General features: G+C 42.1%; 5 protein-coding genes across 5 annotated transcripts; 1 reads left to right on the top strand and 4 right to left on the bottom strand.

Moving 5' to 3' along the window:
* Positions 1 to 9595: 9595 nt before the first annotated feature.
* On the bottom strand, positions 9596 to 29070 carry ANXA5 (annexin A5). Its single transcript, XM_005530901.3, has 12 exons — positions 28910 to 29070; positions 22288 to 22372; positions 21175 to 21269; positions 20723 to 20836; positions 18362 to 18452; positions 17347 to 17426; positions 16832 to 16888; positions 14320 to 14413; positions 13858 to 13953; positions 13349 to 13407; positions 11177 to 11299; positions 9596 to 10126 (listed from the first exon to the last, which is right to left on the bottom strand). Exons 1-12 carry the CDS (start codon positions 28916 to 28918, stop codon positions 10064 to 10066), a joined length of 966 nt encoding a protein of 321 aa, XP_005530958.1. The 5' UTR covers positions 28919 to 29070; the 3' UTR covers positions 9596 to 10063.
* Positions 29071 to 50752: 21682 nt separating this feature from the next.
* EXOSC9 (exosome component 9) lies at positions 50753 to 55614 on the top strand. The gene is made up of 12 exons (XM_005530899.3): positions 50753 to 50849; positions 51030 to 51124; positions 51712 to 51831; positions 51918 to 52020; positions 52449 to 52586; positions 52696 to 52778; positions 52936 to 53068; positions 53520 to 53608; positions 53797 to 53943; positions 54253 to 54443; positions 54747 to 54825; positions 55365 to 55614. The coding sequence occupies exons 1-12, from the start codon at positions 50784 to 50786 to the stop codon at positions 55441 to 55443; spliced, it is 1323 nt and encodes a 440-aa protein (XP_005530956.2). The 5' UTR covers positions 50753 to 50783; the 3' UTR covers positions 55444 to 55614.
* Positions 55615 to 55811: 197 nt separating this feature from the next.
* On the bottom strand, positions 55812 to 63282 carry CCNA2 (cyclin A2). Its single transcript, XM_014259639.2, has 8 exons — positions 63142 to 63282; positions 62801 to 63035; positions 61870 to 61985; positions 61315 to 61538; positions 60583 to 60787; positions 59673 to 59786; positions 59290 to 59423; positions 55812 to 58876 (listed from the first exon to the last, which is right to left on the bottom strand). Exons 1-8 carry the CDS (start codon positions 63280 to 63282, stop codon positions 58825 to 58827), a joined length of 1221 nt encoding a protein of 406 aa, XP_014115114.2. The 3' UTR covers positions 55812 to 58824.
* A 1069-nt stretch (positions 63283 to 64351) lies between these two features.
* On the bottom strand, positions 64352 to 80705 carry BBS7 (Bardet-Biedl syndrome 7). The gene is made up of 19 exons (XM_005530898.3): positions 80544 to 80705; positions 80323 to 80388; positions 79034 to 79096; positions 78105 to 78280; positions 77350 to 77536; positions 76591 to 76663; positions 75553 to 75669; positions 74556 to 74686; positions 73894 to 73978; positions 72392 to 72494; positions 71627 to 71819; positions 70575 to 70649; positions 69429 to 69494; positions 68324 to 68463; positions 67185 to 67349; positions 66999 to 67108; positions 66788 to 66891; positions 65247 to 65370; positions 64352 to 64939 (listed from the first exon to the last, which is right to left on the bottom strand). Exons 1-19 carry the CDS (start codon positions 80697 to 80699, stop codon positions 64806 to 64808), a joined length of 2268 nt encoding a protein of 755 aa, XP_005530955.2. The 5' UTR covers positions 80700 to 80705; the 3' UTR covers positions 64352 to 64805.
* A 437-nt stretch (positions 80706 to 81142) lies between these two features.
* Positions 81143 to 113907, bottom strand: TRPC3 (transient receptor potential cation channel subfamily C member 3). The gene is made up of 12 exons (XM_005530896.3): positions 113467 to 113907; positions 104545 to 105316; positions 96646 to 96831; positions 92046 to 92210; positions 89746 to 89962; positions 88421 to 88654; positions 87142 to 87406; positions 86434 to 86629; positions 85138 to 85347; positions 84515 to 84598; positions 83944 to 84019; positions 81143 to 81685 (listed from the first exon to the last, which is right to left on the bottom strand). The coding sequence occupies exons 1-12, from the start codon at positions 113688 to 113690 to the stop codon at positions 81543 to 81545; spliced, it is 2772 nt and encodes a 923-aa protein (XP_005530953.1). The 5' UTR covers positions 113691 to 113907; the 3' UTR covers positions 81143 to 81542.
* Between the last annotated feature and the right edge of the window lie 578 nt (positions 113908 to 114485).

Here is a 114485-nt window from a genome sequence, read left to right as displayed (position 1 = left end):
TCCTACAAGCCGTTTCCTAAGGAAACATTACACCAGCGCCCTGTTTTCAATACCCCTCTCTGCTGAGAAAAGCATGACAAAATGCAAGCATTTACAGAATTTGCTGTTGGGGGATTTATAAATTTATTCAACACTTAACTAAAACCTTCTCCAGTTCTACTCAGCAGAGATCCATAAAAGAGAATATCCATTTAGCTTTATCAAGTTCTATCAAGTATATTACATGGAAGGAACTAAATTACATATCTTCATAAAGCCAGATGAACTGATGATAAAAGTGAGTCAACAGCTGAATTTGGCTTCATGCAAAATAAGTATCAGTTCAATACATTTTCCAGCTCAGTAGATATTTTTCTCCTCATCTACGCATAATTTTGGTGCCATTAAAATGATGGATCAGACAACAGAACTCAAAATCTCCTGTACATCCAATCAGAGTTCCCACATGGCATGTGACCATCAGCACCCCAGGAGTCCTCAAGTAGCATTTCTGCAGCTTTCTGAGCATTTTGTTGATTTAACAACAGTGATCCCAGAAAAGGGGGAACCGTCACTGACTTGCCGTGTTGCACCTGGACAAATACTTAGGTTTTGCTTCCATTTTCACTAGCCCAAAAATGACAAATTTCCATCTTCATTTGTGAAAGACTCTCTCATGGGCTAAGTAGATGGATAAAGAACATCTTTGTTGCTAATTTCCTTTGGGTTTTGGTAGGAGATACAGAGAGTTAAGTTCAGAAAATATCAGTCAGTCATTCTTAGGCAGACACAGAAAAAACATAAGTACTGCAAACCCACAGTGAAGCTGCTTAGTGTCTGTTTTAGGGCATGCCCAGATGTGCACCAATCTTATGGGAACTCAGTCAGCTCTCACAAATGGAATTTGCAACAAAATCTTCAGTGACATCATGTTCTGAAGTTGTCAGTACATCTCTAAACTAAAGCAGGTATGACTACAGCCATTAAGAGTTCTGTTAACTAAGCACCATGTTAGAAATAACATGGTAACAGGCTCTCAGTGCAAAAGGCTCTGTGAGGTTCTGTTTTCTAGATTCTAAACCAAAGCAATACATTCCTGAATAACTGGCAGCTCAGGATGGATTTTGCTTCTCCCTGTTCTCTTCCATGATTTTTTACAATGGACTCTGCTACTATAACACTTGCTAGAAAAATGATGAAAAAAAAATAAGCTTACACAGTCTGGGATCAAAAGCAATTTTTTCAGGTCAGCCATGGTGTTCTGCAAGGCTTTCCTTATGTGAGCACCGAATGAGACTGAAAGGCAATCAAAAATTGCTCTGAAGGTGCTATAAAAACCTTGACTTCTCATCACTCTCTTCTCAAGAAGTTTGCCCACATTGCAGCTTTTAGTGGTTGTGACTTGACATCGTTTAACCCTAATCACAGCTCTCTCCCTGTAACCCCTTGGCAGCACTGCTTTCTCCAGGACTGACAGCACGTTTATGGAATCAAAACCACCCCCCTCATCTGTTCCATTTCTCTGCCTGAGCCAGCAACAAATGAACACCCTGCTCCTTGGAGCAAAGGGGCGTCAGGGAAGGAATGAAATATCATCACGTCACTGTTTCCCAGGATAACTTCAGGGTGACATAATATCCCAAAGACCCTAAGTGCTGTGATCTAAGGCTAAAATCAAATTGTACTCCCAGAATTTAGAGACTAATAATCCTTTGCTCTATATTGCTCTGTTCATTCCACTTCTCAAGGATAGTGGACTGTGAACTAACTGTACAGGAAATGACCATCTTTTTATAGACAAAACCCCATAATCTTGCAAGAAATTTCAGGGGAAAGAAGCATGCAGTTAAATACATTCAAAAGTCCTTTTATGGACAATGGCAAATTTTGAACTTGCAGAAAAGGTTTAGACTTCAGCAGAGAAGCAAAAAACTTCGGACCAGCAAACCAGAAAGGTCACTTCTCACACTTGCACTCGAAGAATGCCGAGATAACAGCTCCCAGGGCAAAAAATGTCCAGATCTTTTCAAATGGAAAAAATGTAACAAGTACAGACTCACTCTACAGAAGTTGCCAGCACTCGGGCAGGGACTCCTCAGAGACCCTCTGGTAGAGTGCTCTAAGCAAAGCTCAAACTTTAATCCCATTTCTTTAATGCATGTTGCAGCCTGGCTGCTATTTCCAACACGGGACTCTGTAACAAGTGCCTTAAAGCCTAAACTGCATCCAAGTCTTCCGGTGGAACTCCTGAGTGTTTAAATCCACAAGGACTACAAGGCAGTGTAAAAACAGGTTTTGTGAAAGCTTCTTCACTGTTCGACATACAAAGGATTCTCAATAATTTTGGGTAGCTGATGCAAGCCCATCCACTCCCTTCCTGTGTCACTGGCCCACGACACTTGGGCAGGCAGCCCCTTCCTGCCTCTGGCTTGCCAGGACTGCAGGGATCAGCTGCTGTACTGGAGCAGAATCTCTGAAAAGATTGGTTTCCCACCAGCCACTGGGAACAGAAATGACCTCCAGCCTATCTACCAAGAGATCTCAGGGCAGTCCCAGTCTGCAGAGCCTTGTTGGTGAAACAGATCTGTTGAAGTGATCGTATCAGACAGCAAACCCCAGTGCTCCAGGGAGCAGGTTTTGCACAGCAGCACAATATTCTATAGAGTAGAACACTGCAGCTGGAGGAGCATTGCTGCCAGAAGCAACAGTGGCCTTTCAGTCCAGCAGAGAAAGACTGGGCTCTACAGTCATGCCTCTGTCCTTTCTAACCACATACTAGTTCAGACTGAAAACAGACTATGTTCAAAACTGTGGCTATGGAGTGAAAAAAATCACAGACTTTGATGTGGTCAAGTATAAACTTGACTGTTTTACACCATCGACTGCAATGACAACTTTAAGTGTTACCAGTCCCATAAAAGATATCCTAAAGCCAATCCAGCCAATGCTGAAATAAGGCATTTCTGCCTACATGACTCTCACATCTATGAGTTTAATATTCTCATTTTAAAAATAACAAGTCCCTTGCCTCAGGATGCTTGGAAAGCTCTGTGCTATTCATTATTTGACCTTTCCCCTTCTTCTTACTGGGGAAGCTGAGTTGATCAGCTTGAGGAAGGGACTTCAAAACCCAAACTGTTCAATTGTCAGTCCTTCAAAAGTAAATTTTTCCTGAGCAAGCAAGCTTGTGCAGAAGGAAGGGAACACATCTAGAGAGAAACAGTGGCAGCTTTTAGTACATGTGGACAAACAAGTGTGGCTGTTCCCACTGGCAGCTAGGAATAGAATTTAGTCTGTTCATTTATACCTGGTGTGGTTGTTACAGGCCAGGTTCTGTGTCCTGCACTGAGAGCTGTGGGCACTCTGAAACACATAAACAAGGAGAAAGAGACAGATCTGCTTCTGTTGGTGTCAGATCCTTGCCATCCATCAGTTTGGCATTGCTGCAGGCAAGCGCAACCCGGAGAGCAGTGAGGTGTTTCCTCACTGTTTCCAAGAATAGGAAATGGCAGAAGTCTGCTTAAGACAAAACTCCTCGGGGATGCAGCCTTACAAACCACTGCAAATATTTACCAAATATTTACCAAATATTTATTTCGTCTCCACACACAACACATATCCTTTGCAAAGGAATGAAATTAGAGGGGACTAGGGAGGAACAGATTCATGTTCAAAGCTTTCCTTCGATTTGCATTGATTTTTGTTTTGTTTTTCAAAAACTTTTAGGTGAGTCTTGAACCAAAACAGTTTGAAAAACACTGCCCCATCTTCTCCTCTCCCCAAGGCAGGACCAGCCACATCTACAACATTCCTGACAGACTGTTATCCACCTAATGGCTTCAGCTCATCTTAGCTGAGGTCAAACTCAGCAAGGCCAATCCCAAGAGGCCATTAATTAACAGGCTCCCAACCAAATCAGCACTTTCTTGTAGAGAAAGACTTGCAGTTTTAATCTGTGACTCAGCAGGCAGCCATGGAGAAAAACTACACTCTGCTGGCCAGGGAGGTAAGGGTGGGGGAAATAAAACCTGGCACCTGGGTAGAGGATGGGCAATTTAATCCAGTAATTGTCTGCCAACAGTGACAGTCATGAATCCATCACAAACAGGGCTCCCAGGAAAAGCAGCCGGGAACAGCGTGAGCTACACTCTGCATCTGGCTTGAAACTTACCCTTGGACCTCTGCATGAACTTGTCTTATTAGCTTCTAAGTGCAATTGTAGCCATGATCTCCACAGTGCCACCTAACAGCGAGTCCTGTAAGTTCATCATGTCATGACACTTCCTCTCATTTTGCTTCTAAACCTCCCACCTGGCAATATTGCTGGGGTCCCCTTGGTTCTTCTGGTCTGAGAACAGTAAGTAACGATGACTCCTCTTCTGGTCACTCATCAATTTGTAGTCTGCTCATCCTTCCTTCCCTCCAGTCATTTTCAGGCTCCAGGTAACGTTATACAGTCTATAGGTCACCATAAAATCAAAGCTCTACCTGCACATGGACTGAAGCAGAGTGTGACAAGTGATCTTTTGTTTAAATTCAGAGCTCACTCGAGCCACAACTGCTCAGATCCTCATCTGCAACACAAGAGCCTGGTAAGAGAGATGAAACAAACAGAAAGAGGCTGCAAATAAATGCACATGATGATACTTCAGTTTGGAGTGAAGGTGACACAGTAGGTGCTGAGCCAAGGCAAAACACAACATAAACAGGTTAAATAATTAGGCAATAATTTTGGCTGGGTTTTGTTTTCTCTAGCCAGGGGATGCCTCTGATGGATCACAGTGTATTTTTACTCACTGTAAATGGCATTAAGAGGTCGTTGCTCTGTTATGCCCTTAAGGTTAACAGATGCTTTATACCCAGCTGCATGGAGAATCACTGTGCATGCTCCTTGTGGAGCAGCAAGTCAGATTACCTGCAGATAACAGCATCTATAAAGTGTTTTAATATCTAAGCATAAAGTAGGAAAGAAAAGGGGAGGGGGTGTAGGAAAAAAAAACAAAAAAAAACCCAAAAACAAAACTAAAAACCCCCAGCCCTATTCTTCCCTCCACAGGTCATGCCAGCCATGTTTGTATTATTGCTAAGGAAAATTTTGCTGAGTCCACTAAAGAACAACCTCAGACCATTTCAAGTGAGGCCCACATGTGGGACTGCCTGTGCTGCAAGCAGAGCTGCTGAGATGGTGAATACGATCAAGTGCATGCAGTGACAAAACACTGCCTTGCTGGATTTGTTAGGAGCAGTGGGTGGTCATGGTGTAAAGTCAGTTCTCTTGCTAAGCTGTCACTGCTGAAACTCATCAAAAATGATTAGGCCTTTTTTCTTTTAATATTTTATCATTCATATTCAGTCTGTGGTGCCAGCACAGTCAGGATCTATAAACTCTTAATTTCCTCCAGTCAAACTTGTCACCAGAAGATTATTTTCTGAAAGTAAATATTAAATGGCAGAAGGGTGAGCAACAATAAATAGGTAAAATAGTTAATGAAGCTATAGAGGCATCCACAGAGTAACCTCCCTGATTTAATATTTCTGCATACAAAGACAAAGAAATCAGCATGAAAGAACAGAACATGTGATGAATACTCAGCAACTGATACAGAGCAAGACTTCTAATGACATTTTCACTGGATTTCAGGGGTACTACTGTGCCTCATTATATGCAACCTGCAGTCTTCTCTTATTGAAGGAGGCTTTGAGAACAGGAAGGGTAAGAGGAAAACACATTTGCTGCGAAGTGTGCGGAAATAATCACCTACACAAGGTGGCTTTTATCTCTATTTCCTTCCTTCAGGTTCCCTCACTCCCATGACACACTTCATAGATGTGAATAATGACCAAGACTTGCCCCTTTTGTTATACCTTTCTGCTACCTATTGAAATTAAGGCTAGAAGTAGCCAAAAAGTTAAAGATATCAGATTATTTTGTGGATGAAATTCTATTCATGTATGCTCTCAATCCAGGAGGATTTATGAGCCCATTTCCCACAGATCTCAGTGGAAGATTACATTGGCCATTTTTTTCTTGTGGTAGCAGACCAGATAAGTTTGTGTCTTAGAACATGCTTCCCCTCTCCTGCTCCAAGAGCTTGTCATGACATCCCACAAATGCCACCTCTGCTACCATAACTATTTGAAAGAAAAAAAAATTCAAAACATTTTTCCCATCCTTTCCACCCCACGAGTTTTTCCTGCTAATTACACAGTTACTTTCTGAAATATCAGATCCTCCACAGCCTTCCAGTTTCTTTGGAGAGTGCAGGGCAGTTATGCTGGTGCTGGAATGATAAGAAATAACACCCCAGGCTTACTAAGACCGGGCAGTAATTCAGGGACCACAGGTTCGAAATCTCTGTAAAGCAAATAATACTGCACAGCAAAATCTGCTCTGCTAAATTCCCCAATTGTAAATGCATGAGTTGAAGAAAACCATATTTTCTCATTTCCCATAACTGGGGAGTAAGAGTGAATATTGTCTACGCTCAGACTCCAGCAGGTAAATGCTTAACATTAATAAAAATGTCATGTGCATAAACCCAGCTTCTATTTCCACTGAAGTATTTTGTTCACTGCTCTCTCATTTCATAATGGACACAAGATAGCAGTGAAAGATTCTGAAAACATAACAAAAAAAATCAATTGTCTGACTCATGCTTTAGGTCAGGGAAGCCAGATAAAGTAACCAAAAAAAAAAAAAAAAAAAATTCAGGAAGTGATTCCAGAGAGAATAACAGAATGTGGGCACCACCATGGCTGCATGAGATTAACTTGGAACAACAGCACCATCCCCTGCCCACATGGCAAATGGCACAGGCCTGGAGAAAACGACAGACCTGTCCCATTTGGGAAACGGGAATTCAACTCACTCCCCCGACAGCCAGAGGAACTGGAGCTGTAACTACAGGCAGCAGAAGATGAAACAAGGCTTTCCACTTAGCTCTGTTTGCTGATTATAGCAACGCCTCTTGAAGGCACAGCTAGAAAAAGCCTTGTGTGGCTTATGTGCAGCCACTCCAGGAGGTTTCAGTGTTTCTGCAGCTGCTTTGTTGGGATAGGAACAAAATAACCACATGCTAAAAGCTTTCCTGAGACAAAGAGGTGAAGCCTTTGCATTTCAAGTCAGAAATGCAAGGTGAGGATGAACTTGAGACACCGGGCAGGTGAGTTTCCTACCAAGTGCTGTTCAGTCATATTCCACGTACCTGCTCCGGGTTATCCATTGAGTGGCATTTCCAGAGGACACCAGAAACAGCCCCACACCACAGAAGCTGTGACCCACCCCTCCTCACTGTCATGACTCACCAGTTCTCTGACTTCCAGATGAATTCTGCATTAAATCAAAAACAAGAGTTATTGCTTAGGCTTTTCATGCCTTGTTCACAAATTACATTGCCTTGTTCACAAATTACTGCTTTCAGCACATATTTGAGTAACTGGATGCCCACAGCAATTCCAGCTTGTCAGGGAGCTGAAGTGGGAGCAAGAAACAATATAAATAGCACTTACCATGAATCTAAACCAAGTAAAATCATAACTTCATATGCATCAATAACAAAATTGAGGGAAACCAAGTAAAGAAGATAATAATTTTCTTTTCCCCCATACACTGTGTTCAGTACTGCAAAGACAGACACACTGATGAAAGCAAATAAAGAATATCACACTTCTAGCAATAAAATAGGAGCCCCTTAAACACTTTCCTCTGGGGGGAAGAGAAACAAAGCAGGAAGGGACAGGAGCTCTTCAGGCAAAACTGACAATATTGTACTTTCTGGAGTTTGGTTTAAAACAGGTTCTTCATAGATAAAGAGGGCTGATTTTAGTGCTCATGCTCAAATCTTTACAAATTAACTTTGCAAAGAGACTGAAAGGATTTCTCAGCACTTCTGAATTGTGACAAGATGAACATAAGATAAATTTTCATGACTCAAATTCAGAAGATGGAGAGAAAAACCGAACACACCCATGATTAACTATGGCCACAGAGGAAGTAATTAATTCACTGGCAGCTGTAATTTAAAGCTCTCTTAGGAAGGCTCTGTACCCAAGATTCCAAATCTTGTATTCCTAAAGGGATGCTACACAATACTACAAAAATTGCAATTCAATTATCTTCTTTACATGTTAATTAGATTTCTTAGAGTAAGAAAGGTTCTCTGAGACTTTGTTTTCTCTGTTTAATTACTTCAAAAGGGAAATTCAAATGTTTTTTTCCATTTGCATATTGAAACTTTCTGCAGATGACTGATACTACACTGTCCCCTTACAACTCCTGGTCAGAGTCACTACTTACAAATTCTGCAAGTAATTTAGATCATTCAATTTAAATCATAAGCATCAGGCTTGTGACAAGAGGCAAACTGCTGGAATAGCTCCACACGTGAACCAAAATTCTACCAAAGAACTGCAAACAAATCATGAAGATCAGATGGTACTTTCCTAAAAATTCTAAAGAAACTAGAATAAATTGATAAATTAAATATAGTGTCTATATATAATCTCCAAAGCAGTGCCTTAAAGATTTTTGTGAATGATTTTTGCCTTGGCAATAATTAAATCATTAAAAAATAAGAAAAGGATAAAAAACAAAACCACCAAAAACCCCCAAAACCTCCCGTTACCCCAAGGTATTTCCAGGCCAGTGGTCATGCCAACCTTGCAGTGTGTGCAGCTAGCCACATCCAGGATGAGTAGCTCTTAATTAACAATCCTTGCTAAGACATTTGTAAAGACTCCACAAAAAGCATAACTGACAAGTCATATCAGGAAAGGGAAGAAAACATCTGAACACAATATAATTTTTTTCTTCTGCATATTTTGCACTGAAAACAAAGCACTTAGTAGCAAGAGATCGTGACAGTACTAATTCAGAATTACAACGTAAAAAATTAAAACTCTGCATTTATTCAACACAAAAGTTTTAAAGCTCTTTATAACCTGTGAAGAATCAGTTTCAGGAGGACCATTAAAACATGCAGCTTCTGCAGCTGATGTATGTGACTGACTGATAAGCCGTTTAGAGCCATGGTGTTCAGACCTTACCAAGGCATGAAAGAGCTCTTTATTCTCCTTCACACATGTCAATTTGATTTTCAGATCCAGTCATAAATGCTGAACTAAAGCAGAGGATTCAAGACAGCCCACAAAACAGGCTGGTGCTTCTCTCACCCCATGCTCTGCTCCCTGATAACCTGAGAGGAGGGATGTTGCAACCATTCTCTTTTCTCCCAAGATCCCTGAAGAAAACATCCCACTTCTTCACCTGCTTCCAGACCAGTCTCAGAGGGCAGCATATCTGCTCTACTTTGGCCCTGCACAGCAACTCTCCTTCCTTCTTCCCTTCCCCGCCCCAGCTTTAGAGGAGAAGAAAAACACAAAGCAGCACAAAAAGAGAATGCAATGTTCAGCAAGGACCAGCACTTTGGTTTTCCAGCTACACTGAACAGCAGCATCACCACAGCACCCCATTCTAGGCTGGAAATCAAGACAGAGCGCTTCAAAACCTCAATAATGGGAGGAAACATACACCAACAGTCTGAGGCAGTGGAATCATATAAAAGGGAAAATAGATAAAAAAACATAAAATTTGATTAAAAACCACATACAACTGTGATGAGAGGGGAAAAGATTTATTGGTCCTTTAGATTTCCAATGACTGCTTGTAATATGTCCAGCAAATTCATTCCAATATTACATACAAAGGATTTCCTTGCCGTGTTAGAACTAGCTTAACATTCATGGAAATGTAAGGAATACAAGCAAAAAAGGATAATCTTGAATTTACTGTGAAATATATGATTATTTTTTCCTATTTCAGCAAAACACCTGTAAAGAACTGGGTTCTGTCCTCAGCACCCACCTTCCATGAAGGTGACCCTCGCAGAGATCACAAAAGGCACTTGAAATTCCTGGAAGCTGGGATGTGGAGAAGAAGAGGGATAACAATGCGCTCCTTTTTACTAAGTGCAATCCTAGTATAAATTCAAGCAGCCATAAAGCATTAAGATACAAAACCTCAGGCAGACATGCTAATGAGGGGCTGCAAAGCTGGAGCACAACGAGCGCTGCGTGTCCCTGCCCGTCAGTCGTCGTCCCCGCCGCAGAGGAGCAGCAGCGCTTTCCTGTAGTCCCCGGACGTGTCTTTCTGTCAATGCAGCACAGCAGCATAGTGAGTCACCAGAGCAGCAGCCAAGCAGAGCCCCAGCACGTTACACATTCATCCCACCCCACAGGAAATCCACATCGATGACTCTCTGTTCAGGAATGACACAAAGAAATCCTCTGCCTCTTACATGAGAGCTGCATTTACACATACAGATGGCCAGAGGAAAAAAAGCCTCCAAAAGCTTTACTAGAAAACAGAGCTTCCCACTTCACATTTGATGCATTTGTCTGCAGGGGAAAGCCCAAAGAAGAAGCCCAAAGCAGCACCAAAAGCAACACATGGGCAAAGTGCACCTGCTGCTGCCTAGAAAGGTGCCAGCTCTGCTCCCTGTGAACAGTGGGAAGCTCTGATACAAAATCCATATGGGCCTGATAGGCAGCACCAAAAAGCAACTCTACCCAGCATGGTTAAGGGAGCCTAATCTCAGGAATGACAATAAAAAAACCAAAAAGCAGGACTTTCAAAATAAAATAAGAAAAAAAAATTAAAAACCAGCACTTTTTGGCTTAACTTTGCAGCAACAGCTGGCTCTGGGTTCCTTACTGGCTCCTTCCCTTCCTGCTCCTTCCCATCCCCTCCAAGGAAATTATGACTCAGAGTGGTTCCACAGTGAAAACCTTTACACTTGGAAATGTTGCAAAGGGTTCCACACCACAATCCAATATTGATACTTGAACTTCATGATAATACGGACTCCCAACCCCAGTGTTATTTCTCTGGAGCACTGCACAATAAGGAACCCAGACAAGAACAAGGAAATGATGCAGTAGCTAAAAATGGTGTATGAGTAACTGCAATTCCAGAAAACCACATCATCTGCCCTAGTGAACACTGTAAGGAAATATTTTTCCATACCAAGTGTCCCCCACTTAAACAATGCCATGTCAAAACTGCAGAGGAGCTCGCCAACCTCAAAGCCCAGCTGTACACCCACACCCACTCTCTGGCAAGAAAAACAATAGTGAAAACACTGACATCTCTATGACCCCTGCAATTCTGTTCTCAGGAGAACAGAACAGTAATTTTTACCTGAATCATTTGATACAATGACTTAGCAAAATTCTTTCTGAATTCTTGTCTAATATCCAGCAGATCAACTTCACTTCTTGAAACCATGACTCTGATCAGGGTGTCATCATCGGTGCCAGCCCCCTAAAGAGAAAAGACCCAATAACTTTCAAATATGAGCTTGCTCTGGACAGACGCTGCAACAAAACATGAAATACAAACAACTGCTACAACATGAAAGCAACAAGTGGCATCTCAAACCACTCTGGCATTGCAGCTCAGCTCCAGAACAGAGAATATTTGGGGCAGTATCATGAGACATTCACACTGCAACGTGGAGAACAGAGGACTGACCCGTGCAGGGTGCTCTAATCCCTGAACCTCTATCAAGTGTCAAATGCTCAGGCCTCTTATTTCATGTTTCATCTCAGGCTTCAACTGTGAATGTCCACATAAAAGAACTCAGTTCCAAGGGTTCCAATTGCAGGGTAGCACAGCTGCTCACCACCATCACAACCAGGTGTAAATCCCCCCTGCAGTGCACCCTGAGGCTGCAGAACTGCAGTCAGCTCTGGAACTGGGTACCTCAACCCCAGCAGTGACCAGTACAAAGGAACATCATACAGCAGGACACAGGCAGAGTAACGCATCCCATGAACTCTCCAGCTGTTTGTTCTGGGGGAAAAACCTCACAAACCTTTTCCAACCACACAAACATGCCCCACTCTGTCATCTTCAGTGCTTGAAACATTTCACGTTCCTGTGCAGACCAAGGCCCTGACCCCTCTGCTCAGACAAGGCAGACTCCACACAAGCTGAAGCCATACAAACTTTCACATGCTGACCTGCGGATGCACCTCAGGGAAGGACTTGGCAGAGCCCCCACGGTCATCTTCAGCCTAACGTCCAGGGCCACTCAATCCTTCTGGGGGCAATATTCTTGCATTACACCTAGAAATGCCCTAAAGCTGCTCAAAAGTTATGCCATGAGTCCAGTGGTTTCTGAGGAATAGAAGCCAAGCCCTAATCATGAAAGCAAGCTCTGCTCAGTGCAGAACCTTGTCATGCCAAATGGATAAATTAGAAGTACAAACTCCTCTGTCAGAGTAATAATTGACAAAAAACTTTCTTATCTGAAGTGTTTAATGATTTTTATTTATATTTTAAAAAAACTGGGGGTCTCACCAGCACACATTCGTCAGGCTCCTTATAACAGAAGTGTATAAGAATCTAAAGCCTACAGGAAAATTGCATTCTTTAAAAAATAAAAATTAATACTTAAGAAAAAAGTCATCTTCCTCAGACAGCTCAGCCTACTAGTACAGTATTTTGTATTTTTCACCTGAACCTTATTCTACATTGGTATCTACAAAAGCAGCAAAGGACTTTTAAAAATTAAGCTATCATTTTGTGTTTTATCACTAACTCTCAAGCTGTCACCTCATCTTCTGACAAACATACTTCGGGGCTCTCCAGGAAGAGGAAGGGAAGAATTCCTCAGGGAAGCTGATAACTTGCCTGAAAACAACAGACTACCTGCCTCTGGTTTAATTAGTATTACCCACTGGGAGTTAAAAATTTCAGCATTCCCTGCTAATCTCTCCCCATCCGAGAGAAGGTGGAGCCAACAGAAACACGGATGCATGGCTAATGCAATTCCTGTGTGTAATCTTTCACAGCTGTTTAAGCCTTTCCTTTTCTCCACTGAGTTTCTTTTGCTTCTCAAAACAGGATGCATAGTAACCAAATGGTGTTTCAGAGCTACCTAATGCCCTTGGTCTGTAAATACTCACCACCCAAACAGCACTAAAATCTGCACAATTTACAATTCTTTGCTTTCTCAGTACATCCTCCAACTAAAGACAGTTTAGGTGCAGTTTACTCAGCCAGAAGCGCCCAAAGGATGTTGCCAGACATTTTCCAGTGTAATAACACCAAGCCAAAAAACAGCTGATGACTGTAAGAGATCTATGGTCTGACAAACCCATGATGAACTCCAAGGAAATCTTATGAATTGTTTGCATCCTCTCCCAGCCTTGCGCTCCCTGAACCTTTTAAAGATACTTAGTGATACTAAGTATTTTGTAGTATCCTGTCAGCATCTACAGCAGCAGAAGAAATTAGAATAAGCTAAAGGGAGAGGAATTGTAGCTGGAAGAGATGGAAAGTGACCTAGGGAAAACATTTACATACCTTCATGGAATAATACAGGGTCTCAGCAAAATAGGCAGGCACACTTCGGATGCATTTCACTGCAGAAAGCCAAATGATTGAATTACTGACTGCTATTGAATACAGAGCAAACTTTGATTGACAAGACAAGGAGTGTGTCACTGGGTTATTCTCTCCTGTGGTGTCACCTGGTCTGTTCCCCTGTTGAAACTCTTTGGGTTCTGGGCTTTAGAACAAACATGTATTTCTGATAGCAGAGAGACTTTACTAGTCCAGCTCTACAACACTGTCCTAGTTAAGCTGCCAGGAATACAGATGAAGGCAGAATATGGTCTCACCTCTGGCAGAGGTGCACATGACCAAACAGAATGCAGCTCACCACCTCTTCTCTAGATATAAAAATAGATCCCAGGTGATTACCTTTCTAAAGGAACCCTGTTTTCATGCCAGTCTCTGTGACAAGTGCAATTTAAAGAGGCCTAGGAGGAAGCAAAGGCAGCCTGGTTCTAGATATGTTAGGATTCAATTACCCACTGCCAGAAGCAGGTTCTCCAAATCACCAGAGGTCTCTCGGTCAATGGTCTCCTCAATCTGGAAGCCAGAAATGGTCATGTACTTGTCAAACACTGCAAAACAAAGTATGCTCAGTCAGTGAACAGTCAACATTGCTGCCAGTGCACTCAGTGGCCCTCAGTGTCCAGTTCAGGACAGTGCCACCTGTGTGTCCTTATCCACAGTTCAGGTGCTACTGGCCACTCCCTGTCCTGTTCGGAGCACTCATTTCCCATCAGATGCCCCCTGTACAGCCCCATGCGTTATTCCCAATAGCCTAAACAGATTGGTAAAACAGACCTATGGATGGGCAAGGAGCAGGGGAAAAGGTATTGTCTCTCCATCAGCAGCTCATAAAATATGCACCTCAAAATGGGCTGAGTTTTCCAGGCTGGATTTCAGGCATAAGTTTTAAGGCCCTTGTTAACCACACTACCTACCCCTCCTCAAGTGGGAAACGCTGCGGGTCCCCAGGATAGTGATGAACTTCTCTTCATCTGTTCCCCATTTCAGCTCCCCAGCTCTGAACAAAACCTGTTACGAATTCAAGAGATCAAAACATCAGCATTTGTTTTGTGTCCACGGATCCTGCTGAAAAGCTCTATTTGTCTCACCCTAAGGAGTATTAAATTCACTGACAAGCTATAGCAGGATGGGGGGGAAAAAAATAAATATAAGTACTGAACTCATCTTAGAAATAAATGAAAAATCTGAAACTGAGTGTGAAGGCATTTCCACAAGTAATGCAGCTTCAGGCCCTGAAACTGACAATGCGAAGTCCTCTTCATAAGCCTCAAGCTTCCTGAAGCTTCTGCCCTTTCCCCCCCCTTCCCTTTTTCAAACAGAGAAGCAAAATTTTGCTGCGTGATGTCTCTTCAACAGCAGAACCACACAAACTTGGCTCAGGAGGAAGTTTTCCAAGAAGGAGGGGAAGCTGGATCTAGCTCTCAAAAACAGGATTTGTGGGCTGATAAATTCTTAGTCATTTGAAACTAGATTTTAATCATGGTTTTAGCACATTCATGGCTTTTCAGGCAAGTCAGTCTTTGGTGCAGACAAAGACCTGGCTGCATTTTCAGCATGAGGAAAGTAAAGCATTTAAAAAGTTGGAATGAGCAAAAGCTGGGAGAAAATGAGAAAGAAAAAGAAATTTGGAAAATTAAACAATTTTTTTTTCCTGACAGTTGGAAAACTTTGCCTTTTTCCAAACTGTGTGCTAAACACTCTGTAAGGAGAAAGGTTGTACATATTGTAGTATCTATGATCTTTTTAATATTAATGGTACAGAATGAAAAAAAGGCAGAGAGGAAAAAGCTCTCAAGGCACTCACTGCCAGGATATTTATTACAAATAATATATGCTAATTCCTCCAAATGAATACCAGCACTCTCCATCCAGTAGCAAATGAGAAGTCCCAGTACAGCATTTAGGAATGCCAGCAAAAGATTGATTCAGAGATACTAGAAGTTATAAACAGCACTTTATGTCAGCTCTAAGTTTTTACCTGCCTTGCCATTGGGCAGTACACAAAACATACCTCAATTGTATAACTTTAGAGAAGTCATATTCACAAAATCTCCTCCAAAAAGTCAGACTTTCTCCTTCAGGCATTCTCAATAAAGTCTCACAATTGCTTTGAATTAATATTTAGTAATCACGGACACAAAAAAATTTAGAAAGCACCACTGAGCAAAAAGTTTGCCTTCCAATGTGTCAAGTACTTTCCAGAATATATGACTCAAGAAAAACACTGGGAGGCCAAAAATACTTGTACATCTGCACAGTCATGTACCTCAGTTCTGACCATCTGTACCTGCGAATAGCAATTGGAAAATGACTGAATCTGTTCCCGCTGTGTTGGGTGCTGAATGGAAAGTCCATTGACTCCAGGTCCCAGCTCAGGCTAAATGTATGCAGCAAGCCACAGAGACTTTCTGGAAAACCAGGACCTTTTCAACAGCTGGGTTTGGTGCCTCCTAAATTTAGCTGCTCATTTAAACCAAATTAAAAGGGCCAAAAGGAATCTACCTACCTACCAGGGCTGGTGCTTCATGTGTTTCCTCTATTACACAGGCCCAGCTAAAAGCAAAACTGAAAATTTCATGGAACAATCTAGTTCACAATTCAAATGTTTTCCCCTCTAATTTTCCAGCTGTAATTTTCACAGGAAATTAACTTTAACAGCAGAACAACAATGCTTCCTGAATTCAAGTGACAAAGGATAGGCCTGAGCCAGTCTGTCTCTCCATCTTCCTCTCAGGAGAATGTTTTATTGATCTGATACACTGTGTTTACTCCTTATCACCTTGAACAAGTCCTGTATTTCTTTCATCTAAACAGACAATTTATGAGAGAAAAATGTCTCATGCAGAGTTGTCTGAAATAACTGAGAAGAAACATGTATTAAATGAGTTGTAATCAAATTGCTGAAATATTGACTGTCACTCCAACAAAGCAAATGGCACCCAGCAAGAGACTGGCAAGGACACCAATGAACTGCTGGCAATCCTTTCCATCCAGAAGACAGGGTTAGGGAGCAGTCACGGACAAGGGACTAAATTCAGAGAAAAGTTCAAGTCAGGTATTAAGGAATTAGCTGTTAACATCTGAGTTTTCCAGCAGTGGGTCCCTCAGCATCGACAAGCCTCAGCCCCTCTGACAGTGATCTACTCACTGTTTCATTCAGGCCCCTCATTAAGTAATAAGCAAAACCGAAATGTGAAAGTGGCAAAAAAATTTGATGCCATTATTTCAAGTTTTGACACTTTTTTTGTATGTCTTTTTTGTTTTATTATTTTTTTTATGTATGTCCAGAACATACAAAGGCACATGAAAACATAAAAACAACAGAGAGAACATTAACTATCACTCTTGCACATTTGAATTCTAGCAGTTTACCATCTTTGTGAGACAACTTGTAGAAATACCCCAAACCCCAAATCAGTCACCCACCTGAGCATCCTGCTCAACAAGAGCCTCATCAACCCCAACATCAGGATCTCTGTTTGCCTAAACAGAAATTCAGAAGTTGTTAAACTGAAGAATTAGAAGGTAGATAAAAAAGCATTTATCTGTTACATTGTGCCTGTGAGTTACTGTGAGAAGTCACCCCCTCATGCATCTTCTCCAAAGCCACCCTGTTTTTCCTTTCTCCTTGCATGTGTCTGTATGAAAAAAGTGTCTTCTTCCCAATTTGCCCTCAAAACCCCACACAGCAGCACCTGCTACACCCACAGGCATCACAGAAGTTTTTTGCTTCAGTGATATGAAAATATCTCAGAAGAGAGTGGATTCAGATACCACTGGATTGACATGGACTCAGAAGAGAGCCCAAGGCACGTCAGAGGAAGTGACTCGGCTCCAGAGCCAATCCTGCCTAGCCCTGGGCCCATCCAGAACCCAGCTCAGAAAGCACAAAGTGCTAAGTGCACCTAGAAGTGGAAGTCATCACACAACAGGACACCCACCTGCAGCAGCACCACCAGCAGCCTCTGGAAATGGCCTGATGTTTCTCCTGTGATCTTATCCTCCAGGCTGGCTTCATACTCTGCAAAAAAGCAACATCCACTCACCACCTTACAGCCTCGCTCCCCATTCTCAGGGGAAGGGAAGGCGAAGAGTTCACTTGATTCACAGTTTGTACAATCATCTGTCAGAAACATCTTTTACAGTCAGGACACATTCTACTTTCACTTACAACATAACACTGCTCTAAAAGAGGAAGATACAGCACCTCATACCTCATGTCAGGAACAGACTACTCAATATTTTGAAGTACAAGGTGACATGCATGGATTCAGCTCCTTAAGACTAAAGAGGATACAGACATGAAGTCATGCTAAAACATGCCAGTCTCACTATACAAAAACTGTGAGCCCAGGGAAGTCTGCTACTAATAAATCTTGCTCCTGGAGACTCTGTGTTTGGGCTCAAAATTCATTAAAACGTGAGGATTTCTTGTGTGGTAGGAATCTGCATAGAGCTAAAATAAATCTGTTGAATTAAACATCACCCTGAAGAACAGCCCCACAATCACAGGGTAAAAGCATCCACTCCTGTGGACTGCCAAAAGCTGCACCTGCTTTAGCATAAATGCATTTGAACACAACATAGATCAAAAGGCTAAAAAAAAAAATTACTTCTGTTTTTTTTATGTGGTATCAGTTTTCTTGTTTCCAATTACTGAAAATTACCTTTCAGTCAAAGGGATGAAAATAATGGATGGAAGAAAGAAATGCTTCTGAATGAATTCTAACTATAAAGCACAAAGTACCACAACCTGCAGTTATAACCCTGAAATAAAAACCAATTCAATTTACAATTAAAATTCTAGTTTCTTTCAATACAAAGTTTTGCAACACTGCAGGAAAAATTCCCTCTTATTGGACACATCCATCAGTTCAGAGATAGACCTTATCGAAAAGATGAGCTAAAATCATTAAGGGAACTGAACAGAGACCCTTATTTTATACAGAAAATTACCTTGCTGATAAACCTGTTTAATATTCTGCACTTCTGCAGGTGTTCTGGAGGCAAGAATTTCAGTCAACACCTTCTCATTGGTTCCTGCTCCCTGCAGGGGTACAAGTAACAATCAGTTGATGGAATAACAAAAGGAAAACAAGAATCCCCTCTGACAATCAAAACCAAGCATAAACTTACACATTTGGACCAAATAAAAATTATTTTCTTCCTTCTGGTATACTGTGGGGATTTTGAAGAGAATTTCTGTCTTGATTGTTTTCAAACCCAATCCAACAATTTATAAAAGCCCAGTGCTGCAGGATTCAGATGGGCCCTTCCAGGCCCAAGCACAGCCAGGTGTGCCTCAGTTCTTTGCTATTACAATCAAGGACATGGGGAAATGCAAATGGAGGAAGTTTGCATCTTTGCTCCAATTCATAGGCAATCTGTCACCAGCCAGGACACAGATAAGCACAGATCCATCCAGCACAGCTCTGCACCCAGCTGTGAACTGTGGTGTTAAACAAACCCTTTCTTCCATTGCAAACACACTTCACAACAGAATTGCTAACCCAGATAGTTCCAGCAATTCTGCACTTCTTAATGACAGCAGAAACAATAGCCACTCTTTCACTTCTACAGGAATAAAACCTACAAAATCCAGGCCAATATCTTGTTTCCACAAGTCTAAGCCCACTTTGTTTGCAAGAATAATCCACTGCTCTTTAGACTTACAAATGAGTCATTTCACAAAAGCAACACTGAAATGCAATACTGAGCATTTCTTTGCTTCAGCACGTTATTTACAACTTTCCCTGTATGGAAAACATGGAATACTAAACACAAACAAAGATCTGCAACTGCACACAAAGCCATCCAGAATATAAACCTGCCAGGTTACAGGTAGTCATTTCCAAAATGCAGATTGTTTCATGAACGTGCCTACTCAACAAGGGAGGCAGGCACAGTTCAACTTGCTCTAATCCAAGCAGCAGCAATGAAAATTGATGGGACAGCCTTGAGCACAGAGTTAGTGTTCTTAGCTGAGATCTTGCACTCAAGTCCCTGCCACCACATCTGCTTTACTGTTACCCTCCTTGGCTGAACTGCAGCCAGTCCTGACATCCTTTCCTGTGCAGACACATTCTCTGAAATTCCAGGGTCTCAGATTTAATACCTTCTTTTTTGTAAGTGACAAGAACAAAACCACTCTTGTTTCACTATCTCTACTTTCCCTCCTACACCCATCTGTTCTGTCATTTCCCTGTCAGTCTTTGACTCCTAAATCAATAAGAGATGCTTGGGAGTACAATTTTTTTTATTAATCAACAAGGCCTTTACCAGTTTCTCTGTCAGGCACCATCTCCCCTTCCCCCAATGCACATAAAGGCATTACAGAAAACCTCCAGGAGCGAAGTTTCTGTCTGAGGGACTATTTGCTGGGTCACAGATGCACGAGCACTTGCTTGCAGAGTTGACTAAAGCCTACATATTAACCAGCTGCTCATCCAGGATCTTGGGAGTTTACATGCAAGTGTCATTCCACAAGGCACTACCTCACACTAGAGTCAAGTTCAGTAACCTCTGTTTTGATCAATACTGTAAACAGTCCAGGGATATCTAACTCCTGAAATCCCACAGGTGTCACAGAGGCAGGAAAAAAGAGCACATGGAAGAGACACTGAAATTTCTACACATCCACACTGTAATTTGTTTACCTGGCCTGCCCAGAAAGGCACTAAATGCATTCACTAAAGAGAAAATATAGAAGGGTAACGTTGACAGGGCCATCAGTTGTTCCCTCTGTGTTACTGAGAGCAGTTTTTACAGCACATTCAATACTACAAACAATACCTGCTCATAATTTTGGTGGACACCAGTTTACACAAGCTCATCAATTTTGGACTTGCACTGCAATCCATCAGAGGTAACCCACTCTGTAGCTTAAATAAGAGTCAAGAAGAAACAGAGTACCACACTTCCATTAAATGCTCTGAACTAATTTCCATACAGTTGTATTGTATAGCTATAAAACCTTGGCTGCTCACAGCAGAAAAATCCAGAGCTCTCTGGACTTCAGCACTGCACTTGGGCAGCAAAAAAAATATGAAAGCAACTGCATATCTACTCATTGTATTTAAACCAAAAGGAACAATTTTTATGCTGTGTAGATTTCTAAACTGCCTCTTAGTTATTAGGATGAAAAAAAACCAGGCAAAACCATGGAACTGGCAGCGGTCAGCATAACTTGGCTTATTTTTTTTAAAGCCTACTTCTATTAGCACTCCCTTTAGCAACCAAAGTTCATTCCTAAAAAAGAAAAAATCAACTAAAAGCGCCTATCATTTCATATAACACATTAATTCTCCCTCCTCTTACCTTGATGGCATGCTTCAGTGCATGAGCATCAAAAATATATGCTGGTCTCATCAGAGACACCATCAAGGTTTCAAACTTGCCAGTAAGTTCTGATTTCAGGTCATCCACGAGATCCTAGTGCAGAACAAACAGTGCTGTGATGAACAAAGACCAAGGCATTTTCAAAGGATGCACACAAGCTGCAAGCTGAAAGACTCTTTTTGTTTAAATTGGTACCTCAACTGAAACAAATAAGGCAGGAGAAAAGGATAAAAAGGCATTTGGAAAACCTGAAACATATTGTGATTTTTTTCTTTTTAGGGTAAGGCAGGGTGGGGGAGAGAGGGAGACAAAAGTAAATTTTCTTGCAAGGAATGTTTTACAGGGAGCATGGTGAATGTGCCTCGTATTTTAAAGCAATCATAGTAAGCCAGAACCAGCACACTTCCAGAGGTAGCTTTTCTTCTTCTTACCCTGCCAAATAAGGTTTTAAAGGCAGAAGCTATTTCTTGACGCTGAGCATTATTTCTGGTGGCAAGAATCGTCAGCACGGTTTCTTCATCAGTCCCTGAAGTTAGAAAGAAAAAAGAGTTACAAACACTCTGAAAAACAAACTGCAGTGTCACCAACTCAAAAGGCAGTGAAAGACACTTTGACAACGAAGCCTACTGGCAAACAGCAAAAGCATTTAAAACAAATGTCCCCATACCCCAAGCTGAGCCACCAAGTTTGGTGTAAAAACATGACTGGAGGACTTAAAATGTTGTTTGTTCTCCATCAGCGGTCTGATCCAGACTCTGCTCCAAGCACCGGCTGTAACGTTTAGTAAATCTGTATTCCACAGAAAGGTCTTGCCTTTGGGCTCACCAACAACTGCCAAGTCCCAGCAAACTCAGTCCAGCAATCCCAGACACCCCAGAGGGCAGCAGCATAGAGCTGTCCATTTTATACACAAAGCTTGCAAGGTAGGTCCTCCCAGCATAGCATCTTCCCAGCCCTACTAAGTTTGCCTGTAGGCTGAGGCGTATCACATGCCTTCCTTCTGCTTCCTTCCACAGGTGGCTTCAGAAAAAGCACCAACTCAGGGTTTGTTCTCCCAGGGAAGTTTTGGGGAAGAAAACTACAGTGTGGGTTTAAAAACCACTTCTCAGTCTGCATTCACACTGTGTGCTCACATTCCTTGCCCCAGTAACTGCACTGTGCTCACACACTTCCAAGGCCCAGGAGGCTGCTGTGGATTTTCTGTGTAGAGTTCCTACCATGCTGCTATAATTCTCCACAGCTGTCCCTGTAAATCCAGAGCTACTGCACTGTAAAACTTCTGTGTGCCCAGAGCATTCATTTCTTAATGGAGAATTTATAAATCTCTTCTTTTTTCCCACATGCAAACCCAAAAATGAACATCTTTGAGAGCTGCGCAGTCACAACCAGGACACGCCCAGACCAGTGCAGTCCTGGGGCTGTGGTTCCATGGCTTGTAGACACACGCCCTATTCTCGTCTACTGAGACAGAAAAGTAGATCAGAAAGGATGTTTGCAAAGGAGGAACAGCCCTTTCTTTCTTGTAAAATAGAAATTATCCTTACCTATTCCCTTCATGGCCTTACGAAGGGCTTCTGCATCAGCTCTGGCATCAAAGGGAGCGAAGGCTGTCACAGTGCCTCTCGTGTACTGCAGGGAAGGAATAGGGTCAGGGGGACAGGGAAAAAGCCATGAAATAGAATCTTGCATCTCTCAGTTCATACACAAGCTCAAGCTAAATCTGAATTCACAATCCAAAAGCTGACTGTATTTTTCTTGCAATTGTCTGGCTAAAGAGCAGTCTGTGGGTGTTTAAACACAGCTCACTCCAGAGGCACTACTACAGTTTTCCTTAGCAGTGCACCAGCTAAATTTGGGTATATTTATGTACCAATTATACTGTTATCTCCAACACTGGAACCTGAATGCAGGGAAACAACTTAGAATTTATCATTTGCTAAAGTAATTTGAAAAATTAATTGCACAAATCATGTATGCTAGGCAAATGGCACAAAGACACATATGGAAATAACATCTCAAGAAAACCCTACTGGAACTCTCCAGCACTATCACACTGATTTTTTCCACCACCCTGCAAATGAGACCCATTGAATTCTGCAAGGGCTTTCAATTTTTTATCAGTGCTTTTGACATGAGCAACTTCTTAAACAGTGATTCAGCTACATTAGTTTGCAGCTAAGAAAAAACCAAACAGTTCAAACATAAGCATAAGAGATCAGCTTGCCCTAACACAAAAATAATTCCACTAGGTTTCCATGGAACATGGCTCTTGAGGGAATTTCTCTTTGGAATAAACACAAAAGGACATTCATCATCCTTGTGGAAAAGTTTTGCCTTTATTTAAACAGGATAGTTCAAGAACCTATATGTGTTTAGCACAGTAGTTTATTTATTAACTATGGAAATAGTTAATAGTTTCCCAAAAGGGGGAACAACAGGGTTGGGGGAACAGGAAGATGCTTCCAATAGCTGAAGAGGGGAAATTTCCTGAAAGCACTGCTGTAAAAAACATAGCAATCAGTACAGGCACGGCATTTTTCCACTCTCAAGAAAGAGCACAATAGAGCAAGTGCCAAGACACCTACTGAGACTGGCACCAGATTACTCCAGAGGCAGCACAGCTATCTGGCCCTCCCTGGATTTGGGAATTTCAGTCACTACGTGCTTTGGTCTCCAGTCAATGAACTCATTAGAGACAGGTCAGCCAGAAGGAGAGGGAGAAAACAGCAGTAACCAGAAACTGCCCCAGGGCTCCCGCATCCTCCTGGCCAGCAGAGACTCCCCACAGCTCCCATAGCAGCAGCAGCAGCCAGCAAAGGTTAATTTTGCACATTTTCTGACAGATCAGAACAAAAGTGCCACAGTGTTTAATGGCAACAACCAATTTCTTTTTAGGAGATGGTTTCCAACATCCAAAAAAACTCAGAGGTATGACAAACCCACGGAACACTCTGCTTTTCCCATTATGAGCAATCCTATCAGATAGTACTTCAAAAGAATTTATTGTCATCTCCCTAGCTAATTCCAAAGGCAACCATGAAAAAAATCTCAAGGATTTGGGACTCATTTTTATGGACTGAATTTAATTTGGTGAAACAGATAAAGACTGAAAAGCCTTTCCCTCCTCCTCCTTTACTACCACTCCAGCTGGAGTGGGGTTATTTATTTTATTTTTGTTCCATATTATCTCAACATAATTAATATTACAGAAGCACCACAATTCTCCTCTGGAAATGAACAATGTCAACAAATCTCAGAGGAAGCAGATATTGATCTTTCACTTTCTTTTGCTTATCTTGTTATAAGGAAGTGGTGTTCCCCTTCAGAATTCCTAAGTCTTGTGACAACAGCCCCACGTTCCTGTGTGGCTGGTAAAGAATGTGTGAACACTACATGCCAGATGAAATCTCTCTGCATCGCCCTTCTCATTTTTCTTAACTGACAGGAATCCTTCAAAACTCTTTTCCAAAGCACTGCATGGAAAGCCTGAGCATGCACTAAGCTTGATGAACAGTTCCTGAAAATCTCCTAGTGCAGCTAAAGCCTAAGACTTTTCCTGATGTCTGAGCACTGTTTGCATTCCAGGCATTCCCCTGTAGCACACAGCACCCAGTGGATTTTGGCTTCCCACCTGCCACAACCACCTTCCATCAGAACCTGAGCTGCACCTGCCTTTAGGAGCCACATGTGGGCCGATGTGACGCTCCCAATAGTTGGCCCAATACCGGGAAAGGGTGGAGCCATCCCTAACTTCACATCGGAACCCTACTCAACCTGAGCACTGCAGTGAGGCCTCGCAATCTGGTACAGCAGGGAATACTCAGGCACACCATGTTCAACAACCACAAATCCATCTAAAACACTCCACTACTCACAAGTGCCCTTTCAGTTACTCTGGTTCATATTTCTCATTTATGAATTACATGGACAAGAGCAGAAAGCTCTGCAGCAGTAAGATACTCAGTCCATGGAGGGAAGAGCTGTCTCCTCCTTCCCCAAACATGGCACATTTTGGCCACCTAAAAAGAGGGCAGCACCTCTTCTGAACCACCAATCACAGGCTGACCCAAACTCATTGTTGCAGCAAATCTGAAACAGGAGCTATGAAGCAGACAAACATCATTATTTATTTACCTCTATGAGAAGATACCTTATCTTTAGTATCACTAGAAACATTCCTTGCCGTTTAAGTAAGCAGATACACAGTAGTAGCCTCATAGGTCCTTTTTTCTTTGGATAGCAAAGCTCCCCACCCAGTAGCACCCAAAGCACATCAATGAAAAAGACAAATAGTCTTTGATATAAATCCTTTTGTAATCTGCAGTTATCCTTTACTCAATCACCACACCTTACACAGCAGGCAGTAAAATATAAGGAGAAGTTCAACACAAAAAACCTCAACACAAAGTGTATCAAGATTATAACACCCCAAACCCACACACATTCTTTTCTGTTTATATTCCTCAATACAGTGATTGTTGTTAAGGAGTCATGTGCAGTGCAAGTGAAATTTGTGATCACACACTAGAAATGAACAGCAGCTTTCATTTCCTTCAGACACTACTCAATGAGACCAATGAAACTCCTAGAAACATAAAATTAGCACAAAAAGGCAGAGGGGGGAAAAAAAGTAAAAAAAAATACTATAAAGGAAGAGATAATATTGTTCTAGCATTTAAGCCCCTCCAAATGAGCAAATTCACATTCTCCGGTATTTTTGTCCAATTCTATGCTAGCAAAGGTTTCCAGAAGGAGAAGATAAAACCTCATCAGGTGAAATGCTTCTAACCAGCACCTCCTAGGGAACATCTCCCAAGAGACCTTTTAGCACCACAAATTCATAGTGCCACATATCCTGGCAACAGTAACAATAGCCACTTAAAGAGGTTCCTTTTCATTTTCCTCACCAAGACACAAAACATTTCCCACCCACAAGCACCTGTGTTTAGCCACTGTTAAATGCAGAGCTTTGATATCAGCAAACAACAGACCATACTTGAACTGATTGAGACTCCTTCCCCCCTGCCACAGCTCTGTACCACGTACAGCAACTTCTTCTCAGTCAGAGTTCCACAGATGAAGAGCCACCCCCTTTCTCTGCAGCAACAGAAGCAGTGTCTCAAAGATTCGCTGCTGGAAAACCCAGTATTTAGTGCAGAGAAGGTGTTGTGAGACTTTTTTCCTCTTTTTTTTAAGCAGCCATTTGTTCACAAGATGGTACAGGAAAATCGTGGTGTGGTAAGACTGGAAATGGAGAATATTTACCAGCAAAGAGAGAAGGTATGCTATTTCCAGCAGACAGAGGAGAGCCCAGAAGGTCATGTGCTAGAATAAATGACAGACTGCTGCAAGGTGTCTTACACAAGAACCGTCTTGCAGACGGTTGCAGAACTGCTGACCTGAAAGCCTTCAGAGCCACTGAAGCCCACGCAGAGATGCCAGTGCTCTAAAACCAACATGACACAAGAAATAATGCAATTACTTCCTGACATTTCAAGGGCAGTACAGTGCAAATGACATTGTGAGTGGATGAATACAGGTGCAGAGCTGAAGCAAATGCAAAGCTATGAAGACATGTCTGCAAAACACCTCTCCAAGTTTAACAGTGCTTCAGACCGTCTGCTTAAACAGGAGGAGTAAGTGCAGGTCAGCAGACTACACTCACATCTGCCCCACTAAATTTAAACTCTTGAGAAAAAAACAATTGCACAACATCTGTGGTGAACTCTGAGTCAGTACACCATGGAGATATCAAAGATAGGGAGGAGGGATTGGAAAAAAAAAAAGGAAGCAGGGGGTGGGAGAGAAGGAGAAGAGAAAGCAGCAGCCATGTAGGAACCAGTGCAGAGACATTTGAGAAACCCATCCTCATGAGTAATCTCAAAAGACACAGAGGGAGCTGCTCAGAGCCCAGTTCTGAAGAAATGTTTGTAGTTTGGAATGTGAGATGATCCTCTGGAGCACTATGGAACTGGCAATACTATCCCTGTGCTCCCATTCACACATGCACATTGGCAGAACAGGAACTCCGGATACAGCATAGAGCGACCACACCTTCACCACCAGCAAGCGATCCTTCCCTGGAAGTTTACTAAGGGACACACCAAATACTCCCAAAGTTTCATTCAGGAAAAAAATTGGGATTAGCAGACCAAAACAGATCAGTCGACAGCACTTGCTGCTTTCTTCCCAGATTTCCAAGCCAGCAAGCACAGAGCAGCAGCTCCCAGCCTGTTCACTGAGTGGAAGACGGTGCCCTGGGCATCACTGCAGTTACGAAGACCACTGCAGACACACAGCTGGGAGAGAAAGGGCAGCTTGCCAGGACAGCAATGCTGCCTCAAAGAAAGCAGATAAACACAGGCAGGGAGAAAACAGCCTGTGCAGCACATGCTGTAGTTTTCCTACAAAATGAATGAACCTTTCTGTTCATTGTGAACACAGTGAACGCACAAAATTCCTCAGGCCTTTGGGCAAAGAAAAAAATAAATCTTCACAGAACTGAGCAAGGACAGGTACTTCAGTGACCAAGACTCCAAATATAATGTACCTTCTTCAAAGGTTTTATTCTCCAGTGATGTACCTAGGCTAAATTGGACTCCAGTACACTGTGCTGTGCAGCCTTTGTGAACTCTGAAGCTTTAGTTGTGCACAAGGAGTTTCTATCAATTGACAGACAACACTTCATGGGTATTTTCAATCTTATTTCCACTTCATAATGCAACATCTAGAACAGACAGCTGTCATGAGGAGTTTCTTCTTCTACTTTACTTTTTTTTCTTATTTTCATAAAATTAGTTACAAGCTACAACACTTCAACACTCCCAGTCTTTCATGGATGCCTAACTGCACAGGCAAAGAATACTACTTACATGGAAAGCAGCCCAATGAATGTGGAAATTGGAGAACAAAGCCTCCCTAATAAAAACCCTCATTGTTCAATGACTTCAACATACCACCACCCACCACAGATAAAAAACCATCCCCAAGTGTCACCTTAGGCAGTAAACTTTCTAGCTGAAGCCAAGCGTGACTGGTTGGCGCTACTGAAGAATGAAATATTCCTGTTAAGAAGATGAATTAAAGTTTGTCTCTGTGGGACAGATGAGAATAATGTAAATTTCCATGCTTTTAGTAAAAGGAACTTACCCTTAAGCCCATAAGCAATGCTACAGGTACTGGAATAAAAGTCTTATTGTCCAAGTATATCCCTCTGGCCAGGTGCCCTGCACTGGGATGGGGAAGGGCTCCTGTTCTCCTAACATGCATCCTAATATCCACGCCTGACATTTAGAGAAAGAAATCCCTTCTTTGTCACTCAGAAGAAAAAAAAAACAAACAAAACTTGAAGAATTTAGGAAAAAAATACTACTAAAAGCTTTTTTACTTTAAAATAAGTTCCCTTTCTTTCAAAACTAAATCCAGACATAATATAAGTAAATATTCACAAGGATATTAAAAGACTGCTAATCACTCTACTGATTAAGTGCAATTACTCTGACCTTTGTGAAAGCCCTAATAGACCTTGATTGCTTTCACTTCCTACAGCAGTACAAACCTCATAAAGCCATTACAAACCCCTGTGAACCCTACAAATTAACCATTAAACTCCTCTTTTATTTTCCAGAGTGTATGCATTTCATGCAACTATAGAAACAAATGCTGGAGTCCGCCCCATTTTCCACACCTTCATCCAGGCTTAAACCACAGCAACCCAAGGGCTTCAAAGGAAAAAACCCCAAATTAAGAACAGCACGATAGCTCCAAGGCTCCCAGAAAAAATCATGTTAGCTATGGGAAAACTGGGACTGGAAATACCGAGCCTCAAGCCCCCACTAGGCAGTGCCACGGCGATATTTTTTTTTTTTCTCCTTCCTTTTGGTGGAAGGAGCCTCCACCCATGCGCAAGAACACGGGGTACTGAAAACTTGGCTAAAGTAGTGGAAACTGGTGGAAAAAAAGGAAAAAAAAACAAAAAAAAGTTGTGCCTGACGCGTCCCTCACATGATCCCCGTCCCTCTCCCGCCTGCGTCCGCCCGGGCTTGGGGATGGTCTGGTTTAAGGGAGCCCGAAAAGAAATCGGTAAGGAGTCAAAGTAAGGCGAGGGATAATACAAGGATGTCCCCGGGAGCGGCCGTGTCCTCCCGGAGCCGCCGCCTTCCTCACCTTCGCCATCTCTGCGATCCTCCGGGTGGGGCCGACTCCGAGTCTGCCAAGAGAGATGCGACACTGAGGGACAGCGAAGGACAGAGAGAGACAGAGGCACCGAGAGAGGCACCAGCGAAGAAGGAGGAGGTCCCGCTGCGGCCCCGCCGCTCTTGCCTCAGCCGGGGGCCGGGCCAGCCCCACCCCGGGCGGGCAGGGAGCCTCGGCCGCGTCCCGGGGCCGCCTGCAGGCCGGGCACCGCCGGCTGCATCCCGGCTTTCTCCTCCATCCCTGTGATGCCCTGGAAGGGTGGCATTAGTGCTTTGTTTCCTAGCGATTGTGAACCTTTTATAAGAAAAATTACATTTGCCGACAGACAGCCTCCAGCTGGTGCTCAGGCGCCCTCCGGATGAAGTTTGTATAAAATCGGTTCCCGTGAATCTGAAGGGGATCCTATCCCAGCACTAAAGGGCAAGTCTGAACTGAATTCGGTAAAAAGCAGACATTTCATTAGCTGACCTAGGCTGCCTTCCAAGTAAGCCAGGTTAGCACAACAAGCACGGTGTTGAACAGAACGTCAGGGCTGTAGTTCTCGACTATCAGAAACTGCAAGCATTTCAGGCCGTGACACTTGTTATTTCATGTCTTCCAGCCGGACTATTTCCCTGCCCCAGGAATAGGGAAGGTAAGTCCAGTTTGGGACAGCAAGGAGGATGTAGTTTGCGTGGCTCCTCAAGAAGCTGCTCCATCTAGGCTGCAGACAGACTCAGAGGCAGATGAAAGGAGGAAAAGTGACTGCAATGCGAATGGAATTCGCTGTCTCTGCCAAAATAAAACATGAACATAATCCCGCTGTGTGAGCGTTTTAACACGTAACAGTCACTTCTGTCTGAAAGTAAGTTGCATCTACCTCACAAACAGCAAGAGAAACATAGATCATGATGTAAATTCAAATATTTTGTCCAGTGTTTCTTGTTGCCCCAGCAGTGCACATACCGTTCAGCAAAAACATGGGATCCACCCATCTGGCTTCCTCTGCAGGACTGAGGAACAAACTGTTTGCTAAAATGTCCTGATTTACTTATTCAACTCTGATTTGAATCTAATCCATTCAAGTGGCATTCCACATATGCCCAAAGATGCATGAAGGGAATAGAAAGCTGCTCATAGCATGCATGTGGAAATGCACATATGGATTTTGAGGTAGAATCACAATATTAAAGAAAACATGATAGATTATAGCTTAAAAAAGAAGAGCTGATATTCAAATTGGTTACTTTTAATTTAAGCACAACCTTGCTTAGACATCCACACCATTCTGCAAAATTAAGTCCTTTTCTCCCCACACATCATACCCAGACGAGACACAGGCCACGCTGGATCACGTTTCAAGCTGTACCATCTAGAGAGTGCAGACATAAGGAAATGCAGTGGGAGCTAAATCTACTCTGTCAATTGGAATGAGGCACACAAACACTGCAGTAAAGGCTCCTCAAATGCCACATGGAAGTCAACCTCGTTAGTGAATCAGAAAAAAATACTGGGCGACGTGGAAATTTTAAAAAAGCTGTATCAGTATCATGCAAACAATTAATGGGTCTCTAGGAACTAATCAATGTGTAATCATCATCACTTTGAAATATGTTAATAGAACCTCTACCACAGTAAATATGACACAAAGGTCAGCAAGTTTTCTTGACACAAAAATATCCATTAAACTTGACAAATAAAACAAACCCTTGCATAATTTGGAAAAAGGCATCTGTCTGACAAATTATTTAGCAGTTAGCGTGGATCACATGGAATCCATCTGCTCTACCTCCCTCTCCTTGCTGCAGCAAGCCCATCCCAGCTCCCAGCACCACAATCCAAGGTTTGAATCCTTGGCTCTCTGAAATGCTGGGTGTAGTTTAACCCAGGCACAGTGACACACAATTCCTGCTATCCTAAAGAATCCATTCCAAGTGTGTCATGTGTATAATAGCATAATAAGAGGCAAGGGGAGGACAGCTTGGCTTTTTACCTCCCAATTTAGGAGAACGGATTTTTCTGGATTATAGGATTTCTGTTTCCTATGCCTTATTTGGTATCCGTACTACTTTATAGCAACTCTCAGATTCAAGGAAATGATCCAACAGATGTATTGAATTCCATTTTGCCCTTTAAACTTTGTGTTGGGGCTGTGGATTTGGAATCAAATTAACACATGCTTTTTGTTCTGCAGTAAGTATCTCTGGACACATCTTGCTTCTCATTTCCAGTGACAGAACTCTATTTTATTCCAAATCAAAATACTTGAAATGGTTTTCCACTCCTCTGCCTTCAACCTGCTCGTTATTCTATTATTTGTGAACAAACACGAGGTAGCGTTCAGTCAATGGGAGGCCACCTCTGGATTTCTAGTTGTGGAAAATCAAGGAAAATAAAGGAAACTAATCTTGGGAGTGAGAACACAGAATATTTTTCTGCTCTGGAAGGGGTCTGAAATGCACAATCCAAGATGAATTGCAATGGTAGGAAAATGTTAAACAGAGAATAGAAGGATCTTCTTGCCAACAGATGACGTTAGGAGTAAAACCCACTCCAGGCAATCTAAAATGTTATCAATGTGTGTTTAAGCAAGGGAATATTTACATAACTTCATAAAGCAAAGAGGCCTGGGGGAGCAGGGGGAAATGCTAGAGTAAAACCATGGGAAAGACTAGCCAGGCCATTTGGCAAGAGCAGATGTTTGAAAAGAAAATATATCTGATTAGCACAGAATTTCAGTCTTTGCATCGATTTGAAAGCAAAAGGAAAAGGCAGGAATAGCTCCATGAGCAAATCCAGGATGAACATGAAGACATGAACGTGTGCCTGGAGAGAAATGCATTTTGCACTGGTTGCCTTCAGCACAAACAATTGAAGTTAGGCTAGAACAGCTGGAGATGGTGGCTCACAAGCACTCACAAGCTGCAGGACCTTCATGGGTAGGCAGTTATTTCACCTGACAGCAGCTCTAACAGTCAATAGTGCCCACCCACAAGTCACAAATAAGCCTTCCAGATTTAGTGTAATTCTTTTTCTCATTTTTTAATAATGAAGACAAATTTTCACACAAGTTAAAAAAACCACATGAGGTCATAGCAGTCTTTTCACCTTCCACACCCCTCCCTGCTCTTTGCATTTCAATCACTACTAAAATCATACCAGGATGTAACAGTCTGCTTCCCAGGGCTGCTGCTGCCACAGTGCACTTCCAATTCTTCCTTAACACAGAGCTGCCAACACCTGGAATGAAAGACAACAGTAAAATATCAGAAAAAGAGTGGCATTGCCTTAATAGTATATTTAGCTCTGGCACACATTGAGACTTCGCAAGCAGGACCCTGTCAGTTCCCAATCCACTTCAAGGCACAAGATGTGTCCATACAGAGTGAAAACCTGGGGTTGTAGCTGCACAGCAAGGCAAAAAACATGTGCAAGAATGATCAGATATGCAAAATAATTAACTTGATATGGGGGTTCTAATAAGGGGCTTGAAAAATGTTTTCAGAGTCTGATTGCAGCACTAAAACACATCTGTGTGTTTTTCTGGAAACGATGGAAAAGTCTAGGGGCATAAAAAGTTAGCACAAAAGCAGGTCATTTCAGAAGCACAGCCCCTCGCAGCTGCTTTGAGGAGTTTGTAAAAAAAAAGTAAGTAGGAAGATGGATGGTTTGCTCTATCAAGGCAGTCTCCCAGCAGGTCCTCACCTCCTGCCCAAAAGCATCGTACCTCATTTTGCTACCATCGCCATTTCTGAGCTGTTATGTGACCCTACGTAACTACCTTTAAATGAATCACAGAGGAGAATAAAAGAGCAAGGCCCTCCTCAAAGCTGAGTTTGCTCTGCTAATGTATCCAGAAGCTGCTGAAAATGGAAAGGTCCTTCAATTTATCAGACAGAATTGGAGCACAGGAATCACGTTAAAGCACTTCTCACACAGGACAGAAAGGCCAAGGCCTGTTATTGTCCTAGCTAAAGTATTTCTTCCTAAAAATAAAATGCTGTTGCAAAATATTTTAAAAGCCCATTGTAGAGGGACTGAAGGGCAATAGGCTTACCAAGGGAATTTTTCAGGCTTGGGAGATTTCACGGAGAAGACCATTTCCTTATGGAATTATAACTGAAGATCAACCCTTAATGCTTTAATGTCTCTTTCTAAGTGAAATAGCCCAAACTCCTTGATGAACCACAGTCAGAAGCAAAGGTGAGGGTGGGGAAAAATAGAGTAGTTTCAAGTTCATGCTTTGATTAACACTGACAGGGAAGGATCTGTTTTGCTCCAGACTTGGTGGCAGAGGATAGAAATTTCTCAGTGCCTCGTTTCCCTGAGCTCCTACTCGAGGACAGCTCAGCACAAATGGAGAGCGCTTTGTGCTGCACTCCAGCACATTGTGTGTGGAAGGTGTGAGGCAAACACCAAGCAGTAACACCATTAAAATAAGGGACAAGAGAGGAGAGTTTTACTGGTTTACAGGCAGGGAAACAACTTCAGAAGTTGTTTATACTTCAGAAAGTTTATAAAATTCTTTCCCTGCCACATGCGCTGGCATCATGGGGCTGCTGAAGGGACAGGCTAAGAGTACAAAGTAGAAGATTTTGTTGTTTGTTAAAGCACTTTGAGAGTTGTTTTGGAGACTAAATGTTGTCTTATATTCCAGCAAAGACAACTTCCTGTAAGTGATTCATTACTTCTAATCCACAACCCATTATAGAGCAGCACTCTGTCAGATTCTTGATTTCTCTGGGGACACCAGTTCAATGTGAAGAGGTTAATGAGAGGTACAGGCATTCATACCAATTACAGCAGCAGGCAGCTGAATTCCTCTTACTGGAAAACAGTGTTATTTTCATTTACCCAGAGGAGGTGCAGGTTTCTTTGAAACTGTCTTTAGAGTAAGACACTTCACAAGGATGCATGCCATCAATGCAATCGTCTCAATTCAAGCAAAGAAAAATCACTTGAGCCAGATTCTAGTCCTTCTCTCAGGCCCCTGATGCTGCTCTTGATTACTAGAACAGCTCTACAGCACTGTGCTAAGGCAGGGCTTGATTTCCATGCTAATTTTTCCTGAGAAACATAGTTTACATCCCTAAGAACTAGTGATATGGACTCTTCCTCTGGGGAAAGGAGAGAGAAAGGAGATAGGAGCTCAGGGTATTTTTCCAGCTGTTCTGTACTACAGCTTATCTTGAGCAGATCACTTGGGCTTTGTGCTCTACACTTCCACACAGAGATGGTGTATGAGGGCACAGCTCATCTATAAAAACAAACACTTGTCCCCCATCCAGGAACTTGAAGCACTGTGTGAAGAACTTAAGTGCCATTTCAAACCTTTGGGCTAGCACTAAATAACTACCCAAACAACCAATTCAAGTTCAGAAAGGCATTTCCCTTAACCATTAAGGCCATTAGTTCTACTTAGGAGCAGAGAGAAAAATAATTGAGTTTGGTTAGCTTAATGGAAATTAAAAAAAAATCTGAGACACAAAGATAAAAACCACCCACGAGTGGTTGTTTCCCTCTCTGTGGGGAAAAGTTTAGCTGAAATGAACTGGCATGAGGTCACAAAATGAGTGTGGGCTTTGCATTTACTATTCCCTAAAACACTTCTAAGTGAGGTCCTGTAACAAGACCTCATTCTCACCAAGAGGCCTTGCATTAGCAGGCACACAAGAGTCCTGTGATACAGGAACAGCATTATCTTCATTTTCAAATGGAGAATAAAGGCAAGCTGAGGCTCAGTGGTGTCCCCAAGGTCACTGCTGGGGACTGATAACTGAGCCCAGGTTTCAAGTCTCAAGCTACTGACTTTGCACTGCTTTGTTCTTCCTCTCTCCTACTTTACCGAAAGCCCTGTGTCACTGAGAACTGCCTCCTTGGTTTACCTATTGACTCATGAAGAAGAAAAGAATCCATCAATTATTCTGAAGGTGCCAGGATAAGAAGCACCCTCCCACCTCCGTGTGGCTGTTCTCACCTGACACAGCAAAAGCCTTTGGCTACCATAAGGAAGAGCAGAACCAGGCCCACACAATTCTGCTTGGATTATGAGGAAGTAAGCCTGGAGACAAAACCAAAGTCTACATCAATTTATTTTCTCTTCAGCCTCTCATTACGTTTCTGAAACATGCTGATCTCAACCTTCTAAGTGATTATTTACCTAAACCCTGACTAACAGTCTGATTTGGTTTCAAACCCAGACAGCCCAACAGTTTTATCAGGAGGCACTTGTATCCTACAGTGCTTTAATGATTTATTTGGAACTTAATTCCATTTTTTCTGTCTCTAACTTTCCATATAATCCTCAACACTGGCTGTTCAGTACTCTAAAACACAAGAAATATTTTTAGCACTTAGGTCAAGACCTCAAAAGCCACTTTCCTGGTTTCTACAACACATTCTGATACCTGAACCAAGACAAATCTGCCTAAACAGCCAGCACATAAGTGTGTTTTAATTGCTTGTTGCAAACACACACCCAGACACCCCAGATTAAAATTCTCCATTTCTTAATTTTTCAACTTCAAAAGGTGAGCAGGCCACTCAAAGGCTTATGCATGAACAAAGCCATTCAAACACGAGGCTTTGGGCATAATCATGGATAGGACAAAATTCCATAAACCTTCTCACTGTCATACACAGTCAAAAAGAAGCACAATATTCTGAGTTGGAAGGGATCCACAAAGATCAAGGTTGATCTGTGCAAACTACAACCTTTGCCTCAAGAAAATATTCAAAGACATTTAAAAATTGCATTTCTTCCCATTCTACTATTCCCACCCTGATCACTGCAAGGCAAAAGAGGGTATTTTCCTCCATGGATTAATATAAATATAAATGTAAGACACTGTCAGTAGTTTATTTCTCACCTTCATCATATTTTTGAAGAGTTGTCTGTATGACAGGATATTTTTATTCACCCTAAACTAGCTGTTTGCCTGGGAATAAACTATAAGTTCAGGAGAAATGTCCATGGTATTGCTCCTCTAAAAAACCTCAATGCCTCAGCATATCTTTTAGTGGAGTTTTTGCTACCTTAATTCACATTTTCAAGCTTAAAACAATTAACACAGCACACCAACAACTTCCAGTAGTGTCAATGACAGCAAAGCTGTAGGTAAACCAGAGCCAGGTTAGAGTCCAGGAACACAGGAACAAGTGATATCCTGATGCAAACTGTGGTTCTGTTTACTGAAAAGTGCTCCCCCTCCCTTCCCCAGCAATAACTTTTATGTAATTATTATTCAGGTATTCACAAAGGAAAATCTGGTTTTCTTGATTCTGTTGATAGCATTTTTTAATGCTATTTTTTTATTATTATTAGAGGATGAACCAGAAGTCAGGGGCTGTGAGTCTTTTCAAGATCCACTAATAGGCTACCATGAAACCTCAAGCCTCTTTTTCCAAGAGTGAAATGGTTAAAACAGTATTTATTCTTCAGAAAAGTGCTTTGATGCAAATCCCTATCCAAGAACTAATAGCAAGCACTAAACCCTAAACTGTAGACTAGAATTGGTTTTGCTGTGTTCATGGAACTCCTGCCACATATCCTGATGCCTCTCCAGACCAAAAACCAAAGTGGTTTTTTGGCATTCAGATGCTACAGGAAAATCCCATTTTCAAGGGGAACCACAGACTGCCCGTTGTTAACTGCCATTCCCTACCTCCTCTTAATATGTCCTGAGCTCCTCATTTTGTTGTATCTATTTCCAGTCAGTGGTTTGACTGGCTTCCCATGAGCTGTCTGCAACATCATGTGCTAGACCATACCCCAGGTAATCAAAACCCTAAAAATAAAATTGCTGTTCCATTCCAGGTCTAGACGCCACTGTTCAAAAAAGCCCAATCCAAGTGTGGAGTTCAGAAGGAATGAAACATCACAATTGAGCCAGTGAAATCATCTTCCCAGAATGACAAAAGAGAAATATCCAGACCTCATTATCCCTTGGCACGGGTTAAACTGAGGTTAGACAACATTTAAGTTTTGTCACACAACTTCTCCAAACAGGGCAAGTCTTGCTCCTCTCCAACTGCACAAGTCCTAGCTCTGGGCTGGTAAGAGGGAGGAAAAGAAGACAAATTCCTGCTCGATTCTTCCAACACCTCTAAAGCATTTAGGCACTACAGTGGCAGGAGTTGCAGCATCAGGCTCTGAGCCTCAGGGAAAAGTGGTGCAATCGCACTTGTGCCACGGCACCTGGCAAATCAGCACATTTAAACTTTGCATCCAAACTACCAAGCTGGAGCAGATGCATTTTATTCTTTTAATGGCTAACTTATTTCCTTCCTGGTGTTCTATTATTTGCTGGAGACAGCTGCTAACAAATTACCTTTTCGCCTTCAGCCAAAATAAATAAATATTTATGGCTAATTAGCACTTTCCTTTCAGGGTTGGGAGCGTTCACCTGGCTGAACAAGAGGCAACGCTATAGATCCTAGGAACGGGGAGCAGCTGCTGCGCCTCAAACCAGGAAGCACCAACTTCCCAGCATCCCCAGCCTCCATCTGCACCAGGATCTACATCCCGGTATAGCAGGGATATATACAATGGCTGTGCAGCAGCTTAACATCAACTGACCACAAGTTATTCTGCTGAACACAGCAGCAGAGAAGGACGGGTGCTGCTTTTTGTCAGGCTCCCCCTCTGAGTCACTGTAGGAACTTCAGTTACACCACCCTAAACCACGTTCAGCAGCAATTTTTTTCAGAAATAGATATGGTAATAGTCAAAGGGGAGGTGAAGAGATGAGTAACGTAAACGCTGACTTGCTGAAATCCCTTCCTATATTCCCAAAAATCCCAGGGATTTTAAAAGCGGGATGAGCCTCACAGAAAGCTCGCCATCTAGTGGCACTGCTCGGGAATTGCGGCACCACTGGGGAAACGAGAAAGGTTTTTTTTCACTTACACATCCTAATATTTGATCCCAGAATATTTTTGCTTACTAAGCATTCCCAGCACATCTCCAACCAGCTTTCTGCAGTATCCAACTGTGAGCAGGTTTCTGTAAGCCAAATTTTCCATAGCAATAGATAATCTCATGCCAAGAGTTTGTCTTTAACACAGTTCAGTGCCGTGCTGGAAAAATGAACCCAGTACAGATGCAGTAGGATCCATAGGAGGAAAAAAAATTGAAGGTCCTGGTTTGGGGTTTTTAAATTATTTTTTTTTAATCAATCCTTTTAAAATCCTTATTAAGACTTTGTATTTAATTTTGGGTTGTGTGTTACACATTGAGGAAATAGTTCATGCCAAAAAACCTGCATACTAATCATACAGTTGTGATGAACAAATAAGAAGAAAACAGTAAAGTCTGTTGATTCAGGTTACTTCACTGGAGACTGCAACCAAAACCATCACAATTCATACATGCACTTAATGCCTTCCTGTTAACCAGCACTGAATAGCATTGCAGTGCTTTCTAGTGTTCCTCTCAAAGGAAACCTGAAATGGGAAAGATTTTACAACAGTGAGATGTCTCTACAGACAAGGCAGATTTTGGTCAAGCAAACTGTTTTTTTAAATTCGATATTCATAAATTATATCAAGCAAACAGCTTTTTAATGGTGAATGAGAAATCCAGCCATGCTCTGACTATCCTCAAAGGACCAGACTAAAGTGGAAGTACTAGATAAAAAACCCCAACTTTTAAATTTAATTTCTGTTTAAATTAATGTTGCACAGTTCCACAACTATGCATTTCCTTTAAAACTTAAATTATTTCTTCAGAACCTCCCAGGTGATATTTGATTTCTCAGAGCTGCAGGCTGAGACAAGCAATCAGATGAGTTTGTTACACATCTCTGTCACAAGCCCTGTCACAAGCATTTGCTGATGCTTGAGGTCTTTTATAATTAACATGTTGTCAACCTTTGTGTTTTCCATGGAGCTTGCTGTTACTTACAGAACTGGTGGCAGAAACAGAAGGTTGAAATTTGTTTGGGGGCTTAGGGCCACAAGTAAAGGCCATCAAGCTGCTATGAACCTTTGTGGGTTCATCACTGCACTCCCAGGGCAAAACAATCTCTTCTTCCCAAAGAAGATTCACCTGCCTTCCATACCACACCAGGACAGAGGTAAAGTGCTCTTTTCCCCAAACTGAAGGCCAAATTGCAAGCTTTATTAGCTGGCATTATAACACTTCTGGCACTCTTTTGGGTTTCTGACCTGCATTAACAAGGCAGGTAACAGTGCATGCAGGAATAGCTCTGAGTCCATTTTCTATTTAGCTCCAGCAACCCAAAATTTTGGCTTCAGCCACGAGGGGCCTTGATGCAGGTGGGTCACTGCCCACACTCAAGTTTTGAGGCACACAAACTCCCCACAGGTGATGATCCCCACCAGAGATTTGCAACACATCCCTGCTCAGAACCACTTTATGCGTCTGTTCCCCCACCTGAAGATGGGTGAAGAATTAGGATACCCAAAGAATTAGGGTAACAGGGCTTTCCCAAAAACCAGCAGCCAGGAAAGGATGAGCAGTGCACACACAGGCCAGGTGCAGCACATTTCCCTCCCAGTCTTTTAGAGCCATGTTTAAGGTGATGGAATTCAGTCAGGTTTGAATGAGATATGCCAATATAGGGCTGGGGCAGAGCAGCAATGAATCATCTTTTCCTCCACGCTTATTTTTGCACAACATATTGCAGACCTCTAACTCCTCTGCTAAGCATCCATAATTTTCTGACAGCTGATGAGTCTCCAGGGGTTCATATGTGAATCAGGGCAACAGACGTAGACAAGTCCATTAAAGTAGACTTGACTAAAGCAGAGTTATAAAATTTATAGACCTCTACTTTAACCAAACTGCATTTTAACAAAAAGTGGTTTACATCACTTCAACTACTGGCACTCCTAACAAAATTATTTCATTAGGGGCTTATGAAAAGAAAACAAGGATATACAGTCTAATTTCCACAATTCTAAAGTAAAGAAGGGCACATAAACCCAAGACATGGTACCACTCTGTCTAGGTAAAGGGTGCTAAAGCTGTGTTCCCAGGACAGACAGAAAAACCTCTATGCAGACACCAAAACCTCTGTGGAATTGCTGGGGAGATTTAACAAAGCAGGAGAGGCCTCACTGTTTTCCTGGGAACTATTTGGCACAAAAAAAGCCCCACGTGCACGTTTCCCTTCACCCTCTGAGGAAGACCATGCTTTGCTCTTTCCTACACAGTAACCCAAGCAGAGCAAAATATATAAGCATGTCACCTGCTGTTCCTGCATCTCCTCTGCCCTGGGGTCCTCCATCCTCACCTCCTTTTCTTTACAGACACCCAAGTTTCTCCAGATGGCATCACTACCGCCCAGCCAACAGCCAAGAACTGGGACATGGCTTCCCAGCCCTCCCTTCTCTCCAGAAAAAGCACAGCTGATTGTCCCAGTGCTTTTAACCTCTGTTTCTACCCTCACCTGCAAGTGAAGGAGCCTGATCCCTCTCTATTGGCCACACCTGCGTTTTGTTCTGCTCCTCCTCCACCTCCCGCCCACCCTCACTCCTCCCTGGCTCATCAGAATCCCCCCAGGGCTCACAGACACAGCCCTAGGCTATCCCAAATAGTCAGGGACACTGTCATAACGTGAAGATCTGAGAGTTTTAGGGAGGTTTTTCTCATTTTCAGGACGGGAATATGAAGTTTTCATGCCACGTCTGATGTTACCTGGCATTCACGTCGTGTAGAAAGTACTGGTTTGAATACATCAATCAGCCCAAAGGAAGAGAAAACAACGGAGGGAAAGTATACATCAGTGATCCTTTCTCCAAGCAGAGCGGTTAAACTTGTCTGCAGCAATCAATCAAAGCTCCGGCAAAACCCGTTCTACCAAAGACAGGAGATCTTTTGCGAGAGAACAGATTCATCTGAAAACTTCATTACCATGTGTGAAGACAGAGAGTTGCCTCTTGACACGCTCCTTAATGCGGCATAAATTTTAATAAGCCAGCACACAGCACTTCCCAGGTGTTAAATAGGTGTGAGTGTGCTCTGATGATCGCAGTAGACTCGCAGTGAACTCAGCTTTTAAAGATATTAAGCAGAAGGACCATTTGCTGACACAGAGATTAAGTAAAGCCTTGAGCACAAAGGCTGGAATGAAAATTAATTTGTTTTTCTCTATCAACTGCTTTCTTCAGCAAGCAGGGACTTGTCTTTTAACCATTTTTGCAGAGTGCAGTTTCTTTCAACACAGACCCAGAAAAAGCAGAAAATAAAATTCTAAAAAGAACACCCATAAAGACAGAAACAATAAACTAAGCAGATTGAAGACGTACATTTTATCCCTGTTTATTAAAACAATGATCCAGGAAATGCAAAATACCATTTTAAGACCATTGCTATTGACAAGATCTGTTCTTGAAGATGTTAATTTTTCTGAAATAAAAAATAGGATATGCATTTTCAGAGAGAACTCACCTGAAGCACATGCTGCTGAATTTCACTAAAAGTCACACTGAAAACACGTAGCATTTGGATTTGTGAGGCTTTCCATAAATTTCCTCCAATAATTGTATTTCTCACAGAACTGATTAATACTTTAATTTTTTAACTACATGAGGCAATATATTCCCCATTCTCTAAAACTTGCAGTCATTACCATGTGGTAAAATATCAAAGTAGCAGTAGTACTAGTAGTAATAATAGTTATAATAATAATAAATTTCTTATCTAAGTCCAAATAAGATGGACCATCATATTCTGTATTGAAAGCTTTGTCAGCTCAGATGTGCCCATACACCTGAACAGCAAACCTGCTTTGGCTGAAGTCTCCCCAAGGCACCTCAAAACAGATCTTAAATGACTGTCAGAATTCTGACAGCCCTTCAAAGAAGGTGGATTTTCAAAGTGGAATTTGAGAGACGCAACAACGTTTGAAGGGAAGCAACACAGTAGAGAGTTTCTCAGGAATGCTAAAAAAAATTAAAGGTGCTGAGCAGGCCGTGCGCAGCTGTGGCTGTGAGTGGAGCTATGCCACTACCTGTCACTGTGAAAATATACCAGATTAATCATCAGAAAAAAGAGACAGATTGCTGTGTTTGGTTTAGAGTATTTGTAAATACCCAAATTAGGACATTTCTGGCATAATTCTTCAGGCCTCACTGGGAACTGTTCTGGACCACTGAGCCTTTGTGTCTTTTAATCTGCAGATGGGAAAAGAGGTGACAACGTGGTTAGTGCCTCTTCATAAGAGCACAGAATTATTCCCTCTCGTGACAGTCTAATTTTCAACATGCAAACATCGAGTTTTGTGTGTCTTCCCTGGGAGATAATTTCTTGAGTTAATACACTTTGTTGTCAACTACTTTCTCCTGCCTTTAGTGTTCCTACTCCCTGTGTTGCACTCTCTTATGCCCAGTATCATGCTAAATAAATCTTCTTCCTCAGAGTTTGTATCTTTCAAATATTTGCAGATGATTTCATCACCCTATAGCTGGCAGCTAACAAAAGCATACATATTTAATTGTTTTATTCTTCTGGATTCCCCAAAGTTTTTTCACGGCTGTTACCTGACTTCCCTTGGGTGCTGCTGGCGATGGCCCAGGAATGAGATGTCCCAACACCTCGGTGCTGAACAGAAGGGAGACCCTGCCCACTCCCAGGACAGGATACCTGTGCCTGTGCACTTCAGCAACACCCAGGGCTCAGGAGTAACTTCCTACTAATGATTCCATCTTGTATTTCTCTCACCCTGCAGCTTGTTTACATCTTCCCGTGATGATTCATCTGGCTAATCTTTTAGAGCCTTTGGCTTACTTCTGCCTCTCATCACTGATTAAACAAAAGGGTGTTCATCTTCTGTTGAGAGCCTGGACACTGGGAATTTAGAAACTTCCTAGAAGATCTCTGGACAGCGGGACAGGTTCTTTGCACAAGGGGCAGCCTGCCCTCCTTCCCGAGCAAAAGGATCAATCAAAGGATTGTCAGCATCAATCTTTGGGTAAACAATGCATCTTTAACAGCAGCCTAGAAGAGCTGAATATCCATCCACCTTCCTGCCCATACCAGCAGAGGGGAAAGTGCTGCCTCCACAGCTGTGCCCTAAAACACACATCAAGGAATAGGAAATCGTTTGAATGGAGCAGATGTTTGATGCCACTTGGGTGTGTGATGCCAAACAACTCCCCTGCTTGTACTTCCAAATTACACTGCAGATGACAGCACTGGAACATGGAGCTTACTTAAAAGGAACACTCATGTTGTGAATTTGAAGTATTTATTCCTACACTGCAGGTATTTGTGAAATGACAACATTTGAGATGCAGTATTAGTACCAAAACAAGACAAAGCAAAGAAATTATAATCCTCTGTCACTGAGTTTGTTCCACAAACTTTTCTCCTGCACTGTTGGTGTAAAATGCTTATCTGTCAGAGAAAAATCATGTACTAGTTTTCATTTTCCAGAGAAAGGTAACTGTGCCCTGTCAGTCATGCTTGTAGAGCCATTACAAAAACCACATTCTCTCTGCTCCATGCAATACAGTAAGTATGAGAGGCTTCTGCAACACAAGTTATTAGAAGTGTCTCAACCATTCCCAAGGTTTTAAACACTTCAGGGCTACTTATCTGTGAAGTCACCTTCTGAAGGTAATCTCTTGGTGCTCATGCAGAATATGTGTAGCAGCTTTACAGCTACTCATATTAATTGAGCAAAACCATTAGTCACCTTCTTTCTAATCACTGATATGAGGCCAAAATCATTCCCACCATTTTTCACAGAAGAAGAACAAGAAAACCATAGAGATAAGAGACTGTTGGGTTACTGGCAGGGAAACCTACACTGGATTGTTCCTTCATCATTTTCCCATGGCTGAAAAAGAACAACCAAGAAAGGAGAAGGGCAGCTGGGGCATCAGGCACTAGGAGGGGCTACAGACAGCAAATCCTCACGGCCCGAGCTGTGTGAGGCAGCACGGCATCAGCCCTAGGACCAGTACCCCAAACAGAATGTCCTATGTCTTGCAAAGCCCCTGCCAAGCAGGACTGCATGTTGGAACAATCTGTATAAGACATGATGGATCTGTAATGATGCAAATAAAAGACCTGACCTAAATCACAGAGTGTGCAACAATTTCAATTGAAATAAAAAGCCATAGTGAGCCAGCTAGAAGAAAGGTCAGAGCAATGCCAACACCCTCTGGAGGAGGGCCTCTCCAATTTGATTTTAACTACCCCTGCACCATTAGCAGATCCTTCCCCCATGCCAAGTTACCCAGCAGTGAGCAGAAGAGAGCTCAGATCACTGCAGCACGGGCTGGAGAGCTGGAATATCCTGTGTTCCCTCTAACAGTGTCCTCGTGCTCACAGCACGCTGCCTTGTAACAGAGCAATGCACAGCAGGAGCCAAGAAGGCAGATCGTGTACTGAGAGACACTTGTTGAATTAGCAGCAATCTGCGCTGTGAAAATACACCCTACAGCAACGCTGGAGACCTGGCTGCCTGCAGCCACACTGCCCCAACAGCTGCCATTTAAATGTGGCCTAAAGAAGAACCCCAAAACCCCACATTTTTGAACAAGAACACCAGCTCTATAGCACTACAATAATTTCTTTTTGCCAAGCTCACTGCGCAGCTGTTAGCACCTATTCTTAGCTTCTCCACAGGTTCTTGCTGTAGGGACAAACCGGAGTCTGTCCATCTTCTGCCATGGTGCAGAAACTCCCCAGAGTGAGCAAAGGTCAGAACTCATGTTGGCTTAAGATCACTCTCCAAAAGACACCCTGGTTCCAGGGAGCTACCAAAAAACCCTGCTGCCAAAGGTCTGCATGAATTTCCTAGAGGCCTCAAGCACGAATTTCCTGAAGGCCCAGTGGCCGAGTTGCTTGGTCCGTGCCACCCCTGCACACCCTGCACAGGATGGGGGCAGACAGCAGGCAGTGGAACACTGACACCAGCCCCAGGCATTACCTGGGGAGCAGCAGCTGCTGTGCTGGGGCCAAAGTGGTCCCTGGGGGAGGTCAGAGATGGGGTAGAGACAGCCAAGGTTGGGCTGTTGCCAGGTCTGTTCCCACCCTACAGGCAGTGAAGCCTACTTGGCATTTTAGCTATATGATGGAATAGCTCCTGTGGAGTAAAAGGAGGAAAACTGAGTTAGATGTGGCTGAAGATGGGGCAGAGGGGGATAAGTTATTTTAAAAGGTGAGTGTCTTCTTCACTGGAAAACCCTAAATTTAAAAATTCTCTAATCGGGCCAAATTCGAATCTCTGTATGCCAAAGGAAAGCCAACATTATCTCCTCCACAAAGAGAGCCTGAGGGGAGTTTTATAATACTTTCTTACAGAGTAAAAGCTGGAGGGTGAATGCACCTTCAAATTTCCCCTGAATTCTGCATGGCAAACGTAGCTACTCTAGAGAGAGCGGGGGACCGGAGAGCGGTCGGGGACAGGGGATGCTGGCGGAGCAGCACCCAGCCCGCGCCTTCCCGGGGGACGCGGAGAGTGGGAGGCGGCCCGGGGGCGGCCCCCAGCCCTCCCTGTGTGTCGCGGACTCACCTGGGGGCGGCCCGAGGCGGCAGCGGCGGCGGCCGGCTCCCAGCTCCCGGCCCCCGGCACTCAGCCCAGGGCTGCCGGGGCGGGGGGAGGCGGCGCGGGGCTGCTCCCGCCGAGCCTCGCAGCTGCCGGAGGAGCAGGCACAGCAGGAGCAGCAGGAGCAGCAGCAGCAGCAGGAACAGCGCCAGGTAGAGGAGCAGGTTGAGCTCCCACTCCATGCCGCCCGCGGCTCGGCTCGGCTCGGTTCGGCTCGGCTCCCCGCGGACCGCTCGGTGTCGGTGCCGGCGGCGGCCGAGCCTCCTCCCCTGCGGCAGGAGAGGGGCACCGGGCGGAGGGGCCGCGGAGCCCGTCCTGCCTTCACCCCCCGCCTCTGCGGCACCTCCCGCCGGGCAGCCTCGGCGGCCGGAGGGCAGCGGGGCAGGGGCTGGGGGTGCCGGGGCACCGGGGCTGCGCCGGTGCTCCGAGCCGGCCCGTGTTGTCCCTGCTCCCCTGTCACACAAACGATGCTCCGAGACCACCTGTCACCAGGAGAAGCTCCTGGCGTAGCTCACTTCGAGTCGGAGCCTCCCATCCAGACTGAAATGCCCACATGTGCACCCATCCTCCCTGGCCCCCCACCCTGCACCACCAGCACGGGTCAAACAGCTCCGAATTCCAGCGGTACCTGAAAATGTCCCTCTCCTTGAAGAGGTTTGAGAACCCTGCCCTCGGCCAAAAGCACAAACACTCGTCAGGTATTGCTGTGGCAGTAGGAAAGTTATTCCGAGTTTTGGCCCCTTAACTCAGATTTTGGTCAACGATATGATTGTGATGGACCCACCACGAGTTCTGCTTTCCATGGTACCATCTGTCCACCTGCCTGCATGATCTGTCTTGACTCAAGTCATATTCCCAAAGCTTCCCTGGATTTATAAGGCAGGGAAGTGAAATTTCACACAGGGAACATCAGCACGGCTGCATATACTGCAAATTTTTTGAGGGCCAGAGAAAGTGTATTGTTTTCTGAAGAAATATCTGTTAAAAAAAGCTCACAAATACTACTTCATCAAGTCTCCCAAGTACTTAACATAAGCATAGCATCACCCCAAGTCTGAGCTAAGGAGACCAATATGCATTGAGTTATGATTTCACACCAAATCTTCTATCCTTGTTGGATCTCTGAATAATACTTCACAATATCACTCAATATAACAATTTAAGGCAATTTGAGAAAATGATAATTTACCTTTTCTTGAAGTAACAAACCATCATTCTGACAACTTCATCCATACTGTAGGAAATATTACCTGGTGGAAAAAGGCAAGGCCAGCCAGCATCCATCATTCTCCAGTGCTCATCCTGGCTCTCTGGTCTCCGACACAATAATTGGCACTTTCCTATTTAGCTTGTGTTACTACAAGGAATTCAACCACTCTCAATGGTTTTCTTGTAAGCATTTCTTGGCAGGGAATGAAGAATTGGGATCTTTGGGAAGTAGAGATTAACACATGTGGTACACACAGAGAATACTTCATGTGGGACAGCCTGCTCTTGTGCATGAGATGCTGGTGAGTGGCTGTTCTACACAACAGGAGGCAGTTTTCAACCACATTTCTGTCTTTTAACAACATCTGCATTCTAAGATACAACTGTAAAAGTGAAATCTCATTTAAAATCAGACAAATCAACAAAAAGATGCATCCCCTGTTTTAAAAGGAGCATTTTTAGTACCAAGATTTTAAGAGAGGTTGTCCATGCGAAACAACAAAAATACTTGACTAAGAAAGATTATGACTTCCAGCATTTCAAGGCAATCAAGATTAATTTCTGGTTTGTAACAGATACTTGGAAGCTGGATAAGCAGGAGAAATAATTGGGAAAAAAAAGCCATTTTGATTTAATGGCTTAACTTGATGATCTGATTTTCTCCCAGTTTTATTAAATGTGCTATCATCTCTCAGGGATCAGATGTGCCTCATAAGCTTGTCAGTACTCAGGATTTCCTCTGTATTGTAGGACTATCAACGTGTGGTATCAGCAAACATTTTCTGCCACCTTTCCAATAGGAAAAAAAATGTTTCCAAATAGATATTCACTTCATTTTCACACTCCTGTGTTCTTGCATCAAGCCAGCATTTAACCTATCTGTCAAGTAATACTTAAGATTAGGATATGAGAAAGTGCTTTTTTTCTGGCAACAATTTTGGTTTATTCCCCATGAAACAAAATTACAGTTTCTACTTTAACATGGACATTTGTTGCTTCTTAAGAGAATTTGAAGACGCTCCTAAAAGGTTTGGAAATCTTAAACCACGCTAAAATCTGAACTCAGACATCGGTTTTGTATCTTCAGAGACTTCAACTGGAGTTGTAACAATTCTGGCTTAGCATGACACTTAGCAACTGGTTTCACTTGAATCCACAGAAATCATGGAAACAATTTGCCTGCAGACAGGGAAATTGCAGGGTGTGGAGACAAAAAAAGGAGGAGTGTGACTTCTTTTCCTCTGACTTTGTTGCTTGCCTGGCATCCAGCCTTGGAAACACTTCCCAATTTCCCAGAGGGATTGCTGAAAGCTGGGAAGTGTTCAGTGCAGCGCTGTCTACAGGATCAGAATTTCTGGCAGGACCCTTAGGAGCAAAAAAATTCTTTCACGAGGGCAGTAAACCCCAAGGGATGATGTGAAGGCCATGTACAGGTGGAAACAGCAAGAGTATTTTGGGATTTACTCTGAAATCTGGTTTATGGAAGGTGATCCACAAGCATCCAGCAAGTAGATGAAGATGTTATTACCAGCTTGCCTTAAGCTGGTGTTTGGATGATTTCCTGGCAGTTCTGGGTCCCCTTTTTTTTTAAAACGAAATTATTTGAGCACGTATACCAGGCAACTCCTTTCCTAAATTTTAGCCTTGGAGGCTGCGACACATTCCTTCTGATATGTAAGGGACAAAGGTGCTTGTTTATACTTCAGGTAAAGAGCTTGTCTGAGTGCTTCCCTGGATCCTGGCCAGAATATTCTGTTCCTCATCTCAGCGGGAGGTGCTGTTCATGCCTCATTTCTGCCAGCAGCTCTGCTTGCAAGGCTTGCCCATCCTCCCACCCCCCGTGGAACTGTTCATCATAAAAACAAATTATAAATTACATTACTACATCTAGGAGGAGCCTTTCTTCCCAAATAACCTTATCAGCTGGAATACTGCATACATCATGTCATGCATGTGTGTGTAAATGAGCAGGACTTGCAGCCAAGCAGCAAAGGCACATTGCAGTTAAGGCTGCCATGGAAAGAAAAGGTCAATTTCTTATTTATTTTGATTAAACCATGAAAATTGCTGGCAGCTTGCTGTCAAGATGCTGAGATTCTGATGCAGTTTGGTTTTCTTCTTCAGTCCTCAAATGAGATTTCCCTCCAGGCTCGGTTCAGTAAAATAATCCAATCCAAGCATTTCAGCCCACAGAGCATTCAGCTCAAATGAAGAAACGCTTCCATGTGGGCACAGTAGATCATCAGCATCTTCTCTCTAAAAAATTCCTGCTTTAGCTGAAGTGCCTGCGATTTATTTGCTCATTTATTCGCTCTGCAGGGTGCGACACTCACTCCTTCTGAGCACCCGGAGTATTTCCATTATTTCATTACCATTGTAACCATTCCCTTCACTGTTCACAGAAATTACTCAGCTTCTCTTTCATTAACCATTTATACTGACCTTATTTTCTGTGCTCTCCTCCTCCAGATTTACAATGCTGTGGTTTTGTGCCTCCTTAATTTGTCCATGCAAATGTCTTTACCCTTCCTAGAACATGTGGAAGCACGAAAGCTGCAAAGTTGCCTTTGAGTGAAGAAGGTGGAATGAATCAAAGGGGACACAGCTGATTTCCAGCCCCAGTACATGGCTTTTTTCCCCTGGAATTACATCCAGCTCCCCCTGAAGTTCACCATCACCATCACCTTCTCTGTTTTGAAAAGGGTGCTTTGCCACCAGCCTGACGGATTGAGGCACCTAACAGTTCACTGAGAGAGCAGGAACAGGAATTTTTGCCACTCCACCTCAAGCAGAAATCTGAACATATGCTGAAATTAACATTTTTTTGTAGTTGAAGACTAACATTGTTTGGACGACTCCCACCAACAATAAAAATCTTTCCAAATTTGCTGTTAGTAAACTGAAGACTTAGAGAATTTAACCCCAAGCCTTCGCTAATGAATATTGTCACCAAATTCACCCAAAGAAAAAGGAAAATAAGAATTTACACGCAAAGATGGCCAGTAAAACTCCAAGGGCTATTTGCTTATTCTTATCCTTGGAGAAAGAGTGTCTTTATATAATCTCATCAATATTGTCTTACACCGAATATTTGTGACAATATTCATTTATCCAAAACTGGAAATACAAAACCAGCATGGGAAAATCAGGCAGCACTTGTCCTCACTAGCACAAACTTGTGAGTTTCAGAAATACTTCCATTTTAGTTTGCACTAGAACTGTAGTGTGTTAACAAGGTTTGAAAAGAGCGTAACTGAGATATTTCAACACTTTTGTGTGGAAAATGCCAGTGTCTGGGGTTTAATGTCGGCGGGAAGATAACCGATTTTCTTGTTTTAGCTCGAGCTAAGCATAAAGCCACTTGTAAAGGCCTTTTTACTTACAGGCAACATTTCAGAAGAGCAGGGAGGGATCTTCTTCGGGATGTCTTGGCTGCATTTTTGCCTGTGGCACTCCTGATACCAGCCCGGCTGTTTCCTGAGGGCTGCAGGGCATCCGCACTTGAGGGCTGGGCACCACAATGGTGTTAACCACTCGAAATGTCTGGCATGCATGTTTTGTGGGTTTTTAAAAAATTCCAGATGGCTTTCCCGACGACCGGCACTCCGGCATCAGCCCACGCTGCCTCTGCCCCTTTTGTGCCGCCTCATGGCTGAGCTGCACACCCCTGCCCCGGCTTCTCCTCGGCTGCTGTGTGCAGTTTTGAGCACCACGATATGGCAAAGACATTAAGCTGAAGGGTGTGGAGGGGAAGCCGTGTGAGGGGCGGCTGAGGGCACTTGATCTGTCCGGCTGGAGGAGACTGAGGGGAGACCTCAGCGTCCTCGGGAGGGGGAGCCGGGGAGCAGGTGCCGATCTCCGCACTCTGGTGACCAGGGGCAGGACCCGAGGGAACAGCACGAAGCTGACTCGGGGCACGTCTTGCTTGGAATAGCAGGGAAAGAAACAAACAGAGCGCGTTCCGACACGGGTACGGCATTCTCCGCGCCGCGCCCTCCCTGAGGGGACGCGCGCGAGGGCGGGGACGCGGCGCCTGCGGGCTGGGCCCGCGCGGCGCGCGGCGATGACGCGCGCGCCCCCCCCCCCCCCCCCCCCCGCCCCATCCGTGCGCGCTGCCCCCTCACAGCGCGGCCATGAAGGCGACGCCGCTCTCCAACTGCGAGCGGCGCTTCCTCCTGCGCGCCATCCAGGAGAAGAAGGTGCGGCGCCAGCATCCCTCTCCCTGCCCTTTTCCCCATCCCTTTCCCCTTCCCCGTCGCCCAGGGGAGCGCGGCTGTCCCCGGGAGCCGCCCGCCCGCCCCCTTTCCCCCCGCGGTCCCATCTCATGGCGGGCATGGCGCACTAACCCTCTCCATGTGTGTGTCCGTGTGTTCCCGCAGCGCCTGGACGGGAGGCAATGCTACGACTACCGGAACATCCGCGTCTCCTTCGGCGCCGACCGCGGCTGCTGCATCGTGGAGCTGGGCAGGACCAGGTGGGCGCGGGGGCTCGGCCGCGGGGCCCGGGTTAAATGTAAAACCTGAGGAACCCGAGCCTGCAGAGATCTCTGTAAACAGATTTTAACCTTTCAAGCCTTAAAGTCGTAGTATTTCAAGGGTAGGAGCAAAGAGGAGGAGATGGAAAGGAAGGAAGCGGGAAAGGGATGGGGTTTCCGCGATGATTGTAGTTACAAGTAATTTATAAAATGCAAAATTGTTCCCAAGTTTTCATCCCTTTGTTCACTGATTTCGCATTTTGCATTCTTACCCAAACCAAACGACCCTTTTTTGTCTGTGTTTTTGCCTGTATTATGCACTTACATAAACATTTCATTACAGTTTCTCACGTGTTCGAGTCAATTTTTCGCCTTAAAAGACAAGAGTATGTCCTAGTTCTTAAATCTGGTTCTTCCAGTTGTTAACCAGAGTTTAAATATGTATGACAGGCGTTGAACAAGAAACTGTCAGGAGTGAGAATTACAAACTAAAACCCTAACCACATGCTTTTTCCCCCAAGTATGTGTTTTGTTACTAGATTTTCCCTGGTACATTCTGTGACTTGGTGCTTTATTTGCCCTGGCAGGGTTCTTGCACAGGTCTCGTGTGAACTCGTTCCCCCTAAGCCAAACAGGCCCACGGAAGGTGTGCTCTTCTTTAATCTGGAGCTCTCACCCATGGCTGCACCTGGGCTGGAGCCTGGCAGGTAATGAATGTCTTAAAAGGACTAAACAAGGATGGGATAAAAGCCATGGTAATCATGTTAAGTTTGGATTAATTTTGTTCCAACAGACAATCCGAGTTACTGGTGTCACTGAACAGACTATTGGAACGATGCCTCAGAGATTCCAAATGCATTGACACTGAATCTCTCTGCGTTGTTGCTGGTGAAAAGGTAGGGAAACTTCTGAATTGCTGGTGGGTCTAAACTAAAAGATACGTGTTGTCCAGTTTTAAGTTGGTCCCTGTCTTGTGTTGGATAGTAGAAGTGCTGATTTTAGGTTAATGTGAAGATCCACTCATCTGATTTGAGAGGTATTTTTACCTTGCATGTCTACATAGGCTTTCTGAAGTAGCTGGGACCCTACAGAATGATGTTTAAACTGTGCTGAAGTGCTACATATTTTGTCATAATTAAATCTGGCACAGGGGGTATCTTGAAATATACCAAGAGCTCTCATCTTCTTAATCAAAGACCTAAGGAATATATGCTGGTTCTTTTTCTGGTTAAAAAAAAACAAAAACAAAAACAAACTAGTTTTGAAAAATAAAATTTGCTTCTGTAGAATCAAGCAATTTTGTATTTTTTTCTATTTTTCTCAGGTTTGGCAAATTCGGCTGGACATGCACCTGTTAAACCACGATGGCAACATCACTGATGCTGCCAGCATAGCAGGGATTGTAGCTCTGTGTCATTTCCGCAGGCCAGATGTGTCTGTGCAAGGAGAGGAAGTAACTGTGGTAAGTTGCTTGTTTTGTTTTTTTTTTTCAATTTCCTTAAATTTCTTTGTCGTTTTAAAATCAAACGAGTTTCATAAATAACTGTATTCTGGGCCAATTCCTTTCAAAGTACACTCCTGAGGAACGTGATCCTGTCCCCTTGAGTATCCACCACATGCCCATTTGTGTCAGTTTTGCCTTCTTCCATCAAGGGTAAGATTTTGAGGTCTTATGTACCCATATAAGGAGTATAAATCTTGTATACTCATAGTAATTAATATGCAAGCCAACACCTTTGATTAATTGTGTTTAAGGGTAGTAAATGCCTCGAATTTCTACTGTTGCCTCATATTTCAAACCTTGATTCTAGGACCTATTTATTGGTGGATCCAACTGAACGTGAGGAGCGGGTGATGGATGGGCTCCTTGTAATTGCCATGAATAAACACCATGAAATTTGTACCATCCAGTCCAGTGGAGTGGTCATGCTGCTGCAGGATCAGGTAAACCTTAGCCTGGACCAGTCCTTCTGCCGTGTATAAACTGGTTCCTGTGCTGCAGTCCTGATGTGGGAATATCCATGACATTTGGAAGCTGAGAAATCAATGAACTGTCTGGTTTTATTGGAAAAGATGATGTATTTTTTGTCTTAGTGGAAGAGCATGGCACTGTGTACCATGCTGCAGAAGGGATGTAGAAAATGCATCGTTTTTGGTCAGATCTGCATCTTTTTATTTTCCTTGTGATTCAGCTGAAAAAGCTTGCAAATTATTTCCAGTGGCACTCTGGAGGCTGTTAACTTTTTGCCCAAGTCTCAGTGAATCCCTCTTGCTAAGGTGCCATATTTTAAGTGTTTGAAATTCCTGTGATTTAAATGCTTGTGATTCTTATGATGCTCTACAGTTTCAGTTAAAAACTTCTTGCTTTCCTGTTTTTTGTATGTGTAACAAACAGATTCTGAGATGCACTAAAATAACAGCTGTTAAGGTGGGAGAAATAACAGAACTGATTCAGAAAGCCTTGGAAAACGACCAAAAAGCCAGGTGAGTGTTCTGGGAAGGGATGGAAATGGGGGTTTTTAAGAAATGTAGTAAAAAAAGTAATGTCAGCTTGTCCTTTTAGCAGCAAATTGTCTTCACTTATATGTTTTAAATAGCAAGCATTTGTCTATTTGAACTTGGAAAGAGAAATAGTTTTTGGGTTGAAATAATGTCTGTTGCTGAATGAGCAGGAAAGAAGGCGGGAAGTTCGGCTTTGCGGAATCCATCCCCAACCAAAGGATCACTGCCTTCAAAATGGAGAGTGCTCCTGTGGACACCAACGATGTGGAAGAACAGGCTGGAGAAATCATTGCTAAAGCTGACCCTCCTTCAGAAGTGTATCTTTTCCAGGGTAATACTCTGGGGGAAACCAGGCTAAACACACATCTAAAATTCCTCATAGCTTAGGTAGCCATATAACCCTGAGAGGAAACATCATCATCCTGGTTTTGGTTCAGTCTGCTTTTAATTCCTTGCCTAAAAGTGCAAAGCTGGGGTCAGAACTGTGATTATTACAGTGACTGGAGAAGTGGCACTCTGAAGTCCCCTTTAGGGCTGTTCTCCCATGGCTTATAAACCACCTGGTTTGCTCTCAGAATACAAAGAATTTTACCAGCAAACACCAAGGATTTTCTTAACTCCTGCAGTTTTGCCAATCCAGTATTGCACACTCCTGGTACAGCCCAAATTGGGGAAGGAATAGAGAGCTCCTGGGGAGACCTTGAAGAATCTGAAAAGGAAGAAGCAGCGGAAGAGGAAGATGAAAGTGAGGCAGCTGCTTTTGAATGTGAGAAAGTAGAAACTGAGGGTACAAGTACACTGAGGGAAACTAAGAGTGGTAAGTATTTGTTTATCTTAATATCAGATCTTATTATATCACTTTATCAACAGTTCAGAATTAAAATGTGAAAGGTCCTTAGGAAGAAAGAACCACTGTAGCCACTTTGCACATTTGCTAATTCCACTTGACTTGGTCAGTTATTTTCAAAACTCGAATTCTGTAGTATAGGGAGGGTTCCAAATGAATCAGTAACCCCTCTGAATATTTCTTTAGAAATGCTGTGGTTATTATTTACGGGGGTTGCTTGTACAAAACTGATCAGCAGTTCGGGCTTGGTGGGGTTGTGTTTTGTTTTTTTAGATGAACCCGTTGTGCTGTCTGACAGCGAGGAGGAAGAAGTTGTCATTCTGGAACCACAGGAACTACCAAGGAAGACAAGGTAACCAGCAAGTGGATTTACGAAGGGAGTTTGTAAGAAGTATCACCAGGAAGGAGAGGATTTTGGCAAGGCCAAGAAAGGTTTCAGTTGATCAAAGGGAATACTAATATAGCTTAAATCTAGGCTAAAGCTCTGGCTTTCAGGCGTGGTGGGCCTGCAGCTGTCTGAGATAGTTTTAGGTATTTGACTCATTTTAGTCCTTCCAGAGGGAAAGAGAGCATAAAAGTGGATCTCAATCAGTGGCTCCTTAGATCTCAATCAGTGGCTCCTTAGAGCTGCTGCAGAGATTCTGTGTGCCACCCTAGAGCTAATGCTGAGTTTTACCTCCAAGAAGTGAGATATGCTGCTGTATCTATGGAAACCCTTGTTCTTAGTGCACTTCCAAAAGATTAATTTACACCTTGGCCCCAGGCATGGTGGGTAGTTGCCAAGTTATGGATAATCAACCTGTTATTTTGAAAAACTATTCAGTATAGTATCATGTCAGTTACGATCAGTTATATATCACTTTCTCTGATACAACTGTTGTTTGTTGACAGAACACAGACCAGCTCCAAACAAGAAAATCCGAGTAAGAAAGCATTTAACAAAAGGAGAAGAAAGAAGAGAACTCGTTAAAGCCATCATCCCTTCCTGCAGGAATGCTGTATAATATGGATTTTGGTGTACTATTACTGAGCTTATTTTTGTAGATAATTTTATTTCCTCCCCTCCCAATACCCGGTTCTGCTTTTACGTATATGTTGAAACGATTGTACACAGATTTAAATTAAAAAATGGTGCCTGTAAGTGAAATCCTATGTTTGACATCCAGCTGCAGCAAAAACTCACCTAGTTCAGCTTTCTTCACAGGGGAAAAATCAATGTGCTGTGATTAAAACCTTCTTTGCCCTGTTACTCCACACCTTAGCCTGTACTCAAACCACTTTATGTGAAAGTCACCAGGAATGGATGGATTTAAACAAACCAGCACAGAACTTCAGCAGTGGAGTTTCTTAAAAAGTTTAATTAAATATTACATGCAACAGACAGGAATGCTTCTTGAACTATAGGCGAAGAGTTATGCTCTGAGTTTAGGATCAGGCAAAACAGAGAGACGAGGAAGATTCCAAAATACCCGATGATCTGGGTGCTTTGTTTGCAAACAGGTGACACTGGAAACATACACATATTTACAGAGTGAAGCAGGGCTATTTTACAGGTGACCTCAGTGTTACATGAGCTGTGAACAGGAGAGAAGTTACTGTTGCAGATTGTACCTTCTCCAAATCAGGTTAAGAGCTTCATGTAAAAAAGACCAAAACTATATATATATATATATATATATAAGAAGTTGCTCCCAGCCAGGCCAAAGCTTGAATCAAGTTGTGCTCTTTCAGGGACGGACCAGCACACAAAACCTCTTCTCCAGGAGCTAAACCAGTGCAGTGTCAGTTCTTCCAAAAAACCCAAAGTCACTGTCCTGAGTACAAAAATGGGTGAAGATGCAGTTCCTTCTTAGTACCGTAGTACCACGAGACTGTTAACTTCTTCAGAAAAATTAACAGTATTTTTTGCACTGCTGTTTATCTCCACACCTAACATCCCTATATTCCTTAGAGCCTTTAGTTGGAAAGGATTACAAGGTAACCTGGATAGGCTTAACAGTAGTACAATACAAACTGGGATATTTTGTTCAAAGCTTAGAAGCAAAAGCTGGAATTGTCCCATATTAACTGTGGAAAATGAGGAGGTGGAAAAAGATAGCACTTAATGGCAGAAGCAAGGGCTGCCCTGAGGAAGGAGGAACGTTGTCATGCTGGGCAGAGATGCCAGCCCCTGACTGGAGATTTTTTGTTAGGCTGCAGAGGAAGTAGTGTTGATAATGGTCAAGGTAAAGCTCAGGGAGAGTGGAATAATTTTTCTCTGTGCTATGGGAACAGTAAGGGAAGAAGTTCCATTGGAGCTCGAGCACAGCTCTTTGATTAAGCACTGAATTAATAATAAAACCCACTGAAGTCTTTTCACTTAAGTACTGCTACTTGCTCTTTTTCTGGAGGAAATAATTCATAGGCTTCCTTTAAATTACCTCTCCAATGTTTATATTTCTGTGTTCTTGGAATACACCGCAGAAAGGAAGACAGAACCCAGTTTCCCAGGAAGAGCACTGCAGCCTGTTATCTTCAAGTAATTGCTGCCAGTCAGCCTTGCCAGTTACCCTTCCAAGGTCACAGACAGTGAAAAACACATTCCTCCCTGTATAAACTCCTTCTCCTGCAAGGATAAAGTGTTTCCAACCCCAAGCACCAGACATGATACATGGCACAGGCTGTCCCCAATCCATTTCGGCATTTCAGTAAACCCACTGAAATTAATTTAAATGAAGGCTGTTGGCCAATGACATGTGGTTCTTCATTAACCATTAGAACATGCATAAAAGTCCAAGTGCATCCTAAGAAGCTCAGACTGGCCAAAAAGGCTACTCCTGCTGCATATTTTGACCAGATTTTTGACCACCAAGTTGACTCGAGGTGGTTCAGGGAAGGCTCAGGCAGGAGCACAAGGGTGGGGCAGAGCACTAACTTTGTAGTTTGCTGAGGTGAAATACAGAGTTCTTTCTCGTTGAGGCCTGCTGCTCATCCTGACAGAGAGATGACGACTTAAAAAATTATTTCAAGTAGCCCACACCCTAACAGCTGTTGGGCATCTGTGAGGAGGAGTTTGTACTGCTGGGTGCCCAGATAACCAGAGAGACAGCGCTGACTCGAATTCAAGTCAAAGAGCAACAGGTTTCACAAGGAAGCCCTTTCCAAAAGGCTTTAGAAACGAATGGCAGTTTCAGATGGCAGTACTGCCCCTCAGTGATTTTAAGCTATTGGCAAGACCACTAACATCAGATACAAAAAGTGTTTATTAGCCAACCTGGAAATGGCTCAATTCAGCCCACTTTGCTGCTTTACATGCAAGCAACAGCAGGTACAGGGCAGCATCATCCATTTACACAGGCTGAAGGTAAACATCCACTCAATCTAATGCTGATTCAATGCCACTTTGCTCATGTAACAGTTCCAGAACTAGGGAAAAATATGGCACATTTTTGATGTGTGCCACAGAGGAGCTCCTCTCAAGTGTGAGGGGCACACAGAATTCATACTGCTCTGCATGCAGCCCATCCGTGCCAGAAGACGTTCCCTGCCCTTGAGGGCACAGAGCAGCAGTTCACCCACTGCAGTTTAATCCCTCCACCACCCTAAAGAGACAAGCAGACTGAGGACTGATTTTCTCAGTAGGCATCAATGGACTTTTGGGACAGCCAACACATCAGTGGGAACTCCACGGGTTTAGATTAGCATCAGTTTTACACTTGGACTAGAAAATACCAACAGCAAGAACATTTTCTGCGTTGCGGAAGCGCGAGGTATGAACTGGTGCAGGGGGTTTTTAACTGTGCAGTCCCTGCAGCAGAGCATTCAGCCTTTCCCCCGATGAAGACTACATTATACAGCTACTGGGGCACGTCCTAAAGAGCCTCGTGAGCCGGTTCCAGCAAGGAGTTCTCCTCGTGGCCATAGAGTTTCTTCCAGTTTTGTAGCCATTAAGGCACGTTTTGGATCTATGCTAAGTCTCAGTTTAAACTAGACAGTATAAAAATGCTACTGATACTCTGTGGAGACCAAGTCTTTCTTACCCAGAAGGAGAAAAAGCCCTACTATAATAATGCACTGCTAATATTAACATTTAGTCTATAATTAGATAAGCAGTCTCAGACTTCACGTGGCCTGAATGGTTAATTCTGTGCCTGAAGAGAACATTTTGATAAAAACACAGCTAAAACTCTTAACAAGATTGCATGTACAAAAGATTTACATTAAAACCACATGAAACTGAACTTCATAATTGAAGTCATCAAAGCCTGTATTCGTATTCTGAGTGATCATATCTAGGATCCTGAACCATGTTTAAAACTGTACATCATTTCCTGGTAATATACATCTCTTAAAAAGATCAGTCTCTTGATTATTACAATAAGTTTAGTGTGTCTGGTGGGTCAATGAGCGATACTCCATGGTACCTAGAGAGGGAACAAAAGAGGCAGGATGTCATCTTGCTCAAGTGCTCTTTGCATTAAGAAAGAGCAGCATTAACTGCAGCAAAGAACATTTCCCAGCAGGCAGGGAACATTCTGGGGCTTGTTGGCTGCCATGCCCCACACAGATTTTTAAGAGCATCAGGTATCACCAACTGTAGGAACGTCAAGAAAATTCCTCCAGTTTCTACCTGACAGTCCAGGCAGCAACAGAACACCAAGTATTGCTTGACAAGCCATCGTGCAAAAACCCCAGTGAGTCTTGTCACCATCTCACTGAAGAATTTGGTTAGCTGAGTCTGCCTGAAGACTCAAAAGGTAACATCCCACACCCACATCCTGCCAGGCCGGTACATGTTTGGACAACTCAGAGGTTAACACCTCTGCAGAATACTCACTTGGTACTCTTGTACTTTTCCCTTATGGACTGTTGTGTGTGCTGGGCCGCTCTGAGGTAGGTGTTGTGGAGGTCTATGAGGCAAGGTTTGATGTCTTCAAGGGTGTAGCCAGTTACTTTGCACAGGGATTCAGGCTGAGGGGAAAAAAGAAAAGGAGAGGAACATTTGAATGTTGCTGTTCACTTAACACTGATCACCAGTGGTGGAGCTTTTCACTCCATCCCATTTCTCAAATGCCACAGGCTGGAGCAATCCCTGATTAGCAGCCTAGGAGCACAGAGGGGCTGCAATTCCTGCAGCCCAGGCCCAGCACTCAGAGCTGTGTACAAATACACTGAACACACATAGAGGCCTGTGAAGGCACATGTTGGAGTGCTACATACCCAAGATTGCCCAGTGAGTGTGTAGTCTGCCAGAAGAAATGCTGCAGCAGCAATAACTGATGGCAAGTACTTCAGGTAAGGATCAGCATCAATTAGACTCAGCTCTCCCAGGTACTGCAAGGGAAATGAAAGAAGGAATCATCTGCTTCCAAAAGTTAACAGTTGCTTCAGAACCCTAACTTGAGCTTCCAATCCTACCACTAGTTGGAATGACACCTTTCAATTTCCACTTTTTAAATTTTTTTTTTAATTTTCACTTACTTTCTCTTTAAGCATCTCCTGCTGACTACTGTCAAACAGCATTCCCAACACATGGTTTTCCCAGCACATTTTATATTTAGGGATATATAAGAACTAGAGGGAAGAGTGTAGTCAGGTCTGACCTATTCACAGTGAGACAAAGGCTTGTGTTTAGGACCTCTGGTACCTACCATACAGCTAGGATTTACCACAACTTCAGCTGAAATGTTATCTGTGCTCTGCTCTAGGAATTAGCCTCTGGATTTAGAGCTTGCTGCTGGTTGAGGGGAAAACCAAACCAAAAGTCCTTTTTTGCCAAAGTGTGTGTGGGGGTAGATGTGGCAGCTGTAGATAAGAGAGAGGGAAACATCTATCTAGCAGTGCAACAAGCCCCAATTTAAAGTTCATTAATCTCTGCCTGCTCTGAGTAAGGGTGCGTGCTTGAGCCAGGCCAAGTGCCAGCCTCTGATAAGAATGCAGCATCCCAAACAGAAAGTGGCAGTAGGAATGTTAGTTTCCAGCAGTGGGGCACCACTTCTGGAGGGGCACAATTCATAAGGTGTATATATGTTATACATATATATATATATGTATATGTGTGTGGGTGTGCAATAAATATCTGCAATAAAACTCTCTAATTATGTGGGCTGAGCTAGTAATTCTTACTTACCATGGACAGGCTCTCTACTTTAGCATCTGTCTGCTGGTGTAGGAAGTACTGGGTGAGGAACTGGTTGATTGTTGGAGCTGCCAAGTCAAACGACAAAACCTTCAGAATTAAGTGCTCCATCCTTAGGACCTGCTTCTTGGTGTAGGTGTCGTCTGTGATGTAGACAAACTCGGCTACTTCAGGAGGGTAGATTTCTTCAAACTTCCTGCCAGGAGAAACGTTTATGAGTAAATAATTGAGTACTAGAAAACCACCAACATTTAATGAAATGCTCATCTGAATTCTGACTTGGGAAGGAGCTGGGCACAGGGGCCAAACAAGTTTGCTGTAGTTGGTTCAGTAGCTCTTGAATCAGCAGGATTTGAAATTAGAGAGCTACAACAGCAGGAAAATTTAGGACCAAGGAATTTGGGACTTGGAGTCACTGAAACTTCAGAATAACCCACTAAATTAGTAATTGGGGTGAGCACAACTTGCTTTTCACGTGCCTTATGCATATTCCCTCAAATACTGTTTATAGATGCTGGCTGCTGCAGCTGGAAATAAAGGATCCTCACTTTAGGGGCAAACTTCAAAGATAACTCCCAAGCTTTTAGGTGGGTAACTCCTGACTTTTTTTCCTGAGTGTGAAGCCCTCCTGAGTCAGTCCTGCTCTAGGCAACAGAACAGCCACAAGATTTTCATCTGTATGAAACCAGCAGGTGGAACTTGAAATTAAGCAATTACACTTACGATGCAAGCAGCATAGCTGCAGTACCCACAAGCTGAAGTTTTCCTCTCAAAACAGACATGGAAGAAAGAAACCTATCAATGTAATTTACAGCTAAGTGCAGGGTTTCGTTCTGTAATTTGTATTCTTCTCCAACTTCCACCAGCCAGTCCACAAGAATAGCCCGCATGTTGTTTGTGATATCAGGTTGCTTCTTCATGTAACCTATTTTGGGCTTGCATTTCACCTGTAGGTTTAGATGACAGATAAAGTTGAGGTTGGACCACGTGCTGGTAGGGAAGCAACTGTTTAAAGTCCATTTATCACAGTTTAACAAATCAAAAGTAAACACTAGTGAGTTTAGGATCAGTAAGTTCTATTTCTGTAATCTTGCTTTCCAGCTTCTGCATGGCACAATCAACTTTATCACAATAAACCAGTCCCGTGCTCTTATTTCTCCCTTTCCAGCAAGCTCTAACTTAGTCACTGTCTTGGTAACTCGTGTTCAGATACATTTCTCCACCTCAAACTTTTCCCCCATGGGCTGTATGCAAATAAGAAAAGGGACAGCCGCTCACCTCCATTTCCCTCAGGTACGTATGGATTTCACTGATATAGTCTGGCACGTTATTAACGTTTGGTGCTTTCTCTTCTGGTTCCGAGGTTATTGAAATGTCCATAATACTTGGAGAATCTAAGCAGAGGATAACAGCCATGTTAAAATGGGCACCATCACATCACTCCCTCACAGCACAGGGAACCTTGTGCAGGCTGGACTGGGAGTTGAGGAGGCTTTATGGAAGTCAAATATTACAGCAACAGGGAAGTTTCCCCTTCCCCTTTCTCTTCTTCCCCCTAAGAAGAGAGAGACGGAAAACTCTCTTGCAATTATGTAGTGCTCAGTGCACCCTGTGTTACCTTGTTACATAGATGTGGATCCTGCAAGCTTAGATTATGGTTTAAAACAGGGCAGGGGCGCCAGAGCCTTTTGTAGCCCGCAGAAGTGGATCACAGGAAAATCAGCCCTCAGATATTCAGACATGTGCTGCAGAAGAAGGATCTGGCAGTTCCCATTTTTCACACACTGGGAAGAGCTCAAAACACTTGCACCACTACCTGGGAGAAAAAACCTTTTACATCTTGGGATCTGCCTGGGTAAGGTCTCCTTCTAACTCTGTAATGGTAGCAAAGGGCAAAGATTTATGGGTTGATCGTGTCTGTAATCTGGCTTCTCTCATGAGGTACTGATAGTCAAGGCTATAAAGCGTAAAACAGCCTAAAATAGCAGGGGATAAGAACACAGAGGCTCAGCTCCACTGAAGAGCCGTCGCGTCCTGGTGGCAGGGCTCAAGGGAACCAAACCAGCCCGCGCCCCAAACCGCAGCCCTCCGGCTGGCTCCGGCAATCATTCCCGGGGTGAGCTCCTCCGCGTTTCCCGGGGCAGGGCTCTGAGGGGGTTGCAGGAGGGACGCGGCCTGCGCGGCGCACCGGGGCCGGGGTGTCACGTACCGAAGCTCAGCTCCATGGCGTTGCCCAGGGGGGCCAGCGGCCGCCGCTCCCCGAGGGCGCACACGGCCGCCCGCAGCCCCAGCGTCGCCTCCTCCTTCTGCCCCGCCGGGACGCCCCGCTGCCGCCGCGGCTCCCGCTCCCCATCGGGCTCGTCCACATGGATGGAGAAGGGCTGATGCCGATGCTGCTGCAGCCCCGCCGCCGCTCCGCGGCCCCCGCCGCCGCCCCGCGCCCCCTGTGGGGGAGAGCGGCCGTCAGCGCCCGGGCCCTGACAGCTCCGGCCGCGCCGGACCGGCGTTGCCCCTCCGCCATCCCCCCGCAGCCCGCCGCTCCCCCCTCACCTGCAGCGGGATCCCGGCGCGCTGCTGCGCTCCCCGCAGCAGCCCCAGCGCCACGCGGCTGCCGGCGGCGGGCGGCGGCACGGCGGCTTTGCCGGCCGCCGGCGGGGGCACGTTCTCCTGGTTCTCCTGCTCCGCCAGCATGGCCGCAGCAGGAGCGGGGCGGCACGGCCGAGGGGACGGCGGGGCGACGGCGGGGCCGGAGCGGCGGGGCCGGGGACGGGCGCGCCTGGAGCCGCCCGCGCCGTTCAAGTAGCCCGCGACTCTTGAACCGCCCAATGGGCGCGCGCTGCGTCACGGCCGCGCCGGATGGGGCGGACAGAGGGACGGACAGACAGACACGGGCGGACGCGGAGGGCGGGCAGCCCGCGGGGAGGGAGCGCGGCGGCCGGGGACGCCAGGCCCCGCACCCGCCCAAAGGAGGGGGAGAAGAGCCTCGGGCGTTCCCGCCGGGCAACGTGCGTGGGAAACGTGCTGGAGCTTGCCCGGCCAGGCTCGTGAAGGTTTCCCGGGAGCTTGTGGGGGGTTTAGCCGGGAGAAAAGGAGGCTCTGGGGCAAGACCTCATCCCTCTGTACAGCTCTCTGAAAGGAGGGCGTAATGAGGTGCCCGCAGCGAGGGGACAAGAGGAAATGGCCCCAGGGCGAGACAGGGGAGATTTCGGTTATCAAAGAATCGCAGACCACAAAGGTTCTCTTGTTCCAACCATGCTGCACCTTCCACTAGACCCGGCTGCTCAGAGCCCCATCCAACCTGGCCTTGAGCTCTTCCAGCCATGGGGCATCCACAGCTTCTCCGGGCAACCTGTGCCAGGGCCTCACCACTCTCAAATGAGAGAACTGGGTAAAAAAATATCAATGTTAGGGAAGTCACCATCCCTGGAGGTGTGTAAGAGGTGTCTGGATATGGTGCTGGGGGATGTGGTTTAGGGGGTTACAGTGATAATGGCAACTTGATGGTTGGACTTGATCTTCAAGGTCCCTTCCCCCACTGATGATTCTACATCACTTCCAATGGAGTTGATATTTTTCACTTGCAAACAGATCTCTGTCTCCCCTGGCTGCTTCATCTCTTTTAATTTTAAATAAAACCAAGTGAGAAAGTAGGTAGAGTTTTGAAATGAAGCACAGAGAGGCTGGAGAAGCACTGAGAAGTTTAATGCCATCCATTCCTAAACAAATGTGTCTTTAAATGGAGCTATCATCAGTCTAAAATTCAGAGTTCCCCCCTCTCTGCACACACCAGCCACATCAAGTCTGGTGAGATTCTCACACTACATTCTCAACACAACAGGGAAAACTAAGTTAGGTACAGTTTAAACACACAGATTTCTTCCAAATCTGTCCAAGTCTCTGGAAACAAGTTTCTTCATCCATTCTTGCAGCTGGGGGACAGGCTGCTCCATGTCATCTTAAAGAGTAGTGAAAACATTTTTGCCAAAAGGATTTTTGGTATTTACATCTGATCTTTCTTGAGCTATTAACACTGTACATAAAACCTCTGCATACAGTTAACATACACAACAAGTTGTATGAAGTTTACTACTGTATCCAATATGAAAATAAATAAGAATAAAACATAAGAGCTGACAGTACAACAAAAAAGTGTTTTTGACTTGATACTGAAATGCCTTGGTTAAAAGCAGAAAAATTACTCTGCTTTTTCCTTGTCAGGCAGCATCAAAAAAAGCGATCAATCCATCTTGATCACAGCCATCCAAAATTTCCAGAAGGAGAGGAACTTTGGTTTTCACGTTGGTGCCTTTAAATTTATATTTATCTATGAAGAGATCTGTGATCATACCTGTAAAGGTAAAATTCCAGAAATTAGTTTGTTTTCAGTAGGAGGTATCTCCACTTTTAACTCCTGATTATGTATCAAGTATTGCAGTTGTTAGAAGACTTAACTTCATTGTTTTAAACAATGGTTTACTTGTAAACAAATCCAAGCCACTTAACTTTTATACATTCCTAAATTCCATCCTGAATTTGAACACCATCTTTAACCATGTCCATAAAGACAAGAATCATCTAAATATAAGCTGCTGTCTATTTTAGGCACGTCTCTGGACATTAAGCCCCATTTAAATAAAGCTGAACTGTCAACAAACCATAAAGTCTCTCGAGATGTGCAGGTTGTCTCTTGTATTCCTCAAGCAGCTGATCTGCCTCTTCCAAAATGCTGCGGTATTTTGGGAGCAGGAAGTCCACGTTGCCTTCATGAACTTGTAATTCCTCAAAGACAGTTTAAAATGGTGAGAGCTAACAGCAGGTAACTATCACAATAGCAGGTAAGAAGAAATTAAGCTTAGATATGTCAGAAGGAAGTACTTCAAAGGGAAGACAATCCCCTTCTATAATAGGAAATGTTATTTTCAGAGAGCCTCATTTTCTTCTAATGAAATGCCAGATGTCACTTTATAGACTGGCTTCTCAAAATCCTGTGTATTACAGCTTCCAGCTCTGAGCCAGAACAGGAGTAGACCATACAGACTCAAACCTTGACCATACCTTCATTTTTAGAATAAGTGAATTCCTAAAAAAAGTGTAGCACGCAGTGAAGTCTGAAGATAAAAGTAAACTCTGAAAGTATCACTCAATTTGTGACAGCAAAAAGTTTTGAAGGCTTCTTCTAAAAAGCCTCAGTCTATCAGCAGACCAATTTGGGATGGTTGGTAGTATAGATCTTTTCATCCTCCAGAGAAAAGAACTTCTGTTCTAGACAAGAAGTAATTATGTTGTGCACTGTGAGTTTGCTTTCATCAATCATTAGATTATTTTACTGCCTGTCAATAAGTTATCATCAAAAAAATGAGTGACCAAAAAATTTATTGAAGATTTGCTGTCTAAAACAAGCAGGAAGTACAACACCATTATTATTGCACAAACAATATGCATTAAGAATAAATTCTCTACTGTTTTTTACATCCCTGGTTTGCCAAATCAAGCCCAAGTAAAACCCTTTTAGTGATAATAAAGATTTTCACTGTTCTCACTGGTAGCCAGCTTTTCTAAAGAGCTCTGACAAGTCTGATTCCCCCAGAAGGACAAGAGAGAACTGGTTGAACACTTTCACCTCCCCTCCCTTTAAATAAAAAATACCAACTTGATGATGGTGAGCTTTTGACAGGAAAATCCTGGTTGTTGGAAAAAGAACTGAGACAAGCTGCCTATCTGGTACCTCACAAAGGCTATTGAGGAGGGTATTAGGCAAAAGATTCAAAAGCAGATGATTCAGAAATTATGAGACACTGGGACGAAGTTCCAAAGCAAAGAAGTTGCATCTGGCCTGGATGATCTAAAGAAGTGTAAATGTTAGTGGAAAAAGGGGCAGAAGGAGCTGGAAAATAACAGCAGGCTAGGAGAGAACAGTAGATGATAAAGCTGGCTGCCCTTCTGCCATCCAATTTAAGCATCTTCAGTAATCCTACGTGCTGTTCACTAGTTATATAGCAAAAAAAGAGACTTTTCCTTCAAGAAATTTGTCTCCTAGACACCTAAAATACATGCTTCAATTTGATTTAATTTTATTTAAGGTAACAGAAAGGGAACAGATCCCCACATGACACACACCTGACTTGAGCCATGGTTTGGTATCTGACAGCATAACAGCCCCCAATTAAAAATCAAACCCCAAGAGTTCAATACTTACTCTCAAAGCATCTATTAAGTGAACCTTCTTGGCCAGCAGCTGCTGATACTCTAATTTAGGGTGGATAAGCTTTAATGTGTGCCTCACAGATTCTTCATTTACATCTAGCAGGGAGTAAAAAAAAACCCCAGCAAGTAAATGAGTACTACATATTCCACTTCTGGGAATAACAAATGAACTGAAGGACAACAAAATGGAGAAGAATTTTTACCATACGATATGTTGAGATTAATCTTCCTTTTGGTGGCCTCTTTGGAAAGCACATCTTTGAGGATGGATATTGTAGAGATGTTGTCAGATTTAAAATATCCCTCACCTTTTCTATAAAAGAAGAAAAATTTTAAATAAATAAACTTGAACACACATGCGTGCACTAGGCTTAGTAATCGTATTTTACCTGTAGGTACTTTCAAGCTGCGTTCCCAGGAAAGTGTTCTGAAAATAAAAGGTGATGCACTCTCCAGCAGGAGTCTTTTCAGGCACCTCAGGCAAGCAAAACACAACCCAGGAGTGAATTTCAGCAAAACTGAACTGGCCTTTGAGCATCAGTGTATTCATGGGCCTGGGACATTGTGAAATTAAAAGAGAAAAAGCACAGTTAATAGTTAAGAAGGAGGGACACTGTCCATGTAAAAAAAGTTTAGTTCCACCTGGTGGTTTCCTTTTAATCAACACCCTGTAAAAAATAAGGTCTCTCCCTAAGTACAGATACATATTGCAGAATACAGCTGTTTTTTTGTACTTGAAAATGCAAAGCTCCATGCACATTGAAGTTTCACCTCCCACAAGGCATGTCAGATCTAAAAAAAAAAAAAACCAAATTGGAAGGTTTTGATGTTCCATTGCAACTTGTTAAACCTGAAATTCAGGGCAAAGGTAAATAACTGACAAGAGCAAATATGACTAAGACAGAGCCTCAAGAGCCTCCCAATGCTGTAAACCCCAGATGTAGCATTTTTATCAAGAACATAGTGGATAGTGGAGCTCATTTGCACACTGAAGCCTTTGGTATCCTCCCTTCAGTCTTTCAGTTTTGGTTTGAATAAGCAAATCCTTGGAGGCAACACGAGATGTTAGCTGAAGACAGGCAAAAATCCATCAGAAACTGTAAAATACTAAACTTCCTATAATAGAGAAATAAAGGTGAAAAAAAAAAGTCTTGGCTCAGTTTTGGGGCCAAGTTAGTTGTGAGAAAAAAATTAGAGGAAAAGGGTGGAGCAGAGAATGAGGCTGAAACTGAAAAGACACAGTTACCTACGGAGGAAAGTTTCCTTTCTACCACACCCTCAGCTCACGAACACATGGGGCTGAACTATAACCCAGGGCAGTACAACATAAAATAGTCCCAAAACAAGAACGGCAAGGAACTCTTTTAATCCATAATTTCTATTAAGAAATCCATGAAATGGAACTACAGGCTCAAAAGTGTAGGTTAGGGGTTAGAAATTGCATACTTAAGTTTACAGAGCAAATGTTTCAGCTGGCTTGTGTCATTTTTCCCAAGTGAAAAAGGCATTGATTTTTCTTTGCACATACCTGTCCTGGTCAATAGAATGAGTTCTCTGGTGAAGTGAAAGTGGCTTAATTTGATATTGATGAACTTGACAGGTTTTTGGTTGAATTCTGGGAGTTACATATGCCTGAAGTGTCCCGTACTGTCCTTCAATCGAGCGAACCTGCAGAGGGGAAAGAAGGACCCACAGAAAAGAAGAAAAGGGAAAAGATTCTTTTACCACTGCTTGGAAATTTAGTAAATCTTCAAAGTCTATATTCAAATAAATGAATCTATATTCAAAGAACTCTATATATATTCAAAGAAATCTATATTCAAAGAAAGCCTCTAGTATTTCAAAGAATATTTAGAGTACTATATTTACTTGTAGTGCCACTATAAATAAAGCAGAATTTTAAAACTAAATGGAGCATAGTCCAGTGAAGCGCTGCTGTATTAGATGAATTAAATATTAATAAAATAACACTCTAACTCGTTTTCTGATCAGTTAAATTAAAAAGGCTCAAAATTTAGAGTTTTATGTGAACATGTATCAGATTAGGAGGCTGCAGTAAAAAAGAGAAGACCTCATGCCAGTGTGCATGCTCAGCACTTTCCTAACCAGGATTTCCTTCATTATTTCTCGTGGTGGTTGCCATAAAATGTGTGAATTTGGTGGATCCTCAAAAATAAACTCCAAAACGCCCACATGCCTTTAAGTATAATAAGCATGGGATGACAGGATTTTCTTCCTCTCCAAAACATAAACTGAGTCTATATTCTCTTGCTAGTTCCCAATGTAACTTCCTTCAAACACCTCAGAGGATAAACAGTGCCAGAGCTTTCTTTCCCACACCTCCCTCAGCTTTGATTTCCACGTGTTGCCTTCAGAATCCTGTATTTTCCCAATCTGTGGTGTCCCCACTGCTTTCATCTTTGGGACACTCAAAAAGACCCCAGGCTATCCTGTGACATACTTTTAGAAGCCCTTAGAAATCCTGAAGACAAATAAAAAGGAACACAAGCCCTGAATTAGAAGGTCTCAGGAAACAAGCAGCAGTAGAAACTAGACTGATCCACGTGGAGAATTCTCCATTCCAAAGCAGGACTAAGCATTAATTTTATGGAACATATTTTTGAGGATTTTACCTTAAGTTCAAGTCTTGTAGTATTTGCTTGGCATCTGTAAGTTGCAAGAAGAAAGTTGCTATTTGGCTGAAAAAAGGGAAAAAAAAAAAAGAAAAAACCTTAACAGGAAAATAATACAAAATAGGAATGTGGATTCACAAAATTTCTATTGGTCTGTTTTAACTGTGGATATGTTGCAGTGAAGTTTTTGCAATGCATGTACAGCTATTGACAAGAGTTAAATACGAAAAAGCAACCCTTGGTTCTCCTGAATGTTCCAATTAGCTTTAATTATCATAGAGTTAAAAAAAAAAATAAAATATCTCTATAAGGAGAACACAACCAAAGCCTCTTTTTAATATCTCAACAAAGATTACATAGACATCTAGTTTTCATCTGGAAAATGCATGTCAGCCTGTCCCATTCATCTGAAAAATTAGTTCAACATTCAAAAACAAAAGCAGGATCAGTAAGAAAATACACCCCAAAAAGCTCTAAGTTAATCATCATAAATGGCACAAAACCTAAAATAAAAAGCTGATTTCTGGGTGCTCCAGGGCAGAACAATGATGTGCAAATTCAATTCTTAAAACTAAAATAAAGTACTGTTAGAAGGGAAAAGATTTTACAGAAGATTTTCATAAATCCTAAGGTAGTTTCTGGATTTTTTTCCCTGGCCCTCAGTGTCAGTAGTAATTCTGTAACTATTTAAGTCTGTAGTTATTATACATAAAAAAAAAAGGAACACGAACATTTTAATCCCCAAACAGCAGAACTGTCACATTCTGAAGATATTTTTTAGAAATTAACTTAGTAAGAAATGTAACATTCTTCACCTAAATTATTTGGATGTAAATGTACAGGAGTCCATGAAACCCAGAGAAGAGAGCAATACTGAATGTGTCTCTCACAATCCTCCTCAGGAACAAAAAAAAAAGGAAGACAGCAGATATTTTTGCACATAATTATGTTTGCCTTATGCAGGACCTCCTAATTAACTCCTAATTCTGCAGTATCTCTAATGAAGCTGTGCTCTCCACATTGAGGAGTCTAACTGAATGTATTTTAAATCAGGGATATATAAATCCAAGTTCTATTTTTACTACACAGTATTAAGAGTTTCCATTGTGCCATCTCTACAGCCAACACCTCCTCTGTTTCACTCACCTCAGAATCACAGCTGCTAAAACTAACAACGGCAGAATTTTTATCCACGTCCAGCAAGTCTAGTGGGACGTCACTCTGCAGAACAGAGGAGGAAGGAAAAATAAAGAGCTTATGTCCCTGAGTAGCTCCAAGTGCATTTATCCTCTGTCATCAATCTTTGCAATAAGGGAGAGGCAAGGAGATTGCTTCATCTCAGAGGCAAAAGCCTAATAGACATGCAGCTTACTACTTAATCCTGGAGTAACATGATGATCTTTCTGTTATTCCCTTACAGAATCCCGAACTCCTGAGGCGTTAGCTTGCCACAACCTTAGTGTAAAATCTGCAACTGTCTTTCAGACATGAAAGGTAGATCAAACAATTTCATTATTTCTGATTTAGCTACGGAAACATCTGATATTATACAGTGGCAAATTAGCTGTAGCTTAGCATTGCTCTGTGATCCTTGTAAGTGATCTGTGATCTGATTAAGTGAAAAATAAAATCTTGCAGTACTTCTTTCCCATTTGTTATAGAAAAGTCATCTCCTAAATTCCTCCTTGTCACATTTTTCTCTTCACTCATTTCCCAAAAGAAGGTAATCTAGTACTGCTACTTTTCTGACTACCAAAGATGGCCTTAATTTCAGCTGATACAGTAAGAGGAATAATTAATTAAGGTTGCTGTGATGGCCAGGAGTATTTCTCCCCAGCTGCACACAAATCAGATGCTATTCCACACTGAAAGTGAACAGGTGGCCCATAACATTCTGAAATTAATTTTCCACTACAGAAGGCACTTAATTGGCGAGTGAGGATGTGCAACTCATTTAACTGGTGTTTAAATAAGGACATGCAAAAGCAAACACTTAAATTATAAAGAAATCTTCTGTTACAGCAGGCACTTTGGTCTATTTTGGTAAGGTAACATTGCTCTTCTCAGCACAAATTTATTGTACTTGTTCCCTAACAAACATGTCCTTAAGAGGCTGTAACTTGGCTTTTTGAACTAGAAAAGTTCTGAGTGGTTTTTTTATGCATCAAGAAAACCAACAAGAACAAAGCCCCACTGACCTGCACCAGGACATTATCGATGGCTGTCTGCACCTCCAAGATGAGGCTGTAGCTGGCATCATCCTTGTTCAGTGTGAATTTGTCATTCACACTGAAGGCAGGTACTGAGGAAACTGCAGTGCTGGATTGAGAGGACTGATGGTATTTCTCCCGCTCCTGATGTACTTTTATCTGCAATTGTTCCAATTCATTCCTAGAAAAGGGAAACCACTCATAATGTCTTTAAAAAAGGCAGCTATAGAGCTACCCTAAAATTTAAGTATTTTAAACTTGCAAGGCAATCCTGTTTATCTCCTGTCCTCAACTTTCCAGCCAGAAGTGACTGATGACTCCCCTTTGACATACTTAGCAAAGATAAAATATAAACTCTGTCACATGGACACGTGGATTTTACATGTTCCCTGACAAAAGAGGTTTTTGAGACACAGGAAAGGACAATCTTTTTCCTTCAAGAGTACAATGCATTTTGAATAATATGGTAGTGACTTCTTTCCTGCCATCATTTAGAAGCTACAGAGCAACAAGGAAGAAAGGAATCTTATCTTGCTGATACTGAGGCAGAAAGCAGTAACACATCATCATGTGAAGGCAAGATAGAAAACGACCGTGAAATGAGGCTGCTATTCATTTCTACTTTGAAAAGGTTTGATTCTACTTCTAGATATATTAATAGTAAAGAAATTCCAGTGAGATAGGAAGGAGAGAGGACATTTCAGATTTTAACATTTCCATTCTTCCATTTAAATTTCTTTCTAGCACAATTACCTTAAGGATGAAATCTTGCTCTGCATTTCTTGACTTAATTTTAGTTCTTCACCTGATCCACCTTCTCTATGGACAGGTTCTGTAGTCAGTCCTGTCAGCCAGCCTAAACCAATATATGAAGTTTACATTCCTTATAAGCTAAAAAGAAAATTCTACACTCAGCTATTGTATGTGTGATGTTTGTTCCACACAGGGTAGAGAGAATTGAGCCCAATTTAATCCTTTTCTGAGGATTAATCCTAAACACATAATTTTTTATGTGTTTCATTCTTAAATTGGAAATCATTACTCTTTTTTTTTCATGAAATACTTTGAGCAATAAATTCTTCTTTCACAGTTTTTAACTGAGCATTCGGATTTTTTCTCACCTCTCTTTTTCTGACAAAACCTTGAATTACTGGCAGTACTGAAAACAAAATGAAAGCTGTGCAATGTGTTTATAGCAAACTGGATGCTGCTAAGTGGGCTTACAGGTTGGATGCTGCTGCTTGAAAAAAGTTATACTTTTGCTTACTAAATTACTATTTATAAAAGCATATACTAATTGATTATATTCTGATACCTCAGGCATGATATGCAGGAAATGAATAGGTGTTCATAGCTCTGGTTCCCTGCCAAAATCAGTCTAGTGCACATCCTAGCAGAATTCACCTTTGAAAGCCCACAGGGGAATGTGGGCTTTCACTTTTTCCCTTTCTTCTATGATCTATGGATCTTTATAACATTCCCACTAAAAGAAGCCACAAAGGACTTAGGCTGCAACAGTACTGTGGCCATACCAAACAGTTCATATGAGGTCAGGTGTAAGGGTCTTCTGATCACTCAAAAGTGTTTAGAAGAAGTACTCGGAACACCATTATTTCTCAGGAACTGACTGAGGATTCTATCTTGCCAAAATGACATGATTTTCATTACAAGAAGTTTCAATAGGTTAAATTTTAGCACTGAATGTAACCAAAGAGAGAGAGAACTAGCAATATTTTAGCTCCCAGCAGCTGACATATGCAGCATGTTTATCATGGCATCTGTCGCACACAAGCCAATAGCTCAAGTCTTACAGAGGAGCTGCTGAGATGCCTCACATGGGGGAGCTAAAATCAGAATCAACCCCATTTAAAGCACTGTGAAGCTGAAAAGGAATGAAATCGTGTAAAAGACAGAAAAATAAAAGAAAAACATGTTTGTATATCAACATTTTTCACATATATTAAAAAACCATAACTAATTCCTTAAGACATACACATTAATTCCTCACAATAAGGCAGCAGTTTATACCAAAATATAGCCAGTCACTGTGTTACACATGATGAATAGCTTAAAATATAAAATCCCCACAGTTTAAGTGTAGGAAACCTTGTTTTTTAAGTGTAAATATTAAATCAGAAGAGATCTTTTCAACACAAAATTTTAAGAGATGTGACTTGCACTAACAACATAACCTGCTTCGTTTCATCACCTCACCACACACATGGCATTTATTGTGTCAATGATAAGAGGCTTACCTGAGTATGTTGCTGCTAAAATTTCATCATAGCCATCTTTTCCCACACAGCCACCCTGGATTGATGCAATGCTCTCTGATAAAGCCTTCAAATAAACACATTCAAGAAGAGGAAAAATATCACTGCACCCATTTTAGAAGTTTTTAGAAGATTCTACTCCACACAGCAAACACATTGCAGAGCTGAAAGCAAAACACTGTCAGACAGTGTTTTTCCAGCAGAAATTAGCAATCTGACTGAAATGATCCCTCTGGATCCAATTACCATTTTAAATAATTGATAACCAAAGTAATTATGCTCAGTGAAGCCCTGGCAGCTTCCATTTATTAGCCTGTAAATCACAGACTGTACACAAAACTCTAATTTTTTTCACTCAGAGAGCAACTCTGTATTAGGTTTCACCCAACAATCAAGTAAGCCAAAACTTTAACATATACTCTCTACATTATTTTGATTTTTGCTCAAATCACAACTACTTCACTTTCTGGTTCTTGCATGTTACCATGCTGATTTCAAGTTCATATTGGCAACGTTACAAACCTCTTAAATTAAAAACAAACCACATCTTTTAGCAGTAAGGATCATGTAAGTTTTTGAAATACAGATTTTTATTTTTAATTTATGTCTTTTTTTCCAGCAGTGTATGAAGAATGAGGACTTACATAATCGTGTCGAAGCACAGGATCATCAGCACTCTCAAAGTTATAAATCTCTATCATTCCATCATCTCGTCCAACAAGTAATTCCTTAACTCCATCTCCCAGAATGTCAAAACTATCAATACACAGAATACCTAATGAAAAAGAAAACAAAGCTATTTGCTTTATCTTTATTAGTTTATGATACAATAATATAAAGGCCAGTTTATGTAAATATATGTAAAGACTCAGTTACACAGGAAGAGACTCCTGGCCAGCTTTTAAGGTGTTAATAATGAGATTTCTGGATGAGTCCTTGGGGCTGAAGTCCTCTGTGCACCCCTGTGCTTCAGGTTCAAGGAGCTTTTGTGGCTCCATATTTCATAGAAAGATTAAGGACATACTAAGAAGCATTTTAAGAATATACTGTGGTGATAACTCTCATAATCAAATAAAAATGTATTTATACATTCCATTCCTGACCTTCTCCTTCACAAAGCAGTATGAGCTAACAGATGTTCCGGAAGCAGCACACCAAGGCTAAAACTGGGAAAGTTTTGATTCCTTATTATAGAGACATTTTTCACCTTCAGACAAAACCCTTTATTATGACTCTTTAGAGACCTTAAAACAACAGAATATCTGGTAAGTTTTGCAGGTACACTTGCCAAATATACCCACACTTAGAAATAGAAAAATTATAAACATCTCAATCAATCATATTTTAATCAACAGTTTTCCAAATGCAACTTAAAAAAAATAGTGTAAAAGCAAAAGCTTGCTAAAATTCTGAAAATTCTGAATAATACGAGCACAAAACCCAAAGCAAGACAAACTGATTAAAATTATTTTCCAGAAAATCAGAAGAATTAAAGAGACCTTAGTCATATTAATATCACATACTGACATAATCACAATATGCCTCCAAAGTTATCTGTGAATAAGATTTCCTGATTACCTTACTCTTAGCAAAGCCTCAGGTATGCTAGAAAGCTAAAGAGTGAGAAATTGAGACACATACCTCCTCTCTTCTTTTCATTTCCAATTTCCCACCTTGGTATTGCCTTGGTACCAGTAATCTGGGTGAGACCCAATTTCCCATCAGAAGTCCCATAAACAACTTCTTCCCCAGAATCACCTAAACACAGAAACTGAATTTAATACAATGAACTGAATTTAATACAAATACAATTTTGATACAATCACGCACACCAACTTCAAAATGTTGTGCAGTTACACTCTGCAGCCCATGGGAAAAGGAAACACATCACTAGTGTGCATGTGCAACAGAACTGTCAGGCTTCAAACCTGAAAACAAATCCATGAAAACTGCACCCATCTCGATCATTTCCTTGTGGCTATCACTGTTCTGTGTTTGGCTGCACCCTGCACTGGAGCTCTGCCTAAAAACCAGTCAGAATCTATGACTACGTATTTCGGCAAAATTAGGCTGAAGTATAAAGGCTACTAAATGGACTTGACAGAAGAAAAACTGAGAAATCCTTTCAGAACAAACACCCAGCAGTTAATGTTGTGCCAAAATTTCAGCAATTAAGAACTACTTTTCCAAACCAGCTCTGTATGGTTGTCCCACAATCTAACTGAAACTAAATTAAGCACCAGATTAACACCCTAAAGCGATTTCTATGAGGTTAGAGCAGATTAGCAAGAAGGATGACCAAACTATTTTAAGTTTGAACCTTCCAGTCTTAGTTTATGTTAGCTCTACTCAATATTCTCGTCTGTCCATGTATTCCAGTTATGGAAATCCACATGTAAGACAAACACAAACCCAAAACCTGCACATGGCCCCCAAAAGTCCAGTTTGTTTTTACACAATGAGACCCTTCAGATCGCACTAGTGTTGTAAGACAGGTCTAAAACAGTCATATCTCTGTGTGTATTTACAGGTAGAAAAATTACCTCACATAGTCACTTTTCTGCTGCGCTTTTAACATCAGCTTAAATATCAAGACAAAATAACAAAGACAAGCTACAAAATCTTTAAAATATAGTAAAATAGTATTAATAATTATGTGTACATTCAAAATCTTGTTACCCCCATTTCCATTGCTCAGAGCAAGAACCGTAGGTGGTCCAGGAAGTTCTACTTCATACAGCAAATCAGATCCCTGAAGACAGAGAGAACAATCTTAAATCAATTTGTTAAAAAAAACACAACCAAAACAACAGGAAAAGAACAACCCCAAAACACTGCATACCAAAAGCTGCTTACCAAATCAAAGCCCCACAATGATAAAATTGTTATGGATCACACTAAAAGGTAAGATTTACTTATTCAAACTCCTATGGGAATACCACTTCTAAGCCAAAACCAGGGTGAAGTCTGTAGAAATAAAACATAGGACTCTTGAAATGTGTTGTTATCATTAAAAATGATCCAGGAACTCATCTGGCAATTTAATATGTTAAACCACTTAGTATCACTCAAGACTTGTCACAACAGTAATTTATAAGAGCAAGAATTCCCAAAGTGATACAGACTTCAGGAAATCAAATGTGTATGTGAGCACTTTTAGTTAGAAGGGACCAATTTGTCATCTACTTCCATCTACGAATTCCAAAGCCTGTTTACAGTGGTTTTATTAATCCTCATTTTTTGCAAGTTTACGATAACGATTTTCCTTTAAAAAAAAAAAAAACAACAGAAAGGGAATGCACCAACAGCAACACTGCTAAGTAAGGCAAAATTCACTGATCCTTATGATGTTCAAGCCATGCTGATATATATTCCCTTCATAATTAGTGCCATTCCATAGCATCCACACATAAAACATAAAGAAGGAAGCATTTTAACCTGTAACACCCTGAGGACTCTGTCCTGACACGCCAGCACTGGTGTGATGCAGTTCACTTTGTCTACAGGAAGGCAGAGAACATCATTGATTTTATCTCCTGATAGGAAGTAGTGCTGGTCCTTGCAGTCACAGTAATGGTTATAGATGTAGCTTGCACAGAGAAAGAGATCTGCTCCTGAAATGTACCTGAGGAAAACAAAACACTTCCTGTAGCATCTTGCTGCAGCAAGAATAATGCTTTTACGCCTTACTATGCTTGCAGCTACAAGGTATTATGGGGCCCTGCAAGCTGTTCCAGCTTTTAGAGTTACTTATAAATATTAAACCCCTGTGGCTTCTATAGCTCTCACATTTCTACTTCGTCTTCAGGTAAATCCCTTAGAATATCTTTATAGAAATTTCATTACTATATTTTTTATGCTGATTTGTCTATGGCAGAATCTTACAACACAATGCAAAAAAAGATTTTGCTCCAGGAGCTATGTGGACAGGACACACTGTGTCAATAACCCCAGCTCTGCTCACATAGATTTTGCACTGCTCTGAGTGTGAGTACCTCCAGACCATTCCCAATTCCCCCTACACTTCCAATACTTCTCCATGATATTCCAAATTTCTGCTACAGGTCTCAACACAAGCTGAAGCTGGACTGGCACTTAATATCACCTACACAATATGCTTAAAATTATTGCATAAAATCATAAACTAGCAATCTGCTACAGCTTTCAAAAAAAATGCAAAATATCATACATACATAGCTTTGATGCTTTCAGTAAGGTTAGTTTCAAAGGAAAGAAACTGCTTCCCTCTTTTTGTGAAACCTCTGACTTCAGATCCTACAGCCACAAAAATTTTCTCTTGTGGTGTATTAAGAGCTCCTCCCAGCTCCAGTCTGGAGATCTTTTGTCCTGGCAGTGTCTTGAATACTGGCTGTCAACAGAAAAGCAATTTTCATCATCACAATATCATAATTATGGTAATTTTTTAACATAGAGGATGAGAAATTTCTTTACAATTTCTGGCAAGCCTAAGATGCAATGGGTTGTACACAGACAAAAAAAATCTGTATATTTATCTTCAGAATCACAGAGCAACCAAGCATTTTATCAGTAAATAAATTCAAAAAACTTTAAAACATCATAAATTGAGATTTCATTACTTTAGTATTATTTATTCATTCATGGGAAAAGCTCAGACTTGCTCCCTCTCACATGTTACATTCTTATTCCAGAAGTCTACACTGATTTATCTCTACTGCTGTAGAATACTTATGAGCTAACCATGAACTTCCTGGAGTAGGAAATCCATGAAAGAAAATAAATTTTTATTGAGATGGGCATAAAAAGCAATCAGTTTGTCCAAAACCCTAAGGTGATTTGATGAATCTCTGCAGGTTTCTGTCCCATTACAATAACTGTGTACGTGCCCAGGCTTAAGCCAAACTTTACTGAAGTGCAAAATGTGTAGAAATTACTTTTTTGGTGATGATCCACATTTTTGACTAACTGTGGAGGATCTTGTACTTGACCAGGCATGAGAACAGCATGCCCTCACCAGTCCACAGTTCTACCCAGACACCTTGTCCAGGCATCTTATTTGCCATGTCAATAAAAAATGGACTTTCAAAGTTCACTGGGAAGAACATTTAAAATACAAAATTTTAAATGGAACATTTTCACTTACCACAGCTTCTCCCTTTTTTATGCCAAAACACGTAACGACCCCATCCTGATCTCCAACAACCACCTTCAAAAGTATAATACGTTATTTTTTTATTACACCTATGTTTTTAAATAATGCTCTTCCTGTATTCATAGAATCACAGAATGGTTTGGGTTGGAAGGGACCGTAAAGATCATTCAACTCCAACCCCTTGCAGGGCAGGGACACCTTCCACTATCCCAGGTTGCTCAAGTTCCATCCAACCTGACCTTGAATTCTTTGCAGGGATGGAGCAGCCACAGCTTCTCTGGGTAACCTGTGCCAGTGCCTCACCATCTTCACAGGGAAGAATTTTTCCCTAATATTTAATCTAAACCTACTCTCTTGTCAGTTTGAAGCCATTCCCCCTCATCCTGTCGCTACATGCTATTGTAAATATTCCCTCTGCTATGAAATTTATATTTTCTTATATTTAAGGACTCAAAATTCTAGAGTACTTAATTACATATGGGAGTATACTTTCAAGATCTATATAAAATGCTGTAGGTGGGACACTGAACAGCAGTTCAAGTACAGGCATTTACAATCCTTCTCCTGCTTCTACTTGTAAACATCGGCAACCATGAGGTGAAGATGTATTTGGGCAGAGTTGTGTTTTCACACTAAGACTTTATTATTGAATGAAAAAATCCCAAGTGGTTCTTTTTATTGAGCTTCCCTAACCAGATCTCCTTAATTTGAACTTATATTAAGAAAATCTTGAAAAGAAGTACTTCATAGAACCAGGGTTGGAAAAGATCTTTCAGATCATCAAGTACAACCATCAAGTTGTTATTATTACTGTAACCCCTAAACCATGGCACCCGCTGCCAGATCCAGACACTTCTTAAACACCTCCCAGGATGGTGACTCCACCAGCTCCCTGGGCAGCCTATTCCAATGCCTGACCATCCTAACAGTAAAATATTTTTTAAATATCTAATCTGAATCTCCCTTGTCTCAGCTTCAGGCCATTTTTTCCTCTAGTCTTAAGTGTTAGTAAAACCAAAATAGAGAAATATGGAAGAACTCCCTCCTGGTTTCAGCAATACCATAAACTACAAAAATTCCTTCCCGGTTCTGAAGTTTTCCGATCACAAATTCATTTTTTTTTTCCTATTTTTTTTCCAAAAAGAGGTTTTCCCAACGCCCAAAATGGGGTTGCAGAGTCTTTCCCTATGACGTCCTATACCTAAGGAAACTCTGGAGATGATTAACGATAGGATGAGGCATAGGACAGGAGAGGCAGCGAAGCACCAGGCGGTCGGTACCTTCTGCGTGGCCTTCTTCCCGGAGGCGGGCAGCAGCCTCATCGTCTTCTGCGCCGTGACTCCCACCTGTGGATGGAAGAGATGCTCCTGAGCGGGGCCCGGAGAGCCGGGACGCCCCTCGGGCCGCTCGCAGGCCGCGCCGCACGGCCGCCCCTCGGCCCCGGGCGGGCCGTGGCGCCTCGCCCTGGTGCTGGGGCGCTGCCGGGGACTGCCGGGCCCACCTGCAGGTAATCCACGCGTGCCAGGCTCGGCTCCATCGCTCCCGCGGGACGCGCGTCCCTCCCGCGGGCACGGCGCGCCCGCCGCTCGTCACCGCGGCAACCTCCGCGCGGCGCCCGCCTCCCATTGGCTGGGCGGACCGCCGGGGGGCGGGGCATCGGCCAAAAGGGCGCTCCGATTGGCTGGTGTGCAGCGGAGGGCGGGGAGATGGGTGGGGCAAAGGGGGAGCACCCCGGAGCGGCTCCATTGGGAACGGCCCTGAGGGAGATCCCGGGCTCGCTGCCGAACCGTAGGGGAGGAATGGTTTATTTAACAACGGAGCCAAAAATTCCAGCCCTGCACGGAGTCTGAGTTAAAAAAAAAAATTAAAACAAACCCTTACTCTTCCCAGAGTAAATACACTGAATTCAGAAAGGGTCGGTGCGGGCACGAGCATACACAGACATGTTAAACAGCGCTGCTGCCACTGCATTCCCACTTACCCGGTTCTCAGCAATTCCTTGTGGTCATAACCATGAGTTCTGGGCTTACACGCGTTACTAGCACCGCTAATAAAGAACAAAGATTCCAAGTAATCCTCCACTCATCTCTAGCTGGTTTATTGTAGTATGAAAAATCCTATTTTGTACCTGGACACTGCAAGGAACAGAGTATTACACTGTATCTGTTAATTTTTTGTCCTGCAAATTTAGTGCAAAGAATTCTCCACATGTAGTCATAAACCTGTTAAAATATCAGCAATCGATACCATTATATCTTTTGAATGCATAAATGCAAAAAAAAATGTTATGATAGTTCTTGCTTTTAGACAATTAAAATGAAGAGAGCAATCTTTTTGTGGTGAGTTAATAAAAGTTCCTAAGACTAAATTCCAGAGAAGCTGTACATAAAGTTATTTAGTGCTAAAAATCTACAATACATTTTTTTCAAGTATAAGATACTGAAATATTATTGCCAATAAATAGTTGTGCTGTAGTCGAAGCCACGGTTCCTTTGTCGAATCATTCACATCTCAGCATATTAGGATTTAGTTTCTCACTGAGTTTATGTATTAAAATTGCCAACTCCTCTGTTGCTTGGGACTTATCCTCCAACAGTTCATAGCGAAGACTGGAGATGTCCTGTTTGATTTCCTTTAGTTCACCTGCATTAATAATGGAAAGAAACACTCGTTAGCGAAGTTCAAAGTTCAGGCCATACTCTTCTGTTAAGTCACATCAGTGCCTATTCCAGATCATCATCCCAAAATGTTCATGAGAGCAGGTACAGGATGGCTCAGGAGGATTTACCTCTTCCTCATTCTCTGTGATGTGTCTCCATCCCTAAACAGTACCGAAGGAATTTTAACAGCCCACCGGGGGCTCACTTTGTGCTCCACGTGTATACAGAACATCAAAAATTCCCAAAGGGCTGTACAGAGGTTAATGAATTAATCACACCAACACTGCTGAACAGCTGGTAAATATTAGTATCCCCATTTTAGAGAGAAAAGGAAAAAAAAGGTTTTTTTTCTGAAGGGATGTGCCAAAATCACAAAGGAAAAGTGTGGCAGAGCTGGCAGTAAAACTCACGGCTTCTGAGTCTCTCTCCTCTTCCTTACCCACATCCTTGGAATTAGAAAAAGTCAACCAATTTAACACAATGTTATAATTTGACACAAATATAAAAAACACATTTAAACAAAGACAGCTGTCAAGGCCAGGCTCGTAATAAGTAGCAGCACGTTTTCCCTTGTAGGATATTCTGTTCAAGAGCAAAAGCATTTAAAAATGTTCAAATACTGTTCTTCCAGCAAGTGTGAGGGATGTGAATTCTTACACAGTGTCTGCCTCTGGAAATGATTTGTCATGTACAAAATAAAAGAACATGAAGAGACTCTTAAATTCTCTAGTGATGCAGAACAGGGAAAATATCTAGACTTTTGTTAAAGTAGTTGTAGTACATAGAAATGTTTTCTGTTTAGGGTATAGGAGACTTCAAGAATTGTGTCTTCAGAGGCTGGGCTGTAATTTGGGTGCCAATGAGATGATCAGGACACAGAGCACTTTGCTGTGCAGCTGAAGAGTGAAACTCAAGGGTTACTTGCCCTGCTTAAAGTGGACCTTCCTCTACAAAACCTGGTGCCAAAGCCAGAACCATGATGATGTCAGTAAACCCTGATTCTTCTGCATGACTTGCTAATTTAAACACATCTCTGCCAACACAAAAGTGGCATCAGGCTAGCACTGCTGGTGACAGAACGGTCTTTTCATCAGTCACTAGGCAGATGATTTCCTACATCACAGAGCAGCAACAGGAGGAAAGCAGTGGGAATTCAGGAGAGCAGCATGCTGAGAGGTTTCACTTTTAGGAGCCTTTCTGCTTTTGTCACTGACAATCACAGCTCTGTACAGCCACACAGGATGGGGAAGTGTCAGGATAACAGTCAGTGCACAATGCTGCCTTTTCAAGGCACTGAGGGGGATTTAATTTAATCTTTTTTGCTCCCCCTGCTTCTTGCTGCAGAGTTACAGGTAAGAAGAGAGCAAGTAAGGAGCAAAACAAAAGCTTTGCTGCCTTAGCTGAGAGCTGAGTAACCCATTCAGGCCCCTCACACCACAAACACAGCTGCCTGATGCTGCCACGCCAGTAAAAATCTTCTGACCCCAGACTATCCATCACTGCATCACTCTATTGCTTGGTAACATTCTAACTAGTTTTTGTTTGGGGATCTGCCCAGAGCACAGGAGTTTCCTTGTTGGACTGCAGGCCTGTGTTTCATTCCTGGAAGGTTGGAGGAAGGAGGACAAACTTTGCCATAATCTCATCCCAGTGGTGAGTTAGGGTGTGCACCTGGAGCAAGCACCTCTCACATCTGCCAGGGAGCTCAGATCCTCTGTTTCTCGAAAGGTCTCCCACCAAAATAGAGGTTACATTTGTCATTTTTATCACCACACAGCTGACTGTGGAGCTTTGTTTAATAATGGGCAGCTTCACAGGTGATTATTCCTCACAGCTTTATGAAGGAAGACAAGACAACTAGTTCACGGTGTAAAGTGGTGAATTGTGTGTAATTATGTGTTCAGCTGAATGAGACAGAGAGGAAGATCCTGCAGCTTTGATTAAGACTCTGGAAGTGTGAATAGTTAGTGGCTCCTTCACAGGTTTCCTCTGTGCATTATGTCTGTGCTTTCATTTTCTATCTGTAAAATGGGGCCCATAATATTTCTCAGTTTTACTTCTTTAGTCCTACTTTTCCACTTTTTTATGACATGGGCATACTTCCATTACAATCTGAGCCTCAGTACATGTGAAATAGAAATAATCCCTCTTTTCACTCAAAAACCCCATGCATCACTGTAATACTGGTTCCTAATACAACATGAAAAAAATTGCCTCTGAATATTTCAGTCTCTTTCTTACCTTCATTGACTTCATCATTCTCTTTGTCCACTTGTGCTTTCAGAACATAACGTTTTATCAGTCTCTTCATTATTTGCTGCCAGATTAAAACAGTTATATAATCAGGTGAGATTATATAATTAAACATTGTTCATTTTTCTTTCTTAGCTCTCTCTGTCACATCTGCCTAAGAGGAAGAATGAACAGCCCCAGATGAAGCACTTGCCTCAAAGGGGCTTTTCTGGGGGCATGCTGAGAAAGGAAGGGAACAGCCATCCTAGTCAGCTTTCACATCCCTTACCCAAAAACCCATTTCAGATATTCCTTCCCCAGTTTCAGATGTTTGCTCCTCACACTTTCCAAACTGGGACATCAAACACCAGTTTTAAGTAATGCATGAGCTAGTTTTGAAATGCTTCAAATAATGTGCTTGGACAATAACTGTCTTTTTTTTCAAGAAGCATTCTAGAGTTTGATTTCCACAGGAGGTTTTCTTTATCTGGTGAAGGCAAAATATACTTGAAACACAAAATTCTGCTAGAACCTTCTCACAGTTCTATTACTCAGGACAGTGATCACTGTATTTACTCACCTGATAGCGTGTTGGCTGATTGAGAATGCTGTTAAAACTGTGGGATTCAAAAACTCTGGAGTTTGACTGAGTGAAAAGGTTTAACTAGGAAGAAATAAGACAAAATTAAAGTAAATTATGGAATTCACAGTTAGGATTCAGCTACATTTTTTTTTTTTCTTTAGACATGTTGAAGATCTTTCCATCTTTTACTGTATCAGAGTACTATTTTTAAAAAAGTGAGATTGCCTTGAACTTTATGTTGGCTTTGTTGTTTGGTTGTTTTTGTTGTTTTTTTGGTTTTTTTTTAATGCTGATAATTTTAGCCATCCTGTTCTGAGGAAACAGGCTTAAAGTATCTTTAATCAATATTCAGTAACTCATTGTGGGAATTATTTGCACCTTTGAACACTCATCAATTTTTGTTTTAATTGTGTTTCCCTAGATTTGTTTGTTCCAAGAAAAATTAAATCTATTTCTTGCTTCATGCAGTATGTTTAGGCAGTCTGACACAGAGATTTATTGATAGAGGTGATTAATTACTCTACTACCATCAGAAGCATGGATTAAAGGCTAAAACTAAAAAAAGACTGCTGGAATGTACACAGAATTCTTCACTGCTATGAAAAGATCTCAGAACCTACCCTTGATTTGGAGTTGCCCATTCCCATTTCAATGTCCTTCTGTAGCCGTCTCCTCCTGCACTTAGAGAAGTTAATGATCCTCATGATGAAATAGAAAAAAGATTTGGGGCTTGGTACAAGACTGAAGGGTGGAGGTAATGTTTTTCCATCATCAAAATATGACAGCCAAAGTTTAGAACGAGCAAACTTCCACTCTACATCACTGTCATCCTGTGTTAGGAAATAAAATAGATGATGCACTTTGTTTTTATGAAATACAAAGCTTCTTTCAAATGAAATTGCTTCAAAATATCTTTCTGGTTTTAGATAAAATGTTATTTTTTTGCTAGCAAGACTTCCAGCAGGTCTGCAGAAATGCAACCACTATACTTAGTCTATTTTAACCAAATTTCAGTTGTCTCTTTATGGCAACATTTCATTGAGAATACTTAGTTCAAGCACATGAAGCATTTAAACAAGCATAATTTTTGCATCAAGTGAAAGCCAACATATAAACTCCCTGCTATTTAAAGTGGAGCTTTCAGGGGTTTTTCAAGTCTTGTTTTTCTTATTAAAGTGGTCACATGAGTTTGTTATTTGCACAAGTGTTGAAGTATTAGACTCAAGACAAAAACTGGCTTAAAATGGTAGTGCTCACAGCTTTTTACATAACCAGGACAAGCAAGTCTGATTTATAATGGAGTATAGAAAACACAAACTTTGTGGAACCGAAAAAATGGTGTTAAATACTAACAAACTTATTTTGTCTTAATACACTCTTACCAAAGTATTCCAAGGCTGGACTATAACTAGTTTTCTCCTGCTGAATTCCCTAACATTTCCCAGAACTCACTGAAAAGACTGGGAATGACATATCCATTTGTACACTATGTCTTAGATTATCCTTCTTCCTGTTTGTGTGGGCGTGTGCTGGCATCTGTGTGAATGTAGTACTCTTTGAACTCATGATCTGGAAAGCTGGCACTCTAAATGCACTTTTACTTTCATTTCGGCAGCCTGAGATTTACTTCTGAAAACCAAGTATCTTCAATACTCTATGTTTGCTGATTTGTTTTTTAATTGGAGTTGGATGCCAAAAATAATGTGTGTACATGGCACGAAATAAACTTGTTTAGATCCTGTGAGGTTCTGCAGCTTGGCTGAATTGTTAGACAAAGTCAGCCTTACTTTATACATTTTGTGATATCCTTTCCTGTGGTAATCTGTTCTTTGTACTCTTTGCATATCACCGAAATAATTCCTATAAATTCTGCCCTTTTTTCAGCATAACAGAAGAGAAAAACTTGAGAACAGAACCTCTATTTCTTGATATGAACTGTTGATCATAGCAATCAGCATGTTGAGCAGAACCACCACCATTGTGACATTGTAAATGCCATAAAGAACATAACCAATGTTCTCAATGAATTTGTGATCGTATTTGAGGACAACAGAGGTTACTTCAGACAAGCCAAATATCGACCAAAATAAGGTCTTGAAACTTTCTTCCACTCTGTAGGGAAAAAAAGGAAGGTAATATTAGTAACTACACAAAGAAATATCTAAGTTGTGTTTACAGTCACTGATAAACAACCTCAATTTATTTGTCTGCGAATCAGAGCACTGATCAAAACAACTAACATGCAAGGAAGCATTTTTCACAGCACTTTCTACTTCTCCTCTGTGCTCCACCTATCCATCACAGCTAATAGAGCTGTAACAATACATGCAGAACAACATGAACTAGAAAGGTATTTTATATCAAGTAATATTCTCTTCCAATTGGTTGCCCACCAAGAAGTCTGGGTGATTGAAATATATACAGGTGAAATTATTTCAGGCTGAAAGGAAAGCTTCCATTATACAAACAGGGAACAATTGGTCTTTTGTGTTCTGCTTTCTGTGGTCTTCACTTTTATTTTAATGCTAAGAGAGAGCACACAATATCCCAGAGACTTTGTTATCTTAATGAAAAACCTGAACGTTTTGATTGGCTTTTTACTTACAATGAAACCTCATACTTACGTTGTAAAGGCCGGGTTTAGTTTAGCTCCAAGGTAGTAGGAGTACAGTATGAACATTCCAATCATAAATGCAAGAAAAACCATAATAAAAAGGACCATAAACTTGAAGATGTCCTTAACAGTCCTTCCAAGTGAGATCTGCAAGGGCCCAAAACTCTCATTTGCAGGCAGGATATATGCGATCCGAGAAAAGCTGAGAACAACAGCAATTGCATAAAGGCCTTCAGATATTATCTGAGGATCAGATGGGAGCCATTTATCTCTAGCTGGAAAATATGAAATACAGGGGTTACTCATTTATCACAATCTTGAGGAAGAAATCTTGATAGGATTTTTCCAGTAATGTGTCTGAATTTAGTTGAGACAAATATTTGAAGAGTCTAATAGTTGCTGCTCTATTCCTATTTCATTTAAGTAACAAATTATGAATACGAGTAACCTTCTGTTAGAAGAAAAGTAACTTGAAGAAACATGAAATTTTCTTCTGCAGTTTGCATTTTAACTTGAACTAGACAATAACTAATTCCTTACTGCATCTTTTAACATGAGCTATCTTAACAAGCACTACGGTAAAGCTGGGAAATTTATTCCTATTTGGTGTTTTATTGATGGGAAGTGTTGCCTGATGAACAATTTCATTTATTAGCCACACCAAGCTTTTGCTTTTCACAGGATATAACCTAATTCCCATAGTGACCATAAAGATTTTTGCCAATTACCTCAAAATAAATAGGATTGTGGGTTTTAAACACAATGTGGACAGAAACAATTGAGTTATACAGAAATTCATAAATTACTGTGTGAATTCATGCACCATCTTAGCAGAGCAACACTGAACTGAAGTGTATTTCATATCAAAATACCCTGTGTTTCTAAATGTGTATTTACATATGCACAAGTTCAGATTGGCTATATTGCAATTAGGGTAAATAACAAAACCAAGTCTGCTGTTATAATATATTGAAGCCCATCCAACGTCATATACAACGTCAGCAGCCTTTTCTTGTGTTGAAAATACAGATTAATCACACCTTTATTGACAATTTCTGCACTGCAATAAGTATTTAGTATTTTATTCTACTTAAGCAGACCTTAACAGGGCCAGCATCCTTCCTTCAGGAAGAAATGCTGATAGATGTTTATGAACATTAATAACTATGAAAAAACTGAACAAAAAAAAAGGGGGTCAAATTTAGCTCTAGGGTAAAGAGAGGCTTCTAACTGCATCCTTCAAGCTTTCCTATGTTCAAATGTGTTTGTTTTAGAAAAACTAAGCTCACCATAAGTAAAATATTCAATTTCTGGAGGAAGTGTGACCTCAGAGAGGTCGTTCTCCTCAATGTAGTTGTCCACATACTGTTGTGCTTTTGTGGCCTGAAGGAATGCCAGGAGCCTGGCTGTGAAAGCAGCAATGAAAATGGACAGCATCCCGAAATCCAGAACATTCCATAACTGCAAGATGTATTCCCTGGGTCCTTCCAGCCACAGCTCTTTGCATTCTGACCACATCATCCCTGCAACAAGAAATGAAAAAGCACAGCAATGTTTGCCAAACTGTTGTCATTTAAATTCCCTGCATTCTCCCATTTCACGGAAGTGGGTGATACCAGTGGAGCAAAGATTCACTTTTTTGCAGTATCACAGCATCATCATCCCTTTCACTAAGGTTATTCTCTCTTGGTTTCCACGGGGTTGATCAAATAGTAAGGTATTAATTGAGATTAATTAATGGAAATATAGTTCAGACATCACCCCAGAGAGGGCAGAGCAGAGCCTTGACTTTGCAGTGAAAGTACTGTGGGCTAACAACAAACCCTCTGTAACTCCAAAGGAGGGAAAACAAAGCGTGCGGAAAAAAGTTTCTTTCTCTTACTTTCTTACCATTTACATTCCTAAGCCACTTCTGAATCAGAGGGTTTAATTTTTCCACAAGAACACAGGTACCCAACAACACAGATGACCCAATATAAAAAGGGCACAATTATAACACTGTTTTTCCACTTTACAGAATAAGATGCTTTTCAGCATAGAGAGTGGAATGACTATGTGTAATTCTTTTTTCTTATTTAAACTTCTTCTCAGAAATTAATTTATGTGGATTTAATCCAGATCACAGCCTCAACATAACCATGAGATGCAGTCGTTGTGAATCAAGACTTTTTACTTGATTCAAAGAGGCTTCTTAGGGAAAACAAAAACCAAAAAATAACAAAATCACAACCCCACAAACTTTTTCTTGTTTCTCTGGCTGTGTAATTCAAAGGAGCTGCTGCTGCCATCCCAGCCACACTCAGAGCAGCCACACACCGGATTGGAAAATCCCAGTCCTTGCCTTTTGTCAAATAAAGAGTATAAACTGGAACTCCCAAAAGGCAGCATGCAAGTGATACCTCCCTACCCTGACACAGTTTAGGATAATGCAGTGCTTAAACCAGGAGTTACAAATGATTCCAAATCTGTCCTCATACCCTGCTTACCTGCCCTAAGGGTTTAGTGGTTGCCGCACACGGCAGCTGGATCAAAGGTTTAGGACCTGGGCTTCTCTCCTCCCTCTCAGAGTTTCTATTTGCAGGAAAACAGGAAGATGAAGGGGCAATATACCTACCAAGAACCCACACCATGATCAGCATTTCTGTCCAGGTGAACTGGGTAGTCTTCACCCTAAAGATCTGCTTGGGGTAATCAGTAACAGTGACATTTGGCAGTGTCGTTATGCCCTCAAATCTGTCTGAAGCGTTGAACACCAGCAGGCCTAGGAAAATAATGAAGGATGCTGCATGTGCCACAAATTTCATAAATGGGCTTCGAAGAATTCTTCCAAGCTGCAAAGGCAGAATGAAAGCATTCACTCAGTTTTGTCAAAGAAACACCAGGCATTCCAGAAGCATAAATGGGCACTCAGAGCTCAGGAGAGCCAGAAACCTCATTCTTAAAGGATATCCTTCCAAGAGCACTCAGCTGTGATGCTTTGCCATTTCAGACAAAAGGCTCCCACAGGGAGCCACACAGAGTTTGTTGTCCTTTTAGTGAGTGCTCATGTTCTTCCACAAACTCTAGATGGCAATGTTTGAGGGGAAACACTCTGAGGAATTGCAAATGTACAACAGCAGTGACCAGGAAGAGTTTGTAAAGCAAGCCCAGGGAAAGATAAATTATTAAAATCTCCAACTCCATCAAAACACTTTCCCTAACAACAAGAGTGTACCATTAACTTTTCTATAACTATAGCTCTAGGAAAAATTAGTTGTTTTCTTATCTCTGGCTACCATATTCCATCCACAGAACACATCTTCAGAGCTCTAAGTGCCAAATAAGTGCATGTGTCTATTAAAACTAACCACTGTTCCACAAAACGGACTAAGAAAAATAGAATCAAAAATATTAGTGATTTTTAAAATAAATTCAGCAGGTTTAATTCACATCTGCACCTGGTAAAAGAACAAAACAGCAGCAGTAGGGGCAGTCTGTCTGCAACAGAAGAGGGGACCAGGTGCTTCCAGAAGACCACAAGAGCTTTCTTATTTCAAGGAATTGTTTTCCTTGAAATTTGGGTCAGCTACTATGAACTAAGCAAACCAGCACACATTAAACTGTATTTACTACCTGGGCAAACAATCTCATGTTCCCTTCCTGCTCCTGACCTTTAAAAAGCGTTTTGTAATTGCAATATCCAACAACTGACCTGACTGTATAGCGCTTTTATTTGACATGAGCACTGAGGAAAAACGTCAGACGTTTCTGCTACTGGGAATTAGAGCTCAAGGACAAATGTCACTTTTCCATGTTAGACACCAGCTAAAAATATATTAATATGTTCCTATTATATGGAGCTGTGAGGAATAGATTTACTAAAGATATTAATGGAAAGTGACATTTCAGAGGATAATGAGTGTAACAATTACACTATTTTCATAAAGGTTTATCTTTCAAGTAAATAAATATTTAACCCAGAGAAAAGATCAAGTTCCCTTCAAATATGTAGATGAGAAAAACCTTATCCTCTTTGAGGTGAACTAAAAGAATGAAATATAAAAGAAACTCACATTTCTTTGCTTTACATATGCTAAGGAAATAAAATTGAAAGACCACATTCAGCACAGGAATAAATGGACTTAAAATTTTTTAAAATGTTAATGCAACAGAAAAATCTTCCAATCATCTGATTTACCAAAGATCTACCAGTACACCTGATTTGCAAACAATTCATGTGCTACAGACCATCAGGATTTCAAAGAAACTGCTGTTCCTTTCCTTCTGAGACCAGCAGGAAAGGTGGGAGCACTCTTACACTTTCACATATTTTTAAAAAGGTAAGAGTTTACAGCTATGCTCTTTTACAAATATGCCCCACAACGTGGTCGGAATGATGCATTTAATTTAATTTCTGCTCTATGGTTCAGCTGGCAAACAGACCTCCTAGGGCTGGTATAACAAATATTTTACTTAAGATTAAGTTCTGCATCAGTAAAGTCAACAGATGTTCTGCTAATGGTTTATATGGGAACAGCATGAGACCTTAGGATGCCACCAGAGGAGACTTAATAAAGAATCTGAGTGGTGACTTTCAGAAAATCCATGTTAGTAATGCAAAGAAATGACACAGCAGAGACAGTGAGGTGAGCACAACCTAGGGAAATTTAAAAAAGAAAAAAAGCTCTCAGAGAAGGTTATTTTTCTTTCCTTCAGCTTAATGCTAATTTATGTTCACACTTCATCATTGTGGTCCCTATTTACAGTGCAAATAACAAGAAAACCCTTAGCATCCTTTGGCTCAAGGTTAGAGATGGCTAAAAATATCATTAATTAGTTAAAATTTGGAAGCAGCAGAAATTGCATGTTGACTGCCAGAAAAGGAAAAGCAGCCCCGAGAACAGCACAAGACACATAATTTATAAAATTCAGTACCCTGCTACATGGTGCAATCCAATAACCAATGGCTAGAAAGGGAAGGCCCAATGCCACAACCAGCACCACCAGACACTTGATAGCTATGGTCTGCTCCCGTAATCCTGAGAGATTTTCATACCAGATTGTCAGTAGCTGTTGCTGACAGTTTGGATGGGCCACAAACTGCAAAGAAAAAGAAAGAAAAACCAAGACATGCTGTCATTAATAGTAAGTGTTACATGACTGCTACAGGTCTAAACTAACACGAGATATTTAAGAACCATGGGTTTTTTCTCATTTCCTTTAAAACAAAGGTTAATAAATATAAAAGAAAATGCCACACATCACAAGAGCATGTGGGGCATCAGTTAAGCACAAGGGTGAGCAGCCTGGTTTTCACAGGTGTTCACAGGCCAGGTGTTTCTCAAAAAAAGAGTTTGAAAACAAATCTGATAACTGATAATTTGTGTTGGGTTAGGAGTGAGATTCGGTATCTGTTGGATATACACCAGAAAAAAGAATTAAAATACTGTAAACCTTGGATACCATTTTATTATTCCTTGTACTCTGCAGAGATCATTATGTACTACATACACTGTTGTTTGCCAGGTCTTGCTTGCAAAACTCTATTAATATTCCAAATCTCATTAAAAACTGCATAGAGTAGTACAACAGGACAGACTTCTTGAAGAAAATCAAATTAAATCATTGGCAATGAAAACAGGGAACTGTAAACCTCTCAAGAAGAGCAATCTAAAACTGGTGCATGAACTTTAAAAAGGGAGACAATCTTCATACTATAACCTACTTTGCTGTAAAATTGAAGTCCCTAAGCATTCTGGTGTGTGTTGCATTAAGCAGTTATTTCACATATTAATGCAGCTGGTACATAAAGTGGAGTGGCCAAGAGAAATAAATAAAGAGATTGTAAAAAAAGTCCTTTAACAAATTAATGTCGACTCAAACTGCTTCTGTTCTTTTTATTAGGCTGTCACCTTTGAAGCTTATGCACCATAAAAACTGCCAGCCTGGCCCATTTGAGGAGAAGAGATCGGGTTTTTGTGTGTTTGTGCATTCTGACATATGCCCCCAGCCTCTTCTTTTGCTAAGATAAATTTCATTGTCAACTCAGGACATCAAAGGGACAAATCCCACAGCAGATTAACTGTGGACAAAGGCAGGAAAGTAAATAATTATTTCAAATTACAAAAAGACATTTTTAAAATCAGGCTTAAAACTGTAGGGAAGAGGAGGGAAGAAACACCCACATCATTTCTTCTGTTACCACAGGGAATGGGAAGAAACAGTAAAGGAGCTTTAAGGAAATTTACCCAGGGCTGGAATCAGCCCATGGGCCCTGTGGCACTTCACCCAGAGCTCTGTGCTGGTTTATTCTCCTGATCTATCAACATTTTGATCTGACACTAAGAGGAGATCTGCTATAATTTACAAAAAAAGAAAAAAAAAGAAAAAAAAAAGGAGATTTAGTGAATAAGATGCCAAGGGTTATGGGCAAGTTCTTCTCTGGCAGTGAGTCTAAAGGCTCTTGAGAGGATCTTAGCAACTTATTTAACTGTTGGCAGCTGCACAATGTGCACCACTTCCAAGCCCTTGGAGCAAGTTGTGTCACTTCTCATCCATAAAAGCTCTGAAATTCATCCCTCCTCTCTCAGTCTTTACTGAAATACTCAAACTTGTGATTATGTTGGTTTTATTTTCAGCAACTTTAAACTGTGCCCACCCCTGTTGTGTGTGTGTCTGTATTACCTGTATTTGCCTGCAGCTTCATTTCCTCCAAGGACAGTCGGTTCACACCACATTCTAGCTACTGCTCACATCATCCTACAGCCTTGTTCTTCCTGCTTTTCTCCTCTCACTCTATTTTCCATGCAGTTTCTCACTGTTCATTACATATGCTGAACTCATTATCACATGTATCTAATACTTTCAGCTCCAAGCAGAACACCAGTGAACAAAAATGATGCATGAGAACAGTATCTGGTCACTAAAAGAAAAAATATCCCAATTTTAATGTAGCTGCTTTTCCAAGCATAATTGACAGTAACACTTCTGATGTTTTCAGTTTCATGACCGTGAACCAAGTCATCAGTATGTAAATATTTTTCTGTATGACTCAGACTGATTATGTTATTTATTTCCACCATCAAAATAGCTGGGTTTAGATGGAGCAAGAACAAATCCTGGCACACTCTGATAAACTAAGACACAAAATACAAAGAGAGTTTTGCATCTTCTTTCTTATCTATCAGTTTAACATTTCAGGGTTTGAAAATTAACTCCTGTGATTTTATTCTAGCTCTTATTGACTTCACTTGGAAATTCCATCCTGATTTTTGTCTCAGCAAGAACTGCAGATTAGTTGGGCCAGTGTCAGCTCTTCTCTGGAATTTTGTTGGCCATCTGAAGACAGAGTTGAGACACAAAACTAAAAGCATGACTACAGAACTAATTCAGTATACAGAGCAAGACTAATTTGCTTTCTTTTTCTTTTTTTTTCCTCCCTTAATTCCCTTAGTCCTTCTCTATTGGGGCTGCAGTTTCAGTCTGAACCTTAGCTTCAAAATCACATCCTGTTTAAAAGATGGGCTCCACTTCAGTGCTGTACCTAGGGCATTAAGTGCAAGAGTTTCATTACTAATAGAATTAAAAACTCCCCTTCCCTAGCAGTGAAGTTCTGAGCACATTTGCTACTTGTCATATGTTTTTTCCTGCTTCTCCTCCCTATGGACAGGACATAGGCTCATTAACTATTTCATGGACCTGCTGCTCTGTTTGGCTACACTGCTGGTAACAGGGAAGTGACCTGGATGGACCTGACCTGGAAGCACAGCTAGAAACACAGAAAGTTAAGGAAACAGGCCACATCCTTGTCTGCTTCCTATGGTGAGAGTTGCAAAAATCCCATGTGGAGTTCCCACATCTGAATCTGTTCCAGTCAGGATTTCACTAGAATCAGTCACAGCTCTGACAGAGCAAATCCCAGCATTAAAGGACCACCACGACAGAGGCATTTCCATCCTTGCCATGCCCTGTGTAACGGCCGCTTCCAGGGAGCTGCACTTGTATGAATATGGTAACAACTGTGCACCAGCTGTTTCCTCCCACTAAGATCATTCCTCTTGTAGGTTCTGAACTGTATTTGTCATGAACTGCAGCCAGCACTCCGAGTTTCTCTCTTGTAAGAGAAGAGAACAAGTTTGCTATGAGAAATTTTATCTTTTTTTTTTTACTCTTTAGATTTCTGTTATTCTTAACAGATCTGTGTGGCCCTTTGCTCAGCAGTGAATTTCATCAGTGACAACAAACTCATAAAAGAAAACCACAGCCTTCAGCGTGAAAGCTGAGACATGAGCCTCAACAAACTTTTGGTACACATTAAACTGCAATTGCATAAGGAATGTATATATTTAGACACTACAGCACACTTATGCACTTTGGTTTTTTTTTTCCCTGTTCCAGTCTTTCAAATTAATTTAATGCTTGTATATATATATTTACCTTGATTTTTGGTAATGAATATGCACTTATCTGCTGTAGACCAATTCTACACTGGAAATGATGATTTGCTGCTTGGGATCTGTGTTTACAATTTTTGTCATCAATCTTTTGGTCATAAACACCAGCAATCCCCAGTTGTTCTGGTAGAGTCCTTACAGTTCATTTTATATGGCAGATTGGCTCAAGAGGTGGCCACGGAACACAGGGTTATTTATTCTGAGAGACACAAGGCTTCTTGTGGATATGATGAAACTATAATGGCTGTAAGGAATGGAAGTGATACTAATCACGTAAATAGGTAGCTGTAAATAATACATAGGCACTGCTGTATTTCCTGGCTCCTCTCACAACAGGACACAGTATTAACTATTTTCTGTGCTAGTCTAATGTGGGATCTTGAGGAGAACAACATAGCAATCCAATAAAAACTACAGTGAAAGGGTATGTATTTATGTCAAATATGTGATGCACAGCTCCATTTTTCAACACATAACACGAATTCACAAAATACAAATTACTTTGAGATAGGCATCTACTGAAAACACTTGCCAAAAACACAGGTACAAAGGTGAAGAACTGAAATGAATTGATCAAGCAGCCACAGACATATTGCATGCATTTCCAGGGCTGAGTTTTAAAATATTTTTTAAAGGAACAAACACGGTTAATCACGTGGAATTTCCCACTACGACACACAGTCGCAGATGAGCTATGTATGGGTTGAAACCAACCCTTTCACCAACACAGCCTTCTCTTTGGATTAGGTATTATTGAATTGACTAACACAGCCTGAGTGCCACTGAGTGAAAAACTGGCTCTACTGAAATACCTTTTGGGTTAATCAGGAGAAGGATCTGACCAACTGTGCAAAGCCTGGCTAGCGCACCTCATTTATGTCATTACAGTCTCCTGCCACTTCTCAGCGGTGGGAAGTAGATTAAACTGAACTCCTTCATTACAGTCCCCTTCTGCCTTGTGAGAGTCTTGATTACTCACACCATGTCTCAGTTGTGCCTCTGACCACGGGTTCACAGCACCTGCAGAAGGAGGAGGTGGCACTGCCCTCCTGCCACAGTGTCTGAGAGCTGCGAGGAGTTACCTTTTTGACTTCGTACTTAATGGCCAGCTTCACGCGGCTCAGGGACGCTCGGTGCCTCTGCGCTTCCACCGGCTCCGCGTTCAGATCCCCGTTCAGAATGGCCTCCACCTCTTCAGAGTCCCGGCACAGATCCAGGACACCAACCACGAAGTCCTTGCACTGCATGGACAGCTTGCGATAGTCATTCTGCAACAAGAGGGGGACAGAAAACGGCCCGTGACAAACGCGCTTCGGAGTCAATGGCGAGGAAAAAAGGACCTGTACAAGTTGCTAAAAATGAAGAGTTTGATTTTTACTGTGTCAGGTTTGGAGTGTATCAGATATTAGAGAATTTCTGTATAAACTATTTGTTCTCTGACACAAGGTGAACACCTAACAGCAGCTGTTTGACAAAGCATGGGAACAGGAGTGTGATGAAAATAACCTGGATGGGCCACAAAGGGCAGCTGAAAATATAAGAATTTATATTCTTATATATTCTTATTCTTAAAGCAGGACCAGGACTATGAAAAAAGTAACCTCACTCTAAAACTTTGCTGACAACTAATGAAATAATTGTCTCTGAGGCTACAAAATCCTTTTAGCTCTTTCTACACTGCTAAAGCAACTGAGTACTCATTGCTCTGATGTACACCAGGTCCATTTTCCCCTCTTTCCTTTTCCACCCTCTGCTTCCCCACCTTCCCTTGGAATTTCTCACACCCAACAATTGGTACAGTGGGTTACAAAGTAACTGCACGGAGTAACTGCAGGACAAACTTGGACCCCAAGTTTGTGGGCAAAATACCCCAAATTTCCTATAAGAGTGCTCTGGAAAGAACAGGAGAATTCATCTTCCATACCTGTTCAGTCTTTCCTAGGACTACCATATATGTCAACATCAAATATTTGCCTCTCTCTAATCTCCTTCCTCTTCTGGCAAAACATTAGTGGCTACATTTCAGAATGTTTAGTTAACTTTGCAAAGCATGCATGTCTGAAATTTTGCTTGTACTTTTGTTTATACTTATAAATGTCTCCCACCACCTCGGTGACATTACCTATAAACTCTCACCTTGATCTCTGCTTCAGCAGAAATCTCAGTCATCAATTTTGTGTCCATGTCCTCTCAGGCAGATTTCTAGAAATTCCATATCTGAGATGCGAGGTTTCCTCATGTGAGGTTACAGCTGGAGGAGGAAACCTGACTGAATCTGCCAATTTTACCTTCAGTGCTCAACTAGAAACAGCACAGCCACCTTTTTAAATTATTCCATAGCTTTTCTTCAGTTTTGGTTTTCTTTTTCCTCCACCAGCCACAAAAACACTATTTTGAGCCCTCTGCCTCTCCATTTTTTTGTGTTTTACTGTTAAATTCCAGACACTGCCTTTTCAAAATCACTTTTTGAGGGTGCAGATTTTCTCTTCGAGGTACCTGTCTTCTCAAAAATGTTTCCTTACTGCTTCTGCCCTCAAAATTTTCTCACTTAATCCCTCTTTTTTTCTGACACCTTCACTTTTTCCTCCTTCCCTAAGTAATTTACCTCCTTGTACTGGTAGTTTTGCTAAATTTTCAACTTAGAAGCTATATAATGGGGCAGAGAAACTAACGTGCTCTCAGTAGTTTCAAATTATTTTGGGAAATGATGGGAAAAGAGGATGCATAGGGTAAGTGCAAGAATCAGCCACCAATCCCATAGGTCAGATTCAGATATGAATCAAAATGAAATGCTACTGGAGACAAATAAATACTCCTAGAAGTCGTGTTATTACACAAGACTAACATCCCTGATACAGACTTGGAAACAACCAGCCCTAATCATAGACCTTAAACAGGATCCTGTTATTTCCTTTGGTCACAGAGGACAAATTAATTCAGTTGCCAGTGAAGCAACAGGATGTAAGGTTATTTTAGATTTGTTTTTGGTAGCCAAGGAGAACATGACAGAAGAACCAGTTATAAAAATAATACTGGGATGTGTAAATTCAGTGAAGGGATAAGCAAACTTATATATTTAGACTTTAGATTTAGGACTTTGAAAAAGGCTAAGTCTCATTAAAAAGTTAATCAAGGGAGTGATTAACATTGCTAGCATGGAGGTCTGGATGCAGATACAGCTTTTACACAAAATGTGATTAGATCCCAGACACTACAAAGATAAAAAGCTTGCAAAAGGACACTCCAGGATGGTGGCTAGAAAATAGCAGCAGTCAAAAATAAAAAAAAAACAAAAACAAGGAGGAACAGTCTTTCATGACAGCCTACTCAAGAAAGAGCTTCATCACAGAGGCCAAAACTCTAAGTATAAATTGCTAGAACTCAGGTTATGGAGAATATTAAGCAAAGCACCAGGAGGTGACACAATGTAAAAAGAAGATGAGGATTTTATACACTGAAGAAAAAGGAGTGACTGAAGACAATCCAATGAAGCTAAAGGCAATACCATGCCTTCAGTTTATTCAAGTCCTATGTTGTTTATTGTCCTATGTTTGTTCCCACAAAAGAATTCCTAAATCTTGATGAGAACTCAAACACTCTTCCTTAAGCACCCAATTTCAAGCAAGAGTTGCTTGCTTTCACTACAGCTAAAGGAACCATTTACTAAAGGAGCTGGCTGAGCAAAAAAACATGAAAATCATCAGACACAGCTTAACATTAAATCAACAGGAATAAGACTGACAATCAACTTTTCTCTAACACTTTAAAGCAGCTGTAAATCCACTATTCAAAGTGCATGGGAGGACTGCAATGACTGCAGTGATTTCAGTAATAATACACCATAACTAACATTCTTTCTCACCTGAATTTGCAGGCACTTGTAACTTTCCCAAGAAAAATAAGTATTTGTTTTACTATTATTTGTATCTAACCTACAGTCTAAAGTGGTATCTTATTAAGGTTTAATAAAATTTAGTGCAGATGGTTTTGTATCATTCAAGTGCTTTAATGACAAACCAAATTTTGTCTTTGTATGACTGAACATGGCTGTCCAGTTGCAGGGATAGGCTGCAATTACAAAATGTTTTCTCATTCTTTTGCTAATTGTGAAGAAATAGAAGAAGAAAATGTGGATTTCTAATAGTTAGGAAATAACAAGAGTTATTTCCATGCTTTTCATGTTTGCCTACCACAAGAGTTACCCAGATTTCTTCTAACAGCAGTAGAGTAACAGTGGAAACATGAATGACATGTTTCTTCATTGGTAGATACACCACTTACTTATAAAAGTTATGCTTATTGCCAGATAAGATTAACAGTATAATGGATGAGGTTTTATTCTGTCAATTTTAAGGATTAAATACAGCCTGCATTGCTCACAAATGCTGTTATGAGAACTGAAAACCAGCATCTGCATTTTTAATATCCCACTCTGGCTTTGAATCTTACAGCAGGAAAACTTGTCAGATTTCCCTCTTCAGGTCTTTATTTACCTATGTATTAGCAAATCAAATTTACCCCAGTCTATCTGATTGCTTTACCGAATTAAACAGACAAACAGTACCCGATTCTCAAACAACCTTCTACCTCAAGGGTGCTGTGTGAATATCAGAAATTTTAATCTATGGTCCCAGCCATCCAAATCACCTCTGCTCACTCCTGAGAAAATACAGATGAAGCCACCAGAGCCACACTAACAGTTGTACAAACGTATTTGTAAAATCAAAAAATATCAGCCTACACCCTGTGTTTCCCAGGTTCTGCAGCTGACTCCAGCACATACAGGACAACTGATGACGACTGGAGTTGCGAAGCTGCATCTCACAAGCAGTTTCAGAGGACTCTGACACACATCAAAAGCTGGATCTCAGCCTGCCCAAAATTCTGTGTTCTGTTGTCACTCATAACATCAAGCACTGCCTTGTAAATTCACCTGGAGTCTTGACAAAGTGGGTATCAGTCTGTGTGCAAAGAGCACACAAACAGAAAACCTTCAGATGACTGCACACAAGATTTGTAACCACTGCAAAGGAAATTTATACTGAGCAATCACATGCAGTCAAACAAAATGTAGGGATCTGTGGTTCTGCTACAGGAGCCACACTCCTGCAAGCACCCAAGTTCACGAGCAATGCACAACTAATTCAGTCATTATACTGAATCATAAATTTATGTTATTATCTGCTAAATGGCCACCTTGAAATCACATGTACGGTGAGTTTGCACATGTAACTGTATATGCAAATGAAGCACATAATTGTGCTAATGATTATGGATCTGGGCCCTGTCCTTTCAAAAGCTGGGCCTAAACCTAGATCAAGCTTGAACACTCTTTGTTAGTTCAGCTGAGATAACACTATGTAAATTTACTTGGAACACTGACAGATTCTGCTTTTAGATGCACGTCCACATCTTCCGTTGGTTCAGTAGGAGCTTTTAGCAAAACTGGGAACAGGGATTTATCCTATAGAAAGCTTCACTACAACCTTTTTGATCCTTGCCAGAGCAATTTCAGCTGGGACAACTGAGCTTGCTTACACAGGACAGTATTTAGTTGAAAGCTGGTATCAAGAGATAACCACGGGGCTTTTTAGCTACCTTGTCCTCTCTCTTCCTATGGTGACTCCAAAGGAGAGTTCCATCGGCTGCTCTGACTGCCAGAAATCCTCCCTTTCCCTGGGCAGTAACAGCTTTAAAATTCCCAGGGAGGAGGGTGAATATCAATTAACTTCAGTAACCCAACCCTGTCATTCCCCAAGCCAAGCTGCAGTGGCCATGATCTGCTAAAAATAGGAGAGCAGGAAAACATAAAAGTTGGGAAAATTTGTATTGCAGAGTATTTTGTGGTGCTACTGGACAGGAAAAGACAATTCTCCAACTATGGTAATGGTCACTTATTTACATTAAGACAAGATACAGCTCTGGTTTTTACAATTTGGTAGCGTTCTTGACTGAGATCAAACTGAAATTCCTGATGTCATCTGAAATCCTGCAGGCAATCCCTGGAATTAGGAGAGTAGGAGGACTAGGAATACCAAGTAAAGTCAGAGAAATACTGTACTCCCTGCCCTGGCCATCAGAGAATCTAATAGAAGAATGCATAGGAAGAAGACAAGTGGATGCAAAAATCAAAAAGGAGTAAAAGTGTCAAGAAGAAATAAATATAATAGATGAAGGAGAGCAAAAAGGACAAGCAGCAGGCTGAAACAAGGATTTCACAAATGGAAGTAAGAAAGCTTGGAGACGAAAGGAATAGAATGAAATGGTCTTTAGGGCTCCAGTTTCCTCATCTATTTTTATATAATTTTCAGTACTTTAGTTTTGGCTATGTGTCTTGCATCTTCCAAGAAAAAATCAGGGCTCTGTGGTTTCTTTGAATCCTTTCTCCTTACTTCTAAAAAGAAAATAAAACAAAACCCTAAAAATCATTGCAATTAATCAGGTTTTCTTGAGGAACTGACTGTCATGAATGAATGGCCTAAGTCACCTTCCCACATTTCTAATTCACTTGTGCAAACCCTGATTTGTGCATTAGAATTTCTTAGTGTAAATGATAAACAAGAGAGGCAGACTGGATTTTGCATATGCAATGGATCTTAGGTTCAATGTAACAAGCATTTACCAGGGAAGTTGTCCCTCAGGCGTTTTTAAACAGGTTCAACCTATGCTCTTTCTCAGTGGGAAAACCACCCAGAACAGTATTTTTCTGCAGGAGTGCTCTGCATCCTGGAAGCAGAGCATGCACAGGAAACATTGTTGGCCATAATATTCCATAGATACTGAGAATAAATAATGATTTAAACAGATTTGCCCATGTTTTTTGTTGTGAGAGAGATGGAGTATTTTGCCCATTTTTCTCCACCCTGAAACAATTCTGCTCAGTGCTGTGCTACAGATTGAATTTGAGTGGAATACTGGAGCATTTGCAGTGATGATCCTAGAGGAGAGTGCAGCACAAGTCTGCAGGAATGCAAATGCTGGATTAGAAGCCCTCTCCTCTGGGATGTGACAAAGCACACAAGTTATCAGCCAAACACATTCAGATGACACATCTATAGGGAAGAAAGCACTGGAAAGGCAGTTACAGATGGGAGGAACTCCAGGAAAACACTCAGCTCTCCTATCAGGCCTGATAGAAACGGGGAGAAAAAAGCGATGTGACGTCAATGAGGAAAGTAATTATTTCACTGGAATGTTTTGACGTTGATGAGAAGCTGGAATTTCCATGCCAGCAAGGAGTCAGGAACATTTTTTACTGTAGGTGCCAAAACTGAATCATCTGATACACCTGGCAAGGTTAGTAGCCATCTAAGTGCCATCCAAAAATACTGAAATATGTGAAAACAGTCAATTTCTTGGGGTTTTAGGCATCTCAAAATAGCAGGGAATTACCATTTTAAAAACTGAAATAATTTTTTAAAGCTCTGGTTTGAAATGAGAAGCTCAATAAAAAACTTCACCTTTTCTCCTCCAAAATTTCAAGCTACTTTTTTTTTTTCTGATTAAATTTGTATGCATGGTATTAGTACCTGTGAGATAGGAGTCTCCCACGAATTTCTATTTCCACTGTAATTTTTCCATGCAGTTCTAATCATCTACAACCTTGCCTAACAAAAACACAATGCAGCTTGCCCTAATTTAGCTTTTAGTGGCAGGGCACCTTTTCACCCGAGGAAAAAGAGAAATCTGACATTTTCCCCTGAATAAATACATTGAGGAAGTATTCAATTAATTTGCCAAGTTACACAATACACAGCATGGTATGAGCAAGTTCCTTCAGCAAAGAAAGGGGAGGAAGGGTTTAAGCTGAATTTTACACTTCGTCAGTGTGTGTTATAATATATTAATCCTACTCACCACTGAAAAATTATTTTTTGATTCTATTTTAACTCAGCTGAATATGGGCCTATTCTTTATCAGGAGTTTTCTTCCTCTTCTGTTAAATTTCACTTTATTAATTTCTGCCTGTCTTTCTCCAGGTTGTTGTATATTCCTTCTGAGTACTCCACAGGGTAAGCAGTGCTTGCTGCTGTTTGGAGAGGTTAATGCATCTTCTGTCTCTCTCAGATAATTTTTGAAGACCTTCAACAAGCAAGTGGTACCCAACACTGCCCTTGCAGAAGCCCAACAAATTTCCTGTTACACCCAGAGACAATGCTGTGAATATCTCTACTCGCTGAGAGCAATCTGTCATTCCCCAAGCCAAGCTTTTCTCATTACAAGCAGTCTACTGGGGTTGGATATTTTGTGGGGTTTGGCTGCAGGGGGAGAACGGGTGGCTGTTATGGCCCTTTTCAAGGTATCCAACCGAACTGAAAAATCATTAAAAAAAAGCAGTGGGCTACAGTGCTAATGGCTACTAAGCCATTAATTGTCTGAGGAAGAAGCTGAAATATGTAAAGAAGTCAGGGCACTGACATACAAAACCAGATACAGCTGAAAAACAGGTAAGAGGACCAACATCTGTAAACAGTCTAATAGCTGGTTCTGAACACGTACAGAACACATGAAAGGTGCAGCCAAAAAAATCCACATTGGGTATTCATAACAATTTGGAGACATCAGTCAAAATCAGTACAAATTAAAAATTAGAAGGTCAGTGCTGCAGTATCCTCAAGAAAATCAAAATGTTTCTGCTTTTTGCACTTACGTTACGCAGCATTTGTAACTAAGAACAATCCTTGTGTGCCGCAGCAAACAGAATCATTTTCCATCTGCTGCAAGGTTATCAGAAAGCATGCTTTTTCCAGTTTCCAATTTTACCAATTTTCTCCAAACACAGCAGGTGCAAAAGCAATTTCATTTCATTAAAAATTCCTTTTAAAGGCTTATGTATCAAGAATAAAAGAGACAAGAAGATGAGAGTACTTGTAATTGAAAAAGTAAAAGCACAGGGAATTATTTCAGCATCTAAGGACAACGTGAAGTAGCAGCAACTTTAAAAAAACAACAAAGACAGAGAAACAGAAAAACAGCATTACCTTGAATTCTTTCTCGATGTTGGCCAACTTGGCAAGTTCATTGCTGAGTTCTAGAGCAGTGAGCACTGGATCTTCACTGGACAGGGACAGATAAGCTGGACTGGCCAGTCCTTTGTACGCATTTATTCTTGACCTAGAGTGACTGAAAGAATCATGTTTTTGCTTCTCTGTGCAGTCATTACATTTGCAGAAATAATCATGAGGTCTTTCTATCCTTGCTCCTTTCATCAACAGCATGTGCACGACTTCGTATTTTTGGCAGTGGGCAGCTAAAATTATGGGAGTGATGTCTGGAGAAAAGCGGGTACCGTCTTCGTCATAGGAATAAAAATCATCATCCTGGAGCTCCTGCTCACAAGGGCTCAGAGTCAGTCGCTTGTTTACTGAAAACCCAGGATGATTCAAAATTGCTTCCACTATCCTAATGTAACCCTTGCTGATTGCGAGCAGCAGGGCATCTCCAATCCGTGCCAAGTTCTCTTTTTTTAACAGAAGTTCTGTCACTTCCAAATGTTCATTCCCCACAGCAAGCTGCAAGGCGTTTTGGCCCATGTAGTCAACGCAGTTGACATTCAGTGTCTTTGACTCCTCCAGCATTTTGCGCACCACGGGGATGTTCCCGTACTCGGCAGCATCCAGGAATCGCTCCTCCTCGGCCGTCAAGCTGGTGCCCCTGTTGTTGAACATGAAGGCCGGGCCCCTAATGGCCTGTCGCCTTCCCTTCTCCCTCATCATGGTCATACGCCTTAGGGATGGGCTCTCTTCTATGTACCTAAGGAGAAAACAAGGAAAAGGTAACAAATTTGCACTCTGGGAGGAATTTATAACTTCCCTTGTCCTTTGCCCGTTTACTGACTAGCAGTATCCTGTACTGGGATCGCTCTTGCTTGTCTGCAATCTGAAGGCACTCACAGGCTCAATGCCTCGGGCCATTGCTGCTCTCTTAGCATGGTCAAGATTCATGAACATTTTTCATTTCTTTTAGGATGTTGCTCCTCTTGAAAAATCCCTCCCAGCTCACTTAGCACATATAAAAAATGAAAACACATCTACTATACTGCTTTCAGTAGTAATTAATGTTATCCATCACAGGCATTCAAGCTGGTGGTATAAGTAAGGCAATACTTAATGCTTACCATAAAAGTGAGGTGAAAAAACACATTTTCTTCAGGATGTCTTGCCAAGCAACACATGATGAAGCCTGATCATGGCTTCTTGTGTTACTACGAGAAACGTTAAACCTGGAAGCTTCTGCTCACAAGCCACTTTGGTCAAATCACAAATTTTTGGAAAACAATAATATATACACATTCAGCAGACTTTCTGCAACTGAACTGCCCACAGGTTCCACACACCAGGAGTCATCCAGTACAGACTGGGATCAGCTCTCACTCCAGTGGACTCCTGCAGTGCTGTGGATTGTGTTGGGCCTGTTTCTACATCACCCATTTCAGGAGCTGAGAGGGTCTGCATATACATTCTTGTGCAGTAATCAAAAAAATGGGAAAGTCAAAGAGTTATGAAAATTGGGATAACTGCTACACTAGAAAGAGGAAAGCTATAGGAAAGTGAGGTTTTTAAAGGAAAATGAGAACAAGGAAATCTGTGAATTCTCCACAGAAGCCAGTTGCAAAAGAAGAGGGAGGAAAGAGAAGGGTGAAAAGAATGGGTGAGCAAGCCAATTTGACAAACATAGAAACTGGAATTCTGAACCAGTGAAGGTACTGGCTGAGTGAACAGGAAGATTGGATGCTGAGCTGGATCTAGCAAGGCAAGGAAACAAGAGAGGGACAGGGAGGTTCAGAGAAGTAAGACTGGATAGAAATTGCAAAGAAAAGGGACCTAGGATGAGAGGCTGAGGAGCAGACAAAGCCTAGCTGGGGAAAACAGCAGCAGGAGACAACTGCCTGGCAAGGTCAAACAACAGAATGGATGGGATCAGGCTAAAGTGGTCATAGCTGGGGGAAGAACAGAAGCATTTGTGCCTGCCAGAGCAGAGGCCAAGAGCCTGAAAACATACTCAGGAACCCTAACCTTCCTTCACCACCATCTGCACATAAACATGAAACCAGTCAGCAATCTCCCTTGCCTTTTCTAGTCCAGCTCAATCGTGAGGAAGGCAGCCTCCAGCTGCTATCAGTTAATCCAGTAGCTCAAGGGATAGAGATTGCTTGAGATGATTTGATGGGCATGGAGACACCAAGTGCTGCTGATAAACAATATGACTTAATGGAGGGTGGTGTGCTTTGAATACATATAACACACACTCTATATGTATATACACACACACACTACATACAGATAAAGAAATCTTTTAAGTTCCACATTTCTTTCTTAGGTCCTACGTGCCTCTGTTCCTCATCTTGCTGGCTTTCAACTTACAGGAGCATTGTGAAAATTAATTTTTTTCACTTTGCTGAAAAACTCAGACACAGGAGTAAAAAGCCAGACAGAAAAACTGAAGAGGAAATTAATCCTTCTACCCTCAGTGCATTAGAAGAGATGTGAGTCCATGTAATGAATGCCAAGGGCAAACCAAAATATTAAACAGCCCTTTTGGAGCAAACCCTGTCAGTCTGCAAAAAGGACAGAACCAAGAGAAAAATGCCACACGTACTTCCTGGGCACGCAAGGGCTCTGCATTGAAGTGGGCACAGTAGCATTTGCGCAGGCAGCTTTGAAAGGTAAATAAATCCAAACTGATGCAGGTTCAAATCCACAGGCAGAGAAACAGCCCCCTAAGTGCTGGTGGGGGTGGTTTTTTGTGGGTGTGATCTTCCAGCGATGATCTTTGCTCTGTTGACACCGCACAAAATACACCTGCTGCCATCACTGGATGCAGCACTGCCAGCCCTAGGAGCAGAACTAATTCCATTCAGGTTGTAAGGATAGGCCTGCCCTTCCAGCTATCTACATCAAAATGTAAAATCTTAATCACTTTATCAGACACCCACAAACATCCTAAAACCCAGTCCAAGCCCTGAGCATTTCAGTGAACACAAACAGGCAGTTCAGATGCACATCAAGCAAAGAGACTGGGAAACTGATTAGCAAGGGCAGGACTCTCCTGAGATGAAGCATTTGATCTTTGTACCTTTTTATCTGTGGCTGGCATTTCTGGACTACCTGAAATAGCCTGAGTGGCACCACAGTATAAGCAATGCTAACTACAATTCACTTTTTGAAAGATGTGGCAAAACTGCTCTGGCAAACATGACATGATCCATTCTTTCATTTTTATTTTTTTTTTCTTCACTTCCGTAACACTTCCTTTAATCTATAAAAAAGGCTGCATAACAGAGAGCATTTGTAACTCTGTTAAACACAGAATTGATTTAATGTCTCAAACCTCAGGCATATTTCCTACTTAGGAGAACTCAGAAATAAAGACTTGAGCCCAGAGTGCACATTGTGAACAGCCACAGTGCGCTGCTGTCTTATACCCCAACAAAATCAGAAGCAAAACCAGATACTTTGTCTTCTCATAGTTTCTTTTTAAACAAGATCTTATTGTCCTTTATGCTGTTACGCTTCCACTCTTCCTCCACATCCAAAATCACACGAGTACAGAAATGTAGTGTTTACTGTAATGTTATGAAGAAAAAAATTAAAGCTATTAAAAATGTAACAAAGAAAAAACCAAACTGATTCATGCTGACTTCTTGCTTTAAGAAGACTCTAAACTGCCACTTTGAATCTCATTTATCTTCTATGAAATACACAATACATTTGTCCTTATATATTCCATTTAGTTTTTCAGCATATTTTGAAATATGACATTTATTTTGTGATCACTGAGGAGATTCACCTGACTTCTGCAGAGAGACATAATGTATAGCATGTACATCATATATATACACACACACACATACACATCATATCCTTTCAAAATGTCCTTTCAAGAGTGGCTTCTTAATAAAGAAGACATCCTTAACTGTAAACCTTGTGACCGAAATGATGTATCTGAAGTGACCTTCTCAAAATAAAGATGCATGATGCTTGGTATTTTCATGACTCAAATATTGTCAAGACATCCCCCAAAAAAAATGGAAAGCAAAAAAATCTTCTGCAGCACCAAAGGGCCATGAGGCTTTTGTGTTCATCCACACTTCTCTTTTCTTCCACTCTTTCCTCAGCAAATTTGAAAACCCTGAAGCCAGCACAGCTGTGGCCAGAGTAATGCATGCAACAGTCAGGTACAAGGTCTCCTGTTCCATTTTCTGCTTTCCTTTTCTTACATCTAATAGTTTTAGCTATCCCAAAGTATGAATAAAATGGTTAAAATTTTAGTTTTAAGTTTTTGACCATTTTCAGCATGTTTGATATTGATTATTTGCCATCTGAAATAATCAAACCTGCAAAATCTCAAGTTGCATCTCTCAACATCATTAGACTGGCTTAAAAATATAATTAAAATGGAACCAAGTGTACATTAATTACTTATGTTCTATTTCCAAAGCTTTTAAAGTTCAGATACTCAGCCTTGTCTCAATAAGGTGCTGACACCCTACATTTATAAAAGAGGAAAGGAGAGATGGGAATCATAACACTCCTCTCCCCAACTGTTCCAAATAGTTGAAAGAACACACACACACACAAATATAAAAATACCTGTAGAATGCACAGAAAAACAAACAAACAAACAAACAAACAAAACCACAAAAGAACCAAGTGAGAAAAATGCTCAGTTATTCTGTATTAATTAGTCAGTAGAAAGAAAGAAAGATGGAACTAGAGATCAGTCATGTTAACTAACACCTGTCCCACCACATCTGGACACGTTTCACTTGGCCCTGAGCCTGCAGCAGTTAAGCAGCTGTTTTGAGGAACTGAAAAACTTCAGTGGAAAGAAGGAAGAACTTCAGGGACTGTACCCCAACCTTCAGAATCACTCCTTCATCAGCTCTGCTTTGCAGTAGAACTCCCACACAAGTGAGGCCAAGGCTCCTAAAGGAGCACATCACCTTTCAAGACCTTTACCTAATGATAAGCATCACAAGCTCTCAGATACAGCAGTGTTATGTGCACTCTGAACAATTAATTGGTTCATTACAGACCTGGCAAATAAGACACAAAAAACTATCCTACATTATAACATATTTATGCTCACCTCAAATATTTTCATCTAAAGTGTAGGACGTTCAAATGGGAAATAAAAAATTATTTAAAAACCAAGATTTTCCACTGAACAATCAATGCCCACTTGTCTCCTGTTTTCTGCACACATCACATTTACTGTGACCTTACTTTGCATCATATCCTTGCCTGGTCAGAGTTATTCCTACAAGGAATGTACAAAGCAAGACATTTGAGCAGGACAGCAACTGTAAAGGGCTGGAAAAGGCACAACAATGCCTCTGCTTCTACCGTGGGCTGTTTCAATTACAGATTTCTACTCTGTTACTCTGTCTAACCTTTTTCATGTTCAATCTAGAACTGCAGCAGGAAAGAAATGTGGGATGAAGAGTTGACCTGAGAATTCCTTTTTCCTTATCCCGCTCATTATCTACAGCAATCTAAAAGATTTATAGTCTTGTTTCTAAGTCTACTTTTTAACACTGCATGCAGCATTAGCAATTTTAAAGGAAAGGAGAGTAGCAGGAGAAACAGATCTCATCCTGGGCCTTCCCAGATCCATAGAGCAATTTGTGCTGAAGAACAGGCTGTTACTCTCCCTGAACTATCACATGCAATAAAAGATGGCATCAACAATTTACAAGCAGTTTTCCCCCCTGCTAAACTACAGTACATGAGTGATCCTGATTCCGTTCTAGCCCTGAAAAGGAAATGCAGTCCAGTGGTAACAGACAGATCTGATAAGTACATCATGCCACCAGCGTTTAAAAGCAACAACACTGGAGTCAGCCGAGCAGGAGGTGCAGATTGTGCCTCTTGTTCTGCCAAAAGTCACCTCTGAGGTCCCAGTTTTAAAATTAAAGACTGGTAATGGCCTTCCGAAAGTGTTCAGACATGCACATACCTAAGAGCAGTGCTGTAGCTAGTGACTCCTGAGATCTCTCAAAGTAAGAGATCTCAAGTGTTTTATTTGTTACTGTCACAGAAGAAAAAACAGCTCTTCCATGTGAGGAAGCAGCTCCTGGCTCTGAGCAGGCCCACAAGCAGTGCTGCAGGGGCAGACCCCCATCCTCACTGCCTCTCCCAAAGGAAGGCTCTCCCACCTCTCCAAGCTCTGCTACAGCCATGTGTCAGAATGGGCCACTGGCAAATTTGTTTCTTCACCGCTAAATCCAGTGTCTCCTTCCTGCATGGTTCTTCATGTTCCAAAAAATTTGGGAGTCCCTGCACCAAATCCAAAGTGCATTAAATGAAAGCTTCCTTTTCCCTTCTCTAAGCTACTGCCTGGGCTTTCCAGAAGAGGGAGGCTAATTCAGCTGAACAGCAGAACATAAATCAGGCCAGCTGCAAGATCTGACTGAGGTCTATACCCTCCCACTGGTCTGAAACGACATCATCCATCATCCAAAATGCCCTCGTGTCATCTCACAGAAGTTCTGGCTCCAAACTGGAAAGATTTAGTCCAAAAAAATGGGAAAAAAAAAATTACAGTGAGATATCAGGAGGAGGTGTACGTGCACTTAGAGGATGGAACAAACTCCTGCCCCATAAAACTATGCAGAGCTTTTTCTGACCATTCTCACTAACTCCTCAAAGGAAAATACCAGCCATCTGAATTCCTGTGGGGAAAAAAAGGACTATATACGGATGGCAAGAGGGCATCTATACACGCACAGAACAAGGCAAACAGGAAAGAACCAAGTTAACAGGGCTGTACTAACAAAGAATTTTAAAGCTCCTTTGAAACTTAGTCCTTTCTTTGTGTTCTGTCCCTCCAACCAGGAAACTATACAGTGATGTTCAGAGAGACTCAGGAAGTCAGGTATCTGATGCCTACTCCATTTAATTTACAGGTTTTGTCCACCTTTTTCCCACTGGGGCATATAGTACCCTGTGAAACAAGTATTACATCCAGTCTGCAATCTTAGTGGGAATCCGAGGTTAATTACTTTTTTTTCCCTGCAATATTTGGCACAGGAGGGAGCCAGCTGTACACTGACAGGCACCTTGCACAGGCTGCTGCTTTCAGAGATTTCAAAACCCAGCGATGTCTGCCTTCCTGGGCAAACTACTTCACATCTTCCTGCCTCTTCCCCCTTACACCTTGTGCTGAACATTTAGACTACAAATCCTTCCAGGCAAGGATTCTCACTCTGTGCCTGCTAAAGCCTGACGTGTCAATCTGAGCACATCAGGAGCAAGCTGATGTTCATCTTCACCTCATTAACATGCACAATCATTTTAGGCATTAGCACCAAACACAGATTGTTACTCCAGGAGAAAAATCCCAAGGATGACCAGAAGGCACATAACAGGGAAAATATAATTCTGTGTCTTTTGCCTCTAAGCCACAATACTTCAATACACTCCTGCCACATTAATCCATGTCAGCCCTTTTGTCAGTCCATTGGGCCCACAGATTGCCAGGATACCAAGAATTATCTAACAGGGAGCAATTCCACGAGACAGAGCTCACTCCAGGCTCAAACACCTATAGCTGGGTAAACTAAACTCCAGTTTGATTCCCCCACCGTGGTGTAGAACCCATCTCTTAAACACAGGAATACATCAGCCTTTCTAGAATGACACTTGGGACCCAAAAGCTGAGGACTCATAGCTTACAATTCATTTGAGCCAGCTTCAAATGTCTAAAAATAATGTGTCCAAGTCTCTTTTTATGGCAGATAAAGACAGGCACCTCCAAAAGAGAAGATAAATGACTATACTGCCTTTCCCACTGCTATTTCCTCTCCCACTCCATCATCTACAAGGGAGTCTAGACAAGTAACTCAAGCACAACTAACTTTCTGACAGCTGAAGACATGTGAAAGACCAATTCACTCAAAGTGCAAATTGCCCACAGGGCACAGGGTATCTGTGAAGAATTTCTGCACAGGGATGGTAAACCCCACTTTTATTTGTGGTTATCCCATTCTAAGCACCACCCTAATTATTTCTGTATTTTACAGCTGTCTCTGGGGTGATTTTAATTAAGGCTTCTACAAATGCTGAATATCTTATCTTAAAACTCAGCATTTGCTATCTGGCAATTAAAATATTTAATTAAGAACTAAACGTTGTCCTGAAAATATAAAATAGTCAAGGAATTCTCTGGGGTTAAGTCTACCTAAACTGCAGCGTGTTATAAAAATTAGCAAATAATTCATGGACAACCTACATTTCGCAAGTCAGGGAAAAAAAAGTTAACATCCCTACTAGTAAAATCAAACACATTTATCTTGCAGTAAGTCTAGCTGCATGGGCAGCATCTCTTTATATATCTAGATAGATAAATGTTCATGATTGCACCTTTGAAAATAAAATTTAGGAAGCACATATCCAAACAGGGTAAGGTGCATCTCCAGAACTAAGGCTTTTCCGCACAGGTCTCCTAGATTTATGTGGGGAATTTGGTTTTATCTCAGCATAGATTTAAAAAATATGTAAGGATAAAGCGGATGCATTAACAATACGTTCTCTAAACCTTAGCTGAGCCAATAACTGGGCAATTTCGCGGCAGCTACGCTTGTACTCAGGGGAGAAAAAAAAGGGGGTGGGAGCAGGGGGAAAGGGAAGGGATGGAATCTTCTCTGCCCCGGCACACACCTGTCCCCGCCTGAGGCTGAAGCAGCAAAGCCGAGGGCTGGGGAGGGAGCCCAAGGCAGGCAGGGGCCGGGCGATGCCCTCAGGGCACTTTGTGCGGCGCGGCCGCTCTCGCTCCCTGCCGGGGCCGGCCGGGACGGGGCCGGCGGCGCCCCCGGGCCCCAAACTCGCCGGGAGCCGCATCCCTGCTCCGGGGAAGTTGCCGGGCGGCCCCCTCCGAACATCCCCCCGGGCCCCACTTACATGGTGCTGGCAAAAGGGGGGGGCGGGTAGTATCCGTAGGGCTCCCGGAGGGTTTTGACAGCTCTTTGCGGCGGCGGAGGGGGCTCCGGCCCCCCATTGACGCCTCTCCAGCCGCGGCGCCGGCGCTGCTGCTCCTCTTCCTCTGCCCCCTCCTCCTCCTCCTCCTGCTGCGGGGGGAAGGTCACTCTCCCCTGCTCCTTGCTCTTCCTGCTCTTGCTCGACATGATCAGGGTCCCCTCAGGCGGCGGCGGCTGCCGCTGCTCCCGCTCCCGGCCGGCCTCGTCCGGCAGCGTGTGCGGCGGGGAAGGAGGCAGCAGGAGGAGGAGGGAGACACGAGCCCTGCCCGGCGGGGGACAGAGCACCTGGAGAGGACGAAACCCCTCACCACAAAACCACGAACACCCCGCCGCCCGTCGGGAAGGCGGCGCGATGCGCAGCCCGGCAGCGGGAGCGGGGAAGTGCCGAGGAGGCGAGCAAGAGACACGGCTCCTGGCGGCGGCTCTGCCCCCCGCCTCCTCCTCCTCCTCCTCCTCCTCCTCCTCCTCCTCTGCCTGTCATCATCCCTCGCTAGGACGGCATCGTCACGGAGGCAGCGGGGCCACGGAGAGTGCACCCGCCTCCCGCAGCGGGCGCTCCGGAGAGGAGGGGACGCTCCTGTCCCACCTCCGCCCCCTCACAGCCCGGGAGAGGAGGGGCGTGAGGGGGAGGCAGCGCTACAAATGTCCCTCAGCCGCCCGCCGCTGCCGCCGGCATGAGGTAAATCCTGTTCCCGCCAAGCCGGGCGTGAGGGGAGCCCTCAGGAGGTGCCCGCAAAGCCGGTGCCGAGTCCTGAGGGAGCCCGGGCTCCTCGGCCCCGGTGACAACGTGAGGCGGCGGTCTGCCAGCAGCGAGGTGATTCTCGCCGAAACGGCCCAAAAGCCCGGCCAAATCTGCACAAAGCTCGGCAGGTACTTAGGGAAATATCCAGCCCCACACTGGAAACAGTTGAAGTTGAAATTTTCAGGTAAAAAAGAAGCGCT

Source organism: Pseudopodoces humilis, chromosome 6 (assembly GCF_049639895.1).
Source record: "Pseudopodoces humilis isolate 2021_Gansu_Grassland_sample_001 chromosome 6, ASM4963989v1, whole genome shotgun sequence".
Lineage (NCBI taxonomy): Eukaryota > Metazoa > Chordata > Aves > Passeriformes > Paridae > Pseudopodoces > Pseudopodoces humilis.
Note: the sequence above shows the minus strand (reverse complement) of the source record. Positions and strands in the feature narration are given on the sequence as shown.

Coding starts and splice junctions, on each gene's coding strand:
- ANXA5 (XM_005530901.3), bottom strand. Junction 20,837..21,174: donor TTAAAACCTTATTTGGCAGG/GTAAGAAGAAGA, acceptor GTTCTGCACTAG/GATCTCGTGGATGACCTGAA. Junction 11,300..13,348: donor CCCTGTATTATTCCATGAAG/GTATGTAAATGT, acceptor TTTTCTCTTTAG/GGGGCTGGCACCGATGATGA.
- EXOSC9 (XM_005530899.3), top strand. CDS start 50,784: ATGAAGGCGACGCCGCTCTCCAACTGCGAGCGGCGCTTCCTCCTGCGC. Junction 51,125..51,711: donor GTGGAGCTGGGCAGGACCAG/GTGGGCGCGGGG, acceptor TTGCCCTGGCAG/GGTTCTTGCACAGGTCTCGT. Junction 53,069..53,519: donor TCATGCTGCTGCAGGATCAG/GTAAACCTTAGC, acceptor TGTAACAAACAG/ATTCTGAGATGCACTAAAAT.
- CCNA2 (XM_014259639.2), bottom strand. CDS start 63,282: ATGCTGGCGGAGCAGGAGAACCAGGAGAACGTGCCCCCGCCGGCGGCC. Junction 61,539..61,869: donor CGTACCTGAGGGAAATGGAG/GTGAGCGGCTGT, acceptor CTAAACCTACAG/GTGAAATGCAAGCCCAAAAT. Junction 58,877..59,289: donor GAAAAGTACAAGAGTACCAA/GTGAGTATTCTG, acceptor TTCCCTCTCTAG/GTACCATGGAGTATCGCTCA.
- BBS7 (XM_005530898.3), bottom strand. CDS start 80,699: ATGCCCCGCCCCCCGGCGGTCCGCCCAGCCAATGGGAGGCGGGCGCCG. Junction 76,664..77,349: donor GAGTCCTCAGGGTGTTACAG/GTTAAAATGCTT, acceptor CTCTGTCTTCAG/GGATCTGATTTGCTGTATGA. Junction 74,687..75,552: donor AAATGAAAAGAAGAGAGGAG/GTATGTGTCTCA, acceptor CTTTTTCATTAG/GTATTCTGTGTATTGATAGT.
- TRPC3 (XM_005530896.3), bottom strand. CDS start 113,690: ATGTCGAGCAAGAGCAGGAAGAGCAAGGAGCAGGGGAGAGTGACCTTC. Junction 96,832..104,544: donor ACATCGAGAAAGAATTCAAG/GTAATGCTGTTT, acceptor CTCTTGTTGCAG/AATGACTATCGCAAGCTGTC. Junction 88,655..89,745: donor GATCATGGTGTGGGTTCTTG/GTAGGTATATTG, acceptor TTCTTGTTGCAG/GGATGATGTGGTCAGAATGC.